Source organism: Lachnellula hyalina, assembly GCF_007821495.1.
Source record: "Lachnellula hyalina strain CBS 185.66 chromosome Unknown contig00038, whole genome shotgun sequence".
Lineage (NCBI taxonomy): Eukaryota > Fungi > Ascomycota > Leotiomycetes > Helotiales > Lachnaceae > Lachnellula > Lachnellula hyalina.
Genome location: NW_022157152.1, coordinates 6,898 through 146,294, shown reverse-complemented (window position 1 = coordinate 146,294; position 139,397 = coordinate 6,898). Strand labels below are relative to the sequence as shown.

The 139,397-nt window shown below is 47.4% G+C and overlaps 30 protein-coding genes across 30 annotated transcripts in view; 20 read left to right on the top strand and 10 right to left on the bottom strand.

Moving 5' to 3' along the window:
• TRK1 (High-affinity potassium transport protein) overlaps positions 1-2,332 on the top strand; it is a gene marked incomplete at both ends in the record, with an annotated part of 2,453 nt that extends 121 nt beyond the window's left edge. Inside the window, 4 exons of the mRNA XM_031150149.1 lie at positions 1-1,048; positions 1,136-1,205; positions 1,270-1,337; positions 1,390-2,332. The exon at positions 1-1,048 is cut by the window's left edge and continues 121 nt beyond it. Of these exons, the coding sequence (XP_031006811.1) occupies positions 1-1,048; positions 1,136-1,205; positions 1,270-1,337; positions 1,390-2,332 (2,129 nt within the window). The remainder of the gene's footprint in view (positions 1,049-1,135; positions 1,206-1,269; positions 1,338-1,389) is intronic.
• Positions 2,333-3,196: 864 nt separating this feature from the next.
• On the top strand, positions 3,197-4,854 carry sol5_2 (Bifunctional solanapyrone synthase; the record flags this gene model as incomplete). The annotated part of the gene is given in 2 exon segments (XM_031150148.1): positions 3,197-3,660; positions 3,678-4,854. 2 exon segments carry the CDS (start codon positions 3,197-3,199, stop codon positions 4,852-4,854), a joined length of 1,641 nt encoding a protein of 546 aa, XP_031006812.1.
• Positions 4,855-5,278: 424 nt separating this feature from the next.
• yfjR_1 (putative oxidoreductase) lies at positions 5,279-6,567 on the top strand (the record flags this gene model as incomplete). Its single annotated transcript, XM_031150147.1, has 5 exons — positions 5,279-5,315; positions 5,393-5,577; positions 5,657-5,819; positions 5,910-6,081; positions 6,150-6,567. 5 exons carry the CDS (start codon positions 5,279-5,281, stop codon positions 6,565-6,567), a joined length of 975 nt encoding a protein of 324 aa, XP_031006819.1.
• Positions 6,568-8,771: 2,204 nt separating this feature from the next.
• On the top strand, positions 8,772-10,850 carry aurL2_0 (Multicopper oxidase; the record flags this gene model as incomplete). Its single annotated transcript, XM_031150146.1, has 3 exons — positions 8,772-9,155; positions 9,196-10,552; positions 10,699-10,850. The coding sequence occupies 3 exons, from the start codon at positions 8,772-8,774 to the stop codon at positions 10,848-10,850; spliced, it is 1,893 nt and encodes a 630-aa protein (XP_031006820.1).
• A 12,552-nt stretch (positions 10,851-23,402) lies between these two features.
• On the top strand, positions 23,403-25,164 carry moc3_4 (Transcriptional regulatory protein; the record flags this gene model as incomplete). Its single annotated transcript, XM_031150145.1, has 2 exons — positions 23,403-23,548; positions 23,634-25,164. 2 exons carry the CDS (start codon positions 23,403-23,405, stop codon positions 25,162-25,164), a joined length of 1,677 nt encoding a protein of 558 aa, XP_031006817.1.
• An 872-nt stretch (positions 25,165-26,036) lies between these two features.
• Positions 26,037-26,976, top strand: RPS2 (40S ribosomal protein; the record flags this gene model as incomplete). The annotated part of the gene is made up of 3 exons (XM_031150144.1): positions 26,037-26,327; positions 26,410-26,667; positions 26,719-26,976. 3 exons carry the CDS (start codon positions 26,037-26,039, stop codon positions 26,974-26,976), a joined length of 807 nt encoding a protein of 268 aa, XP_031006818.1.
• A 9,770-nt stretch (positions 26,977-36,746) lies between these two features.
• Positions 36,747-38,663, bottom strand: LHYA1_G005193 (putative NADH dehydrogenase; the record flags this gene model as incomplete). Its single annotated transcript, XM_031150143.1, has 6 exons — positions 36,747-36,789; positions 36,839-36,864; positions 36,927-37,771; positions 37,824-37,904; positions 37,953-38,416; positions 38,542-38,663. The coding sequence occupies 6 exons, from the start codon at positions 38,661-38,663 to the stop codon at positions 36,747-36,749; spliced, it is 1,581 nt and encodes a 526-aa protein (XP_031006815.1).
• A 593-nt stretch (positions 38,664-39,256) lies between these two features.
• LHYA1_G005192 (uncharacterized protein) lies at positions 39,257-40,109 on the top strand (the record flags this gene model as incomplete). The annotated part of the gene is made up of 2 exons (XM_031150142.1): positions 39,257-39,491; positions 39,517-40,109. The coding sequence occupies 2 exons, from the start codon at positions 39,257-39,259 to the stop codon at positions 40,107-40,109; spliced, it is 828 nt and encodes a 275-aa protein (XP_031006816.1).
• An 11,167-nt stretch (positions 40,110-51,276) lies between these two features.
• On the top strand, positions 51,277-52,772 carry LHYA1_G005191 (Metaxin-like protein; the record flags this gene model as incomplete). The annotated part of the gene is made up of 3 exons (XM_031150141.1): positions 51,277-51,427; positions 51,490-51,628; positions 51,701-52,772. 3 exons carry the CDS (start codon positions 51,277-51,279, stop codon positions 52,770-52,772), a joined length of 1,362 nt encoding a protein of 453 aa, XP_031006813.1.
• A 1,884-nt stretch (positions 52,773-54,656) lies between these two features.
• On the bottom strand, positions 54,657-55,958 carry LHYA1_G005190 (Zinc-type alcohol dehydrogenase-like protein; the record flags this gene model as incomplete). The annotated part of the gene is made up of 3 exons (XM_031150140.1): positions 54,657-55,145; positions 55,261-55,656; positions 55,797-55,958. The coding sequence occupies 3 exons, from the start codon at positions 55,956-55,958 to the stop codon at positions 54,657-54,659; spliced, it is 1,047 nt and encodes a 348-aa protein (XP_031006814.1).
• A 1,840-nt stretch (positions 55,959-57,798) lies between these two features.
• LHYA1_G005189 (uncharacterized protein) lies at positions 57,799-58,729 on the top strand (the record flags this gene model as incomplete). Its single annotated transcript, XM_031150139.1, has 2 exons — positions 57,799-58,245; positions 58,313-58,729. 2 exons carry the CDS (start codon positions 57,799-57,801, stop codon positions 58,727-58,729), a joined length of 864 nt encoding a protein of 287 aa, XP_031006783.1.
• Positions 58,730-60,111: 1,382 nt separating this feature from the next.
• On the top strand, positions 60,112-62,339 carry fsdR (Fusaridione A cluster transcription factor; the record flags this gene model as incomplete). The annotated part of the gene is made up of 5 exons (XM_031150138.1): positions 60,112-60,415; positions 60,474-60,601; positions 60,651-60,995; positions 61,041-61,744; positions 61,793-62,339. The coding sequence occupies 5 exons, from the start codon at positions 60,112-60,114 to the stop codon at positions 62,337-62,339; spliced, it is 2,028 nt and encodes a 675-aa protein (XP_031006782.1).
• A 408-nt stretch (positions 62,340-62,747) lies between these two features.
• On the top strand, positions 62,748-63,050 carry LHYA1_G005187 (uncharacterized protein; the record flags this gene model as incomplete). The annotated part of the gene is made up of 2 exons (XM_031150137.1): positions 62,748-62,923; positions 62,999-63,050. The coding sequence occupies 2 exons, from the start codon at positions 62,748-62,750 to the stop codon at positions 63,048-63,050; spliced, it is 228 nt and encodes a 75-aa protein (XP_031006789.1).
• A 1,015-nt stretch (positions 63,051-64,065) lies between these two features.
• Positions 64,066-67,925, bottom strand: dhkK_1 (Hybrid signal transduction histidine kinase K; the record flags this gene model as incomplete). Its single annotated transcript, XM_031150136.1, has 8 exons — positions 64,066-64,984; positions 65,129-65,202; positions 65,261-65,336; positions 65,388-65,719; positions 65,771-65,807; positions 65,861-66,078; positions 66,135-66,720; positions 66,805-67,925. 8 exons carry the CDS (start codon positions 67,923-67,925, stop codon positions 64,066-64,068), a joined length of 3,363 nt encoding a protein of 1,120 aa, XP_031006788.1.
• A 422-nt stretch (positions 67,926-68,347) lies between these two features.
• nic-3 (Kynurenine 3-monooxygenase) lies at positions 68,348-70,196 on the bottom strand (the record flags this gene model as incomplete). The annotated part of the gene is made up of 4 exons (XM_031150135.1): positions 68,348-69,010; positions 69,057-69,473; positions 69,518-69,735; positions 70,079-70,196. 4 exons carry the CDS (start codon positions 70,194-70,196, stop codon positions 68,348-68,350), a joined length of 1,416 nt encoding a protein of 471 aa, XP_031006791.1.
• Positions 70,197-70,543: 347 nt separating this feature from the next.
• On the top strand, positions 70,544-71,986 carry fma1 (Methionine aminopeptidase; the record flags this gene model as incomplete). The annotated part of the gene is made up of 4 exons (XM_031150134.1): positions 70,544-70,687; positions 70,801-71,202; positions 71,248-71,794; positions 71,844-71,986. The coding sequence occupies 4 exons, from the start codon at positions 70,544-70,546 to the stop codon at positions 71,984-71,986; spliced, it is 1,236 nt and encodes a 411-aa protein (XP_031006790.1).
• Positions 71,987-72,506: 520 nt separating this feature from the next.
• On the top strand, positions 72,507-73,166 carry ERV14 (ER-derived vesicles protein; the record flags this gene model as incomplete). Its single annotated transcript, XM_031150133.1, has 3 exons — positions 72,507-72,610; positions 72,705-72,860; positions 72,953-73,166. The coding sequence occupies 3 exons, from the start codon at positions 72,507-72,509 to the stop codon at positions 73,164-73,166; spliced, it is 474 nt and encodes a 157-aa protein (XP_031006785.1).
• Positions 73,167-73,758: 592 nt separating this feature from the next.
• CDC40 (Pre-mRNA-processing factor) lies at positions 73,759-75,330 on the top strand (the record flags this gene model as incomplete). The annotated part of the gene is made up of 1 exon (XM_031150132.1): positions 73,759-75,330. The coding sequence occupies one exon, from the start codon at positions 73,759-73,761 to the stop codon at positions 75,328-75,330; it is 1,572 nt and encodes a 523-aa protein (XP_031006784.1).
• Positions 75,331-77,682: 2,352 nt separating this feature from the next.
• Positions 77,683-79,258, top strand: MCH5_2 (Riboflavin transporter; the record flags this gene model as incomplete). Its single annotated transcript, XM_031150131.1, has 5 exons — positions 77,683-78,191; positions 78,291-78,559; positions 78,618-78,723; positions 78,772-79,047; positions 79,096-79,258. 5 exons carry the CDS (start codon positions 77,683-77,685, stop codon positions 79,256-79,258), a joined length of 1,323 nt encoding a protein of 440 aa, XP_031006787.1.
• Positions 79,259-82,544: 3,286 nt separating this feature from the next.
• ism1 (Isoleucine--tRNA ligase, mitochondrial) lies at positions 82,545-85,737 on the bottom strand (the record flags this gene model as incomplete). Its single annotated transcript, XM_031150130.1, has 3 exons — positions 82,545-83,690; positions 83,737-85,558; positions 85,616-85,737. 3 exons carry the CDS (start codon positions 85,735-85,737, stop codon positions 82,545-82,547), a joined length of 3,090 nt encoding a protein of 1,029 aa, XP_031006786.1.
• A 276-nt stretch (positions 85,738-86,013) lies between these two features.
• LHYA1_G005179 (UPF0183 protein) lies at positions 86,014-87,627 on the bottom strand (the record flags this gene model as incomplete). The annotated part of the gene is made up of 2 exons (XM_031150129.1): positions 86,014-87,524; positions 87,576-87,627. The coding sequence occupies 2 exons, from the start codon at positions 87,625-87,627 to the stop codon at positions 86,014-86,016; spliced, it is 1,563 nt and encodes a 520-aa protein (XP_031006792.1).
• Positions 87,628-88,213: 586 nt separating this feature from the next.
• bimC (Kinesin-like protein) lies at positions 88,214-91,821 on the top strand (the record flags this gene model as incomplete). Its single annotated transcript, XM_031150128.1, has 3 exons — positions 88,214-88,663; positions 88,715-90,871; positions 90,922-91,821. 3 exons carry the CDS (start codon positions 88,214-88,216, stop codon positions 91,819-91,821), a joined length of 3,507 nt encoding a protein of 1,168 aa, XP_031006793.1.
• Positions 91,822-102,952: 11,131 nt separating this feature from the next.
• LHYA1_G005177 (uncharacterized protein) lies at positions 102,953-103,765 on the top strand (the record flags this gene model as incomplete). The annotated part of the gene is made up of 1 exon (XM_031150127.1): positions 102,953-103,765. One exon carries the CDS (start codon positions 102,953-102,955, stop codon positions 103,763-103,765), a length of 813 nt encoding a protein of 270 aa, XP_031006798.1.
• Positions 103,766-104,228: 463 nt separating this feature from the next.
• Positions 104,229-105,969, top strand: catD_0 (3-oxoadipate enol-lactonase; the record flags this gene model as incomplete). The annotated part of the gene is made up of 7 exons (XM_031150126.1): positions 104,229-104,269; positions 104,292-104,374; positions 104,510-104,757; positions 104,806-104,832; positions 104,896-104,974; positions 105,065-105,216; positions 105,337-105,969. 7 exons carry the CDS (start codon positions 104,229-104,231, stop codon positions 105,967-105,969), a joined length of 1,263 nt encoding a protein of 420 aa, XP_031006799.1.
• Positions 105,970-106,204: 235 nt separating this feature from the next.
• Positions 106,205-109,764, bottom strand: NMT1 (Glycylpeptide N-tetradecanoyltransferase; the record flags this gene model as incomplete). The annotated part of the gene is made up of 8 exons (XM_031150125.1): positions 106,205-106,606; positions 106,694-107,273; positions 107,321-108,105; positions 108,280-108,377; positions 108,433-109,152; positions 109,251-109,448; positions 109,500-109,522; positions 109,622-109,764. Coding segments are annotated over 8 exons (2,949 nt in total), but the record flags the coding sequence as incomplete, so codon positions are not given.
• A 463-nt stretch (positions 109,765-110,227) lies between these two features.
• Positions 110,228-111,992, top strand: LHYA1_G005174 (uncharacterized protein; the record flags this gene model as incomplete). Its single annotated transcript, XM_031150124.1, has 3 exons — positions 110,228-110,463; positions 110,529-110,723; positions 110,747-111,992. The coding sequence occupies 3 exons, from the start codon at positions 110,228-110,230 to the stop codon at positions 111,990-111,992; spliced, it is 1,677 nt and encodes a 558-aa protein (XP_031006801.1).
• A 3,934-nt stretch (positions 111,993-115,926) lies between these two features.
• LHYA1_G005173 (uncharacterized protein) lies at positions 115,927-117,144 on the top strand (the record flags this gene model as incomplete). Its single annotated transcript, XM_031150123.1, has 2 exons — positions 115,927-116,170; positions 116,222-117,144. 2 exons carry the CDS (start codon positions 115,927-115,929, stop codon positions 117,142-117,144), a joined length of 1,167 nt encoding a protein of 388 aa, XP_031006794.1.
• A 6,364-nt stretch (positions 117,145-123,508) lies between these two features.
• Positions 123,509-124,886, bottom strand: LHYA1_G005172 (uncharacterized protein; the record flags this gene model as incomplete). Its single annotated transcript, XM_031150122.1, has 2 exons — positions 123,509-124,603; positions 124,785-124,886. The coding sequence occupies 2 exons, from the start codon at positions 124,884-124,886 to the stop codon at positions 123,509-123,511; spliced, it is 1,197 nt and encodes a 398-aa protein (XP_031006795.1).
• A 3,574-nt stretch (positions 124,887-128,460) lies between these two features.
• nlhH_1 (Carboxylesterase) lies at positions 128,461-129,435 on the bottom strand (the record flags this gene model as incomplete). The annotated part of the gene is made up of 1 exon (XM_031150121.1): positions 128,461-129,435. One exon carries the CDS (start codon positions 129,433-129,435, stop codon positions 128,461-128,463), a length of 975 nt encoding a protein of 324 aa, XP_031006796.1.
• Positions 129,436-131,291: 1,856 nt separating this feature from the next.
• LHYA1_G005170 (uncharacterized protein) lies at positions 131,292-132,017 on the bottom strand (the record flags this gene model as incomplete). Its single annotated transcript, XM_031150120.1, has 2 exons — positions 131,292-131,767; positions 131,819-132,017. 2 exons carry the CDS (start codon positions 132,015-132,017, stop codon positions 131,292-131,294), a joined length of 675 nt encoding a protein of 224 aa, XP_031006797.1.
• Between the last annotated feature and the right edge of the window lie 7,380 nt (positions 132,018-139,397).

Below are 139,397 nucleotides of genomic sequence, written 5' to 3'. Positions count from 1 at the left end.
TTGCCTCCATCATATTCTACTTGTGCTCGGACGATCCAGCCTACAGTATCTCGTACACGGATTCGCTCTTCCTGGTCGTATCCGCTATGACAGAAGCGGGGCTCAACACGGTGAATCTGAGCACGATGAGTACAGCACAGCAGGTGCTGCTGTGGGTGTTGATCTTGATGGGGAGTGCGGTTTTTGTTAGTGTGGGCACGGTGTTTACGCGCAAGAGGGTGTTTGAGCAACGCTTCAGGCATATTGTGAAGACGCAGAAAGAGGAGCGCAGGGAGAGGAGGAGAAGTTTGAGTTTGGGCAGGGATGGAGAGGGGGAGGGGGAGGTTGGCAAGAGGTTGAGGGGCTTGAGAGGGGAGGATGAGCATGTTGATAGGAAGGAGTTTGAAAGTAGGCATTCGGGGCCACGTGATCCCACGCCCGGGCTTCCCAGTACTGGTCCAGCTGCTGGAGGTATCAAACTTCAGCAGATGGACCGTGGGGAGAGGGATGAGGAGGCGGTTCTTGATGAGGATGCGCGTGCGGATCTAGAGGGGTCGCACAGTCCGGTATCGTTAACATCCACGCCCCACGTCCACATCCAAGACGAGCATCACCATCACCGCGTCCTATCTTTCGTGGGCGTAGGCGCGCATCCAAATCCACGTCCCAGTTCCTCGGCCTACACACACTCCTTTCACATACATGCTGCGCCATCCAACGCGGATGGTGCACGTGAAGGGCTTTCGCATCGCCAACCCTACCTCTCGGCGAAAGAAAAAGAGCTCGATGCCGGCACGGAATCTGGAGAAGGAGCACAAGCCGGGTTAGATACCTCACAGTATCCGGATTATCTGACAAGACATACGACGGGTCGCAACGCGCAGTTTTATGGGCTGAGCAGGGCGGAGAGGGAGCATTTAGGGGGTGTGGAGTATAGAGCTATTACGCTGTTGGCGTATGTGGTGCCGATTTATTTCGTGATGTGGCAGGTTCTGGGGTGTGTCGGGTTGGGGGCTTATATGGCGTACAATAAAGCGGAGGTGGCGAGGGGGAATGGGATTAATCCTTGGTATGTATAATGTTTCTCTCTTTCCGTTTTGTTGATAAAGGAGGGGAAAATTATGGGGAAAAGATGGGTGCTAATTGACGAGGATAGGTGGCTAGGTATCTTCAACGGGGCTTCTGCGTTTAACAATTCAGGCATGAGTTTGTTGGATGCTAATATGGTATGTCTTCCTCCTAGTTTGAGCAAGGGTTGCAACTAGTGCTAATGGTGAGGATTGGGGATAGATACCGTTTCAATCCGCGACGTACCCGCTGATCACTATGGGGCTGTTGATTTTGGCGGGTAATACTGCGTAAGTTCTGAGAAAGTAGGTGTAGTATGGTATGAGATGCTAACCAGAACAGATACCCCCTTTTCCTCCGCCTAATCCTCTGGTGTATGCTCAAACTCCTCTGTCTCATCTACCCGTCCCCAGAAATGCACTCCGAACACAAAGCCACGCTACGCTTCGTCCTCAAATACCCTCGACGCGTCTACACGAACCTCTTCCCCTCGGCCCAAACCTGGTGGTTACTCTTCATGGTTGTTGTTTTAAACGGCATCGACTGGGCTGCTTTCGAACTCCTGAATATCGGAAACAGCGCCGTGGATGTTATCCCACCCCACTTCAGAGTCCTGGATGGCCTGTTCCAAGCTCTGGCTGTGAGGAGCGGCGGCTTTTATATCATTAGTATCCCGAGTCTCCGGATCGGGCTGCAGGTTTTATATGTCATCATGATGTACATCTCTGTCTACCCCGTCGTCATCACCATGCGGCATTCCAACGTCTACGAAGAACGCTCCCTCGGAATCTACGCCGAAGATTCCCATTCCCATTCTCCCTCCGACCTTGAGCTCGGTCCCTCGCACCCCAAGTCCGGCACGTTATTCAGAAGATTCAAACGCACACTATCCAACATCCAGACCCCCCTCCCCCCCACAACGACAACAGCCGGCACGCAATTCATCCGCCTCCAACTGCGCTCGCAGCTCTCGCACGACCTCTGGTGGCTCGTCCTGGCCCTGCTCTTCATAACCTGCATCGAAGTATCGAACTTCGAGCGCGATCCCGTCACGTATTCCGTGTTCAATATCGCGTTCGAGGTCGTGAGCGCGTATGGATGTGTGGGTATTAGTCCGGGACTGCCGACTCAGGCGTATAGCTTTAGTGGAGGCTGGCATAAGGCTAGTAAGCTGATTCTTTGCGCGGTTATGATTCGGGGGAGACATAGGGGATTGCCGGTTGCGCTTGATAGGGCGGTGAGACTGCCGGGTGGGGAGGGGGGCGAGGAGGAGAGGGGGGTTTAAGGAAGAGGGTGGGGTGTAGATGGGGGGTTACTGGTGGGGTTGTTGCGAGGTTTGGGGAAGGAGGGGAGGGTGGAGGTGCTTGCGATGTTGAGAGGAGGTGGTAGATGAATGTCTGAAAGGTTTAGTATAATGGACAATCATGGTCTTTTTGCCAGAAGGGAATAGTTGCGCAACTAAAATCTTATAGATAAACGTCAAGGTTGGATAGGTCAACTAGATATATTATGGAGGGAACAACACAACCGCGAGCTCTAGGCTAGGATCTGACAAAGTTTTCATCGTATTAAAATCATATATATAAAACTATGGTATACTCATTTGATGTGGTTTTAAGATACAGAAGAAGCCCCTTGTGTTGCAGCTTCGCTTCAGCCCCGATCCACGTGACTCACGCACGTCTATAGCCCCCCACAATATGCCGTCTAATTGCTAACTCTATATCTTTCTTCCAACTCCCTTCCACTGGGAGATTCCAACTGAACCAGATACTTTTGGGCTAAAATAAATAAAAAGTTCTATACGCCTTGACGCTAAGGTAGAGTACCTAGGTACTTTGAAGTTAGTCGAGTAACATGTGAAGCTAAGGCATGCCCTAGCCGCCGATGTTTAAGCGGATACTATAAAAGCTCCAGAGATTGCCCAGGGTATATACATATCATTCTCCTGTATAGTCTATCTATATACTCTTCTTTATTAAAATATCGGCCAAGTACGTGATATGAGCAGGGGCTAGGGCGCTAGTGGGCATATAGCGTACAACTTCATAGACAGATTAGGGGTAGAGACTTTCTTACTTCTATCCCTAGAACAAGGCTGTTCACCTTCACGTCTATTTGCGGCAATATTACTACCTTAAACATCAGTATGGCCGTATCCTCCCAGTTACTTCCCGCACTTGCTATAACCACGCTTCTGGTCACCATTTCCATCTTCATCATGCGACGTCTCGGCACCGTTCTAGTTCCACAGCCTGCGAATGAGCCAAATCCCCTGAGCGTGGCAAGCTACCCCCAAGACCTGCTGAGCAAAGCCCTAGCATCCGCCTTGTCAGACGCTGTCATCTTCCCGTGCGACGAAGTTGCTTTTAGGAAATCGATGGATTCTTATTGGGCGCAGCAGGAGTGTGAAGTGATCCCATCATGCGTCGTCCAGCCCCGCGATGCGCAGCAGCTCTCGACTGCTGTCAAAATCCTCAAACGCGAGTTTGATGGACGAGAAGAGGGAAAGAAAGACGCAACTGGATATGGTGAAGAAAAGCCGGCTGGTTTATTTGCGATTCGGGGGGGTGGCCACTCTCCAATTCCCGGTGCCGCCACTGTCGAGGGGGGGTCCTTATCGATCTCAGTCTACTGAAAGAGGTGACACCATCTGAGGACGGCTCAAGTGTAGTCATTGGAGCTGGCGCCAAATGGATGGATGTCTCTAGAGTCTTGGATGAGCGAGGACTTGCTGTTGTTGGCGGTCGGAACTCCGCTGTCGGTGTTGGGGGTTTGACTCTAGGCGGTGGTCTCTCCTTTTTCTCGCCCCGTTTCGGCCTAGTCTGCTCGAACGTCACTAGTTACGAACTCGTTCTTGCATCTGGCGCTACCACTACTGCTTCCGCATCGAGTAATCCTGATCTTTGGCGCGCTCTCAAAGGGGGGTCCAGTAACTTCGGTATTGTGACGAGTTTCACAGCTCGCAGTTTTCCCTGTAATATGGTTTGGGGCGGGTTTCTCTATATGCCATCTTTCCAGGCTACTAAGACTCTTGCAGCTTTTCACGAATGCATCAACAGAGCCGGAGTAAGCATCGACAACAATGCTGCTGGGCCTATTGCATGCTTTTCCTACGTTCAACAGCTTGGTATTCAAGCTGTCTCCGTGAATCTAGTCTATACCGCACCTCAACCGCACGAGAAAAAATGGCCTCTCTACTGGCGGAACTCTCCCTTCAGACCCCTCTGGCGCTTCTGGAGCACCTGTAAGATCCGCACTCTAACCAGCGCAACCGACGAAATGAACTCCCTCAACCCACCCGGTAGGCGCCAGCTATTTGCTACCACTACCATCAAAAACGATCTCGCGACTATCACCCAAGCCCACACAGCCTACCAAGACGCCATTGCTTCCTTGCGCCACGTCAATATCAAAGGCCTGGTATGGACGCTCGTGCTCCAACCGCTCGTGCCAGACTGGATACAAAAAGGCGATGCCAACCCCCTCGGCCTGCACGACTGCACCGACAATCTCGTCATGGTAAGCTTCACTGTCAACTGGAACGAAGCTCACAACGACGACTTTGTTAAAACAACAACGCGGCGTACCGTTGAGCACATTGAGACGATAGCCGCAGCTAACAAGACTGGCCATCGTTGGCGGTACTTGAATTACTGCGCGGAGTGGCAGAAGCCGTTTGAGGGCTATGGTGAGGAGAATTGGCGCTTTTTGAGGGAGGTGAGTGGGAAATATGATCCCGATGGGTTGTTTCAGAAAGGTTGTCTAGGCGGATTCAAGTTGAGTATAGAGAATGGCGAGGCTTGAAGTATAGTTGCAAATGAAACAGTATATTGTTTTCTTATAAAGATCAGGCCTTTGGTTGTAGAACATTTCGAGAGGAGCTTTTTTCTACGCGTTACGTATTCTTTTTTTCTAACTACTCAAAGTAAAGTAAGAAGCAGACATTTATAATGCGGTACCGTATATAACAATTTCTTTCTCTATGTTATCTTTTATTTCTTTACATCAATTATATCCCTTAATCCTACCTACCTTAGGTAGTAGTCAAGCGCAGCCGAGATGGCTTTCTTAGCGCCGGAGTTGCCTTTACAGTGCAGAGAATCGTGACGCATCGTATTCTTTTTACATAATAAATCCTACCGTATATAAACACTACAAACTCTCTCAATCTTCTATCAATACTCACACCACCCTAGCTTTATATCGTTTATCCCCTTATATCTCAATCATGGCATCTCAAACCCACCCCAGGCTCGGATGGATAGGTACTGTACCAATAGTCTAATCCCATGAGTCATGACTACTCTTTGAGACGCATATGAAAACTAATCAGAGACATTAGGACTCGGCTCCATGGGTCTAGCCATGGCTACAAACCTGCAGAAACATCTCAAAGCAAATTCCGCAGCACCTCTGCATTTCACAAATCGAACACTGTCACGTGGTGCACCTTTAGAAAAGTTGGGAGGCGTGCCTATTGCTAGTGTTAGCGAGGTGCTTAAAGGGTCAGATATTATATTTTTATCAGTAAGTATAGGCAGACACCTAGTATTTTATCGTTTAAACCTCTACAGCCCACTGACTCTTTGTGGTGGACGTACTGTAGCTCAGTGACGACGCAGCTCTCCAAAGCATTGTATCGCAAATCCTCACACCCCCTTCTGGATCCTTAGCAGGGAAAATTATCGTGGATACAACGACTGTGCATCCTGATACCACTTCGTCTATCGCAAGTACACTTACAGAGGCTGGAGCTCTATTCGTAGCTGGTAAATCCCCCACTCTACTCCACTCCACCCCACTCCTCTACTCAGCTCAATCGTTTTCGTTCGCCCGCTGATGATTATGGTAAACCAAAGCACCCGTCTTCGGCGCCTCCCCCGTAGCAGCTACGGGCCAACTGCTATTCATCGTCGCCGGTCCTCAAAAGGCACTTGATGCAATCAAACCGTTTCTGAAAGGTGTGATGGGCAGGGGTGTTATTGAGCTAGGAGAAGATGCGTCCAAAGCAAGCTTGATGAAGACATCGGGGTAAGCATCTGAATACATTTACAGCTCCACATGTACGCAACAGAGGCTAAAATTCTTTTCTCGAATAGGAACTTTATCACCGCGGCTATGATGGAGATGATCTCAGAAGCCCACGTATTTGCAGAGAAAACGGGGCTAGGGAGCGAGAATATGGAGATGTTGATTAAGGAGAATTACGGGGAGTTGGCGTATACTATGAGCAAGAGACTTACGACTGGAGCTTATTGTCCACCGAAGGGAGAGAGTCCGTGGAGTGATCTCGGGTTGGGGATCAAGGATGTGGGAATTGGGATTAGTTGCGCGGAAAAGGCAGGGACGCGGTTGAAGGTTGGGGAGGTGGCGCTGGGGCATTTGAAAGAGGCAAGTGTGTGGGCGGAGGAAGAGGGGGTGGGGAGGAAGTTGGATTCTAGTAGTATGTTTGGGGTTATTAGACGGGATGCTGGGTTGGAGTTTCAGACGGAGGGGGTTAAGGAGAGGGATTCTTGAGTGGGAGTTGAGGGTGGTTGGATTGGTACGTTGAGTGTTCTATGGAAAGGTTCCTGCTGATTCTCTCGCAGTTGGAAGATCGAAGTATTCTAAAACATAGATAAAGTGATATTATGAAAGAACGTAAAAGGAATAAGAACATCTTTTTTTTTCCTATTCCCCACAAACGGCTGGTAAGCCCCTGAATGGTGAATATGTTGCGCAAAGAATCCAGCGATTCACTAGAAGCAATGAGAAGTCGTATAACAGTCTCAGATTCAATAACCCAGATTCTCAACCTATTTAAGAAAGAAAATACTGCTTCTTCTTCAAGTTACATCCCACAATCAACACACATTTATGTCAAGATGGCCGGACGCAGTTTGCGGCCCCGAAACAGTGACAAAGATGAGGACAAGAGCGAAACCGGTCCTGCTAGCAGTCTACAGCCAAAATCTACTCAGCCTCTCACCTTGCAAAAGAAGAACGAAAAAGAAAAAGCTCTTTCGCGACGACCACCAAACCCATTCATCCCCGCCTCCAGTGCGGGAACCAGGAGCCGACCAGCGAAGAAGCCTTCAATCTCCGATGCGAAAGTAGCTCACGACGACGGCGACGACGATGCCTCAAGCTCCGAGCTCTCCGAACCACCACCATCTCCAACACCACTCTTCCCCAACCTCACAACGAAGAAAAGCGGTAATGCGCCAGATGCAGCAAAGTCTGTACCAGCAAAGGGCGAGGCAGTGAAGCCAAAGGCGAAAGCCCCGGTGAAAGAAGGTCCAGCTAAGACTCAAGCACATGGAGCAGCCAAGCCGAAAGTAAAAGCACCAGCGAAGCCCAAAGCCCCAGCACAACCACAAGCAGCCAAATCAAAGGTGGCGGCCCCTAAAAAACAGCCCGCAGCGCCGAAGCGTCAACCCCAAGCCGCAAAACCGACCGTGAAGGGCAAGGCACCGGCTAAGGAACTTGCAGCAAAGACACAACCACGTGCAGCTACTTCAGCAGACAAAAAGGGCAAAGGGAAAGGGAAAGCAGCACAAGAATCAGAGAACGGGCAAGCTGAAGATGATGTCAACGGTTCAGATGAGCAAGACGAGCTGCCTCATGAGCCGGAGCAAGGCGAACCTCCTCAGCAGGAACGACGACCAAGAACACTGCTGTCCAACTCGCCAATGCTCACGCGCAATCCGGGCTCGCAAGAACCACCCGCAAGCCATTGCTCTACCCCGCCGCTCTGTCTTGCTCCGCTTCCCTCCGCTTCAACATTCCCCTCTATCTCGCCCCCCGGTTCACCATCACGCGAGCACGCACACGAGCATGGAAAATTGGCAGCGGGTGTCTTGATGCATTTGAGTAGCGACGATTACAAGCATGGTCTGCTTCCCACTCCAAACCTTTGGTCGCCGAGTGAGAATAATCCGAGATGTCCGCGCTGTGTGCAGTTGATTGATGGAGGTATCAGGCGTGAGGATATCATGTGTTTCGGGGGACCGCCGTGCATGGAGTGTGAGGGTTGGGGCATGGGTGGGGAGGAGTGTCGGGTTGGGGCGCATGGGGTGGGTGATGAGGGGGTAGGGGAGAGGGCTAAGAAGAGGGTTAAGGTTGTGTGAATGGGGTTGGAGGTAGAGGTGGGGGCGGAGGTGAAGGTGAAGGAAATGCTGATGTTCGTATATGGAGGGGCCCTTTGGGGTAGAGATGAATTGTGGTTGGGATATGTCCAGACTGGATATGTCTCTAATTTGAGCATGGGTTGAGATCTTGGGGTTTCGAGAAGGACCTATCTGCGTTAGCGTGCATGAGATTGAGACACGCAGAAAAGTAATAATGAATTTAAAGAGATCATGGTACACATATCATGGGCTTATAAATGATTGGTGCTAATTGTTTTATAGTTTGCGCGATGCTTTTCCTATAGGGAGTTGTCTTCTGGTAAAAATACATGGAGGCGTGGTCAGATGGCTTGCCCCTATTTTTAGCCGACTCTCAAGATCTCACAACCCGATTTTAAACTAATTACATTGCAGCTGTCTACACAGGCGCAGATTACTACGAATATCTGCTTCTCAAATATCCATATCCAAGCCTCTCCATTCTGGATCTACTTGTCAAATAACACGTGACATTGTATCTAGTTTCATATTCCTGCACAGGCTTCGCGCTAAAATGCGGGCATGTTTATGTTCCAAGAGATCGTATCGGCGGCCTCAAAAAGCAAAGCAATAATGGCCAAGCCATTAATTTCCTCCACGTTCCTCTCTTTCCCAAAACTACTACTATGGAGTCTTCCTTTGCTGTTTATTCTGATCTACACTTACCTCGGCGGTGGACCAGGCCTCAAATTCAGCACACTCGTTTCTTTCATCTCGCCGGTTGAGCAAGCTGTCACCTCCACGGTTCCCACGAAGCATGGTTCATCTTTCTCTCCAGACTATAGCCTACGGGTTACTGAACAGCCATTTACGCTATCATGCATCACAAAAGATAAAGTTATTTTGGTTAATGGTACCTCACCGGGGCCTGGACTTCGACTGACTGAGGGGAATATCTACTGGATAAGGGTCTTTAATGATATGAACGATAAGAATTTGACAATGGCACTTGATTCTGTTTGGGCTGAAAACAACTCAATGACTAATATCTGCGTAGCATTGGCATGGACTGAGCATGGCAGCTTCGCCATTCAGTGATGGGACCCCAGGCGCATCACAATGGCCCATCCCACCAAATCACTACTTTGATTACGAGTTGGATATTGTTTCTGGAACTGCAGGAACTTACTTCTATCATTCTCATGTTGGCTTTCAGGCTGTCACAGCCGCAGGGCCCCTGATTGTCGAAGAAGCTGGGAAGCCGCCGTTTAAGTATGATGAGGACAGAATCATCGCCTTATCAGATGTTTTCGATAAATCAGACTCGGATATCGAAGAAGGTCTGATTGGGAACCCTTTTCAATGGAGTGGAGAGACAGCCAACATCCTCGTCAATGGCCAAGGGCAACTTCATGGCAGTACCACATCAGCGAACTGTGAACTCGCTACGATCAACGTTGAGCCGGAGAAGACTTACCGCTTTAGGTTCATTGGGGGCACTGCTCTTTCCTTTGTATCCCTTGCGTTTGAAGATCATGAGATGACCCTAATTGAGGCGGATGGGAATTACGTGAAGCCGATTGATATTTCCTATCTCCAGATTGGAAGTGGCCAAAGATTCAGTGTGCTCGTCAAAACGAAACGACGAAGTGACCTGTCAAAGTCCCAATTCTTCCTGCAGGTGGAGACTCGAGACCGGCCATCTCTCACACGCTCCTACGCAGTTTTAGAATACCAACTCGCCAATTCAAAACGAACACCACGCCCAAAGCCATCATCTCTTACGCTACCAACCGGAGTACCACCCCTCACGCTTCCTGCAAACACTTTCGGATGGCTTGACTACAAGCTCCTAGCCCTCACTCCGAATCCAGACTTTCCTAAGACCTCCGAAGTGACTCGCCGAATCACCGTCCGCACGCATCAGATCATAGGCAACGGCTCAATAATGTGGGCTCAAGACGACAGCCCGTGGATAGAATCCTTCCCCCGCGAACCCTACCTCGTCTCCCTATACAAGAACGACAACATGGAATTCCCCTCTCTCGACCGCGCAACCGCCCATGAGGGCATCGATCCCATCACTCGAGTCTTCCCTGCCGCGATCGGCGAAGTTATTGAGATTATTATCCAAAACACTGGCTCAGATGTTGGGAGCGTCGATGTGCACCCTTTCCACGCCCACGGTGCACATTACTATGACCTTGGCTCTGGAAACGGCACGTATGATCCGGTGGCTAATGAAGAGCTTATTGGGGGGTTGAGTTTGGCGCAACGGGATACGACGATGTTGTATAAATACGCCGAGAAAACAACGCCGGGAATTGATATGGGATGGCGCGCGTGGCGGTTGCGCGTTACGGAGCCGGGGGTGTGGATGATTCATTGTCATATTTTGCAGCATATGGTTATGGGTAAGCCTTTTCAATCCTGTTCCTTTCGTTTCCTTGAAGCAATTCATCTCTTGCAGTCCCTGCATCTGCAGCTAGAGCTTGGAGTTTAATGCCTTGTTCTTTTCTTTTTCTTTATTCTTGTTGATAGAATCTAACATTTGTTACAGGGATGCAAACCGTATGGGTAATGGGCAATGAAACAGAGGTATTAAATGTTCCCCTGGAGCATATTCAGGGGTATCTGGACTACGGCGGCAGCGTTAACGGCAACGATACGCATAATCCGCACGTCGTACATTTTGCCGGTGGCGATGCTTGAGAAGTCCTTATTTTTTGTAGATATAGAGCCTCGAATATTTATGATCCATTTAGAAAAGTGATAATAATGGAAGAATAATAAAAGAGAGCTAGCTGGCTAGATACCGGAGAATTCGTGTTTTTAGCAAGAAATAATCAAGCAAATTCCCTCTCCATACTTACAAAAACATAGACCTGTCCATATATGCTGCAAATGCAACTCCTGAGCCTTTCCTGTGAAAGACCTTGACACAGTTCCGGATTCAGATAAAAGTTCTATCTATATATAAAGTTGGTATTTCAGTCTAGCGCTCGTCTCTTAGCAACTCTATAATGTCCTTAAAAGTACTGTACATAATCGATTGACGAAGTTTCAAGGAAATGGAACTAAGCCCCAATTTTTACGTAGCAATCTAGAAGTTGGAATCAAAACAAACAGGATGAAAAAGATCGAAAGGGGGATGAATCACGTGTTTATCTAAATAAGTTTCAGTGCAAAGAATAGTATAAGAGGTCGCGATACGTACTACGATATGGATCTATTATACTATTTCGGCCCTATATAAGTGAGGATATATTATATTAGTGTAATACAGGATTTTCTGTAATTTACTAATATAGTAAATAATATGGTATATATTGCCAAACTATTCTCTGCACTGATAGATTTTCAGTTTGAGCAATACCCCCGCACAGTGACTAGAAATTAATAACTCTATGTCTATGTCTAAATAACAGATATTGACTTGTCCATATAATGCTTAAATTCTTTGAGCTAAAGGTTATCAGCTTGAAAAGGTTTGCAGATTACTCCGTAGCGTCGCTTATAGTCACTTTAGGCACCAGTCTTTTTTATAATCATTTCATTTGTTGATCTAGAAAACGTAACTATCTGCATTTGAAACCCCATCTTCAAAGAATTCGTGGTCACATACCCGTGTCAAACAATTGAAGTGAGACTGAATCCATGCCTTTCAAGTTCCATGTACCACCAGAATACCAAAGTCGGCAGGAGGGTTCTGGATTCGGAGGTTGTAATACTGGTGCGGTGCTTTTGCCGGTTCGAGAGGGTTTAGTAACGGTACTGACGAATCCAGCCTTGTCCTTGAAAGTACTGGTACTGATATCCGTCACTTGATGTCATATACTGTCCTTGAAACGGTGCACCACTTGCCCCTCCACCACTATTACCTAGTGCCATGTTTTGTCCTTGAGACGGATCACAACGACCAATTCCACCACCACCTCCATGCAACAATCTTCCACCCCATCCATCACTTACAGCCAAACTTTGTCCCCGACTTGCATTGCCTGAAATCATACTCTGTCCCCAATAAATGTCACCTGGACCCATGGCCATATTCTGTCCTTGAGACGGAGGTCCTCTTCCAATTCCACTGCCACCTTCATATCCGAGCGACACTCTTCCACCCCGCCCATCACTTGTCGTCATATTCTGACCCTGAGACGGAACACGACCTCCACTACCTCCACTACCTCCACGTGAAACTCTCCCACCCCATCCATTACCTGAAGTTATACTCTGTCCCCCATTTCCATAACCTGCAGTCATATTATCTTGAGACGGAGCACGACCTTCACCTCCACGACCACTATCATCTCCACGCGACCGTCTCCCACCCCATCCATCACTCTCACGCTTAGACCCCAGCCCATCGTCAACGACCCCCTCTTCTTCTTCGTCCTCCTCGTCTTCCTCCTCTTCCTCCTCTTCCTCTTCCTCTTCCTCTTCCTCTTCCTCTTCCTCTTCCACTTCTTCCTCTTCTTCTTCTTCCTTTTTCTCCTCATCAACTCCACAACGACACCACTCCCAACCCCCACACTCCTCACAAACATCCTCCATCTCCTCCTCGGTATACCCCATCGCAACCCCCGGATGTTCCTTCATTCCCATCTCCTTCTCCTCCTCCCGCGTCACCTTCTTATACACCACGCCTCTAAAAACGTATTCCTCCTTGCGGTGGTATGGTTTATGGGGTTTCTGCTTGTGCGGCGGCGTTCCTCCTGTGCCCGTGCGGCATTGATGAGCGTTGAGTCCGCCAGTGCCGTCTCGGAAGCGCGTGCGTTTGCGGCATGGCCCGCATGGCACGCCTTTGCAGGGATGGTAACGAGTGGTAAAGGAGGGGCCTTTGCGCGCGCAGCGGGGACAAGGTGGGATGTTGTTGCCTTTGGCGTCGGGGTTTGGTTTCCATTGGGGTTGGCGGTGGGAAGATGATGCCATTGTTGTGTTGGTACGGGCGAGGTGAAAGGAGGTGTGTGTCTGGTTGCAATTTGAATGCGTTCTTTATGTGTTGTGGTGTGCGGACGTAATGAAAGGAGGTGTGTGTTTGTAGTTGCAATTTTGAAGCGGTGCTTCGAGTGTTGTGGTGTGCGAAATGCTGATGATATTTATTTGTGTCCTAAATACGAGCATAAATCAAACAGCTAAGCTACTGCCAATAACCCTAGGTCTCCCCAGGGGTATGAAGACGTGCTAAGCTAAAGGTTTATATCTATAAAGTCCTATCTATAGAGTGAGCTAAAACTACAAGAGGAAAAAGGCCTTCCCTCTCTAGACAGTCCCGGGTCCCTGATCCCGCAGTGTCGCAATTCCCTTACATAAATAGCCTTAGAAAGTATTCTACACTCAGGTGCGGAGGTATCTAAAGAGATTTATGACTGTGAGCTGCCCCTCAGTGCGGGATGGACCACTAGATGTTATACGTAGAGTGCTGCCACAGGTAATCCTAGACAGGCAGCATATCTGCGCACATTCCCTACTTCCAACTATGCCATCCTTCCTTCCTTCCCACTCCTTATACCTCTCTGCTATATATCGCGCTGTCTCAAGGGAGGCCTGGATGTTATCGGGGGTATCGCCCAGCCTAAAAGCTCCTCTCACGAGGGGTACCTCACTCCTGCTCCTTGTTCCTCTATCCTCTCCCCGCCCATTATCCACCGCCTCATGCCGTTATTGTGATACTCGTAGTTCGAAAGACGAAGGGAGGATATCGTGGTTGTAAGTAGTCGCTTTCCTCAGGTGTAGAAGCCACGGTGTCGGTAACCTCTATCGTGCATAATAGGGAAGCGTCCCTAAATGACTCAAACTCGGCTTTGGGGGTGTGGTGTAAAGCGACGGCAATAGCGGTCGCAAAGCTCACTCCTTAGGATATCATCCATAGGTTAGTAGAAGGCACCACGTACAGGTCTTGAGTCGTCGCCCGGAAGGAATAGGTGCGCCAGAGTAGATTGACAGGGCTGCTAGGTGACGGTCGTGTGAAGTTCACTTGCGGGGAGACGTAAAGCGTTAAGTGTTATCGAAGTAGAAATGAAGGTAGTGAGGATAAAGAATGAACTACGGGGGCTTGTTTACAATGAAAGGTGCGCCTTTATACAAACCTTTACATATATGTCAACTTTTAGTTTCTTTACTTAACACATTTAAGAGGTTATTTCCAAGTTCAAAAAGGGTAGTGAAGGATGTAGGAGCATCGTTGAACTATCTCACTGTTAAGTGAACACTTTAATAGGATCTAGCATAGCCTAATTTCACTTAGATGTTTATTGTTAGACGCTAGTGCATCGTTGAAAGACGTGATATCAAGAGCCATATGAGGCTAGTGAGGAGTAAGGGGACAATCTTTACTTAGTTTCCTTGTAAAAGGACACAAAAGAGCAATATCTCACATAGGTGTTTGACCTAAAGTTTAAATAAGGATAATAAGGTATGAAGGACTTTGTTTGCTAACAATAAGACAGTTCTAAGCAAACCCTTTATATTGATTGTCTTTTAGAAGTTCTCTGGAAAGGTGCAAGAGCTGTAAGTGCGGACCTTAATGAAAGTAAGATAGAGGTACATCCGCGGATCTAGCAAAGGGGGTCTAAGATAGATCCTTTTGTGTTATGTGTAGTGATGCCGTTGAGTTGAAGATCTATTTTCCATAGACTTAAGCTTAGGCTACCAATGAGGGTAGAAACTGCATTTCATATTAAAGGTCTTGAAAGAGCGAGAAGCTGGATATAACAAGATATAGAAAAATGCTATTTTAATAGTAAAACCCATGGACATACCAACTTGCTAGCCATACAAAATAAGATCTGGTTTACTAGTGCTTAAATTCCTGTAAAAAGCTCCAGATATTAAGCGAGAAAAGGGGGCAACGACATCCACCTTCTGGAAAGTTCATCCAAAGAACTAGAAAATTCACTCCGATCCTCAATCGTGTCGAGCCCAATTTTCTGACAAAACTCAGAATCAAACTTATCAAATGTGGGTCAATGAAACACATCGGTTTGCCTCGTGAATCTTCTTGACTCACCGCCGCATTGCAAACACAAAGAATATCCCACACATGTATGAATGAAAAGCTTTTCTCCCAGCCCAAAAGATGAAGCTTTGCAATCGTCCCTGAGCAACTATGAAATCAACAAAACTCCCAAAATCGGAACAGGGGACAGCACAAGAGAAGGAAGATGCCACTCCACCACAATCCCCGAAATCTGGATCATTGACTCCCAAAGCTGAGTCCGATACTCAGGCAAGGCCTGCACAAGACCAGCCTACGACGCCGCCAACCTTACCTCTATCACCAGACCTCAACCCCCGTACGTCCCTGCAACGGCGCCGCGAAAAAACCCAACCCAACCCAGAAAAGACCATCAAAGCCTCCATAAACGAGCCCCAGCGCCCACCAGCACGGCGTCGCCTGCCAGACGCGCCCATTCCCGGGTATCCAACCGTAGCCTCACGCCCGTCACTCCAAAGAAGCGTCGCCAGCCTAGGCAAACGCCGTCTAAAGCTAAAAGGCAATCCGAACAACGAGCCCTTGGGCAAGAAGCGTAATCTCGGGCTTGCTGATATCCGGGAGGATGGCGAGGCGACGCAGACAGCTGATGATGGGGAGATGTTGCTTTCGCGGCTAGGAAGCCCGGATTTGTCTCGTCCTTCTCCTGTACCGCAAAGACGACTCAGATGCACGGAGTGCGAAGACTGGGATATCTTCTGTTCGCTGGAAGATAATCCGAACGCGACATCGCCTTGTGGGTCTTGTGATAGGAGGAAGCGGTTTTGTGTGGAGCAGATATATGCACCTCGGCCGCCGGGGTGGAGAGCAGGGGAGGGATTGGGATAGGTGACGAGGAGAGAGATCAAGGTGGGCGGGACGAGGAAGCTGGTTCCAGGAGTGGGACTGGGACTGGGACTGGGACTGGGATCAGAATGAGAGGAGGAGGAAGTGTGGACAGTTGTCTGGGAACGGTGCTGGGGATTCTACTTGGGAAGTTATGGGCAGGCATCAAGATGTCGTGGATGGTAGCTAAGAGTTTGATGGGGATGAGAATGGCCAATACGTGAAGGTCAATAGAATGGATGGGTGACAGAACAAGCTCTCTGTGTGAAGGCTTGGGCAATGGCTGCTGAATCCTGGACATTTAATATCCGGGCACAAAGCAGGAGGCATAGTGTTTGTATCGCTAGGACACTGATACTACTTTTGAGACCTGTCACTTACATACGATTATCAAATGTATTTTATGAGGAAAAGATGACCACTTCCATTGAGCTACTTTTCTGCTTATTCGTGACGATTTCCATCATAAGAATAATACCACTGTGAAAGCTAAGTAAGAAGGGATGGTGCTATGAGCTCCGTCCTTTGCGAAATCTACAGCTTTTGTCCAAGGAACTCTTCGACATGGTTCGAAACCACCAATACTCTTCGTCTAAAAACGACTTCCGTTGCCGCAGAACGCCGCTCAATCATTTCTCTTCCTCCAACCTATGACTGGGTAACAACAATCGGATTTTGGATACCAACCATTCTTTACATATGACAAGTGGTGCTGTGAGTTCCTTCCAGCACCCTCTTACCTGAACTGACAATCTCAAACCCATTAGTAAACCCACAAAAGTCATTTATCACGGCTACGAGAATCAATCGCAAAAACAGACCATGCCTTCCCGACACGAGAACCTTTTACCGACCGCCAGAAGACAAGCTAACCTCACAAACTACAGCAGAGACTCGGAATATTATGCCTGTCGATATGAGTCAGTCACCAATCACTTTTTCTGCACAAGAAGAGCAAGCAGTTTCGGCCAGTAAACTAGTTGGAGAACATCAAATTCTGCTTCGACTTTGCATATGTATAGGAAAGAGCTGATGACTGGGACTGGAGCATTGATTAATGGGGGTCTGGTCTGAGTAAAGAGAAGACAAAGGTAGGTGGATGGCGGATGACTGATAGAAGGAGAAACACCATTTCACAAGCAGTGAGATATAGTGTTTTGCAGATTCTCACAAACGGTGACTAGTGTCCTCGTTCCATTTTCCTTCATTTCCGAACAGAAGCGGGTTTGAAGTTTGAACGCTTACTCACCTGCGACATGTTGATCTAAACAGAACAAACGGCACGAGTCTTTGATGCTTTCTATTAAACCATATGCGATAATCATCATAGAGAAGGCAAAAAGAAGCAAAAGAAACAAGCTAAATATCTTATTTTTCCTAAGAAATCTAGAAGCCTATTCATACATTAATTTAAACCTGTTAAGGAGAACAAAGATAGAAAAGACTTCATGTATTATAAGCTTAACGTTTACCATATAAAGATTGGAGGCTATTATAATATATTTAAAAAAGAGTTAAATAGAAAAATATAAGATTAGACAAAGGAGGCACATAGTACTATATACTTGGACGAACTTTCGCACGTTCTCATCTTCTTATATTTACGACCCTGGTCATTTCCACGCATTTCCTCAAAATCGAGACCCTGGTCACTTCCACACATTTCCTCAAAATCGAGACCCTGGCCATTTCCACGCATTTCCTCAAAATCGAGACCCTAGCCCTATATACCTGGTCAATCCCACGCATTTCCTCAAAATCACGACCCTGGCCACTACATCATTAGTCAAATCCACGCATTTCCTCAAAATCACGACCCTGGCCACTGCATCATTAGTCAAATCCACGCAATTCCTCAAAATCAAGACCCTAGGCAGAGAATTTAATGCTTGCTTGTGTGTTTGATGGTGTGGTGAAATATGGAGACTTCTATCAAAGCAGTGGAGGTCAGCGAGTATATTAAGCAGAGCAGATGCGCTCATGGAGGACAGATGCTTTTGAGCTCACATCAAGGATGGATTCCACAGGTCGATCACCGCAGTCTTCACAGAAGAGCGAGGTGTTGTCGTCGATCGAAAGGTCAGATGCTCCGTCGCAATCTGCGAATCCTCCACAATCTTTTGGGGACGAGGGAGGGTCAAGGGTTGAGAGACCGCTATGTTCATCTCCGCGTACAGAGCGTTCCCAGTCATTCGAAAGGTCAGATGCTCCATCGCCATCTACGAACCCTTCACAGTCTTTCGACGGCGCACGAATGTCAAGAGGTGGAAGGCTGATGGCTTCATCACCAAGTACTCCACCAGGATCAAGCCCGGTCAATCAAGTGCCGACAGTGTCTAGAGGTGAAGGAAGAGTCAACAGGTCATCAACTCCTTCTCCAGACACCCAACCACAACTTCCCCAGAGCGAATCAGAGCCACGTTCAGATACTTCAGATGATGACGACGAGCTCTCGAAAGCGGGCAGTGGCCAGAGCTCCAGTGCTTTGGCAACGAGGAAGGCTTTGTCGGGAAGAGGTGATACTCTGGGTTATCAAAAGGGTAAATTAGTAGCACACCATCTGACAGTAGTGGGTGCTGGTGCTTTACAAGAGGAGCCAGATCAGGGGCGAGAGGAGGAAGAGAAGCTTCAGGAGCAACAGAAGCAGTGGGAGCTGGAGGAAAAAAGGGGCCGGAAAAGACAGCGGAGCAGCAGCTAGTTTCCGGAGAGTTGCGTGAGGTGATACAATAGGAGTTGCCCTACCGCTGGGCGAATTAGAGTTTGCGGAATTACTCAGTTGGTAGAGACTCAATAGATCTTGACTGTTTGCTGGAAATATATTAGATGTCACAACTTGCTTGTTTGGTAGTGAGGATTGAAAGTATGCAAAACAAGCGCTTGGAGCTTACAGTACGTTGATGAAGCTCTCTTCCTGCCAACATAGTCTACATCTAAGCGTGCACGGCACTATATAAAAGACACACTGTGGCCTTCTCAGAAGGACGAAGGATTGACGAAAGGAATGGGAAAAGAAAAGACGGAGGGAAGACTCCTGATTCGTCCTCCTCGTCTGCATTCGAATCGCTCATTCTCGAAATGCTCACGAGCGGGGAGAGCCCAGATGAAAACAAGAGCAATGGGAGTGACGTAAATAAGAATGAGGATGAGGACGAGGAGTATGATACGACATTAATCCCCCAGTTGAGAGAGAAGAACAAGAAGTGTCTACGGTGTAGACGCGGAAGGGTTTTCTGCGTCAGTCCTGGCCGTGTAAACGGTGCAAAGGTCTGAATGTGATGCACAGCGATGTCAGACAAATTACCCTTAATCAGAAGATGAGAGTGAAGACCTATATATAGGGGCCTAAAGCTGACAAGCAGCGCGCTAGCACAGAGGAGAAGGGAGGAAATCATAAGTCGCTCAGACGAGTTGTAGAAGCAAGTTGTGCGAAGAGTACAATACACGACCAGCACAAGAGATGGTAAAGACAGAAAGATAGCTTGGAAAGAACGCATGAGGATATGTTTAATTATAAGAAATCAGTTTGTGTTGTTTCCCACGTTAGCCTAGTATCCGTCATCTGGCAATTTGTGGCTTGTGATCAATCTATAGATTTATGCTGATGATGAAGCAGGCAGCGATTGAAAATACAGATATGACTCGCATGATGCGAAGTGTGGTAAAATGCCGAATAAACAATACTGCATACATAACCTTACTTGCATATATTACCTAAACCGCTCAACGGGAAAGCAGAAAAGGTGCGTAAATTAAGGACTGAAAAGACCAACTGAAATAGATGTCTTCGAAACGAAAATTTCCAACGATCAGAAAAAGACATGAGGCATTTCTAAACATGATACTGATGCTGGCTGTCGTGAAGCATGTATGTATATACTACAGGAAAATGAGGCCAGGGACGAGGCTGGCGTTCTTTCTGCCTAGCCTGCAATTGGTACTCGTAAATACTAGAAGTCATGAACCAATTTCGCACGCATGGTTAATAACAAGTGGAGAAATGGTAATGGTAATGGCAATTAATTGAAGGTCCACTTGGGAGTATTTGGCCGCTGGATGCGATTCCTGCACACGTGTAGTACTCGCCATGCTATGTGGTAAGTATTGTCGGGAAAGGAAAGTCGTCCTTAGCGAAACATTGTACTGTAGGACCATCCGTACTTCCCAGGATCAGAGGCGGGACGTGCACGTGATTGCGGATATTCTAGGATACATATAGCGAGCATGATATGCCTTCGTATATACAGTACGCGAATCCTAGAAGGAAATATCCTTGAATGGCGAGGCGAGCTGAATACTGTATACGTTTGGGAAACCTTACGTACTTACAAATGGCATTGCTTTTCACAAATCAATAGAATCTCTGATAATATCAAACATGTTGGAGTTTCATGTACTGTATTCTAATGCTGCGTGAAGGACCATGCCCTTATGAGCTTTTAAAATCGCATCTGGGAGACTTGTTGCGGGGAAAGTGATATAATAGGCCCAGAGTATACTCCTTACCCCGTAATTTATATCTAGCGGGAATAAGGACGCATCGCATCTTTGACATGCATGCAAAGTTTAATGAATTTGAACAACACCCTGTACCTAACTCTAAATCTGAAACCACGTAAGGACGTACCAGTGTCGTATCTCCGCCAGCAATAATATTGCAGTTCCGAAGACGGCGAAGAGGTACAGTATACGTACCGGTATCTCTCCTGGTGTGTGAATACAGATAGCTCTCGCTGAATAAATATTTATACTAGGAATTACAGTACCTCCAAACGGTGATATCGATTAATGGATGAAATATCTGGACTCTACGCAGACTACTGTAGCCTGACATGATGAACTCCCTCCCGTCCTCTTGCGAAATTCCAATTTGACATATCGGGCGGGGCGATGCGGTTTAAAGATATAGTAGGTGGACGGAACAGACCCATTAACGACAGAGACCGAATGTTCGGATAAGGCTGACGCAGGTCCATGAAAGAAGCAAGAAGTATAGTAGAAGCAGAAGCATCCGGGGACGCAGGAACAAATACTGTAAAAGGAGAGAGGTCCTTTGCCGGCATTACGACGCGCATTGTACTGTATATATATTATATATGGCCCCCAGATTCTGGCAGATTGCAGATGGACGGCAGCTGTTTGTAGTCTTGGAAGAGATGAAGTATCAGAGAACGGGAGGCCCCACCAGGACATGTTCCCCGAACCCTAGCAACTTTACTTGAACAACACGCCTCGAGACCCAGTTACTAGTACATAGATACTTTATGTAGATACATCTTTATGCCAGCCAGTTTAGGTTTAGGTGTGGTGTTCCGTACGGCAGGGACTGCGGGGAAGGGTTTCCCAACGGGACGATCCTCCAACTCAAATGATTGTGGCATAAGGTACTGTGGAGGTGGGTTTTAGACTATATAATTAATAGACTAACTAATTAGCTTATTTATCACTTGATATTATTACATTGTAGTAACTATAGATCTTAGAAAATCCAAGTCTTTACCTCCTAACGAAAACGCCCCTGTCAATACCTAACTAGTACTTCGTAATACTTCATAGTACCTCTGGACTTACTACTCACTCGCACCGCAACATCCCTTTCTTTCCTCTGCCCCACCGCATGCCCTGTCCATGCTGCCACCCACACTTCCCCAAAGTTCCAAACCTGATACTTACGCCAAGCAACCACATTAATTTACCAGCAGGCTATATATCCACGGTTTCGAAAACTAGGGTTCGCATTACCCCTCTGTTGGTGCAGTACAGTGCATGACATTCATTACTCCTGACAGGAGCGACAAGTCATGGGATCAGATGTGTTGTGTCTGTCCTTTTGCTTGCTCACTTGAGCCAGCCAGTGAGCCAGACTTGGGAATGTCGACAGGACAGGACAGGACAGGGTTGATGCGGAACGGCCGCACTAAGATGCGATGCGATTCGAGGAGCTTGATGCTCCGGGACTTCGGTAGAGTACTCCGAAGAAAAGGGGGGCTGCTGAGCGCTAGTCATGCAGAAGGGAGGCGGCTAGCCAATCATAGGAGGTTTAAGGTAGCTCCCTGCCCCGCACAGGTCGTTGAAAGGAGGAGGTGGAGGAGTTCGTGGGATGGGATGGGATGTTCAGACCACCGGGTGGTCAAGCCACAATGATGGCAGCAGAGGGAGAGGGGCACGGTGGCTGGGAATTGTAGAGTACCTACCTACGGAGGTATAGGTACGGAATAATATTAAAGCTTACCTACCTACCTACCTACCTAGGCTAGGTAAGTACCTAGGTAACTAACGTAGGTATACTTTCAAGTAGTCGCTTACCTAGGTACCCTCGTACCTTATGTTACGAAGTTCGCGTGCTTGAATACCACCTCGCATGTGCTGGTGCGCTGCGCTGCGCTGCGCTGCGATTATTAACTACATTACCAAGTCCTCCGTATACGAAGAAAAGCAAAGAAACCAGTCTGTGCACTCACTCACTTTCATAAAGTGGCTGCCCTGCCTGACCTGGGCTGGTTAGCTGATGTACTGGTTAATGTACACCGTACCTACCGTACCGAGCCGGCGAATGCAGTCCTCCGTAATGTACTCCGGACACTAGATCTGGTGGACGGAGGAATAAAAGCCATCTGAGAAGGGGACGAAGATCCCTCGTTAACCTGTGGCAGCGGCTAGGAAGCATTTGCTCAGGTGAACAGTAGTGAACTTGCTTTCGAGCCGCTCCCCAGGTGCACGTGAGTCAACCCCTGGTGGACTTTAATCCCTTTGACTCTTTTTTAATTAGGGGCCGTGCGCTCAGTGGCCCGCGACCAAAATACATCCCTGGATTGTTTTTCAACTTTGGTAACGACTATCATGATGGGGGAGGGGAGGCGAGGGGAAGCTGCTGGGATCGAGGGAAATCTGAGGGGAACCACTCCACTGAACCCGTCTAGATGCCCTCCCCATGGCCAGTCAAGACCTTTCAAGCCCTGCCAAATGCCTTCGACTAGCCAGGTATGTTGTGGGTGCGTTACATCATGTATTGAGTCTGATTACTGGTAACCTTTTAGATTAACATACTACTGCGCATCAGCTATCAGCCAGATTATTGGCCCTGCACACTAGCCATCACACTCACATAGGTGAGCCATAAAGCAAATGGTGCGCAAATTCAGTGTGCCAGGTCTGTTCTCTTCCGTGCTTCTACAGTCCATTATCATGGGCACCAGGGAAAATAGACGCTATTCTGCGGCGCACGGCAGAGCATTCGCATCTTGAAGAGACAGTTGCGGGCAGTTTGGATATACACTACACGCCTTTTGAGTAGCAGGATCCCTCGATTGAACAAGACGCAAAAGGTCCGACCTACACAAAGTCGGAGCGACTGCTTTATTGTGGTGGTACACGCTCCGTACCAGGCTGGATGACCTTCATGTGGCAACCGTATACTCGCTCGACTTTGCTCGACGACAAGAGGAACAATGTCGTTGAGGCACCCGTTTCCCAATGTCTACAAGTTCTTCAACCAATTTGCGGACCCCACTCAGTCCTCGCCTGAGCAGTCATCCCGAAGTCAAGGGCTCCGGAAGAGTGGTCCACGCTCCAAGACCGGTTGCTCGACATGCAAGTATGTGCCTTTTTTTGCAACACCACAGGATCCTAGCTTCATATGATTCATGTTCTGGAGACTCTACATAGCTGATCACATGTAGACAACGGCGTGTAAAATGCGACGAAACTAAGCCGGGATGTATAAGGTGTCAGAATCTCGGGAGGGAGTGCGGAGGCTACCAAGTTGAAGCAAATACTGAATCAGAAAAAGCCGTCGCCCCAGTGGCGATCCATCCACGTCCTGTATCTGTAATGCCGTATGCACCGTCTTCTGCAATTCCTGGGAACCAAGAAGAACGTCGCTACTTTCAACGTTTCTGTGATAAGACGTCGGGGGAGATTGCTGGAGAGTTTGACCCTACGTTCTGGACTGAAAAGGTTCTTCAGCTTTGCCATACGGATGCTCCGATACGGTATGCTACGATAGCTTTGGGGGCGCTGGCGAAGTCTTTGGAGGTAACGTCGTTTCCAACACGGTTGTCGCTGTCAGGGTTTCCCCAGATTGACGTGCGACATATGGATGAGCATCACAGCTATGCTTTGCGGCAGTATAGTAGGGCGATTGGGGCACTTAGAACGGTTCTTTCCGACGGTCGGCGGCATTTGAGGACGTCACTCACATCATGCGTATTGTTTATGACGTTCGAAGCTCTGCAAGGAAGCTATGACGGGTCGTTAACGCACCTGCGAGGAGGGTCGAGATTACTCGCCGATTGGAGAACAGCACGGAAAGGGCAAAGCTCACGGCTTTCGCAGGATTCGTTGTCGGAGATCCAAGATGGACTTGTTGATGACTTGGGCAGACTGTTTGCACGACTGGACGTCCAAGGACTTTTTGTGCCGCCACCATATCCGATGCCTGAATGCGACTGGGAGGATATTATGATTGCTGATTATTTTAGCACTTTCCACGAGGCGAAGGAATCGTTTGATTTCTTGATGCAAGGCATAGCGCAATTCTACCTAAAGTCTATTGGCCATGCACAACAACACCCGGACATACTGGCCTCGACGTTTTGGATAAGCCAGCATACTCACTACTCTAACAAACTCAACCAATGGAGGTCAGCGTTCCAGGTGGTCCACGCAAGAGAAGTGAAGACCGGAGCGGTTTTGACCGAGGCAACGAACGTGCTCAGTATATACTACAATCTCGCCACGGTTCTGCTAGCATCCAGTGTGCAGCATTCAGAGATGTTGTACGATGAATTTGAGGCCTTGTTCGCCGAAATCATCACGAAATCCCATCAACTTCTCACGAACCCCGATGAGCCCACGAACACTGCTCGGTACACGCTCGACATGGGGACGATACTTCCGCTTGCAATCACAGCGATAAAATGCCGCAATAAACGGATACGGCGGCAATCGATTGCACTGTTGTGGTCGAAAGCTCGTCGGGAAGGGCTGTGTTTCGATACCATTACAGTAGCTCGACTCTGTGCTTGGCTGTCGAGTATAGAAGCAGAAGGGATTCTCGAGGAATCGGAAATGATACCTGAGTCGGCTCGATATGTGGTGACATATCTGCACATCAACTCAGAAGAGCGTTGGTTGGCAGTGCAACTTACGTCGGCGATAGCAAAAGAGGACGGGACACTTTCGTACAAAGAGACGACATTTTCTTGGTAGTGACATGGTATGGTCTTCTTGATATTGAGAATTTTGGGAGTATGATATGGTGAAACGGGACACAGAACAAACCGCGGCTTGATGCCCGCCGTGCATCTCGGGAAAGGGATTCATGAGAGTTGCTGCCGCACTTGCACTTGCACTCGCATTTGCAGATGCGTATCCGCAAAATTGTCACGAGGCTGGCGGGATAGAAAAGAAAGTGTGATAATGAGGGCTAAGATGCGATGCAATCACGTCGATATGCAGCGACGCCGCGATCAGCATCAGTCTTACATTTGCGAGCCAAATTGCGGGCCAATTAATGGTACCAGGCGTTCCGGACGGAGGTCTTCTTTCTCGCATCAGGAAGATCGGGGGGACGGAGTAGGGCTTTCATGGTTTGGTCACCTTGTATGACTAGGGCTGGGGAGTTCAAGTGAGGCTGCATCCGGACCGGGCACTGGGGGTAAATAGCAGTGCAGTGCATCATGAGAATGGGAGGCTTGGCGTTTGGAGGAGGCGATGGAATGTAAAAAATAGGGACTTATCTGCAGCTCATGAATGTATATTTATTTGCCTTTGCTTTCGAAGATGTGGGGGCATCTTTCAAAAGATCACATAATTTTGCGTACCAAGACATTATGAGGCGTATCTCTTGTATATGTGAGTGACGCAGGAGAAGAAAAGAATATCCCAAATGATAATAATGCACGTGACTACCCCTCCATCCTTTCCCTCCATGCCCCAATAGGATTAGTCGCCCATCGTAGCGAAGCGACGCAGCTCTTCCCACAAATCTTTTTTCGCATTTCCGGAACGTCGAAAGTTCGAAAAGCCAACGCCAAACTCTCCGAATTGACAACCATCCCCCTCAATCAATTCGACTCAACATGGCTGACGCACCCAGAGGCGGAGCTGCTGCTCGCGGTGGTGGATTTGGATCGCGCGGTGATCGTGGAGGAGACAGAGGAGACAGAGGCCGTGGACGTGGACGTCGTGGACCCCGTCGTGGTGCCAACAAGAACGAGGAGAAGGAGTGGCAACCAGTTACCAAGCTTGGCCGTCTCGTCAAGGATGGAAAGGTCAAGTCGATGGAGGAGATCTACCTGCACTCTCTGCCCATCAAGGAGTACCAGATTGTGGACTTGTTCTTGCCAAAGCTCAAGGATGAGGTTATGAAGGTATGCGATCCTTGGGAATATGCGTGAAGTGCGAAGATTGGGGAGTGGAATCGCAGTTCACTGACGAGTATATCACACACAGATCAAGCCCGTCCAGAAGCAAACTCGTGCCGGTCAACGTACCCGATTCAAGGCCATCGTTGTCATTGGTGATTCCGAGGGACATGTTGGTCTTGGTATCAAGACCTCCAAGGAAGTCGCAACTGCCATCCGTGCCGCCATCATCATCGCCAAGTTGAGCGTTCTGCCAATCCGAAGAGGTTACTGGGGTACAAACTTGGGTCTTCCTCACTCTCTGCCAACCAAGGAGAGCGGAAAGTGCGGTTCCGTTTCCGTCAGAGTAAGTTTTGTAGTTTTCTAATTCTTTGCACCTTGACTGACTTTTCCCCAGCTTATCCCAGCTCCCCGTGGTACCGGTCTCGTTGCCTCCCCAGCCGTCAAGCGTCTTCTCCAACTTGCCGGTGTCGACGACATTTACACCTCCTCCTCCGGTTCTACCAAGACTCTCGAGAACACCCTGAAGGCTACTTTCGTTGCTGTCGGCAACACGTACGGATACTTGACCCCCAACCTGTGGAAGGAGACTAAGCTCATCCGGAGTCCTCTGGATGAGTTCGGAGATACTCTGCGTGCTGGTAAGCGATACTAGATGGTGGGATCTAGTATAGGTTGATGATTTTTATTTGCGTATTGCATGAAAATGGAGCTGGATTCAGTAGCTATGTCTAGTTGAATTGGAGCTTTTTTCCCAAAATTAGTCGCATTTTGTGGCTTCGAGTTTTGATTTGTGAAGTGAACCTGAGATTAGAAGGCGCGATACCACAGCGCGGCTGCTAATTTGGGGGAAATTTACATTCGTTATGGTAAGTGATAATCGTGGAAGGCGCAACTGATCCAGATGCCAACTAGAGTAAGCTACTTCCCTTCGACGCTCTCTTCAAATCTACATGCTCAATTTTGATCTCCCTTTTGGAACCACTCTACTCAATTTTGGCCTCTTGACTTGCTCTACACTTGCCTTTCCTTCAACACCCTCTTTTTGGTGAACAATGCGCCTTCTACGGTCTTACCTTTTCCCTCTCCTCGCGATTGCCTTCTTGATCGTATTCTCGGTGATCACGGTAGTTTCCGTTGGGGAGAGTTTCAAAGTCCTTGGAATCCGAAAAGATGGGATCAAACTCTCCAAGAGAGATGGCTCGACAATCTCTTTGGATCTGCCATGGAAGTAAGTGCCAATAGTCTGAAACCAGCCAGTTACGATTCTGATGATTGGTTAGTAGGTCTGCACACGATCACGATGCAGCGGATGCGAAAGCCATATCGCCAATTGCCGATGGTCTACTAGGGGCAATTTCGAACATCGCAGGAGCTCTGTTGAACGATGAGACCAACATCGTAGCCCAAGTTCCTTCTCCTTCGGACGCGAGTCCTCTTGTCTCTACAGTCCTGGCAGCGGCCTCTGGTTTGACAGCCGTAGTGCCTACTGCGACCAACTTGCAGGATCTCAATATCGCCGTGAGCCAAGGCGATGGCATCGTTAATTTTCTGGTCAGTGATGCTGCGGCTATTGTGGGAAGTATCTTGGCTGGTATGTCGGGCGCGTCGAATATAGGAGTCCTTTCGGTCCTTCCTACACCAAGCACCGCGAGCGTAAGTGGTGTTACCGGTGTTGGGGGAAGCATCCTGGCAAGCGTAGCAGGCGCCTCAGTCCTCTCGATCCTTCCTACACCAACCACCCCGAGCGTGAGCGATGCTACGGGTATTGTGGGAAGCATCCTGGCAAGCATATTAGGTGCCTCGAATACAGGAGTCCTCTCGAACCTTCTTACACCAACCACCACGAGCGAACCTCAAGAGTTCCTTCCTCAAAGCACCCTTCACAGTAGCTCAACCACCATCTCGTCCCAACAACAAAATATCACATCTGCCCCCTCGCTTAACAACACCATTGCGAGCCCTGCGAGTACAGCTGGATCTCTATGCCCCCTACCGACCACTTGTACATTGTGCCCACTAGCCCAAACCGAAACATGCACAGTCACGGAACGATGGCATTTGACCAAGTATGAGGAAACGGCAACGTTTTTCAGCTTTGCTGATGTTTATACTGTGACTTGTACGGAAACTATTAAGTGCGTATGCAAATCCACGCCACTGAACTTCTGCTAATAGAACTTTCAGTATATGTCCATCATTAGGTGCAATAATGCCCACCCCCTCGTCTTCTGTTATAGCTTGCGCAAATGGAGATATCGTGAAAAGAGAGGAGGATTGTTCTCTTCCTACCTCAGATACCATACCATCACGCACTCATCCTTGTCCCAATGAGGGATACTCATGCTCCGAATGTCCCGATAATTATTTCTGCCCACCACAACAGACTCCCGCACAGAGTTGTCCTTGCGGGTACGGATGGGCTTGTGCTCATTGCAGTCAGGATTGGTTCTGTATTCCAAGTCCTTCATCTGTCAATCTGAGCCCAATCACCTCGGTTGCCAGTCTGCTTGGAAATGTTACTCTGTAAGTTCTTGCTTTTCTTCAGACCACCAGGACCAGCTCCCTTAAGAAATTCAGCCCCACCATTGGGTATAACTTGGTCGAATTTTAAGCTGACAGTCACTCCTTCAGAGTTCCAAACTCCACTGCATCAGTTACAGCCACGGCTCCTCTCAAAACGAGTGCTCCAAATCTTTCCGCAATTGCGACAGCCCTGGGACTGAGCCTGCCTTCTGCTAAATCTTCGGCATTACCGACCTCCTCCATCCTCGACCTCAGCGCTGCCGCCTCGGCCATTAGCCAAGTCAACAGTGCCGTCGGCGGTGTTGCTAGCGGTCTCACTGGAAACAATGTTATAAATGCTGTCGTTGGAGAGGTCGTGTCTGCACTAGGTAATGTCAGCGGGCTCTCAGGAGATATGCTGGCTCAAGTCAGAACCATTTTGGCCTCTGTCAATGCTGCGCCTGGCAACATCATTCCAACCAACCTCGCATCCGAACTTGCCAATATTCTTCCAACCAACCCCGCATCTGATCTTGCCAATTTTCCTCCTCGTCTGATCCCTCTCCCAACCCTTGCTCGAGAAATGCACACTCAAACCCGCGATATTGTCAGGCATATCACTACTTTGCAGCCAGTCGTAACAACCATAACTGTTATGCGGACCGTTCAACCTGTGCCAGCGGATGCTCTCGCTGCGCCGGTATAGTAAATGAAGCAAATGGCGGAGGGTTGAAAGTGAAGAGACGAGAAGCTAGAAAGGAGGGATGAAATGAATAGATTTCTGCTTCTCATGTGATATTTGATATGAAGGAGGGTAATGAAGGGAAGAGAATGAATGAATGAATGAATGAATGAATGAATGAACGTCTGTAATTTTGGTAGTTATAGATAATTGACGGATAATGTATTAATTTATGACTTATAACTTATAGGCTTCTTGTGTCATGGCTTAATGCTGGTGATGGTTGCCTTGAGACTGAGCGGTGGGTTTGAAGGAGTAAGTAGACAGGACGGAGGGTATTTTATTTTGTTAGTATAGTAGAACCAATACCGAGCAAAATAACTCGGGAAATATTCCCGAATATACATACGCCAGTACTGTATGTCATGCTATGCTGTTGCTGATGCTGATGCTGTTGCATATTGTGTTGTACATACATATAATCTGCTATCCCTTCTTTGAATCCTTCAATGAAGAAACACGCCCGGCCCCATTCCATTCCATTCCAATCGAATATCGTGGGTTTCGGTATTCGGTATTCGTATTCATGAGTAAGTATCGTGTAATTAGGGAGAGAGATGATGGATTTACTATCTAACCCGTTTGTGAGCGCGAAAGTCACGCTGTCACTTGCGACAAGCGGAGTAAACTTTACAGCTACAGCCTCCGGGGAAATAACTCGAGGGGATAGCAAGCAGGAGGCGTGCTTCCTTCGGGTTCAAGTCCAGATCATCATCATCCTCATCTTCAGCCTTTGCTTCCTTCTGCGTATCGCACCCAGATCATTAACGCCCCATGCATAGATCTTATTATCATGCGTCGGAGCCGCGCAATGAATGCATGCCTCCTACCGCGATCTGCACAACGCCTGCCGTGTTCGCATCGAGGAGATCGTTGAGGCGAGGCGAGGCCGTTGAACGCCTTTTGGTCTCTTGCCGTTGCGTATTACGTGACCGAGACCGAGTTCGCCATTATGACCGGTTCCGAATACGTAGGTATCGAGTATTTAGGTCGGAGGTGTATTTATCGTCTTCTCGTTCTCGGCTCGTCTTGCAGGTTTCGCAGCAGTCCTACTGTACGGTAGGTTCATCGGCTCTGGCGCGCTTCCTGCTCGTCGTCGTTGTGGCTTTCTTTGGAGGGAGTAGGTGCCTCTGGTTTCGTAGCTGCGCGTTGATATTAGTAGTGTTGATAGAATATATGGTCTCATATGCTAATATAACTTACTCCCATTAACAATGGACCTTTTCACAGACGTGGTTGCTTCAGCCTTTGGTTACGTTTTGGGGGCATTTTTGGTCGCCGTATCTTTCGAGGCGGCTTTTTAGCCCAGGTTTCGCCTTTTGCGTGACTGCCTTGGGTGGCATATTTGCGACACAGAGAAAGTGGAATCAATAAAGTTGGACGAAGTGAAAGATCTTCTCGAGATCGCCGTCAGGAGCTTATGAAGTAACATGTTGTTTACTCAGGTCAGGGTCAAGGATCGGCGTCTAGTTGTTCCGCCCGATCTAACATTTCTATCTATAGGTACAGGTACATAAGCCTAAACTAGCGCGCTAGTATTATTATCAATACAGTATAAAATATACAGACTATGCTCAAATGAAAGTATAAAAGAATTTACAATACTTGAAAGTAGTATGCAGGGTATCAAAACATCTCCGCCCCAAAAACAAAACTCAAAACAGATCAATCCAACTGTGCCTGAAGCTGAATTCTATAATACAGGAAAAAGATGCGCTGCCCAAACGATTAGCAAAAACTCCACCAATGTTCCTCAGCTAGGGTGGTTTTAAAAATCTTGAAAGTGACACCTGAACCATCCCCATGCCTCTTTGTCCTTCCCCCATCGTTGCCGATTCCAAATCTTCAAGCTTCTTCGCTGTTTCCTTACACCAATTCAACTCGATCTGCAGGTCCATATCATGATTCCGACTCAACTCTAAAAACGTATCCCAAGCGGCGGCGAAGGCGTATAAAACATGTCCATTTCCTACAACCCTCCGTTCACGGGCGAAAAAGTACTCGACGGATTGACAAACAGTCCTAGCCCAGCTGAAAGATTCGCTGGCCTTTTCCATCAACGTTGTACTAGGACTCAGATTGTGCTCTGCTGCCTCTCGTATAAGCTGCATCCACAAAACTTCAACGGTGAGCTTCACTCCTGCGAAGAACATGAAGCAAACTGCCTCCACGGGATTGCAGAACTCAATGGATTCAGAGTGCAATCCTTCCCATGCCGGGGGAATGGTCGGAAAGAGAGATTGAGAATATGTCTTTGGTAATATGGATTTCCATTGGTCCAACTGCGACTCAATTCTGAGAAGACCATGCATCTGAGAAACCAACCACGGTAATTCCCGATCCTGAAAGTTGTCGAAGGCTACCATATGTGCTGGCACTTGGTAGGCAATGTCAACGAGTTTTTGAAAAGGGTGGTTCGCAAGCGTGTGTTGTTCACGGCCTGGAAAGTAACACCATTCCGGCTGGGCTAAGAAGGAAGTCTTGCGAGTCATAAGACTCCAAAGGACTTGTACAGAACGGTAGCCAAAGTAGTTATCTTTCGCTGCAACGCTGCCGAGGGAGTCTAGTCCAGAGTGCTCGATCAAAGCGCCGACACCAGATAGATGTTGTGAGAAGTTGAGCCAAGACTTGGTGACCAAAAGCTCTGAAGCAGCGAAAATCAGGGCTGTCGCCGAGAGCTGATAAAAGCTGCCACATTCCTTACTCTGCAAATACGCATCAAAGCCATCTCTCAGTTTTCTCATGGATTTAGTTTGGAGATCCAAGGCTCGAACAGACATATCCTGGTCATCTTTGTCGAGGCTGACTTGTTGGAGAGCCATACTGACGATGGCGTCGTTCAGAATCTCTCCTTCGGGCGAATCTATATCATAAGCAAATCTGGTTGTCCAGAATGAAAAATAGATTCCAACTTTGATTTGTCGCGGGCCATCCGTCGAAGATTGGCCGGTTATCGATGCGGTGTTGCCAGGGAACACAGCAATAAAAGTATTGGTATCATTTGGTCCCAGGGTAATCTTGAACGGTAGATTGATGGGGAATCTGGCCTCCTTGTTGAGAGAAGGTCCAGGAATAGGGAATATATCCCTCGTTGGCTCAGTTTCCCAGCCACCATTGTAAGTCTCAGACAACAGTGATATTGCTTCTTCCGAGGCGCTGCTGTCGCTTCCATTTGGTGAGTGGGGCTGATTTGCTTCCTGCTCCTTCTTGCGTTGCCTGTAGGCTTGGACATAGGCTCTGACTTTCTGGCGCCTGATAGCTTTCCGCTCTTCTAAAGTGAGGATGAATCTTCGACGCCCTGGGGGCATCGCCACCGATGTTCGAGACCAGAATCAGGACCGGGGTCCAGATTAGGACTACTTGATGTGAGGGCTAGTCCAAAAGGGTAGGCGGGCCAGATGATGAGAAGGCAGGCAGGCTTGGGTCCACTTGGTTCAGCATTCATGGGATTGCCAAGCACGATTGGCTGATCAGGGAAGGAAGTAATAGTCTTGTGGCTACAGATACACCGTGCCAGACTTTGATAACATGTTTCATACTCAAGTATAGGTAAGTATACCGAGAAGAGACACATAACGAATATATACCAGGTAGAGGTGAGGCTATGTAGACCATATTAACCGTGATCGGGAAGTATAAAAAAACCATCACGGAACAAACGAAGGAAACACGGATCTGGGTAGCATCAAATGGAGACGACAAGAAGGGCCTGGAAAGTTCAGGCGGGATCAGGTTTAGACGAGATAGCGATGCGGGCCGAGATGGGCAAGAGGGCCACATGGTGGTGTGGAAAAGAGTAGGTAGGTACCAGGTACTAGGTACTAGGTACTAGGGAGTAGGTAAGTACGAAGTACCCAGTACCTAGGTAGAGTAGAGTGGAGAGTCTACCTGGGCCTGGGTAGGTGCCTAGTACTCGTAGACAGGACTCAATAGGTACGGAGAGTGTATGACCTAATACCAACAAGGCGAAGCCGCGCAGGACGGCACGGGCTTACCTTAGCATAAGGCACCGTATCGGTAAAAACGGCGACATTACGCCCACTAGTGCCGTAGAAGAGAAGAACTTTAAATGCTTCTACGCATAAGTAGAGAAGTTCTAGCTCTCATACGGGTAGACCGAAGACGTACCTAGGTAGATACCGTATATATTTCGGCATCTAGGTAGCCGCTTGGCCGCTGCCGCAACATCCGAATGTGGAAAGAAGTACGGAGAAGCTTCTCGGTAGAGGCACCTCGGCTTATGCAATCATATAATTGGCTGCAAACCGCTGACAAATATCCAGGAGCGAGTCGGCGTCGGTCTCTCGAAATGAATACCATCCGATGGTATGTCGTACGTCGACTTGCGCTAGCCAAATCGGAGAGGCATAAAAGTTATGCATAGCACAGACATCCTAACTGGCTAGGTACTTCGGTCTTTATACAAATGTGGAGGCATTTAAGGTACCTGACGCGGTCGGCCTAAACGTATCTACATATACGGAGTAGAGATAATAACATCTTTTGTACTACTTCTAGTATGAAGAATTAATTAATTCCAAATACTTTTGATTTATTTATTTATGATACTAAAAGCTTAATAACTAATACTTATATTAATATCTGCTTTAACAAGGAAGATTGCTATATGAAGTGATGCATGTTAAAAGTTGGGGATAGTTACAAAAACGCGACGCGAGATGTTTACTTTTCGCGTGCACTTACTTATGCATTTTATACGTACCGAACAGGTTAGCGTAAGGAGACGCGACTTACGGCAACCCCGTCCGATCTATCAATAATGTAATGCCTCACTCATCCTCATCCTCCTCTTCTGCTGATCATCTGATGAGAGCGCACTACCTAGGTACGAAGCTCCCACCTCCGCTCTCCGTCCTTTCGCTTCGCTTTCTCAGACCATCCGAGAGCTTTTTTCTTTTTTTTCACACCTGGAGACAGCCGCACCACCAATCATGTGATTCTAGAATATCGTACGACTTTTCGGGCCCAGATTATGACGTAGTGACGTTCTAGCCTCAAGATGCACGTGATGAAGCTCCATCACATGAAAGGTCCCCATCCCGTCCCCTAGGTGTGTATTTCAGCGCATTGGTATCTCCCTATAAATAAAGCAGGGTCGATACAAACTCAAGTATGATATGGTATGATTTCAGTTAATTGTAACTCTTCCACTCTTTCCATCTACTGTATCTCCGCATCATTCTGCAAAGCCCCTAAAAGTTTACATTCGTGGATACTTTCACGACGCTCTAACTCGTGCGTCCTCACGAATGCTATGCATGTTTGAAGAGTCAGCTCTGCTATATATTTTTTTTTCCTGCAAAGACCGCAGGTGTGTTTAGTAGGTGTCTCTTCATTCTTTCTCCGTGCTCCGCCCGATGTACATCCTTGTGCAGTGCATCTCGGTGCAGCAAAATGGCTTGTCATGTCAATCAAGATGCTACGAATGCGCTCTCCTGTTTGGAAGGAAAACTTTCGTGGGGGTAAAGGAGGTGGACACGTTAGAAGGAACCCTTACAAGTGTAAAAGGTGGGTTTTTCCTTTATAGATTTCCGGTCTGTGAATAGGTACTCCAAACAGTATATTTTACATGGTAAAACGTACCTAGCAACCACTCAGCAACGAGTGATTTGCGTGTAGGGGTTCGGTTCAAGGTGTCCACCCCTTTACTTTTAGTAACATGCATGGTGAGAGCGTCTATCCCACTTTTCTCTATAGCATAAAACTATTCCAGGTCCGTCTTTAGGGACGGGCACAAGGTTATACTGGAGCCTAACTCTTCAAGTGGTGTGCGTAATTGCGAGACGATGGTTCCCAATCTACCAAGAGCATCTAACTTCTCTTCCTGAATGCGACGCGCTTTTTGCGTAGGTATTTAGGTCTACAGGGACCGGGGCTGTTAGCTAATTACGTACCTGGGCCTTCTTTTCAAACGGACCCTGACCGACACTTTGCCCACTAGACAATACGTTGCGAACTATATATACATCCTAGGCCTGCCTCAATGGAACCTAATGCTTAATTGAAAGGCAAGCTATTGCGCGAGTGGATAGGCCCGCCGGGCAGAAACGAAATATAAGGGTGGTTCGCTACATCATGAAAGGAATAGTAGAAGAGGTATAGAGTAGCAGTACTACTGCGTTTAAACATGTTAGCCAATCTTTAAAGATTGAATTGCAAGCATAATAACTACAGAGAAACTCAAATACGCAAAAGTCAAATAGGGAAGATAACGTTTATGCTTTAGCAAAAAGTAGAAGCGTCGGCGTACAATTTTCGTAGACATAGGACTGTGATGTTATCTTGCATTGAAATTTAGACACTACATGCGGATCTTATATTAAAGAAAAACTTCTACTGTGGTGGCGTTGAACAGGTCGACTTCGGGGGTACTTGACAGAAAGAAATAGGGGGGCGGTAGACAATAACCTTGTCTTGCCCCTCACTCTATGGAAATCATTCGACACCACCGAAAGACTAGGTATACGAACCAAAATACCCTCTTAGATACTGCCACACAAATGCAAGTCAGACTCGAATGTCCCTAGCAGCACCATACATACATGCACACATACATACACGAAATAGCACTCCCACACATTGTAATATATACTCCTTCCCACCTACCTACCCAGCTTATACCTTCTCTTTACCTAAAGCCGAGACAGATGCCAGATATCCCATAATACGAACTACAGAGGTGAAGAGGTTACAGTGACAGTAAAACCAATCGTTGTGAAACTAAAAGCAAACCGAAAAGAAAGTGAGGTTTCCAGGTACAGGCAGGTAGCAGAAAGCAAAGATAATGAATGCCACTTGCTAGAAGAACGAACACGAGCACCAGCATGAGCACAGCGCAGATAATGTAAGGTGATATACCTTAGCTATTTATTGCCCAGAAGATTAGGTAGAATCCAGATCATGGCGAATTTAAGGACTACATATGATATGGCGATTCAAAACGAGAGTACAAGCCAGTTCAGTTTCTCAGTACCTCTACAACGCAAACCCTCTATTTGAATTCTATAAATGAGAAAGCAGGAACATAGGAAAATTTGTGGGGGGCCCTAGGGGGAAAGTGAGGATTATTCGTACAGCGTGCAGCGTAAGTCAGAAACCCGTTTCGAAATGCTCGTAACGCCATCTTACATCTAATGCTTTTTGCGGAACGAATAGCTCTAGAATCTCGAAATATCTCGACCGAAAGTCCAGTTGACAGCCCTAAACGTCATATTAGCATCGTCTCTCAATGAGGGAAGAGAGAAATTACCACTGCACAGAATTAGTACTTGATGCCTGTAGAGATAGAACAAGACCCGGGAAGATGAAGGAGGAGGAACAAAGAAGGGGCTGCTTACATATATCGGAACCAATAACTTATTCCTCCAGCTAAGAGTCTTCGTCAGATACGCACCGCGCCAAATAACCCAAGCAATCCATCCCCTAATCTCCTGGCCCTGCCCGCCCTGCATAATAGCCTTCATGTTGCCCACATATGTCATGACACCCATGTTCTTGAACGAGAAGCTCTTCTGCTCAATGTCGCCATTGTTCAGCCTCGTGCCGAGCCATTTCGCTTCTTGATTCGCGACTTGGGCAGTAGCTGGCAGTGGACTCTTCTCCATAACGGAGACGTCGCCGAGAGCAAAAACGTCATTGACTGTTGCTTCGGGCGCCGTGGACTGGCCGATGCTGCCGTCACGGGGAGTGAGGTGGACGCGGAATTTGTCGTCGACTACCAAACCGCCGGTTTTAGGGCTGCGTTTAAGATGCCATTTGATGGAGGATGGATCGGTGGGAAGCTCGGTGGAGAGGGTTGCTGAAGAAGTGGGGTAGGTGTGTACGTCGTCCATTGCTTTTTGAATGAACGGATTCATCATTAGACCTGTAGACCAGACGCACATCCCAATGCCAACCTCGCCATTTTCCTTGGTCTTCAGGGTAAAGCAGCCGCCGGTCTCTTCTGAGGAGCCAGGTAGGCCTGAACGCAATTCTTCGATGTGGTGCTCGGTTTTGATGGCAATGCCGTCACGCTTGAACTTCTGCGTTGCATAGTTGGCGAGTTTGGCATCGAACATTGGGAGAATCTTTTGTGCAACATCGTAGATTGAAATTTTGATGCGTGGAATTAGATTGGCGTAGAATTTCTTCAAGTCTTCATGACACAGATCATAAAGCTCAGCTGCGAACTCAACGCCGGTTGCTGGTAATCTTAGCATGTTGACTTGGAAGTCGGATTATGAACTATAACTTACGACCGCCGCCTACAACGGCAAAATTCAGCAACTGGTCTTTTAATTTATCCGAGGTGGTTGGCAGTGAAGCAATTTCAAAGCCTAGTGCGAGGGGTCAGCAACACCATGAAGTTTTATCAAATAACTTACATTCAAGAATCCGCTTTCGGATCCTTTGAGCATCCACCACATCCCTTAAGAAGAAAGCGTTCTCCCTTACACCTGGAGTGTTGAACGTCTGACTGTAGCATCCGACTGCAACAACTAGCTTATCATAGCTCAGGTCAAACGTTTTGCCCTTTCCTGATGATTTCGAAGATGCATCCTTATCTGTCACACTATTCATCTCGCCACTCTTTGGCGGAACGACATTCCTGACTGCTTCTTCGACGCATATCCTCTTTTCGTGGAAGTTTACATCGTCAGCCCAACCCTGAAAAAACTCGACTTTGGATCGCCGCTGTCTCACAGACTCCACAGTTGTTCGGAACTCGAGCGTACCAACAGCTGTGGATGCCAGCAGAGGTGTGAAGGCGAAATATGTCCTTGGGGATACAACAACAGTCTGGAATTTCTTCTTGTCTAACTCTCGTGACAGGACAAAACCAGACCATCTAGTGAAATGTGAGCATATTGTCACGAGTTTGAAGATTCGAGGAGCGCTTACCCCGATCCTAATATGACAACTCTTTCGCGATCTTCAAACCGTCAGTGAGGAAGGAGGACCGAGTTGATTAACTTGCCTCCTTTCGTAGCGTCAAGTTCTTGTGTTGACACACCCCTGCAAAGAAGCCGTTTCGATGTAAAATTTGCCCGGAACGCACGGGAACAGTTTCTGGACGGATTTAACATAGAACTCATGTTTAGTGATGAGGAGACGGGGCAAAAAGAGCTTTTCCTCCTTTACTGAAGGGCAAGATCGATGATTAGAATATTAAAAATTCAGGGTGAGATTTGCGGAAATATGGAAAACACAGTCCGACTCCGACTTCCTCCGGGACGCCTTGACCCACGAGATTACTGTAGCGAAGATATGAGACTTTTCCCTAGCATCGATTAAGGATGAATAATTGAGAAAGAGAAAGAAAAGAAGTCCGGGTACTGAAGGCTAGCATAGAAATAAAGACCCGCCAAGCCAGCACAGTCAGCGGTTTAGTCAATGACGTTGCAAAAGTGTATATTTGCAGCAAAGATCTGTGGACGATTGACTTTATATCGAGTTTGGAATTGTTGTAGAAGAATAGAAGACATGTATATAACGAACACAATAGACATTCCCTTATATTGACTCTACATCGACAAGTTGATAAATAACAAGGCAAGGGGTGAGGTCAGACAACTTTTGATAAGACGAATGAACCCCTGAAGCGCAAGGCTGCGATCTTAGCGGCAAAACACGCCTCCGGGTTTGCTTTGCCTCTTCACGTCAACAACCAACCTCAAATGAATCTACCATGGCGCCCATCCGCAGATACCTGCGCATTACCCAGTACTCAGTCCTAGAATGCCGCATCTATGTCGATAACCCGGTACTGGCCGAGAGCTGGCTCCTGAATTCTAGAGACCCGGTTTTGCCTCGCGTCATCGAGAGTGTCCGTCCGCTGGTTCTGCCAAAGCTGCGCGAGGAAAAGGAGCGCAGTAAAGGCAAAGGGGGGAAGAAGAAGGGCGTGAAGGATGTTGTTGTAGAAGGTATGGGCAAATATATTTGCAGCAGGGTGTGTACTAATGTTGATAGAGGACTTTGAAGTCTCCATCTTCTTGACCGAGACAAGCACACGACATTCCCTCCTTACGAAGCAGAAGCATTTCCGAGATACAGGAAAGAAGAAGGGACTACAATCGAATTCGCAGAAGCTTACCGGAGCCACAAATGATACTGCCATCGATATCGAAGATGCGCCGGTCGTCCGGAGGGAAGAGAGTGAAGAGGACGAGCTGAACCTAGAGGATCTCCCCGCCGCAGAGGATGTAGAATCACTTTTCGTCGCCGACGATGAAGGGTCCCGTCGTTCGAAACGTCACCGGGCTTCTGTCAACATAGATTCATCATCAGAAAGCTCGGCTCTTTCGCCTCGGCCCAAACGCAGGAAGGAGGACGAAGACCATCCTACCGAGGAAGAGAATGATGACAAGAAGAAAATGGCCATGGAGACAACCTATGATGGCTTCTCAATCTATGGGCGAGTTCTGTGTCTGGTGGTTAAGCGCAAGGACAAGAGGGGCAAGCAACCGGCCATGAGCGGCGGGCAAGCAATGATGGAGGAATGGATCACTTCCACACAAATGCCACTTGCAGAGGACGATTGATCATTCAACCCAGAGCACCGCACCTTCCAGTATGGCAATTCCCGGCATTTCCGGGTTCATACATGCCATGCCACGCACGATCATGGGCTGAGTGATAGGCTGGGCTGGGGAATACAGATCCCACACCGTCTCCAAAGTGGAAATTTGGCCCTTGAAAGCGCTTATCATACGATATGTTTGATCACCGCAGATCGCCCATGCCACTGTATTGCGCCAATAACACATGTGACGTTACCCCGGGATGACGTGTGAATCAAAATATCTGGAGAAGAGCATGTTTGACCACCTGGTTGAGGGCCGATTATTATCTGAAACATGGACCCCACAGTTGCGGTCAAGCATGTCACATCACGATCTCGCAAAGTGCCTCTCCACCACGACGCGACGCCATGCACTTGAATGGAGGTTCAGGAAGGCCAACATACTTTGTCACAGGCCAAACTGTTACGCCAAGAAGACCACGGAAAGGGACCTTGCTTTGGTGCGTTTACCACCCTTCTTAACCCCGCTGCTATAGATTTCTTGGCGTAACGGTTTGGCCTGTGACGAAGTACAAAGTAAAAATATGGTTACGGCCCGTAGTGCCAGCAGGATGGGGTTGCATACGGACGTATTGCGTATTCGGGCTCCGAGGCAGGACGCCTGATCGACGGAGACAAAAAGGTTATGATCGCGAGCCAAGCAGGCGGCTCGGCGGTTAGTGAAACTCCCACGCTGATAATCATAAGCATGCACGGCTGAGATGATGCGCGTTTACTGGCCAAGGCTAGGATTGTTTACATGTTGATTACATCTCATCACTTTAAAGCATCCATGCTATTCTGAACAGCTGAACAAACAATAAACACGAGGTCTCTTCCAAGTCTCCCAACTCCATCCTTCAGACCTACCGTACATCCTACCGGTTCATCTATATCCGTGGATGTGAGTTCCCTATATGGCAACACATTCTCTTTTTCCTTTCCAATATTCCTGGGGCTGCATATCATACGCTCGATTACGTAGGAATAGCCGCCCGCCCAATCAATCAATAAATCCTTCCTTCCCCCAAAATACCTTACCTACCTGAACAATATGCAGCCTCGTCCGGCCGCCCACCAACCTGCATGCACGCTCCCGAGTATCATGGCAGCTCCTTCCCGCACGCCATCCGCTCTGCTCACCTCCGCTCTCCACCTGTGAATCAATTAGAATATCGAATATTTACCATGCTGTTCATTTATCCATCCGATCCATGTTTCCGGAGAAGCCAATCCAAAGGTGTGCCGCAAACCACCCAGTTAGGAATTCGTAGCCTCACGTCAGCCACCCGTCCTTTTAGAAATAAGTATCTGTCTTTATAGTACAGCACAGCTTTATCCAACCCCTGTCTGTATCTATTGATCGTGAACCCCTCATCTCCCTCCCCTCACCCTGTCCTGTCTATCTGATCTGTCATGGATAGTCCCTCACTCACCCACTGACCGCCTTTACTCGCATACCCCGCGCCCAGCATCTCAAGTGCCACGGTCCCTGATCTCACTCAGCAGCCTCGGTACATGCTACTCTTCGGGACTATTTCTTCCAGGGCTGAGCAGAGCCAGAGGTGCATCTGACTCACCTGTACACTTTATTCTCACAGGCACAGGCAGGCACGCCAAGGAAGCAAGCAAGCACGAAAACCCTATTCCACGTATACTCGGTAGAAATAGCACTTCGGTACTTGTACTTTGTCGAGAAAGAGAGAGAGAAAAATCTTAAGTCGTGCTGCTTATACTTTCTCTGATTGCTATAATTATATACCATTTAACCTCAAGGTTTGAGGTACTGTACCTGTGCCGTCCACCTTCACTGCCGTACCGTATCCGCATGCATGCACACGAACCTTCGTAGGAGTTAAGATATTCGATGAAAAGTAAATGGAAAATACCGAGTGATCTCATAACGGGTCCTTTGATTTCATTTCTTCACCGCCTTGACCAGGGGTGGCCAGGGGTAGGGGTAGGTGACATTTAGGGGAAGGGAGATCCTGGGAGGTGCCACGTGGGTAATTTTCTTTTGCGTTTGGAAACACGCTAATTGGAACTCGCCTGTGGATTTGGAAAGGGGAGATGAGAGAGATAGAGAAGCGAACTTTTTTTCTTTGAAAGTGAAAGAGACGAGAAGGGGGTTTCCGGTTTTCTACCATGTTGTATTATGGAGTAGGGCTGGGCTGCAGATGGAAGATTTGTAATAGAGTATTGGGTTTTATTGAAGTATTTAAGGGTGAAAAGGAGAGGTACGGAGTAAGTAAATATCGGGTATTGTTTACTCCGTAATGCAGATTTGGGTTGGTGCTACAGGTATGGTTATTAGCTTGAGGCGAATGTAGAAGTAAGGGGAGAGATGCGAGCTTGTATTATCAATTATTGTTATCCTAAAGCACTTTTAACTACCTACTCCGTAAGCACCACTACCACTAGAAATCGAACTAAATTTCAAGTTGAATTACCCGTGTTTGTCTGTCCCGCATGCCATGTCCACGTAGATGGGATGGGGATTTGAAGAGATGGACATGGCGATGCAATCTCGCCAGATGCCATTTAAGCAAATTACTTATAAAGTCCTACCTTAGCTCAGGGTCCAGGTCTCCGTATTTCGTATTTCGTACTTGTCCAGGAGGTACGTACGTAGGTATTTACTGTACGTACTCTTGTATGAAAACCCCGTGATGAAACCCGTCCGTCTGTCTCAGGAATAAATAAAAAGATTTGCCTGCCATCTGTTCTAATTGTATGTATAGGTACAGTATCTGCTTGTTTGACAATATGTGCGCGCGTGCGTGCGTGCGTTTGATGTTCGTGGTTTGATGGACTGGGAAAGGAGACAGAACAGACGCGTCTACTGTATGCCACGTCTCGGTACTCGTACTCGTAATTACATACCTGTACCGTACGGAGTATAGGGAGGTACCTAGTAAAGACTACTAGGTGCTTGAGGCTCCCTGCCTGCTCTGACGTATCTCGTAAGTACCGACACAACATTGCAGCCTAATCCGTACCGTACTGTACGGAGTACAATACGATGCTGCGTCCCTGCCCATCAAACCTTTCCTCTTCCCTGTCCAAAACGTGGCCATGGAACAAAGTGGATCTAATTTCCCAGCCTTCTAGAAGAAAAAAAAAAAAAAAGGAAAAAAAAAAAAGAGGAGGATTTGTTTATTTTTAGCAATCTTAAAACGAAATTGGAATTTAAAGAGATTTCCTACAAAATTACGCTAAGTGTGGCTGGGGTAGGGGAAGCGAGAGAAGGCTTCTGGAAGGGTGAGATGAGAGCAATGCAGGGAGGGGTCAGACATGGTGGAGAGATCTTCCTGTCCGGGGCAGGCGATAGGGCATTGTTGTCTGCGAGGTCCCAGGGGATGGGAGGCGAATATGCAAGCGCGACTGTCACTGATGGGGAGTTGGAAAGCTGGTATTACAGTACGCTGCAGGGGTTGGAGATGTACTGTACCTGTACTACCTTACCTACCTACTTGATAAAGATGGTTGCAAATAAAGTCAAACTGTAATCTATTGCGAGGAGGAATTTCGTGAGTGGCAAACTCGTCATCTTGAGCGAGCAGAGTAAGAGGTCCCGATCGCCGAGACGGTCTTGCTGCAACGCCGGCCGAGTAAGAGAGATTTTCGCCATGAAATTTCTGATCTTCAGGGCGTATTTACATATTATAAACCTGCTAACCAAAGGTCTTGTCGGTATCTCCGAAGAACTGAGAGTCTTGAATAGGAAAGTGTAGCCTTACACTCAGCAGGCTTAAGCCTTACCTTAGCTAAAGAATATTGCGGACCGCAATAAACGTCGGGTGAACGGTAGGTCGGTATGATCAAGAGGTATACTAAGCTTTTAAGATATAGCATAATCTGACCAAAAAGAATCCAAGTACGAGGTATATCTTAGGTAGTGATAATAAAGTCAGCTGCAAGATAGTTCCAAGAATTCGTCATGCTACGTAGTGTATCATTTAAACCGTAAATGGGAACAGGATTACTCTTACGCCGCACAGAATACCCCGTACGTACAAAGCTGAAACATAAACTCTATATCAAGCCAATATCAATTGTGGAGAGAGCAGACTCGACTAGGCCTGCAGCTGATCAAAACAGAGTAAACCTGGCGCAAAAGAGATGGAGAAGTAGAAACGGTTGATTGATAAAGTTTGGAGCTTTACGAGTCACGACAGTAATGGTTCAGCAGAGGACTTCACCGCCTTCGCTCCACACGGCCCGGACGGGATATTTTGATGCTACGTAGCACCAGCACCCGATCAGCATATGCTATACCTTCGTACCGGTAGATTTCGATGCAAGGAGAATTAGAGCCAAAGAATCCATGGAGCGTTAGACATTAATAAAGATGCCTATATTAAGGAATAAGACATGGACGTTCCAAGTACTTACTTCGTATAGACTAGAAAGCCTTGGAAGATCAAGCTTTTACCCTTACAGGAGGATCGTCCGATATATCTCGGCCCCTTTTATACGAGTAGCTTATCTACCATCGACAATAATCCTCGAGATCTGGGTAAATCTCGGGCAACACTCCACCGATTCAGGGCGAACAAGAGGGTAGTGCGAACAAAAGCAACTTCTGATTGTCGATTGTTGAGCTTTACCAGCCTGGTTCAGAGCGGTGTGGCATTTCGGGGTCACAATAGCAGGTAATGAGGAGCAAAAAGGGACCCAGTTTCAGACTTTTACTTAAAAAAGCGAGTAAATGAATGAAGCTTCTGAAGATCTGAGATGTCAGACATTGAAGTGACGCAGAGAATGATGCGAGGCAGGGGCATGAATAGTGAAGAGATGCAGGGTCCTACGCAGAATGCAAGATTATTAATTGAGCCTCAGCCTTGGCTTGGCCCTCCTTTCCGTGTGCAGTAAATACATACGAGGGAGATTGGGCGGCCGCATTATTGGAACTGGAAGGGGAGAAGGCCGTGATTATTCTGGAAACAAGGGAAATTGCGACTTGACAGAAGGCTCGGGAGTACCGGGAATACAACAATGTCATGCACGGCTGAGAAACGTCGATTAGATGGCTTTTTTTTTTTTTGCTTCTTACTGTCTTTATTGCGCCAATAATTGGATATGGAATAATGCAATAATTGATGATGCTTGAAATAGATTCTGCTTTTAGCAAACATCTCATGATTACTGTTAATATAATGGGGTCTTAAATGTCTATACTATAGGCGATTAACGATAAAGCGTTTGCACTCTGATGCTGTGTGAGTGGAGAAGTATCCAGTCCGATAGGGACATGTTCAGTACCGACGGTATTACCAAGGAATATACTTTTCAGTGTGGCTCAGATAAGGCTATGTCGTATTTCGTACTTCCACTTGTAGCAAAAGGTAAATATAGAAGTATCTCAGGTTTCTCTTGCGCTTTACTCCGTATACGGCAGACTCGGCATCTCATATCATGGTGCCGTCAAGTTCCACCCCACAGTCGGTAATGATGCAGCCCTACTTGGAACATTGGCGCGTGTTTAGAGTAGTACTAATTAAGAGGTGGAGCGTATTATCACTACTGTATGATTCATATGATGTTGTACAAGTATACTCCGTAAACCCACCTGCAACTTCATCATCCATGTTTTATATGCGACGGGACAACAACGGAACCATACAGAAAGGCGAGCCAATATGCCGGGTCGGACTAGGCTGGGCTGGCATGGCATGAGAATGACATGGCATAATAGCCTAATAGAACATGATGGCCAGCAATCAGTCAGTCTCCAATGGCTGGCAGACAATTACATATATATATTATTCGGGCCAATTTCCAGGGCATTTAAAGACGTGCGTCGTGCGGGTATTGAAGGAAATATGCCAATAATACTACTATAGCTGTGTGATTTAACGTTAAATTATGAACATGTCATTTAATTTGCTCAGCCTGACGGTTTACTGCCACGGACCAGAAGCAGGCAGTAAATAACAGGCTACCCCCTGACTGCCAGCTGACCCGAAGGGCTGGGATGAAGGAGACATCTTAGAGTACGTGCAGTCTCTATCTTAGTACGAGTAGTATACTCCGTAGGTACAGTAGTAAAATGATACGCAAAACTGCACCGGTCACCGACTTTTTCCCTGAGGGTGATATGTTTCTACGACCTTACCCCAAGTTGCCAAGTGCCTCACATACCTTGCCTTACAGAGTATCCTTCCTGTTACTCAAACAGCTCCAACGTGTGCGCTGCCTGTTCTGGTGGGTACAGTGCAAACCCCGTATCCACAAAGAAGGGACAAGTCCCTACCTGATCGTCCGTGTTGACGGCGCCAAACGAACGCCAGACCGCACCTTGCACTGCACAGGCGATGCTGCAGGCTGCAGGCTGACCTAAGTACTGAGTTCGTACAGTACTGTACTTACAGGCCTCCCACGCTATCGTGTTTCATTTTTGGCGTCGTGCCAAGGCAGGGTCCTGCTGGCCTTTATTCTGCCACGCCACGCTATTTCGGGCCAAGGGTCAAGGCCTGGCATGGCATCAGGAGACGCTGGAAAGTCCACCTTTTGGAATAATCTCTTGTTCCATTTCGGCTCATGGCCCACCAGTGGGTAAGCGCAGTTTCCAATCCCTGCTACTGGGAGTATTTGTGCTGAATACACCGGTGCCGATCTAATCCCCGTCCAGGGTCTGAGTAATTGAACAAATTTCCCCAGATGCCCGACAAGTACGATACCACTCGTACTCGACTCGTCCCGACTCCTACATAAAGGGGCCGCCCCCCCAAGGCCCACGGAATCTATATCCAGCAATACAACAAGGTCAAGCAACACAGACTATTTCCAGCCTGCAGCATCAAGTTTCGAAACAAACTCTATCCTCGACCAAGAAACATCTACCATTGCGTAGCCAGCAAACCCCGATATAACTCTCCAACCTCATCAACCTATATAACCTTGCTGCTACCCCCGAGACAAACCACACTTATCACCAACTCCCGAATTACCAAACTACCTTCGACATCCCCTCGAATCCTCATCAAACACAATCACAATGCCTGCTGCCCACCGTCCCTCGCAATTGCCTCCTTGCCCAGGCCCGCCACCAAGCAGACCCCTCCCCCCTCTGCCAAAGTAGAGTAGAGGCTCTTTGACAACCCCAACAACACCTCAAATCGGATACCAAATCTATTTCAACTCGCGGTACCAATACACTTTTGCAGATCGGAAATTCAGTCTCAATTCTGTTCTCTCCTTGACATTCTTGTGTCATCTCAATCAAGGCAACATGCAAACAAAGACGAAGCGCCGATTTCCTCCCCGTCTTCGAAATACAACATCGGTTTCATACCCACACCCATAGCCCTATCCATGCTACATTTTCATGGCCGCAGATACGAATGCACCTCGGATCTCCAATATACCTTATGCATCCCTCCCTTGCTTGGCTGGCCCCCAAGTACCACAACAGCAGCCCAACATCTGACATGCATATCACCAAACGCCATGCGGACTTTCCTGGGACATGACTAGACCAGCATTATCGGCCCACACCTTTTCAGCGTGCACCGCACTGCACGCCTTGCGCGCCCAGCCATGATTTTGGGTCGTCCGTCGTCTCTCGGCGATCCGCCATTGAGCGTGAGAGCGGCGCAGCTCGGGCTTACCCTCCACATTCAACAACACATCCGTTATCGTCATTCAGTTCTTTTATCCGCCCTTGGGATTTTCCAACGCGCTGCACCGTTATCGATTTCTGGGAGTGCAATGCATGCGATGTCTCGAGCCGGCCTCGAATCCGTGCGTTCTACATGCAAGCATATGCTAGTCTATTTTTTGATATCCAGCTTTTTCTTCTAATTCGCTCGTCTGTACCAACAACACATTTATGGGGGCTTGGGGCGCTTATCTGGAACTTTTTCATAACATATCCTGCCGCCGTCGAAGTGGCACTTACTCCTTTCTTTTACGAACATGGCATACGCCTGGGGCTTTCAACTGTAACATATCAACCGGCGTTTATATTTATTGGGATTGGCAATGGCAATGGCACACTGAGATCCATATGGGGAATACAGTCAGGAGACACATGGGATTAGGGTTCTGGGCTAATTATGCAATCAGTGCGTATTTTATTAATTGGATGCCCCATGGGGAACGGAATGGAATACAGATAAAGCCATATAATATTTGAATGGCAAGCCAAGCACATGCAATATCAACATCAATACCAAGATTCAAACACAATCAATCTTCCCACTTGATCCCATTCCGTGACATCCCGAAAAGGGTTACATGATGCTTCATCCAGCTCATGATTGGGTCGCAGTGCTCCGCAAGTAAACACTTATTGATTGTTATAGGTATATCACATATACATAATCCTGCTATACATACCTATAGATGCATGCATGTATCTATATGCTCCGCAATATGTGCACACAGACGTGTGACATGAGTGCCAACGTGCCCGGGCCATCTACGTACATACGGGGCTAATGTGGCCACGAGGACAGTACACTCACTCACTCACTCACTCGCGGCTACCAGACTGACTGACTCGTTATACTACTGTACTCGACATGCATGATATGATATGATATGATATATCTAGGTACCTGGGGTATAGAATAGGATGGGATAGGGCAGGGTGAGGTGAGGAACCCCCACTCTACTACTTCATTCACCTGTGCACTGCACTTACTCACTTATCTCCGACCGAGAGGAAGAAAGAGTACTGTACCTAGGTATGTGTTGTACGAATTCACAACCTCTGTGGTTTTATCTCCTTAAGCGCCCTATCCGTAGCTAATGTAGCTAAGGTACGTACGTAGGCAGGCACCTTTAACCGCTTACTCTCTTCCTTCCTCCCCTCAGTTTATGCATGTGCTGGTCTTTCCCCCCTTTCTGTTCCTCGCTTTATTCTTGACCCGTTTCTGAAACTCAAATGTTTGATGATTTGAAACGTGAGGGGGGATGGGGGATTTGATGCATAGGTACGTACTGTGCTGTACTGTACCTAGGTATGCGTCGGAGGGATATCTACATATGATGAAATGAGATCATTGATTTATGTGATTGTGCTTGTGATTGTCAGTGTGATTGTGATTCAGATCCGTACTGTACGTACGGATCGAGTAAGCACGTCACTCGCTCACGATAGCATGTATGCGGAGTAAGTGGGTACAGTAGAGTGGGGATGGGATGGAGGGGAGGGTAGGGCGGCTGGCTCGGGCCTTGGCTTGGTTATGGATGGTAATAATGCGGAGTTTAGAAAGTACGTTAATTAATTATCGTGTAGATCATCAGATCAGAACGCAATACTGTAGAGTACACCAAGCCCTATGGTGATTGCTAAGACTGTGTCTACTTATTTTAGGGGAAAAGACGACGACCCTCGTGATTCTCCATTCAGGAACATAGGACGGGACAGGACGGGACAGGCGCAAGAGAGGAGAGAGACAGCGGGGAGGGCCGCTGGGCCGAGGGGCCCAGAAAAAGAAAGAAAACGCTTCCCGTCCCGTTCCCGAATGCGAGGTTTGGATTGATTGACTTGACTTGCTCTTGGTTTGTAGGGGTAGGGTAGTAGTGAGGTAGGATGGGATGGGATGGGCTGGGATGGGATGGGATTCATGAGAGAAATATTGATTGATCATGCTTGTTTGATTGATTGATTAATTTAATCTAATAATTCATGGGAAGACGAGTAGCTGAAAGATAAAAGATGGGGCACTGCACTGCTGTAGTCGTGATAAGTAGAAAGAGGCTCGTGACAGAGATACAACGCAGCTGATAAGTGGGTACTGTATCGATGTCTGACGTTTTAAATGGGACGAAGTGAAGGTACTACTGTAGGTGGGCGGCATGTATTGACGATCCTGATAGATCTGCAGAGATGATGGGGGCGGGATTTTGATCGTCAGGGGAGGGGGCGGGAGGGGACTGGCTTGGTAGTCGTAGTCTCTTTCTCCCCCTCTTTGGGGTTTTGATACTGTGCTGTCCTATTACTGTACTGTCCTATATCTCTGTACGGAACGGGGAGGCAGCAGCAATGTAAGCCGTCGGAGGACGTTACCGAATCCGAATCCCCCAGTTCGCTTTGCTCCCATTTCCCAGGACCATAGCATCCGTGACTCCAGGAGGTTTGTTGGTTGGGTACCGCGCCTATGGTACATGGCATGGTACATGTAACCTTGGGTTTAGGCACTTGCTTCTCCATGTGGGATGTACAAGGTTATTACCCTGAACGACTTTTGTTTTGCTACCTATTCAAGGAACGCAGGCTGGCGTGTTATTATTGGAATACCTGATTCTATTACTCCAGGGTAGGAATAGGAAGGCACTATGGTGAGATTCTTGTTTCTTGTTTTCTCATTTTCTCATCTTCTTATCCTCTCAGCTGGTGTGTGAAAGTAAGACGTGACGTGACCAATGAACAGACAAACTTGCCGAGGAAAAGGGGGGTGCGTAGTATAGTGGGGGGCAACCACTACGAGGTTATACGAAAAAGGCACCGGCATTGTGCCTGATTTGAATCGGTGGAGTCGAGCAGCCTAGAGTCGTGCAACCCGCGTGGTGATAAGGCAGGTGAGATGGAGGTGTAGCGACGAAGGTGGGGTGGGAGTCGGAGAGGGGGAGGGAGAGGGAGGGAGAATTGTCGGGTTAAAGGAGGGGAGGGGGAGAAACCGGTGGTGTGGTACTGGGTGGCTGCACGTGGAACGCGGTGATGTGGTGAAGATTTGGGAAAAGCAATCGAGCATCACCACATGGGAATGACGCGTTCCTGTCAGACAGATGCCTCCCTGCGTGGATAGTGTTGGGGCATTCAAGATATTCAAAACATAAAGAAAAAAAGTACTAGGTAGGCAGTTTGATGCGAGAAACGCGAGAAGTGAGAAAGACGAGGGAGGATGAATTAAGGGGGAATTCATCACGTGGCTTCGCGTAAGAGTAGGAAAAGTCTTGGCAAAACAGAGTTCAATCTTGAGATTCATGTTTGAAGTTGTAATAACAAACAACACGACACCTAATAACCAACTCGGCGCAAAACATTTCACCTGTACCTCCTATATCAAACCATTTCATCTGCGTCTTTTCGGAAAACAATCCACCTTCCAACCTCAACTCTCTTCCTCGCATTGGGGTTGAAGTGGCTTGCAGAACGCGGAAATTGAAACACATTCATTCTGCACGATAACACCATGGTTCTCGAGCTTCATATATGGGGGCCCGCCTTCGGCCTCCCCTCGATTGATCCCCACTGCTTAGCAGCAATCGCATATCTCCAGCAGGCTGTGCCTAGGGGGAAGTGGCAGTTGATTGCTACCAGTGATCCAGCTCTCAGCCCAACGAGTACGCCTTGAGCTCTTAAATAGCCCCCCTTGGCTTACTTAACTGACAAATCATTTTTGCAGATGAGCTTCCCGCACTGCGAAATGGCGATATTTGGATTGGAGGCTTCAGGAATATCTTCCATTACGTCGCGCAGTTCTCATCCGGAGAATGGGTTCTGGATGCCGGACATCCAGACCAGCAGGGCGCGGATTGTATTGCGTGAGTCCTGAGTCCTGAGTTTATACATATGGCACGTTGCAGAACTATTCCTGATCGCTGTCTGAATTACAGGTTCTCATCCTTCGTAGAAGCACACGGACAACCTCTTATCGATCTCTCCCTATATGTATCGTCCCAAAACTACACATCAACAACACGCCCCTTGTATAATACAATTCAACCTTTTCCTCTACCATACCTTACACCACCCTCTGTTCGTGCAACAGCCAAGCAAAGAACAGCTCATCTGGGGCTGTCATCATTGGATGTTGATACCGAGGACGCAGACGCAGCTCAGGAGAAGTCTATCATCCCAGAGAGTCTGCGGAAGTCGAAAAACACAGTATCAAGTCTACTTGCTGCGAATCCGGAAAGCAATGCACAAATCAGGCTAGACGCTTTAGCTACAAATTACTTCGAACCCCTGCAGAAGATAAAGGGCAAAAAGCCGTATCTTGTGTCTGATTCGCAGTTCTCGAGTTTAGATTGTCTGGCATTGGGATACCTGTCTTTGATGCTCATCCCATCATTACCACAGCCATGGCTCTCAAAAACAATGCGGAAGAAATTCCCGGATTTATGTGCCTGGACGGAGGATATGATAGATGATGTTTTTGGTGGCCCTGTAAAAGCCGAGGACGCCTTGCTACCAAATGGTGGGGACTCTACGAGTGCTGAACAGAAAGCCTACTTACCTTGGACGGCTCCGAACAATGGCGGCGCGGTTGGAGTAGGAAGCGTATTCCTATCTAGCATAGCCGACTCAATACCCATCGTTGGACAGCTGCGGAGAAATACGCGAATGAGGTTACACGGAGGCAAGACTCTCGATGATGAGCTACATAGTTCATCGTGGCATGGTATTGCAGCTATTGGCAGCATTGTTGCTGGCTTGGGGCTAGCTGTGGGATACATGTTTCAGCAGGGACTGATACCTTTGCCATTAGGCGAGGAACCTGTGAAGGAGAGAAATGCTAGCTTGGATACGTTTGGTGATGCGGGAGCCGCGCTGTCGGTATTTGCGATCCAGCTGGATGCCGAAGCACAACGACAGAGGATGGGGGAGAGCCACGGTGCTCCAGTAGCGGAGGTGGCCGTCGAGGCTGGACCCGGAGGAGTTACTGTTACTGATAATGTAGCTTGACCGAGGTGAGAGTCGAAATGAACACCACCTCATTTATCAAGGTTACCCGCATTTGTTGATTTGTCCAGGACTTCTTATGTCTCGGTCCCTAGCGGTACTGTCAGGTTATTTCCTCAAATCCCTTCAACAAAGAATGAGAAGTTTCCTTCAGGAGTAGCGAGATCTACGGAGATAACGGCATCATCCATCTTTCAAGCGAAAGCATAAACACAATTCCAGGTTGACGTGGTCTTCATTTCGCACAGCTTTCTGCAGCAATGACCCCGATGTCGGATATTGGTGTCCACGACCATTGATCGCCTTTCAGTATCCCCACTTCTCTGGTACCATTCTTCTGCTAAGTGGCTACCCTTTTTCATTTTGTTATCCCAGTTTTGTAAATTAATAGTATTTATTTGTTTGCTATCATGTGATATTCACTGTCAAATTGACTTCTGCTTTCCAGTATTCCTCTAATGATCGGCACACCTCCATGCTGTCTGGAATATCGCTCTGCTTTCCTAAAATTCAGGAATTTCGTACGAAGATTCTGTACGGGTGTTGAATTAGGATTACAGCTCATTTAATTATAGCCAGGTTTTGGGTTACACTTCTGTCGAATTAGGAAACAGTGCTTCCGGAGGGAATCATTTTTTCAATCTTGGGGAAGGAGTTATCTATGACCTTTTTCACTAGATAATATGGGTCGGTGAAGTCTAGACTCTCGTATCCTTTTCCCAAACTCCTCACCTTTATCTCTTGAACATACGGCACCACGTTGTTTTTCTAGCACTATTGATTCCTCCGTGGGACATACGGTAGTAAGGGTTCTGAACTAGCGCATAAGACCGAGAATGGGACGATGCATAATAGGATCTAAGATGATGCCTGGCCATCCCAAGGGGTTGACGCGATATGAAATTCCACATCGCCCACCAGCTGATGACTCTTCTACTCCTCAGAATCGCGAATCTATCATAGCCTTGGTATTCGAATACCGATTATTCGGAATCCTGCACAAGGGCGTACCTTAATTTCTCTATACCCTCTACGTCTCATCGAACTATGCATATGTTATACACGGTCAAGCAGTCGAAGGAATACAATGCTAATGGGATTTCTTTGCATCTGAGTCATAGCTTCCCGGGAAAGAGATCTAGCTCCATAGTGTAGTCAGCGGCCATTCAAACATTCCATCCGTCCTGATGAGTACCCCTACATCCGATTCTACGTCCATCTACGGAATATTACGGAGTATACAAGTGGCGAGTGGCGATCTCTACAAAACCATATTGGTAGAGGCCGTCATCGGGGATGAAGAAGCTATCCAAATGGCTTTCCTCCGAATCGTCGACGTTGTTGCTCATTCATTGCCATGGATGAAGATCTACCATAGAGAGATCGAGCCGGGAAATATCTTGGCTGGTAGTGCAGAGCTCTCGCTTGCTGATTTTGGCGCCGCGCATAAGGATTTCTATCCAGCAGGCCTGGCGATGGATTTATGCTGACCATTTTTCTTACTAGAATATTTGAGTTGGTCTCCCGCAGCACATCGGTTCAAGCCCGCAACAAACGACATCCGGTTCTTTGGTATCATTCTCATCAATCTAGAATCTTGCTGGCTACCATAGCCGAAATCCTCCTCGGAGACAGCTTTTATAGATGACTGGGGACGTTTGAAAGCCATGATATCAGATGAGCTGGTTGAGATCCTTGCTATGATATTGGAGCCTGATCTAGGGGAACGCATTGCCCTTTCTGAGCTTAGAGCGGTCATTGTCTAGTATTTCAACTAGTCATTCTAGGAAACTCCCTGGCTCTAGATCGATGAAGATAAAAACAGTATCCATCACAGATCCCATACCTCCATAGCTACTAATCAGATATCACTGACAGTACGTATGACTATGCAATTTTGATCACAACCTTCGAAAAATGCCTCTGCTCATCAATCCACCGATACGCATCCTGAACCTCCTCGATCTTAAAAATCCTCTCATCAACCACTGGCCTAAGATCCTTCTCCTCAATAAATTTCACCATATCCTCAATCTGCCGTTTCGAGCCCAGGACTATACCTCTGACCGAGCAAACTCTCCATACCGTATCCAGCAAGCTGGAAGGCTCTTTCGCTTTGCTTCCCAGCACGCCGGTCGCTGTCACTATCCCTTCTACGCGCACGGCTTTCAGGGATTCGGACAATGTGGAGAGGCCGCCGACATCGATCACGTTGGTCACACCGATGCTACTGGGCGTTAGAGATTTGGCGACCTCGCCCCAGTTGGGAGTTGTGTTGTAATTGATTGTGTGAGCTGCGCCGAGGGCCGAGAGACGGGCGGCTTTCGCTGCGCTGGATGTGGTGGAGATGATGGTTGCGCCGGCTGCGTGAGCAAACTGTTGAAATGCAAGTAAGCTACAATTAACCGACATAACATGCCCAAGAATTACAACCAAGAGAGTAAAGAACACGATACTATACTTTGCGTATCCTATACGGTACGGTACGTACCTGCAAAGCTGCAATCGAAACCCCGCCCGTCCCCTGCGTCAGCACAACATCTCCCTCCGCCACGGTCCTCCCGCCCCCAAACAACGCATTCCAAGCCGTCAAGCCCGAACAGCCCAGTGTAGCCGCCTCCTCGAACGTCAGATTCGCCGGCATGCGCACCAGTGCGCTCTCGTCAAAGACGCCGTACTCCCGCATCGTGCCATCGACCTGCTGTCCCAGGCCCCCGCACACCTCTGCCATGGTGGGGAAGGCAGAGGCGGGGAAGTGCGGCAACATGTGCATGAGTACCGTGTCGCCGGGAGTGAAGCATGTGACGGAGGGGCCGGTGGAGAGGATTGTGCCGGCGCCGTCGGAGCCGGGAACGACGTGCGGTGTTATCACTAGATTTCGTGTTCCCTGGGGCGTGTTATTTTATGATGGATGGGATGAGATGAGGTGGAGCGGGGTGGAGTGGGGTTATTAATGGATGGTAGCTAGGAGGGTAGGTATGCAGGTATTGGATTGCTGGATTTGATGGGGAGTAAATAAATACGTACTTTTGCAATAGCTACATCTCGATAATTCAGCGATGCGGCATGGATCTTTACCAGTACTTCATGTCCTGTCAGGTTTGTAGGAATTTTGGTTTCGAGGGCGACGAGGCTTGAGATGCCGGTTTGGGATGTGAGGTGCCATTGTTTGTAGTGTTTCGCGGTCATTCTGGGTATAGGTATTTTGGGTTTAGAATGTGTGGTTTTTGAGGGGAGGATTTTGGGGGGAGGGGGGGATATTGATTCTAGATGTATAGACGAATGTATTGATCTTGGTGTTTGAGTTTGAGTTGTAGTTATAGTCTTTCTTGCTGATAAATAGCGATCCAATTCTGTCGAGAATGGCCCCACTCCAATTCCCACCTTTCGGCCGGGGATGTGGGAGGGAGTGACGGGGCTTGATACCTGAACGTGGGGAAACCCTATCAGCTCGTTACTCCGTGCTGGCGAGGTTGAAATACGCGCTAGGATTGGTTTTAACAGGAAAGTCATGTCCTTTTATCTTCCGCTTGCTACTTAACTACCAAAGGCGGTGCCGAAACGGAAATGTAACATATGTACATGTATCTGACACCCACTAAACATCAAACATCCAAGATTTCCTAATAATTCACACAGATATTCAAGAAGTCTTTGATGCAGAAAAACCAATCGAATTGTACTAGTAGTCATTAGATACCACTCGAAATCTAATCTCTTTTGCGTAGTATTGCAATCTTAATAATGTCCTACAACTTTGCTCCCAACTCTTGGAAACAAGCGACTAGATCATCCGCTCGACGCTTTCCAGAACCTTCAGTTCAACCGCGTCGGGCAGTGCCGTTGACGTGGGTAGTGGTGGAGAGGAATACATTATCTTCGGAGACTTTTGTTATGTGATAGCTAGTCACGCCTGCACTCAAAGACAGCTCGTTTCCTAGAGTCTTGCTAAGCGTAAGGATGTCGGTCGGGTACAACGCCTTGGTGCTCAAAAGCGAACACCTCACCGCAGCGTCCATTGACACTTTGAGCATCGTCAACGATCCCGAGAATGCCTCGGCGGTCACAGTAGGCTTTCATTTCACTGCCACGAGATCGATCGATATGTATTTAGGGTGGCTACGAGGTGATTCCTAGGGATTTGTGAAATCATGAGAGATATATGCCTGGAGAAGGTCCTCTCTAAATGGGCCGTGGCCTTTGCAACCAGAGTGATATTGAGCAGACCTGGTGGACAGCGCCCCGTTTGTCATTCAATGCCAACTTGTAGCAAGACCATCCTTTCCAGTAAATACCTTAGCTAGCTTAATCGCGGCTCGTTCTTTTGTTCAACTCGTAGCTTTATACAATTCATCCGGAAGAATACTCGTCCACATTTTGGCTAGGTTGAAGACTAGAGATATCATGGCGCCGAGCAGATGATGCAGGTTCTTAGCGTGACCCGTGATGATCTGGACTTCTGGATGGCCATGACCCAATCAGACATGTTTCGAACTCTAGTCGAGGACTTTTCGTCCGGACGATGTGTAGATCAAGATGTCTTTGGTGTAGGTCTCTTTGCTGGATGTAGGACCAAAGTGTAGGAGGGAGCTACCGGTATCTGCAGCTGGCCTAGAAAGCACATAGCTGACAAAGATGAGGTACAATGCTCCGTCTATTATTGGTAACCTGGAGGAATCTCGGCCGTCTGTATGGAGGTGGAAGAAGTTGAGATTCTTCGGCTACGCCGACCGCCGTCGAGCGGCGTTGCATTGCATTGCATGGAGTGTCATACTGTGCAACCTCGCCATCGAAAGGTCGTGGTTTGATTCAGCCGATGGAAAATGCTGTGATAGAAGTTGAATAGTAGTTGAGGAGGACTTGATATAAAACAAGATGGGAAAGTTTCTCTACAAAGTTCAAGTTCTGGCACGTGATCTCACGGAGCTATGATTTAATGATCTCATCCTCCACCAGCTCCTCGAATCTGTTTGCGCCATCCTCCATTTAGAGACAAATATAGCTCTATCGAATTTTACAAGACGCAACAATGATACCTAATACCTCAAAGCGCACATTCAACGACTTCTCCGAAGCTAATAGCACTGGATCACCTCTATCGAATGTCCTTCCTTCCTCCAAGAGATCCCGCGCCGTGGAGCCAAACAAAGTTCTTTGGGATCAAATCTGCAAACTTCCTCCCCAGACAACACAGAAGGTCCTCTACGAAATATGCATGCAGAACCCTACTGCTTCTGCCTTTGTACAATCTGCAGACACTGCGCGCCTTTCCGAAGAATCAAATGAGCCTCCCGTGATCTTCGATTCCTATTCAAAGAGCTGTTGGCACACGCTCAATACCGATTATAAACGGCTATCGGGCAGCAAGCAATACGAAGCGATGGGCGAGATATATTCGAGGCTATCAAATAGCAGAGAGGCTATTATGAAGAAGGCTGGCCCAGATACACAGTGGGGGACGAGACGAAATGCGCTGGTAAATGTTCACTGAGCTACCAAGGCTGGTACGGAGTTATCAGGCCTTTGTACTGACTGGTTTGTAGGAGGTATTAAGAAAAATCTGCAAGAGCATCGTGCTTTGCAATGAGCAGCAGATTAGACACGAAATCCTGAAAGATGGGTATGTCCTAATGGGGTTCACAGATAGCATGCTCGAGCTGGCGACGTCTATGAGCCAGGAGGAGCGAGATGAATACAAACAGGAAGGACTTTACGAGAAGTTGGTTGAATTGCAAAGTGACTGCGATGACTGGGAGACAGATATGGGGGGTCTGGGGGAAATATACGAGCTGTTTGATGGTGTTGATGATGGGGAGGGGGATGAGGATGAGGAAGAGGAAGAGGATGAGGATGAGGCGAGTGATTCCTCTCAATCTGTTGTCGAGATTGCCTCTACCCTCGCTCCTGAGCCAGCGCCGCCACAGCGGAAAAGGGTGTTCAGCGTTATTGAATTATCATGAACATGCTGAAGCTTAAGGAAGTGTTGCATTTTCTACAGAGTACGGAGAACTTGTACTGCATTGAGTCACATCAGCATACAAGCTTGTTGCTTGAAGGCTGTTTTTAGTCAGGGTTACTGGGTTCAAGGAGGTCCTTGGAAAGTGAAGCCTACTGAGGTCGCACGTGTATGGCTTGCACATTGGATGAGATGAGATCTTCACGTAATGGGCGCTTATTCCGCTCTACCACGTCCAGCAGTCAGGTGGCCCCTTCTCTCCCCACCCTCCACAGTATGTGGTTGTACACTGGCCAACGCAAAATACTTGGGCTTAACAAGAGGAGGACCGATATTTTGGAGTGCTGGAGCTATGGCCTATGGCCCCTGGCTGTCTTGCTATTCAGCCGCCGGCGCCGGCCCACCTGTGTCTTCCCCCCTCCCCCGGCAGTTCTTTTTTTGTGGTTTTTTTCGAAAACCTTAATTCAACATACATGCTGTCTTACACACCCGGTATCCGAGACTGAATTAATCTTTCGGTTGTAAGAAAGTACCGAGTATAATTCGAGGGCGAATTTTGCGTTCTTATTAATATAGGGCTCGAAGGCACGATTTTACTCGCAGGATGCTCGAGCAATGGTTCATAAGCCATACCCGTACAATGTATCTACACATGATTCGTAAGCTATATATAATATAGTTGCACAGGCTGCAGCCCAGAGCTATTATTAAAGGCAGAAGAAATAAATGTGTGAGTCCCAAACTGGGCGTTGCACTGTCGTAAACCCCACCAAAGTCCGCCACGTTCCGGCACGGCCCAATCATCGATCCGAAGAATGTTGACTTTCCCTACTACAGTAGAGTCTGACAACCTAAAACTAAGCCTTACCTTATCGTAGCTCAGCCTTTGATGACACTCTCTTTCACCCGCAAAGCCGGTTGCATCCATCCCATACCTACGGCACTCGTACCTAATCCGCCTAGGCGTTTTGACTGCGAAAACTGTCTCCTACCACTCATCACCTATAAAGAAAAAGTTTCGATCGTGCAGACAGTCATCACAGTCTGTCTGACAGTCACCACGAGCACGCCGATGGAGACCACGTCTCCGGCCCACCCGGAAGGTCGGCACCGCCTCTCGTCTGACAAAAAAACCCGATTGTCGTGTGTGAACTGCAGGAAGAGGAAGGTATGCCCGTATATCCCCCCGCCCATATCGGCTAGAGCTGAGATCTCCAGATCAAATGCGATCGCAAAGAGCCCTATTGTACGCATTGCGAGAAGCATCAGGAGCTATGTCTCTATCCTGTAGAGAGAAAACGCGTTGTCCGGAGGTCGTAAGTCGAGCTAACCCTGTCATGTGAGCCGCCCAACTGAATAACGTGTTCTCTAAGTGCCTACAAAGACATGGCTCAGCGATTAGAGAAGATGGAACGTCTAATATCAGACTTTGCTCTGGAGCCGAAGAGCATTACTGATAGTACTTCGCCTCGTTCGGTCTCTGAAGGCAGCCCATCCGGCGGCTCGCCCAAAGACAAGCTCTCGAAAATGAGCCCAACAGACATTCTAGAGTCGATAGAAAGACCCGAGTGTGGATGGAAAACCACCGCTGGGGAAAGTGAATCTCCAGAGGAAACGACTCCAAGAGAGCCTTATAGAGGGGACCGATTGATGCCTCATCTACTGGATGCAGAAGATGGGGGTTATAATGGTATTTTTATATCAATTCGCCAGATGAAATCTCTTAAGCTTATCGCTGACCGGTACAGGGATGTCTATATTCTCGCGTTCGGGCGCTCAACACGTGAATCATATAATAGGCGATGAAAGCTTCAGTCAGATGCTCTCCACTTGGAAGCCTATGAAGAAAATCCGACAAGCGGATTTTGATACCTCTGTTCGACACCCTCTTCCCCCCCAGGACATCTTGATTGTGTGCCTCAAAGGTTTGTTTGCCCCGCCGTGTACCCGGCTATCACATCAATCTTCAGCTGATCTTATCTTTCTGTGCAGAATTTTTCGGCACTATAAACGTTGATATAACGGTATTCCAAGAGGATACTATCCTAAACGGAGTACAAGCGTACTCGAATAGAGCTTCCCACCCTGGAACCGCCCATTACGCTGCAGTCAACATGATCTTGGCTCACACTTCTCGCGCGAGGCCTGAAATCGCGAGGCTAATAGGAGCCGGGAACTCTGATAACTATCTCTATAATGCAATGAGTGTCATGCCCAGTCTTTTGCTGCAACAGCCAAATGAGTTGAGTATAGGCGCGCTGTTATCCATGGTAAGTCACGTAACCCCAAATGAAAAACTTTTGCTGAACATTTAGGCCATGTATTTCCTGTTTTACTTTGAAAATGAAATTGCTGTGAGCATCCTGGGCTCCGTCATGCAGCAAATGTTGCTTTCCGGCTACCATATCAGCAGGCGACTTCCAGCGGTTTCCGAAACTCAGTGGCTGCATCGACGTAGGCTTTTCTGGCACGCCTACTGTTTCGACAATGACCTCGCATTGCGACTTGGCAAGCCCCCAATTATTAATGATAGTCAAATTGTTGACTTGCCTGACGAAATTTCGATTGACGGCCGAGACATGAGAAGTTTTAACGGTCAATCTTTCAACTTTCTCAGGGCATCCGTCTCCATGGCCAAACTTCAGAATAAAACATACACCCTCCTTTATTCTGACAAACGTGCAAGTCAGCCAGCCGAAGAACTCTACGCCAGTATTGACGAACTTGACGAGAAACTTCAAGGGTGGAAGGAAAATATCCCTGAAATCTACAAACCTCAAAACCTGTTGAGCCATTCTGATTACAGTCCCCTGATTTGCATTACTGTTCTTCATTATACCTACTACCAGTTGACAATCGCCATTCATGCCGTGGTATTTGGTGGCATTGGATCAAATCGGTGCGTGAGTGATGCTGCACCACCGGAGAGAATCATGTCAAGCGTGGCTTTGTGCGTTGGAGCTGCTCGGGCGTCAATCTCGCTGCTCAATTATCATGACAATACCCATCCTTTCACAGTGTAAGTCTCGATTCCGCATCGCATAGAGTATCCTTACTGACTTTAAAGTTTTCTCATAAACCACGTCTCTTGGAGTGTCGATATCCTATTCATGAACATCCTTCACAATAAAGCAAGTCCTCGAGTCTATGAGGATCTCGAATTATTAGAGATGATTCTCAAATTCTACGAGAAGTATGATTCGAATCGCGCAAATACCACGTCCTATCAAATTACCAGAGCGCTGTATCACATTGCGTCCAGAGCTGTCAGGATTGCCCAGGGTCAAGCCCAGGTCCCGGCTGACCAGAATACATTGCCACCGTCTGCTGGCTTCCAAGATGTGGCTGCCCCACCATTACCCAAACCGCCAGCGGCTTATTCAACGAGCGTAGCCGCTCCCATACAAGAGCAGATACGTGTGCCACCAAATGTAGACCAATTGCCTTGGCCTACTAACAATGGGTTGGAAAATATGACATACCTAAATCGCGAATGGATAATGCCAATGGGCTTTCAGCCAGAGTACTGGCAAGATCCGTGGGCAAATGTCTTTCAGGATCCCGATATGTCAGATCTGAGCTTGCAATCAGGAGAAATCCAACAAGGACTGTGACATGTCTTCAATCCTGCTCTTGAGTTGCGGCTTTATATTGCTAACACGTGACTCCAAATCATCATGTGCTGGATTCTCAACAAATCAAATCAGAAAGAAGTAAGATATGCATCGAAAGTGCCGCTTGGAATGCCGGTTGCGCATTAGCTGGCGAACTGCCGGAAGCTCCCGACCCCGACCTGCCGCGACTTAACGTGGCCTCATTTCTCACGCATCGTATGATTCTGACCCCTCAACCCCAAACACACTCCACAACGTCAACATCACCTGACTTAAAAGCTGTACAATATATCTACGACATTTCCTTCCTTCGCAATACCAGACACGAACAATAAATCTTCACTCAACCGAACAAAGTATTTCATTCCAAAAAAAATAAGCGCAGTCAAATCAATCACACACACAATAATGCCAGCTCTCAGACAAAAAGTGGCCCTCACAGCCCTCGCAGGCGTCGGCGCTCTCGTCGCAATCAACACGCTCACGAAACCATCGAAAACACAATCGATCGCCAATGGCATGAGGAGGCAGTTGGATGATTACAATTCTGATATTCATCCGGACTCCAACGAAGAGAGTCTCAAGTATGCCTCCCCCCGCTCCCATGCCCCTGATTATATCTTTTTTATCGAGGAGAACTGATGGGTGGGGTCGGGTAGAGATTCGAGATTTGATGGTGCGGCATTGGGGGATGCAGAGAGGAAGCCTTGATTCCGGCTGGACTGGGCTGGTTGCTGGGCATTGCAGGCGCGGGGCATAAGGGATGGCGTTTTGGGTTTTTTTTTTTAGGGAATGTGCACGAGAAATCGCTGGCTTGGTCTTCCAATGAAAGCCGTGACCGTGTTCTGTTGCTGTATGTGCATTTACGGCGGCATCAAAAATACCACTTTGAATATCTGACTACGAGAATCGCATCGTTTCTTCCATCTTCGACTGCTCCGGTATGGTATTTCTCTTTTTACCTGTTCAGTCTGGACTCTCAAGTGAGGAGATATCATCGTCCAACCATTACGTGCCTATTCTCATGTTATCATCGCTTTCAGGCTCCCAGGTTTACATCTTCGTATGTTACCTCAGGGGGCAACAATTCGTAAAGTCCTATGTATACCTATGGGCTTTAAAAAACATATTTCGCGCAATGCACGTGTTTGCAAGCACGTTCTTGGAGACTCAACTTCGCATCTCTGACAAGGTTCCTCCTATAAAATTTTCATTCACACAGTTACTGCATTTCCTATAACGAACAACACCCTATTATTACCAAATCACAGCACAAAGATGTTTGATTCCTCGGGAGCACACGCATATTCCAGGCCCAATTGAAACTCCCTATTTCTCATGAATGGGAGTTAGAAATATATACCCCGAATTAACATCGAACAACGAGAGCACTAGACCTTGGGGGGCAATCTTGAATACCATTCTTACAAGCAACATACCAGGATGCTAATCTATTGCCAGCCCTTACCTGGCTATTTGTTTAGTAACCATAATGTTAACTCTATTAAAAAGGCGGCGCACTCGCACTTCTCGAGCTAGAGCGTTCCCTCAGCATTTCCTGTACCTCCTTCAATACCCTCTCCATCTCTGGCATTAGCTCTGGAAGCCGAAAGGGCTTCACGACTGCACTATCCATACCCGCCTCCTTCGCTATCCTGATCTGCTCGCTGCGTGCATTCGCCGTAACAGTGATCACAGGAATATGCCCCTTTACATGACCCGTTCTCTATAGCTCTCGAATCGTCTTCACACAGGTGAGTCCGTCCATGACGGGCATCTCTACGTCCATGAGGACAATGTGGAGAGGAACGGTGTTGGGGGGAAAGAAATGAGTTGTTTCAAGGAACGTTAGAGCTTGACGGCCATGATTCGCAACGCTCACAACGCATCCCGCATTACGCAGTTGTTTAGAAAGGACTTTCTCATTCACGAGATTATCTTCAACAATCAGGACGTGCATCGAGCCGCCGGCTATTTTCGTTTTCTCATCGGGATTTGATTCAAGGGACAGGCCCGTTCCAATTCGGTCCATTGTCGCGGGCGTTTGGATAGAATCATGGGAGCGCGAGTCCTGTGGCAATTCTGGACTCTTATTCCGAGCAGGGCAACGATGAGTTCGTACGTAGAAAGCAAAAGTGCTTCTAACACCTGCTTTAGATGCTACTCCTATTTGCCCGCCTTGGATTTCTGTCAGTTGGCGAGAAACAAAGAGGCCAAGGCCACTACCACCGTATTCCACGTGTGTTCGTGGTGTAGCCTGTGAGAAGCGCTTGAAAAGAAGGTCGCGTTCCGTTTCGTCTAAACCTCTGCCAGAATCGTTGACTGCGATGGAGAGGTAGATGACTTCGCCTGAGTCATAATCGGTAGTCTGACCTTTATATGCCGCGTTTCGCGGGAGATACTGGATACCATCATTCTCTTTCGGTGGTCGTTCGAGGGAAGCTCCCAAGTATACAGCAATCTTCCTTCTGCTTTCGGTCTGCGTAAATTTGATGGCATTGGTCATCAAATTTATTAAGATTTGAAGTAATCTGCTTGGATCGACGTTCACCCAATCGACTGATATCTCACGATAGGAAGGCTCAATAAGGAATTGAAGCTCTATCCGACTTTTCTGTAACTGGCCGTCAAACATCTTGAGTGCACTTTTGATTACAGCAATCGGTTGAACTTAGACGGGGGAGATAGAAAGAAGATCGGAATCCAGTTTCGAGGCCGTCAAAACATCTTCCACTATTCGCTTTTGATGTTGGGCGCACAATTGAATTGTTTGTGCTGCATCGGCATACTCATCTAACATCTCTCTAGGTAGTAAGACATCCTTGGAATTCCCTTTGAAGGCTAAGACAGAAGTCTGAATCCACTGCAAAGAATTAGTGTTATGCTTTTAGTAAAGTGTAAGGGCCAAGAATTAGCAAAACGAAGAAAGGTAGGCGAAGAAAAGGGTTGGCAACATCAGCACATTGTACAATTGCGGAAAGAGGATTCCTCATCTCACTAGTGAAAGGTCTCATTAGTAGCTGAGACTCGTTATGAATAGGGACATACTGGGACGTCATGTCAATAAAGTTTTCTTGCTGCCGCTTCCATTCAATAGCCTCGAGCATCTTTCGCTTCTGAACTCCTTCTGCCCATTTCTGTCGGCTGATGTCAGTTATACAACCAAGAATTCCAACCATATTGCCGTCTGGGTCCTTCTCGGCATAAGCAGCCACAATAATCCATGTTGAACCTTCTACGTTCTCGCCACAAATAATTTCGTCAGCGACGAATGGCCGTTTTAGTCGTAGCTCAAAGGAAATCTTTTCTCCGTCCCAGAGTTTAGGCCATTCACGGTTCATCTCAGCGTGGTCTTCTTCCATGATGATCTTATACCAGCACTGCCATGCAGTTCAGTAATGACTTACATGAGGTGCTTTACAGTGACTTACCATTATAGAAGTTACATCCCGAGGATGTTCAGTGAGCCTGCAAAAGTGAGAAGGTTAGCAAATATAAGAACAAACCCAGCAAGGAAATACCTGTAGTAATATTCATTGGCGTATAACACGACGCCGGAAGGGTCGAAATGAAACATTCCCACCGGTGCATGATCGGCCATCCTTCGGAAGCGACTTTCGACCTCTGAAGTTTCGTGTGCTTGAATTGCCAACTTCTTTGACAGAATATTCCAATCTTGAGTTGCATATTCCGCGGCCATTTTGCTTCTGCTGATTTCTACCTCGAGCAAAATGGCGGCCTAAATCTCATCAGTGGTTTTCGCCTCAAGATTGATTCTGTTCGCTCAAAGCTTACAGCCATTGAAGTTGCTAATTGCCTTCTTAGAAGCTCGATGAAAACACGGTAGTCATCATCAAATCGTTGCCTTAGATTAGTACCGAGAATCAAGAATCCACGGATGTAATCTCCAGTCAACCGGATCGGCAAGAACGCCGCAGCCTTATAGCTATCAACGTTATTCGCTGATTTCAAATTCTGTACTAGAGACTGGGGCATAAACCCATCACTTGCTAAAAGAAGCGTGTGCGTATCTGAATTAATCATCTCCTGAAAAGCCGGCAAGAAAACCTCAATAGGTTCATCGTTGCTGTAATGTCTAGGAAATTGGACATGTGGCTCGGGAACCCCTACTATGCCTCTAAGGACCCAATCATCCAAGGTCTGCTTTGGGCGATCAAGAGGGCTCTCGTTGCTTTCCCAGCCCGAGGAATATAATAGCGCGAAGGGAATGTCGGCGTTCTCGGTTTGTAGGACTCGGAGTAGTTGTCGCCAGAAATCATCCACCGCCCGCGCGGAAGCAATATATTGAGACAAGAGATGAAGAAATGCCATTCTTCGATCCATGATCACCTTTTTCGTTGTATCAAATACTGCATTATAGCTGGATCTCGTTTAGACACATGGAACGTAAAGCCGCCTCCAACACAATCAACACGAAAAGAAGGCCGAGCAAAGGAAGACTTACAAAGCTATCCGCCCATCATTGGTAGAGAAGGGTATAACCGATAAAGAGCAGTGACACTCTTCGAGATACCCGTCTCTCGCAACGTAGAAGCAAGCGTCATCTCTAACCAATGATGTTCCGGTTTCAGCAGCCTTGACGAATGTTGAAACGAAGTCTTCATGCATTTCTGACCAAGCTTCGGGAAAGAACTTTCCCATCAAGCCAGGGTGTTTCTCACCAGCCACGAGTATAAACGGCTCGTTATACATCATAGTTCTTGATTCGACCCAGTACATCGCGGCCGGACGAGGATCATTCAGCAAAATATTCATCATGCGACATAAATCCGTGGACCAAGAGCTGATGGCACCCAGCTCGGTGGAAGCCCAGTCGAAACCCATGAAAGAATCGAGGTGGGGACAGAATGATTCCTTGGACTTGTGTTTCGTGACATCGAACGAACCACAATGCTCGGTGGTATGCTGCTGTGAAACATGGTCCTCGGATGAAGTCTGTCTCTGAGAACGCAACAGAAATGTAGGAATACTTTCATCGGAATGCGATTTCAAAGCTATCAATCGTTGGGGAGTTTCCTGGGATGCAGGGTATGCTTTTATCTTTAGTGGAGGTCGTTCTGGTGGTTTCTGTGGAGGAGCCTGAGCTTGGCTTTGATTGGGTTCAGGTCCTTTCTGTGGAGGAATTGGAGTCTGATTTTGGTAGGACCACTCAGCCTGACATGTATCGTCTCGCGGCAGACTGTCCATCTCTCCCACAATGATTCTCCACCTATTCCTCACATTTCTGCCCGTCCATTGAATCCCCCAGTATTCCGAAGGGGGTAAAGTCGAAGCTTGCGGTGAAGAGACTGCCCACTGCAGAAATGAAGCAACCGTTGGATTGGTCCTTGCTTCTCTCCACCCAATCTTCAACTGATCCCCGCCAATAGCATGCAGTTTCTGAAGCCTGGCGGTTTCGAAAACAGGCGTGCAAGTCGAGGACAAAGATTGGTAGGTCGATTGCGGCGAGGAATTCGAATGGCCCGAGTGAATCCAGGTCATCGTTGACCATATTTTCGGAATAGTGATGAGTTGTAGGAAATGGTCAGAGATGAGAAATGAGAAAAGGTTTCGCTCGCGTACCATGGGTGCAAATGCATGTACAGTCGGGGCTCTCCTTCCCCTTCTGTCACCACCAGTGGCCACCTTGAATAAAGTCTATTTCCACGTCGCATTATTTTCAAAGTAGGACCGTGAAGGTTCTTTTGGCTTCGTATGTCAGAAGAACGAACCGCACTTGCGCTGCAATATTCCATGCCGCAGGACCTAAGAAAACGTGATACGAGGGGAACATTGGCTCAGCGTGAACTTGAGCGTTTCTATAGTTTGAAATGCATACATGTGCTAGCAAAACCTGACTTATATTCATGTACTGATCTCTCCGACCTAAAGGAGAGCCACCGCGGATATCTATTAAAACTAAAATTTAGCTACCCGCCGCAACTAAGGAGAATTGAGTATCTTCATAGTACATACCTACACAATATACACACACTTCTCCCTTTTCTTCACCTTTTAATCCTCCTCCAAGCTATCAGACCCCCCACTAAAATCGGGCACCCAAACACGCCTACCAACCAAAAGCTTAACAACCGCCCCTGCCTCTCACTCTTCCTAATCACCTCGCTATACCTCTCATTCCCAAAGCTGACCCTCGAGTACTTTGTCTGCCACCCCAGGCCCGGCACCCACACACTCAGCTTCTCTTCGAGCCACTTCCTGGCCGCATATAGCGGGCTCACAACACTAGCGCGCATCTCGACATAGTTCTGCAATGCGAGGTCATTGATAACGTGCGTGTCTGCTTTTCGGTACTGGGAATATTGTTCTAGAGCAACAGAACGGGAAGTGGGGTTTGCGTCGAGGAAGGAGAAGAGCACGGTGATGTCTTCCAGGCCTGCGTTCATGCCTTGCCCGTAGAAGGGCACCATGGCGTGGGCGGCGTCGCCGACGATTACGACGGAGGAGGAGAAGTGGTGGGGTGCGCATTTTATGCTTATTAGGGGGAGGTGAGGGTTTTCGTGGAAAGATGCGATGAGGTCCGAGGGCTGAATGAGGGTCGTTACGCCGGGGAAGTGGGTGTCGAAGAAGGCAGGGACTGAATTTAGATCTGTTTCGAGTTGATTGAAGTGTGCGGATGGCAAAAAGAGAGTACATGTGAATGATCCGTTCTGAAAGTTATTAGACTGTGTTGGTGATGTGGGATAAGGAACTCACGGAGCTGGGTATGGCGATGAACATGAAGTCCTTCCCTGGCCAGATATGGAGATGGTTTGGGGATATGCGGAACTTCGACTCATCCTTTATACCTAGCTCTAACTCCCGAGCTGGAATCTGGAACTCACACCAAAGTGTATCGATGTACTCTTGCTGATAATTCATTCGCTGGTACTTCATTAGGTGATACCGGGCAGCTGAATGAGCTCCATCTGCTCCGATCATGAAGTCAAAATCGATTTCAATTTCTCGGTTGCGATCAGTTTTGTTACTCCCAGAGACTTCAAACCATGCTTTGTTTTTCTTAAAGTCAGCTCCAGTCAACTTGTGGTTAAAAATGAGTTTCACGTTAGGCATAGCGTCTAATTCGTCGAGGAGAGTTTTGTTGAGTCCCCCTCGGTCTACCGCATATATTGCCTACGAAACGTAAGCCCCGACATACGAATAGATGATAGACATACTCTTCCGTGGATATCGTAGACTTGAGACTGTTCATACAGCTCTCCTGAAGAATGCTTGCCATGAATCATACGACCTTTCATGGGAATCGTATCTTTGAATATTTGCTCTAGAAGGGCAGGCCGACCAGAATTCCTCATAGCATTGATTCCTCGTTCAGATAGTGCCAAATTGATGGATTTAGTAAAGTTTAGAGGTATCGTTGAGGGGTCTCGAAGATCTAGATGGCTCAGGTCAGCTGATGGACGAACAGATATCATAGGGCAAAAGACATGAATCGAAGACATGTTAAGCAAAGGGAGCACAATCTTCTGCATACCTCAGAATAGAGGCCATCTAGCACTACAGATTGTAGATAAACATACGAAAATCGAGGTCCTGACTCAATTGCCACTACTATGTTGGTATTTCGAAGATGCAGGTAGACCACCCCATTTACCTTCATTCAAAACCTGACGTGATCTACGATAAGGAATGGTTTCAAAGACACTTGACTTGTTGCCTCCCCAGGGAAGGATTTGCTGCAAGAAACAGACGCTGTAGTGAAAACTTATGGAACGTACCACTGCGTAAATCATAAATCTCTACATCGTGACCCCGCTGTGCTGCGTACAAAGCCGCTAGGGTACCAACCGGACCAGCTCCAATAACAATCGTCTTCTGTTTCTTGCTTTCCGCCATCAAAAATAATCTCAATCGATTTATTCGGGAAGAGGGAAAGGTGCAAAGAAGAAAAGAAGAGAAACATAAACATGGATGACTATTACAAACAGCTACAGCTCTAAGCTGCTGAGCCGAGCCGACCGATAGATTCACACCCAGCTTGATTCTAGAAACCGCCTCGCCCCACGCCTTGAGAACGATGCGTGGGCGGCTAACTTTCTTTCAACAATCTTTTTACCAGTTGCCCCGCCATACCGTATCAAGAAGAAAGATACACCAAGAAGCACTTGCATGGTTTAACAACACTCTTTTAACATCACACCTACAGAATACCACCACCAGCTCCGCAAAGCCGTCTGCCAACAATGGTCTCCGAGTCTCCTGCAAAGCGGAAATGCCTGGGGGGTGACTGCGACAACGATGCTGGAACGCTCCAGTGTCCGACCTGCCTGAAGCTAGGCATGAAGGAGAGCTATTTTTGTTCCCAAGACTGTTTCAAGAGGAATTGGGTAAGTTCACTCCAAGACCGCTTTCCTTTCCAAGCCGTATTTGTGCCCTATGAGGAAACCCAACTTGCGCGTTATGCTCTACCTTCTCTTGGTCCAAAACTAACTCTTCATAGAGCACACATAAAGCAGTCCATAAAACTCAGAGTAATTTCCTCAGTAACCTCATTCCCCCAAAAGTAGTTTCTGAACCCGATCCAGTCACTGGAAACTACAACCCCTTCCCAACTTTCCCATTCACCGGTTCTCTCCGCCCCGTGTATCCTCTGTCCCCTCGGCGGGAAGTACCGAAATCAATACCATACCCCGATTACTGGAAGACTGGCATACCAGATAGTGAGCAGACGTTCAAGGGCCGTACGAAGATTGAGATTCTGGATAAGAAACAGCAAGAGGGTATGAGGAAGGTTGGCAGGCTAGCGAGAGAGGTGTTGGATATTGCGGCTGCGGCGGCGGTCCCTGGGGTTACGACGGACTATCTTGATGAGATTGTGCATAAGGCTTGTCTGGAGAGAAAGGTTGGTTCTTTGAACGGAGTAATGTCCAGGAACTGACATGCCCAGTCCTATCCATCACCATTGAACTACGGTCAATTCCCAAAGTCCGTCTGTACATCCCCGAACGAAGTCATCTGCCACGGAATCCCAGATCAAAGGGTTCTTGTCGATGGTGATATTCTCAATATCGACGTTACACTATACCATGAAGGCTTCCACGGAGATCTCAACGAGACATACTACATTGGGGACAAAGCCAAAGCAGACCCCGACTCGGTCCGTGTCGTAGAAGCCGCGCGAGAAAGTCTAAATGAGGCCATCAAGCTCGTCAAACCCGGAGCATTATTCCGAGACTATGGAGACGTGATAGAGAAGTATGCTAAGGCGAAGCAGTGTAGCGTCATCAAAGCATACTGTGGTCACGGTATCAACAGTTTGTTTCATGGCAAGCCTAACATTCCGCATTATGGTAAAAACAAGGCCGTGGGTGCTGCCAAAGAGGGCATGTGTTTTACTATTGAGCCTATGATTGCGTTGGGTACGCATAGGGATAAGACTTGGCCTGATGACTGGACGAGTGTGACGCAGGATGGGAAGAGGACAGCTCAGTTTGGTAAGTTTGTGATGCATCTCTCTAGATAAATTTACTAATCCTGCGACAGAGCATACTCTCCTGGTAACGGAAGACGGCGTTGAGATTTTGACTGCGAGATTTCCTGATTCTCCAGGTGGACCTATTCCTATGCCAGTAGCAGCGGTGGAGACGAATGGTGGGAATGGTGTGCAGTGCGACGGAAAATCATGACCTTGAATTACAAAACGTATCTGGCGAACTGTAGAAATACCCCCTCACTTAAAAAATCAAAACAAAATCTACATGAAGTCAAATCTGAACAGTAACATAAACAATAAATGTGTTGATTTCCCCCTTAAGTCCGTGCATATGGTATGACTAAGCGGACATCGCAAGCGCAACTGAGCGGTGCAAGCAAGATCTTCGTCTAAACAATCGCAGAGCTCTTGTTTCTTCCCCACGCGAGCCCCAGCCTCACATTTCATCATTCCGCTTGCGACCTCCGACCTTCCAAAACCCTCAGAAAACTGATACCGCGTACCCTCTTCCTCTTTGTCTCTCGCCCAGGATAGAGCTTTGCACAGCAGCCAAGCCCGAGATTTCTCCTCGTCATAGCCCCCTAAGCTCACTACCGTACACCACCCACCGAGTCTGCGATACGATACCAGGGCAAGCTTCAACAGGCTCGACATACGTCTGAGCAAGGCTAGTACAACGTCGAAAATAGGCAGATAGACGCGAGACTACAACCATGATGTCCGGCGAGGCGTGGCTGTACCTCCTAGCGGTATTGATCAATGCCGTGAATCTGTTCCTGCAGGTTTTCTTTACGATTATGTATTCTGATCTTGAATGGTATATTATCCTCCCCTTTCCAGCCTCTCTCCCCATCTCTACTCCTTTTATCCATAAAATTAAAAGTACAGGAAGCTGATCAATGTGCGAATAGTGATTACATCAACCCTATCGACCTTTGCAACCGCCTCAACACCTATATCATCCCCGAAGCCGCCGTACATGGCTTCCTAACGTTCCTCTTCCTTATTAATGGATATTGGATTGCGTTGTTGTTGAATCTGCCGTTGCTTGCATTCAATGTTAAGAAGTGCGTCCTTATCTCTATCCCTCTTCTACCAGCCCCCCTCTTTCATCATTCCCCGCTTAGTTGGAGCTTTTACTGATCGGATACATGAATAGGATTGTGGATAATGCGCATCTCCTAGATGCTACCGAGATCTTTAGAAAGCTGAATGTGCATAAGAAGGCATGTGTCATGGAGGGTGGGATGAAAGATAAGACTAACAGAGAAATAGGAATCGTTCATCAAGCTTGGTTTTCATCTGGTTATGTTCTTCTTCTACCTCTACTCGATGATTGTGGCCTTAATCCGCGACGAATCGAATTGACTTAAATCCTCAATACACCGTCAATACAAGCTAGGGGAAATATAGGAGGAGATTCGAGGTTTGAATGAGATGGGAAAGCTGGAATTGCGCAGCGTGGAGTTGTGAATAAGATGAGATACGTTGGGCAGGATAATTACTACTTGTGCAAGATCTGGGACGATTAAACATGATGGCGGCTGGTCTGGGGGGAGTCGTGCAACGGGGCGTGGGGCATATTCCATATTTTGGGCTTCTGATCGAGGTCTTGCGTGGATAGATACAGATACCTGATGCCTAGGTAGGCGTGCTTGCCGTAGATGGGCATGCTTTCAATGCAGATGCTTTTATTGTTCATCCCTTGTGCTCTTTTGCTCGGATGCCGCGCCTCCAAACTCATTCACTCACCCAACCTTGAGCTCCAAAAGCTCAATCTAGTAACTCCGAGAGGATAGTAGCACGTGACTAAAATGCAGGGATATATTTTAAGGTTGACGCTAAACTTTTCATCGTGAACCGCATCGGGTCTCGAAACTTGCGACAAACTGACCTTCATTAAGTGCTCATTTTCAGGCGCACATCAAACCACAACCTCTCTCCATCGCCCTGAAATTCCTCATCATGGCAGACTTCGGCGCCTACCCGCCCAACATGGCGCCCCAAAACGCCCTAATAGTCCGACAAGCAGCAGGCCCAGATCACGCCGTCGTCCCCTACACAGCGGGAGATCTCTCGCGGCCCTCTCAAGGTCCCGCCAACCCTTTCAAAGACGAAAAAGCTACTCTGAAACGCAAGAATGTGCTTACAGGCTATGCGGAGGAAACATATATAAGCGAACATGCCTTCAGGAGTCAACATCAAGCTGTGGAGGGGAGAAAGTATATAGGAGGACAGGCGGAGAAAGACGAGGCGGCAAGGATAAGAAGTAAGAGGCAGAAGAAGGGAGATGCGAGTGTGGCGGAGGGCGATAATGCTTATGTAGGCCCGTGGGCTAAATACAAAGCTGTGGAGTATGAGGAAGTTGGCGAAGGGGAGGAGTTGGCTAGTGATGAGGAGTACGAGGAGGTTGAGGAAGAAGAGGAGGTTATTGAGAGCGGTGCTGTGGTGCCCGCATTACCGCAAGCTGTGGCGCGGAGGAAAGAAGCTGAAGAGATAGGCGCAGAAACTAGTGTGTTCGAGGGGAGCGAGCAGTATGATTATCAGGGAAGGACATACATGCATGTCCCGCAAGACCTGGATATCGATCTACGGAAAGAGGCGGGGAGCGCGAAGAATTATGTGCCCAAAAAATTGGTGCATACTTGGAAGAGTCATACAAAGCCCATTGCCGGCCTACGGTTCTTTCCTGGCTCAGGCCATTTACTGTTATCTGGAAGCGCGGATTCGACGGTTAAGATCTGGGATGTGTATCACCAAAGAGAGTTACTACGGACATATTCAGGTCACACGAAAGCCCTTTCAGATTTAACATTCAACACCTCCGGCACACAATTCCTCTCCGCATCCTACGACCGCATGATGAAGCTCTGGGACACTGAAACAGGCCAATGCATAAACCGCTTCACAACCGGCAAGAACCCGCACGTCGTGCGCTTCAACCCAAGCCCCGAGCATTCCAACGAGTTCCTCGCTGGTATGTCCGACAAGAAAATCGTGCAGTTCGATATACGGACTCGCGAAATAGTCCAGGAATACGATCATCATTTGGCCGCTATCAACACGATTACGTTCGTGGATGAGAACCGCAGGTTTATGACAACGTCCGACGATAAGTCTCTCCGCGCATGGGATTACAACATCCCCGTGCCCATAAAATACATCGCAGAACCACACATGTACCCCATGACACGGGCCTCGCTACACCCTTCGGGCAAATACGTCGCCTACCAAAGTTCCGACAACAACATCTTCGTATACGGCGCGACGGACAAGTTCCGGCAGAATCGCAAGAAGGTGTTCAAGGGACATAATAATGCCGGATATGGGATTGATGTGTCGTGTTCGCCGGATGGGCAGTTTGTAGCGAGCGGGGATACGGGGGGTTATGTGTGCTTTTGGGACTGGAAGACGTGTAAGATGTGGCATAAGATGCAGGCTGCTGATGGGGCCGTTACGTGCGTGGAGTGGCACCCGCAGGAGAGTAGTAAAGTTGTTACGGCGGGGTTGGATGGCGCGATTAAGTATTGGGATTAGAGGTTACCTTCCCACAACATACCCTGTTGTATTTATTATATTGTGTGGGAATTCCAAAAGCGAATATTCTCTCATATCTTTCCTCGTATCAGGTTTGTTTCATCTGCGGTTTTTCTTTCCCTATGACAAGCAAGTGCCGTACTTCTTCACTGCTCCCTTTATCCAAAGTCATCTTCTTCCTTCATACCAAACAGCCATATATTCCCCGTCGATTCATCGATTAACCCACTCTTGCTCTTACGTCAACCCCATCATAATATATTCAACATTCCAATTTTGACGCTATGAGAATAAAACCCATCCATCATCTATCTATCCTTGGCTGTCCAAACCCCCATTTCTTACAGCAAAATCCTGCTTATCATGAGAATGATTTAACATGGCATGCTGACTTAAGGTCACTGGAGGAGTAATTGGGAGCAGCGATAGGGTTTAAGAGCGTTTGGGTCAAAATGTGGGGCAGAATTATTGAGGGTGAGGAGGTTTGCTTTGGAAGATTCATCAGTGCCACGTAAAAAGCCCGTTTGTTTGCCTGTTAGTCATTCACTCATTCAATCAGTCATAAATAAGATGGGATGGGATTATGATTCTTCAACATGCAAATTCAGATTCATTCATTTGGTGCAAATAAAAACGGGCTTATTCTCTTCTAATGAACATTAATTATATTACATCCAAACCTTCAAACCTTTAATCCATATTTCGGTCCACGGTTTCCTTTTCATTCCGAATTATAGGTATCTTCCATCCATCTATTCACTGTCCCATTCCAGATCAAAGGAACGAGCATGCCACAGAACCAGAACACAGCCATCGAAATGCATTCCATAATACTACAAATACAACTCCTTATCCTCGCTTGTCTCAGGTCTCAGAAATGCTCGTACAGCGAAGGACACAGAAGCATGATCAAGGAGCATCCCGATCCCGATGGTGACGGACGGCCAAAACCGCAAGGACCACGCCCTATGCCTGGGAAACCGGCACCGACACCTGATGGGCCGCGGCCGAAACCACAGGGGCCGAGACCGATGCCTAGGTAGAAAGAATAGGAGGAAGTAGAAGACGGGAAACGGGGCGGAGATTGATGTACATATTGTTTTTGGAGGAGGAGTGTTTGTGTTATGGTTTGGTCAGAGGAATTTTAGGGGAATGGGTAGGTTATTTACGAGTTTGGTTCAGCACTGGAGAAATGGGAAATGGTAAATTGGGTTACAGGAATTCTATTTCCGCACTCTCTTTTCTTGTCTTGTTATATTCTTTTGCAATTGTATTATAAACTGTACGATATGTCTTTCCCTCATCTTGCTTACATTTATAGTTTTTCCTTGCTGCCGGCGTAGAGATAGAGATGGGTGGTAGAGTGTCGTTTTGTTTATGGCTTTGGTCGGATCTGATCTCATAGTCGAGATCTTTTTCAACTTTTTCATTCATCATTCTCAGCAAGCCAAGAAGTTAAGCAAAAAAGTGACCGCAACTTTTTGCTGATAGTATTACCAGCGCTAGCCATGTTATTTTTTGACTTTGGTTAGTCACAGTAAGTGAAGAAGGTGCGCAAGCCACAAAGTACCCAGTTGGACGACACCACGCATATATATTTGCTTTGAAGCTTTCAGTTGGTCCCAATATGAAATCTATTGTACTATACATTTCAAATCAGCTATTCATTGGTTCAGACCTCGGAATCACTTGGAATTCGAAGCTATTCTCCGAAAGAATGGAATCTTCTCTTTTGATACAAGATAATGCCCTTAACGATTAATACTATTTCCCACGTTGATTTTGGGGCATCCTATACCAACATCCCTAGATGTCACTTTTTGACGGTGGTTATCGCTAATGACGATGTTATGACTAATCGGCTTCTCTTTCACCTTCCTGGCTACGACAATACTGACAACTGTTGTTTTGCATTAATTTTCAGGCATAATGGAAGATCTGATGCAAATGCTAAGATTGAATAAGTTACGAAGAATATCGTGTCTTGATCGAGCTGGTTATTTAGCGAGATCAGGAACAGATCACATGTCGTTCAGCATACAACAGTATAAAGAAGTATTGTAAAGCTTTTACTAGGCCTCGTTGAATTCATTGCTATATGCGCGTGCCGGAAAGACTTGCCTATTTGGATGCTTTCCAGGCCGTAAATAATATGCATGGGGTACTGTACTGTAGACCTTGTCATGCCAAGCTAGTGCCGACACACGCCTTTCGACCCCACCATTGCAAAGGTGAGTAAGTCGGTCAGAAATTTCAGAAACTCCTTCAATTGCCCTCCACAATGTTTCTACATCTATTTGTATCGTTTCCTTCTACTTTTAGAACATACCAAAATACATAAAAGTTCAAGCAATGGCCCGCGACGCCATCTTTTCGCAAGAGCTTTCGACTCATCCCACTTCTGCCCCTCAAAACCCCAATCTCTTCCGCGATCTAGAACCGACCACGACTTCTCGCTCCAGAGCCGATTACACATTTCCCGAAGGCGGTTGGAGAGCCTGGCTCGTAGTCTTCGGCTCCTTCTCCATCATCGCCGGCACATTCGGCCTCATCTCCTCGGCCGGGATCTTCCAGGCATACTGGAAGGCGCACCAACTCTCTTCCTACGCTTCGCGAGACATAGGCTGGATCCTTGCTGTCAATGTATTCCTGAACTTGTTTCTGGGTGTGCAGATTGGGCCATTATTTGATCGATATGGTCCGAGATGGCTCTTGTTGCTCGGTAGTGTGTTGTACGTCCTTAGTTTGGTGCTTCTGGCGGAATGCAACAAGTATTGGCACTTTATGCTAGTTTATGGGATCTTGAGTGGTGCTAGTAGTGCGTTCCTAACTACTACTGCGCTGGCTGTTGTTGCCCATTGGTAGGCCTATTCTCATTCTAAAAGGCTGTTTTCCTCTATGGGAGCTGGGGAGCTCTCTCCAAACACTTGACTCTTTACTATGCTAATTCATCGGGCCAGGTTCGAAGTCAAGAGAGGCATGGCTTCTGGCATTGCGTTTGTGGGATCAAGTGTTGGGGGTATAGCCTTCCCATTGATTCTAAAGCCGGCCTTTGAGCATTTGAGTTGGGCTTGGGCGGTGAGGCTCATTGCTTTAATCGTATTGGTAATGATGACCGCGGGAAATTTGTGTATTAGAGGAAGACTGCCGCCGAGAAAGAATGGCGGGACTGTAGACTTGAGATGTTTTCAGGATGCAAGATTCTCTTGGGCTACGATCGGAGTTGCGTGTGAGTTTAAATGTCTCCAAAACAAGGCTGCTTATGTACTAATGTTAGCATTGCCTAGGTTTCGAATTTGTACTATTTGGAGCACTTGGAATTCTTCCTACCTATGCTTTAGGTCAGGGGTTCAGTACTCAGACCAGCTTCAACATCGTCGCCGTTCTAAATGCGTAAGTGAACACATTTTACTACTTTCTTTTAAGCTAATGGTCAAACAGAGGCTCGGCATTCGGCCGTTCCTTCTCTGGCTACTTTTCTGATCGCTATGGCCGTTTCAACACCATGATCTTGACGCTGACTTTATCTCTTGTCGTAACATTCGCTCTTTGGCTTCCCGTCGGCAATCACGTGGTATTATTTTACATCTTCGCTCCTTTGTTCGGCTTCGGATCGGGAAGTATCATTAGTATGGCTCCTGTTTGCATCGGGCAACTTTGCAAGGCAGATGAGTATGGTCAATTTTATGGCACCTCATACTCAGTTGTGGCATTTGCGTAAGTATGAGAATTCTTAGAATATTGAAATCTGCTGATAATAGTTAGGACCCTGATTTGTATTCCTATTGCCGCAGAGCTGCTACCAACTATTGGAGCAACCGGGTTTGTCGCCTTTTTTGGTGGAATCCTTTTCTTGTCATTGGGGAGCTTTGTGATGGCACGTTGGGCATGTCTGGATTACCAGTGGAAATGGCTAACCAAAATTTGAAATGAAAGCTACGCCCTGGAAATATATTCAGAAGTAAAACCAAGTTCCTCGTATATAATTTATCTTGGTATAGCATAGTAGAACTTCCAATGAACACTAATTTCCCCAATCATTCTTCTACAGTTCTTCCAATACTCATTACAAAAAGAAAGTTAAAGACCACGAACTTGGGGATGGGAAATCTTTTAGTGAGTATTTCAGGAAATCTACTATAGCTGTAATGGTCTAGTAAGAATTCATGCAAGAGCGATGGGATAACTACCTAGGTATCATGCACGCTTATAAATACAAGGATGCCCGCAGCTATTCCAGCAGAAGCAAGCTTTAGAAAGCATATGCAAGCTGCTTGATTTATGGAGTATGCGCAGCAATAGAAAAATAGAGCTAAGCATGCCATTAAGCTCTTCGAAAAGGCTTTATATTAGATGAAAAGGGTTATGTATACCTGCACATCCTCAAATTGGCTTTCCGTATATTTATTTCTACCCCGCCAGCCCCTTTTATTAACCGAGTAGTGCATAAGCGAGGTCCGCTGGGGACACAACACATGCAAAGAATAGGTACATCTGTCACAAATGTTCCTCGGCGTGATATGTTCTTTCTTAGCACATTCTTTGCGGTTTGGAGAATTCAATGCCTTTGATGGGTATCCTTTTCATTGTTAGTGAGGACCCTGAACCTTATGGTGACACGGGAAGGATAAACTGAGTCACAACTCATAATTACCATTTGGACTAACCAAGAAGATATAAACCAACCGTCTGAATATTGATAAAAATTAGATGAAGACCATCTCTCCTCTCCATCAGTCTCTGTTTATTAATAATTATTTACTCTTTCTATGGACCCCGCAACCTCAACAGCTAAAATGCCACCAACTACCTTTAACGATCTTACAGTCGATATCTTGCTCTCGATCCGCGATTTTCTGCGGCCGAACGCTGCAGTGTGTCTCGCTCTTTGCAGCCGCGGCTTATTAAATGCTCTCCATGTAGACTTTAAAATCATCACCAAACAACCTTCGGTGGATTCTGCCATGTTCAAAAGACTCCTAGCCAAAGATTTGAAGAGGTCTTTCTACTGCAATCGCTGCGATAAGTTCCACTTTCGTAAGTAGTCTTGAGCTTGGGAAAAAATAACTCATGGTCTAAGGCTAATTATATTCTTCTTCACAGGGGATGCCATTTTATGGCCGGACCATTTCTCCCCGGAATTTAATCGCCTGTTACGGTCGACTGAATTCTACGATGCTGGAAATCCAGAGACAGCTTCGAAGGCAATATTCTGGCCTAATAAAAAGGAATGGATACCGCGACCATCAGATTGGGATCGCCGTGATTACCATTCGAAAGGAGTGGTACAAAGAAATAGGAAATCATATGAGGTGCATTTTGTCCAGGTGAAAATGGCGTTGGAAGGCCGTATGCCGCTGGAAGCTTTTGAGCATACAGAAGTTGAAAAGAGGTAAGTTGAAAAAATGTTTTGAATTTAGGAATGTTGTATAAACAGTATCCGCTCCTGCGCGCTGTTGAGCTTTTACGATTCCGGGCTAATCATCGATTTTCTTCCAGGTCTACGCGCATTTGGGGCTTGAGGGCAAGCGAAGGAGGCCGGGACCATCTTTATGCTACATGCGAGTACACAGAGATGTTATCCGTCGAAGCGCGGATAGTCTCCAAGAAGCTCCTACTCCGCTCTCAGCTTTGGGTTTCAATTCCAGGGTCGGATCTTTGGAAGCTCAGGAAGCCGGGCGGCCTTGAGATGCACGTGTGCAAAGATTTAGATTTTGTCAACCCATTCGGGCCATATAAGAATGAGAACGACCATTGGAATCGTCTCGTGAGCTCCATACGGAAAGAACCTGGAGGACTATCAGCTGGAATAGCACGTACGGGTGTTATTTCATGTCGGGTTTGCTGTATGGATTATGAAATCAGCATGAGGAATATTGAGAGGGGAGGAGAGGAAGACCTTTTGGTTATATGGGCTACGAGGTGGCTTAATCTGGGCACTGGTAAGTCGCTAGAAGATCTGACGTGGCAGAGCCATAACGAGAAGTGCAAGAAGTATTGGTAGAGCCTCGACATAGGCAGGGCATTCATGAACAGTTTGAGGGTGCTAATGGGATCTCGCTGGAAGTATTCACACAAGAGAACGAGAAAAGACTTTTATCGTCTAGTTGTCTTGAAGAAAAGTCGAACAAGCTTCTGACACGTACACCTGGAGGATACACTTGGCAACATGGACACAGCTGTGGTCCGACTTGGGTACTCACAAAAAGCGATGTCGCAGACATTATCATCGGACCTAAACAGCATGCTAGGGGGGCCCGGGCCACAGCAACTGCACATGCATTTGGAAGCCTTTTCGATGGGACTATAAATTATTGTTTGCTTGATCGAGGAGTTTTTGGGTTCTAGGTAACATGGGAACTTGACTTTGCCCTAGCTATACTTTGGCTGTCGGACTAAAATGCAGCCAGAAGTGAGCACATATTAGAATGAAAAGTGTAATTGTCCGTTCTCAAATTATTCGGCATCAGGCTCATCGACGCAATTCCCATGAATCCCATCATTATTACCTTTCGGAAAAGACGACGATGCCAACGCCTAGATCATCGGCTTCCCATGACAACAGAAACCCATGGACTTAAGTGTATCTTCTCCCATGCCCCTACGGCCAGGCGCGTTGCGTTTACTACCACGCCAAGATCTATTCCAACCCGTTCCACGTTTACCATGCGGTCTTCTACATGTGAAGGAAATTTCGTCGTGCAAAGCAAGATAGACAAAGCCATCTCCAGAGATGTCGCCCTTGAAAGCGTTAGGCGCATGATTTGAAGAAATACAGGTAGGATTGATTTCCGACACCTCGCCTTGTTTCCTAAACTGTGTGCCATTCATTCATCCAAGGGAAATTTATTTTGGAAGGGAGTATGCCACCATGCTACATGCATAAAGCAAAACGGGAAAAGAAATTAAACAAAAGTCTTGCGGTTCTTATGACCAGGATGCATCTATCGGTGAATATGTTGGGCAGCCTGTGGAATTTTCTTCCTAACTAAGGAATAATGCGTGCATACGGACATCCTAGCTACCACTACTCGTATACACTTAATTTACATCGTACCCGCTTAACACACCACCAAAACTGCATATTGGCGTCTAAACTCAAATATCAGTCAGCTGCTCTATAAGGGATAATAATACAAATTGAGATTTACATTCTATCTTACTCCCAACACCTATATAATACATTCCACCTGTCAAAACAAAAACAAAAACATCTACACCACAAGCCCCACCAACTCATCATCCTTCACATCTTTCACCACCTCCTTGCACCTGCCACACAAATTATCTTCCTCCGCCACGAATTGCCAACACCGAGGGCATTTCTCCGCTTTGGGCGGGAAGATCGTAACGCTGGCTTTTTCGCCAAGGATAGAGAAGGTGGAGGAGAACGTCCAGGCGGATTGGGTTCGTAACGATGTTGAGGTTTCTTGTTGTGGTTGTTCGGAACTCGAGGGATTTGCTGCTGGTAGGACGAGTTCTGCTTGATTTGAGAACGCTTCGTGCGCTGTTTCCGCGGACAGCCCTTCTGCCTTGTTTTCTCGAGCTTGTTCCACTGTTGCCTCATCTGTAGCTTTTTCTTGAACTAGCTGAACAGACGACACTACAAAAATACTAGCCAGCTCCTCCGTATATCTCTCAAAAACCTCCAGTAATTTCGGTGGCAAAGTAAGCACAACACTCGATTCCAGACTCGAGCCAATCAACTTCCTCCCTCTCGCCTCCTCCTGCGCTGTCTTGATCGCCGTATTTGCCGCTAATAAAATCGGAACTTCATCTCTAATCTCCAGCTCTGCCACATCACAGCGTTCTGCATCAAAGACCGGTTCCGTGAGCGGTCGAAGAGAGGGATGGGTTTGTGAGCTGGCTTTCATCCACTGCGGTCTATAATCCCACGCTTCTTCAACGAGATTCGGCGTAATAGGGGCCAGCATTTTCAGAAGGCCGTGGAAGATCTCCTCCAAAACACCCCCGCCGTCACCACAATACAGTCTATCTTTCATAGCTTCTAGATAAAACGCCGACAAATCGGTATTGATCCACCTATTAATCGCATTAACCGCTTTATAGAACTCGTAGTTTAGATACGCGGTTTGCACTTCGTGCATTACGGCTTGCAGTTGGACGAGGGCAATTTGGTCGAGTTTGGTGACTGGGGAGTCGCGGATGAGGGGTGTTTGCATGGAGCCGAGGAGCATTTTGATGATCATGCGGTATTTGAGGAGGGCAGATTGGTTGAATTTAAGGACGGGCGTGCCAATTACTACGTCGCGCGTGTAGTCGCTACTGGCTACCCAGAGGCGGAGGGCGTCGGCTCCCATCGCTTGGTGAACTGCAATTTTGGAGTTGCGTGCTTTGTACTGTGATTAGTCAGCTTTTGATTTTTGAACATGGGAGATTTCATACTGGAGGAAGTAATGTCCCATCCATGATCTGGCTAGGCGCGATGGTGTTGCCAATAGACTTGGACATTTTCTTGCCCTTTTTATCGAGTGTAAACCCATGTGTAATCAGCGTCTTGAAGGGAGCACCAGCTCGACCAGAAGCACTGGTATGTGTCAACAGACTCGATTGAAACCAGCCTCTATGCTGGTCCGAACCTTCAAGATAGACGTCTGCTTGCTCCTCAGTTTGGGTCCAACTCGTCCCGCTGTCAAACCATACATCCATTGTGTCCTTTCCTCTTCTGTAGGTGCCATTCAATCCGGGAACGACCCAAGCAGGATCGTCCGCAGCATCAGTCCACCATGCGTCAACTCCCTTCTTATCGATCACAGCGATGATGTGAGCCACGCTTTCGTCGGTGAGGACAGCGACTCCATCTTCATCATACAGGGCAGGAATCGGAACGCCCCAAGCACGCTGTCTCGAGATACACCATTCACTTCTTCCCTTCACAAAGCTTTCTAGCCTTGCCCTTCCCTTCTCCGGTAAAAAGTTGACATCCTGCAAAGCTTCCAGAGCTTGATTTTTGACGCTACCAACATCCGAAAACCACTGTTCTGTAGCTCTGGTGATGACCGGAAGTTTCGTCCGCCAATCATAGGGATACTTATGCTTGTATTTATGTGTAGCAAGGACATTATTCCCCAGGAGCTCTAAAACCGCCTTGCCGCCAGCCCCTAACACTGGTTTTCCCTCCAAGGCCTGAGGATCATCAGGGAGCGCGGCTGAAGTGAAGTGCCCCACGTCATTCACAGGGGCCGCAGCTTCAATTCCCAATCGCATACAAACTTCATAGTCATCCATACCGTGGCCAGGAGCGAGATGGACCACACCAGTACCAGAGTCGGCAGAGACGAAGTCTGCGTGAATCACAGGCTGTTCCACTGCTTCCTTGCCTCGGAGACTGTTAACATATGTGGCTCCTTCGAGCTCCTTGCCGAGAAAGGGCCAAACAGCCAATGGCAGCTCCTTGTCCAGAATCTTCATGAGCTCAGGCACTCTTGAGTGAGCTACAATCAAACCCTTCCCGCCACTCTTCACAACCACATATTCCAGGTCTGAATGCACAGCAATAGCTCTATTCGCGGGTAGTGTCCACGGCGTAGTCGTCCAAATAACAGCATAAAGATTATTCATCTGCATCTCCCCCATCTTCTCCCTCAATCCCGCCGGAACACTCGTAACCTTGAACTGCACAAAAGCAGCAGTAGAAACATGATCAACCTTGTACTCGAGCTCCGCCTCTGCCAATGCTGTTCTCGAGGACGGAGACCAGTATACGGGCTTATATCTCCTGAAAATGAGTCCCTTCTTTGCCATCGCTCTAAAAACGTTCAGCTGCTGGATTTCAAACCCCTTATCCATAGTCCTCCACGCCTTATCCCAATCTCCCATTATCGCCCACTCCTTAAACCCCTTCTTCTGCTCATCCACTGTGGTCTCAGCCAAGTCCCTCGCAAATCTCCGTACGGCTACTGCGTCCATGGTGTGTTCGCCATGCTCGCGCTGTTTCTCGAGAGCTTTGATCTCAATGGGCAGCCCGTGGCAGTCCCAGCCCGGAACGTACGTAACGCGCGACCCGCCTTGGATCTTGGTGCGCAGGATTAGGTCCTTGAGGATTTTATTGAGGGCGTGCCCGATGTGTAGACTGCCGTTTGCGTAGGGGGGCCCATCGTGGAGGACGAAGGGGGTTTGAGCCGCGCGCTCACGACGCTGCCAGGTGTAGAGGTCATCGGTGCATGCTTTTAGGTATCTGTCTCTGTTTGCGGGCAGAGGTCGAGGACTATAGTAACACAAGATTAGATGGCAATTGAGAGGGAATTAGGAGAGTAAATGTTACGGAAATGCAGATTTGGGTAGTCTTAGAGTCGATGACCATGAGCCTGGTGGACGTACGGGCATGGTCGTGGGCCCTGCAACTGGCGCATTTTCTGAAGTTCCTGTATTCGCAGGTTCCAACATATTTTTTTCTAGGGTGACACGCGATCACGCGGCAAGCACGGACAAAATCTGTCTTTGTAAATGGAAACTATACAGCCCAAACTCAAGGAAATAGACACTTTATATGTGAGGAGCACAAAGCTCTCTGAGTCAATGGGTTGTACTATCTTTATTCTGGTATCTTGTGAGTCACTCCTTCCTTGTAAATGCAACGCCAAATCCAAACTCGCATCTCGAAACCCCAAGAACCACTCAGCGATGCAAAGATCTACCCAATAACACATTCTGGTAGTAAAATCAAAATACGGTGATTCCACTAACTGTACCATTCTTCAGTACTTCAAAGACCAAACCAGGGAACCCAAAAAGTGTAGTGTTGCCTAAGCCCCTGACATCTTCAGCCCCAGGACCAGCAATATCGCTTCTCCTCCCCCCAACACTCTCTTCCCATCCACCCAATAATTCAACACTGCTACCAGGACTATCTCCCCAGTCTCGATTCAACACCATGCCGCGCTGACGAGCCTTAGCTTCCTCGGCGTTCTTGTATATGCTTTTCCATTCCTCGTGTAATCTGCTTTCGATATCCTTGAACGGAGTCTCTGAATTTGCAATGTTTTTCTCTTTGCCAGGTTCCAAATACTGAATTTCCCAACGACATCGTCTATGCCGGTTGAAGGGGTATGAACCAGGAACATTACCATGGAGAACTAATTTCGAAGCAACGAGACGAGAAGAGGCATCGGTAGGGACTATATTATCAGATTCGTGCTCATGAGAAGCTCCCTGTTTCGAAGGCGGACGCTGGGATGGTGAAGTGGGAGTCGAGAGTAGAACATCAAAGCCATGGTAAAAGTAGTTGTAAAAGCACTCTCCAGATACATTTCCTGCGACCTCTCCTTCTTCGTTCTCGTCGTCTGAGTCATCAGTCGCCGTATGCGCTGATGACTGATCTGTATCCGTCGAATCATCTTGAAGCCTCAAATCATTCGGATCTGGGCGATTGTAGGTTCCTGTGTTTTGCCGGGGTTTGTGGATGGACATCCGTTGGTCATTCTTCCGATAGATGGCATCGGGGGGCCCTAGTTCTGTCACGAGCTCCTGTGGTGAGGTATGACCCAGCCGGATCCAGAGTGGAACATGCCCTCTGGATCGCAGGAGCTCTAGACGTCCTTCTCCATGTATCTTCACAAGCCGTACTTCAGCTGGAACTGATTCCTTTCCCTTTATAATTGTAGCAAATGTGTCCAGCGGGTCCATCGTCATTGTGAACAAACGCTCTCGCGCATCTGGCCATGAATCCCCAGCGAAGATTGCCATGGATGTCGCAGGATGGCTGGCAGATGAGGAAAGAAGTGATACCACATCTTTACCAGGCGACCAAGACGAGGAGTGCATCGGAAAGGAGAATGCCAGGCCCGGATATGACAGCACATAGAGTCCCATCTCGGTCTCATCGCCAGCTTCCGGTTCCACGTATTCGCCCGGGAACGTTGGTCCCAATAAGTTCTGATAGATATGCCGATACGTAGGACCACTCTGCAATAGCGCCGCCGGGGTACTCGCTGCAGGCCGTAAGACATCTCTGTCGTTGTATGTAAGGTGGCTCTTGGTGAAGTCCAACACTTCGATAAGTCGCAAACGCTGTTCGGGCCCATCGAATCGCAAACGGATACCGTTGGCAGCAAGATCAAGAACGACGGGATCTTCCACAGGCGCGGTGTGTTCATATGTGAGATCTAGCTTGGGGAAACGCTGAGGTTCGGCTTTCAGTCGTGTGAGGATGTCGTGGAGGGTAGCTCCCAGTACTAGATTAAGTGTTAGATGAGCATATGGGTTTCAGAGAGAGGGTTTCGTACCTAAGAAGCCCAAAGCCTGTCCCGGACGGACTTGGGCAGTGAAAAGAGACATTCTGGGAACATTTGTTGTAGGAAAAGAGGCGATGGTCCTTGAAGTCGTGAAGGGAAGTGAAGCTATGCTCCGTCATGTGGAGGGGTAGCAGCTCGACTTAAAAGCGGCATTCAATAAGTCAACTCTACAATCACTTATCTCCCTATTTTAAGGGTGATAAAGTACGAAAAGCATTGATATTTCTCACTTGAGGCGTTACAACTCTATTGAATACTCAAGTATTATAAGATTCTTTGATATTATGATATATCTTGAGCCGCGGTATTAAGTCGAAACAATTCTGCCGCTTTTACAGAACGTCCGTTGCCATGGTAGCAACCGCGGCCGCCTTTTCGTCGGTTCCTCGTTTGCATGGGACGTCAACACTTGACTTTCACTTTCCAGCTCACGAAAATCACAGCTTTCTTATCAAACTCGCATTGTATCGCCTTCTTCGCCAAAAGCTGGATAATACAAATCATTGAGCATACTTACAAGTTTGTGTAACAACAGATTGGAACAAACACTGTACCAAATCGCGCTTCAATCAGCAACGCGCCCACCCTCACGGGGTTGATTCTATTTATTAACAAGCAGTTATCATTGTATGGCAGGACTCCCACGGCCGGCAACTGTCGCGCCTTCTCGCAAGCACAGTATGCGTCCACCAGTAGTAAGGCCATCGGCTGCCAGATCACAATCCGCAGCCCCCCCCGGATCTCGAATAGACAGGTCTGGCGCAGCATCACCCGCAGAGTCGATCGCCTCGATAGCCACTAGCCGCGGCGGCACCAAGCGCAAGGAGCGAGACTTTGACCACGATGAAGAAGAGACAAATATAAATGTTGTGGTGCGGTGTAGAGGGCGCAACGAGCGCGAAGTCCGCGAGAATAGCGGAGTGGTAGTGTCTACAGACGGAGCAAAGGGAAAGAGTCTGAAGCTCTCGATGGGACCAAGCGCACTCAGCAATAAGACATATCACTTCGACAAGGTCTTTTCTTCTGCCGCGGACCAAGCTATGATCTACGATGATGTTGTAACTCCCATTTTGGATGAAGTACGTTTAACACTGGATTCACATTTGTTTACTTGCGCTGACACTTTGTAGATGCTTGCAGGGTACAACTGCACCATATTCGCATACGGACAAACCGGCACCGGCAAAACATACACTATGTCTGGAGATATGAACGAGACATTTGGAATGCTTTCCGATGCAGCAGGAATAATACCCCGTGCCCTTCATTCTCTCTTCCGCAAATTAGAGATTGACGATGCGGAATGCTCTGTCAAATGCTCATTCATCGAGCTATACAACGAAGAACTTCGCGATCTGATTTCCCCAGACGATATTGCCAAGCTCAAGATATACGACGACAACAGCAAAAAGGGCCATTCGAGCACGATCGTCCAGGGCATGGAAGAATCGCATATCAAGAGCGCAACCGAAGGAATCAAGCTTCTTCAAGCAGGAAGTCACAAGCGCCAAGTTGCAGCAACTAAATGCAATGATCTGAGTAGTCGAAGTCACACAGTGTTTACAGTGACAGCGTACGTCAAGAGGACTGCTGAGAATGGCGAGGACTATGTCAGCGCGGGAAAGCTCAATCTTGTCGATTTGGCAGGTAGCGAGAACATTCAACGAAGTGGTGCGGAGAACAAAAGGGCAGCTGAGGCGGGCCTGATCAATAAGAGTTTGTTGACTCTTGGCCGCGTGATCAATGCCCTGGTCGATCGAAGTATGCATATTCCATACCGCGAGTCGAAACTTACCAGACTGTTGCAAGACTCGCTTGGTGGACGGACAAAAACTTGCATTATTGCTACGGTGTCTCCCGCCAAAAGTAATCTGGAGGAAACGATCTCTACATTAGACTATGCGTTCCGAGCGAAGAACATCCGCAATAAACCTCAGGTCAACCAAATGATCAACAAGAAAACACTATTGAAAGAGTTTACCTTGGAGATTGAAAGATTAAAGGGTGAGCTGATTGCAACCCGACAGCGTAATGGCGTGTACCTGTCGAATGAAAGTTATGAGGAGATGACTGTTGAGAGCGAATCGCGGCGCATTCTCTCTGAGGAACAAGGGGCCAAAATCGAAACAATGGAAATCAACCTACGTAATAAAGTCCAGGAACTTTACGCTCTAACTTGGAATTTTATGACTTTGAAGAAGGAAAACGATGGGACGAAACTGGTCCTTGATGAGACACAAGGTGTACTAGCGCAGACTGAGTTTGTCCTGGAAAACACCCGTCAAAGTCTGGCTGAGGAGACCGTGCTCCGCAAAGCACATGAAGAAACAGAAGATCAACTTAATACCATTGGCACGAAGCTCTTATCTACTCTAGGCAAGACAGTCCATGATGTGGACGAACTTCACTACAAGAACAGACGGAAATCGGATCTCCAGTCGCTAAACAGAAACACATGGAACTTGTCGCAAGCACAAGTGTCGGAAGTCACCAGCATGGTCGAATCGAGAGTTGACGAGTTTCGATCTCAACAGCAAGAGTTGATGGCATCTGTATCCACTAGAATGCAATCCTTCGTCCAGGGCGAGCTGGAAAAGCTATCTAATACACAGTCCTTTCTAGAAGAGAACATATCTGCTTTCGAAGCATCCGAGAAGGAAGTCTCCCAACAAACGGAGTCATCCAAGGATGAGATGGACACAGTGCTTGAGGAGATAAAGACAGTCCGAGAAGATGTCAAAACGCGAGTTGGGCGAGGCCTTCAAGGCATGTCTGATGCCGCGGAACGTATTTCTGCAGAAGTTGTCAGTGAGCTTGGCATTTTCCACACCGAGCTTCATACATCCTACAGCTCGCTCGGTCGCGACTTCAAGGGCTTGTTTGAGGACCTACTGAAACACGTCAATGCCCAAAAAGCTGAAGCAAATGAACTACGAACGCAGTTGACTACAGCAAGCGAACTTGCTATGCAGTCCAACGCTGCAGTTGCTTCACGACTAGATGAAGTTCTCAAGGAGGAGCGAGACCAAGCTGCTCTTGACCGCCAAAACTTGCTATCACAAATCACGAGTCTTGTTGTGGCTCAGGGAGAGACGCAAGACGCACGCTTGGGTGCGAAGATTGAAGTGGTCCGTAAAGATGTTACGTCTTCGAAGGATATCTTTGAGGCGTCACAGACGCAATACAGCAAGGGAATGGACGCCTGGAACGAAAAAGAAGGCAAGCTCGTGGATGATATTCTCATATCACGAGAAACACTGAAGAGTAAATTGAAGGAAGACTGGCAGGTAAGAAGCACACATTCATTTTAATGCGAATTGAACTAACATGCTTCTAGGCTGCCAACAAGCATAATTCATCTCTTCAACTCGCTACGAATTCAGTTCATGATGAGACAGTTCGTATTGTCGACGAACAAAGGAAAGATATCGATACCCAGATGCAAGCCCTCGATGACTTTGTTACTCGCGCGCGATCTCAAAATACCAAGCATCACGACGATCATGTCCGATCACTGGGCGGACTCTCTGCTACTGTTAAGTCCTCGTATGGCAACATCGGCACTCACTTTACCTCAACTTACGAACGAGTCCAAGACCTGGGTGACGAGATGTCAATAAAGACAAACGCACTGGAGGATTCTCTAGCACCTTTGGACTCAATCCTGCAACAACCTCTCATCGATCTCCGGTCAAAGATCGCAGAAACAACCTTGCAAGAATACCAATCAACAGGCGAGACGCCCCAAAAAGTCCAATACCAATATCCAACAGAGCTACCTAGGACACAACCTCACGAGAGCTTACTTGCTGCCCTTCGTCGCCCTGCAAACGCAAGTCCCAGCAAACCGCAAATGGTCCCCGTTATCTTCAACGATGCCATGGATGATAATACCACAATCACAACCGCCATACCGCTCTTCTCTCGGTCTCTGTCAGAATCAACCGATACCAGACCCGTCACTGCAGGCGGTCTGCGCGAATTAGACGTCAACACCCACACTTTAAACCTCGACCTCCAAACCGTCTCCAGTTCCGGTAATTCCGGCGACAGCACGAAAGAAACGCTTCCAATCTTCAAAAGAAGTGTCAGTGGTAAGTTACCTGTTCTAAGGAGCGGTCAGAAGAGCGCGAATGCGAGTGTCCATGTCGTGCCGGCTGAGGGGAGGGAGAACAGTGCGGTTCCGATGCTAGCGCAGCAGAGTACCGGTCGAAGAAGAAGTCCAAGGACGGGATGAGATACTCTAGTGGCTGTGGCTTTTCGTTCCGGGGTTTTTCCGTCGGATTAAGGTTTTGAGTCTGGCGCCCACTCTTCTGATTGACGGGGACGGGTTGCGTGTTTTGTTCTACCGCCAGGTAACTGGTGTTATTGGTTTGGGGTTTTGACGCGAGTCACGTAGAAGAATAAAATCGTATTTCGATAAACTCGGCTTCTTTCGTATAAGCATGCATTATGGACGGAGATCTACAGATCTACACGACGGTACGGAAATTTTATCCGTGTCAATCAGGGAAGCTACCGGTAATGGGAATTCGAAAGTATGGGTAGGAGTTTCTCTAGATGCCGGTACAAGGAGATCGGCATCGAGCTATTGGTTGTGCATCTGCTTCTACGCTTGCCATTGGTGCGTGCGTGGGAGAGTAGCTGTGTGATGGGGAATAACGGGATAAGGGATATGGATTCGGGCTATTCAATGTTTGGTGTTTTGTTTGCGTGGTGTGGGTGTGGCAAAGAGGAGAGAAGATTGTTAGTTGGTTACTATTATGTGAGGCGTGGTATGTTGCTGTGGCGTTGGTCTCCTAGGCTCGCGAGAGCTAGCCTGAGTAGGCTTGTAGGGAAGGTCCTGACGAAAAGGCGATTGGTTTTTACTGAATCTTCCGTGGAGAAACTTTATCTATTCATTATCAAACTTCTACTTGTATGTTCCGGGAGAAAGAAAGACTAGATGTTGAATGCTAGGTGCTGTGCTTTCGAGTATTGGTGGCGGGACGGGGATATTGGATTCAGGGGGAACGTCTGAGACTACTTAGTTGCGTAGCATGTGATGTAGGGAAATGTTATCGTAATGTTATTTGATCATTGTTTACCGGAGATTGCACGGCTTATTCACTCCTCTTGCGCGTGGATGAAAAGGGCTCTGAAGATCTTAGTTACAAGTAGAGCGGTTGATCATAAAATTTCAATTCCCAGTTTTCACTCCTGTTTTTAGCGTCGGCTTTTGCTTTTTGACTTGTATTGTGCTTGTTAGAAGTTGCGTACGAAGGGGTGTTCGAAAGGTAATTCCGGTTAACTGTTTTCTTTGCTATCAAGGTAGTCTTTGCCTTTGACTGTTCTTCTAAGTTTCACTTCAAATCATGCCATCAGCAACTTTTCAGGGCAAGTAAGCTACAATACTTCTCGTAGGAATAGAAACACTAGCCCGTGGTCAAAGAGTTGGGCAACAACCGGCCGAGTGATAGGACGCGTGGCGGCTTCAAAATGTACGCGTAGATACAACTTCGCGTTGACTTCGTTTTCGGTGTATCTTGCTCGGTGTATCTCAATCGATGTGGTAGAAAGCAAGTAGAAAGTTTAAATGGAAACCTCGATCGGGACATATTTTCTGATTTGGAAAGTCTAAGACGTTGGTTTTTTTCAACGTGGGGGTTTCGGTTGGCATCTCCGAATAATAGCCAAGCCAACACCAACCTAGAAGGAGTAGATACTTCGATGTTCTTGTGAATGACCTGGACTCAAGTTTAAGGAATTGTATAGGCTGATAGATATAGGGGTATCGGTATCGGATATGGTTTCGATACGCACTTGCGATGAGGCTAGTGGATAGATATCACCTAGTTCTCTATTGCCATGCCAGTGTTTCGCAGCTGTACTTTTTCATGGCGAGACTGTACCTCACATATAGACCAATAAGAATTCTCAACCTCTAGTAAGCGCGTCTTTAGCGTCATGTGAGGCTAGTTCTAGTAGCCTGTATCGTGGGCTCTCCCGAAACTTAGCCAGAGTAGCCTACTGCCACCCGTACTTTTGGAATCGAATTCTGTTATTTAGAACACCAAGTAGGAGGGCTTTCTAGAAGCTTGAATTATATAGTTTAGGTTTCCATGGCTTCCGCCCCGCTAAACCCAAACTGGGCAGAAACTAGACCAAAATTGGCCTTGAAAGGTCTAGTACAGAACTTCAAACTGAGTAATAAGCAACTAGCTTGTAACAGATGGAAGTATAATCCTTGATTGATAATCAGTGCGATCCAGTCATGAGTGACGAGAGAAACCTTGTAGAACACGAATTGACTTTTAATCGAAACATGTTATCAAAAATATGATTATCATCACTCTTAGTCTCTGCAGTCAGGAGTCACTTTTCCGCTCGTTTTGTAGATATATTCGATATCATGTTTAAGCTCGTGCGAGGTAGACGTATTTTTGAGTTAATGGAGCGCGTATGCGAAGTCTTAAGTTTTGATATCGTTGCTTGACCTGGAGACACATTAGCAACATAACGGAACTTTAATAAGCTTAAAAGGAAAAGCTAGAGCTGGGTTTTATTTGGAGGCAACCACTTGGAAATATGAATAGTAGCACTGCTTATTGAGTTATAGACTGTACTGATTATAATCATAGCTATTCGCAATTTCCCTGACCGATAGTCATATGACAGGCATTCTAAGTAACCACTTGCTGTTGAAAACAATACTGCATTCAAGTATATCTTTAGGAGAATATTAACACAGAGATCTCTCCGCTAGTAAAATGTCAAAATACTAACTACTTGGGTATACACCGTTCAAAAACATATGAGTTTACCAGAAGAATTGACATTTACAAGGAATAAGGCTATAAATTTGGGGGCGCTTTTGCTGGGAAGAGCATCGGTGTCTGCGGCTTCTGTAAGTAATAAGTGTGCAAATTAAGAAGAGCAAGAAATATCCCCACAATACTGGTGAATAAACTTTCGGGCCGTCTTCCAGATCCAGGGAAGGTCGATACAGGAGACCTGTCAGCTCGGCACGATTTCCACCAGCCCCCAATACGAAGTATCGAGAATGATAATGTTGAACTATTGACGGTTGACCACATGGGGAGATCCCGGAGCCACCAATCAGCGGTTTGATTAGTCCTTTACTTCCCCCTGGTAGAGGAAAACTAAGCCAGCCACTGCAGCCAGCTAGAAACACTAGAGCGGAAAGCAGCTGAAAAGGGTTAGGAAAGGAGAAAAAGGTGGAGCTGCAAAGATGGACGATACGATTCCTTTAGCCTGAAACCTAAACATCTGTCAATCTCGGATAACTCCGAAAGCACCTGCCTATTAGAAGACTGGGACTTACCCGGTAAACGTCTCTCCCTCGTGAGACCTCAACAATCTTCGGAGACTCCTTACGGCTTTTGATCAGAATCGAGCCTGGATGGACTGGACGATAGGTACTCTTTATTGGCGTTGCCAGATAGCTATCACATGATAGGCAAAACAACTCTTTGGAGGCATATAACGACAATCACCGGTAGAGCTAGAGCAGGCTAGTCAAGTTCATCGTCAATATTTCGAAACAAAGTATTATTAAGGTAAGGGGAGGAAAGCTAGACGATGGTGCGGGCTAGCTTCGGGGTTTCGGTAGTAACTATTAACAGGAGCTCGTATGATTCAAACTTCAAAGTGTACAGTATTACCTTATTCACGTTCCACCTATTGTGACCGAAGCTGTTTTGGGGCATATTGTGGCCTGTTTAGGGAACTTTGTTCGAAGTACGAGATATACTATCAAGGTCTGACAGCTGATGGTGGGATGTCATCGGCGGGAAGTACTTCGTCACAGGCCAAAGTGTTACGCTAAGAAATCTATATCAGGGGAGTCAAGAAGGGTGGTAAACGCACCAAAGCAAGGCAAGGCCCCCTTGCCCTGGTCTTCTTGGCGTAACAGTTTGGCCTGTGACGAAGTAGGTTTACTAAAGATTCCTGACGCTTGAGCCGCGACCGATAAAGACCCTGAGACTAGGGACCATGCAAGGCAAACTTGGGGGAAGTTGAGCTACTGCGAAGTGACGGATCCGGGGTAGGAGGAAGCGATTCATGGCAAATTCATAACCCATCCTACGGGAAGATTAGCTGGTGTACGGAGTAAAGATGAAAAGACAGACGACTCGGCATGAACACTCCTTCCTGCTTGGCTTAAAAGGAGACCGAGTAATATAAGGGGACGTATCTGCCTTCAAGTATATCCTCATGGGGACCAGTGGTTCACCTGACAAGCCAAGGCCCGTTTTCGATCCTGAGAGGGCTAGTGCCACGGAGTGGGATAGAAAACTTGGAAGCCACGTGGCAACGGGTTCGAAAAAGCGGTAGGGCTAAACTTAATGAATGGATGGTGAAAGTTAAGTTGTTATTCCGAGGTTTAGGCTTATAGGTAACGAAAGGATACCTGTATGCTTTACAGTAGGGCAATGCCGAATATTAGCTGCCTCCACTCTTGATGCATCTAGGAAGTATAATTTACGGCTAGAACCCGGGGTTGGTTTCTTGTAGTATGTACCTGTTTCTCGCGTTTTGAATTCTTGTTATCTATATGGGAATACAGGAAAGATACCTTGTTAATCGGACCACAACCACTTGTCAGAATTTGAGAGGCTATCGTTTCCACATCTAGTGATCAGGATGAAAACTTATTATCATTCCGCTAAGGGACTTTCGATCCAGTGCGTTGCTCTGTCCATGGCTGCAAGGCGTGGCTACGCTAATTATTGCCATGTGGTTTAAGAGCAAGGCAAGGTACCTCCGTAGGTTCCGGGACAACCTTATATCAGAAGTGTGCATAATATGAAGGCTTGGACGCTAATGAGGGTAAGACTGTAGCTGTATAATCATCATTCGAATAGAGGCTGATGGGTTGTTTCCGACGTTCCCCGTTGTCAAAGTCTGCCTCCGAGAAATTTGATTTGACTGAAGTAGAAGTAGAAAGTTTACCTCAATACTAGGAATAAAGCAATACTTGTTATTTTTTCTATCTCCGCGGATCTCCAGTATACTCAGCCTTGAACCTTTTCATGTCTGATTTTGAATATCAGGTCCGCTTAATGTTTCCCATTTCTTCTCTCCTCGCCGATGTGCATTGATGCGTTGGCCGGTCCCAACAGGCGGTGAATGTCTAGTCGTGCCTTGAAGTTTCAAATCATGTACTTTGTAGCTATCATTACCCCGAGGCGGGTAGAGCATATGTAAGGTGGGGTAGGGGGGGAAGGGAATGGATGGATTGCCCTACAGTATTACACCAAACATGATCCGCAATGAGGAACGGGGACGAGGAATGGGAACGAACCAAGCAAATGAGTTATCGAGGTTGAGGTATCGGCAGATTCGGATTTCCAATCCTTTCATTTCAAGCGTACAGTGTTCAGCGATTTGATCGTGCAACTAACTCACTGGTCGTTAAGGACGGGGACTGCCGGGTGGAGAAGGACCGGCCAGGACTTTCTATACACATCTGAAAGCCGTAGACAGATCGACGTAATAGTATAGCATAGCGGTATATAGTACTGTTCCTTTTAGGGTGTCGGGCCACGGAGTAGAGTAGACTCGTATCCTTTTGGTGCTTCAGGGGATCGTGATGAGGCATTGATTGATTGATGACAGGCGCGATCTTTCGGTAGGTCGTCTCGACAGAAGTTCTAGGATCTTCGACGCCGTCGAAACTCTATTTCGCAACCACGAAAACGGATCTCCGCCTTGGGCAGAACATCGGCTTCGATAGCTTCCCGTGGTGCGCATTTACCTCCGTATGAGACGAGAAGCAGCGTGCCTTTGCTCCACTACTACTGTAACGGACAGACTACTCCGTACCCCCGTGTGCGGTGCGCGCGTTATTACGAAGTATCTGGACTGGATCAAAGGATCATGCTCAGCTAAGCGACGCACAGGTTGCACAGGTACATGTAGGTAGGTACCTATGGTACTGTAGTAAGTACAGTAGGTAGGTACCCAGGTAGGGGTGGGGGTAGGAGTAGGAGTAGGAGTAGGGGTAGGGGGTAGTAGGTGCTTCTTCTACCTTTGTGATTCTTGTTATGCCGCAACTATACGACATGATCTTGTCTTGTGAAAGAGAATATAATAAAACAAAATAGAACACCTCTAAGCATTGTCATGCCATGTTATAACCATACGGAGTACTCCCTACCTTGTGAGTGTTGCCCGTTGTGGAAAATGTGAAAGAAGTCGGTGGTTAATTAGCTGTTAGCTGGTGGTGGCAGTGGTGATTACTGTACTATAATGACTGAAATCCCGAGGCACGCCCGCACGTACTTACCCTACACCTACCTCCAACTAACACTAGTTCGGCCTCTATGAGTCTACCATACAGAATGCTTCATTCGCGTCTGTTCTCTTGACTATATATTTCCACTTTTTGATTCGTTCGCTCTGATTCCGGACTAGGGGCATAGTAACTTTACTAGGTGGCAAGGGTAAGATAGATATAACCTTAGCATTCCAAACACTTGCAGAGTCCGATCGTTTCTTCTGCCAAACAATCTCCACACTCAACTGCCCAGTGTCGCCATAATATTTCTTCAGCCCCGCAGCTTCTTCTAAAGTCCACCTCGTTTCAGCTCCGCTTTCCCACATATCCGGACAATATCCATTATCAGCAGCACCAGCCGTCCAGGAAAGCTTTGGCATTCCACTATACAAGTACGCCTTTTCCACAGCGCATAGTGGGTAAAGGATTTACGATCTTATGAGGACACCACCGGTATCAGCAACTGCCATCGACACAATGTCTAGCGCACGAAGCTCAACAACTCCCCCTTCAGTAGAGGAGGAGCCGAGGAAAAAAGGTGTGTTTTTGTGTGTTGAGTGTTGAAATGAAATCGTCATTGCCTCCCTGGAGTTGCAAGTGAAGGCGATGTTGCATTTTCCATGTATATGATATCCACCAGCAGCTGACACTACATGCAGGTTCCCGAGGAGGGAAACGATCAGTCACACACCTTAGCAAGGCGCAACTTGCTCGCAAACGCGCCAATGACCGCGAGGCTCAGAGGAACATCCGACAAAGAACAAAGGAACACATTGAAACGTTGGAGAAGAAGGTGAAGGAGTTGGAGGAATACAACAGGTCCAGTAGCATGGATAGGGTTATCAAGCGAAATAAAGAATTGGAGGATGAGGTCGAGAATTTACGATCGCAGATAGTCTTACAATCAGCTGCAATAGTCCAAGTCAACCCGGAGAGCGCAACAACACCCGGTGAGATGCCAGAGGAGATGCTGATTCCGCGGAAAGGATCGTTGGATTGGTCTCCCGAATCAGAACCATGTCCGTGGCCAGGCGCCGTGTCCCATGATATTGCGGGCTCGAATGGCCCTTACGCACCCAGCACCTCACAGATATATCCTTCAGAATCAGCAGCCATTGGCTACGGAAACCAGGAAATGGAAGCTACACAGCAGATTCACACGTCCGCAGCTGCAGCAGTTTGGGTACGTGTTCCCAAGCGTCTATTCTTTTCAAGATGGCTATCGGATTCGGGTCTTTGAGTTGATCAAAGTGCCTTGGGTTATTGCTCAATCGCTCTACAATTACAAAAATTATTGAGTCTAACAGTATAAAGGAAGACCCCATGGTATTCGGCAATACCACTCAGTCTCTCGCACAGCCTATCTCACAGTCTATATCACAATCAGCACCAGCATGGGCACCTTTCCCAGCAGCCTTCAATCAGCCCTCACGGTTTACAGACCTTCAACCCTCTGGATATACCGAAATATTAGACCAGCCGCCCATTGGAAACGCCACATGCTGGCAATCACAACCCTCAATATATGCGTTAGTTAACTTCTCCGATGATCTCTTCCCACTAAGGGTGTCTTGGGAGTGGTTTGCTCTCTTTTGAAAGTTCAACACTCGCGAGGCATTTCTAAGTCCCATTCTTACCATACAAGACAATACTGACGTTGATATCTTGATTATAGGTGGCAAATTTCTACGAAACTCAAGGCTCCCGTGACTGTTACTGACCGGCTCATGATCAGTGTCATACAATCGCAACGTCATCACGCTTTTCACGGTGGCGATATTGAATCTGGGGTAGAATACCCCTCCGTCAATATATTATTCAATCAGCCAGGGTCGACCAAACCACCTTCATCAGTCACTGAGATCATGGCATGCTACTCTGCCATTCTCTCCCACCGTGGCTTCCCACTCATACCTGAGAAACTGGCCTCTTTCATGTGCATGTACCGCTTTGTGCAATGGCAAATCTCGCCAACTTACGAGACTTATAAAAGGCTACATGACTGGCAAGCTCCAAAACCTTGTCAACTCCTTATTCCTCACCCGGCTTGGATGGACTTACCGCCATGGGGAAAATTCCGCGAGAAGGTCATTGAAAATCAAGCTCGTTACGATAATCCGGAATTTCAGAACGACTACGCCTCGAACTTTAGTGTCAACTTTCAACATGATCCAATGAAAGCATTGATCTTTGAAAATGGGCAGATTATGGTTAGTCCTCTGATGGACCGGCACTTAAGTGACATCAATAATATGAGCATGAAGAAACCTTTTGCGGACAAGTATCCTGAGTTTAGAGACGTTTGCCGATTTGAGGAGGTTTGAGCTTCTAATCCTTTATCGATTTCCTTTTTCCTTTTTCCTTTTGTTGTTATTATGGGTCGGGTCACATACGGGGTCAACTATGGGAGTTAATTCTCCCGGGGTGTTTTGGAACAATGTTTTTATACGGATATCATATAAAGGATGGGGTGTTTTGTCTTACGGGTTTGAGCAGGATTTAGGCGTCTATGGGAGCCGGAGCAGTCAAGCTGGAGCCTTAAAGCGCTCGCTTCCGGGGGTCAGGGATTGATCTATGGTGGGAGGCAAGTCTTTGGAATGAATGGATGGATGGGATCCTTCATGGTCTGGAGTTTTGTTTTTATCCCAAACTACTACGTGCGTGTCACAGGAAAAGTTAGTTATATTTGATTGAAATATATTAGATGGTTGAATGAAATAAATCGGAATGGCTTAACACCTCAAAAAGGTGATGCTGGTGAGATGGCTTGAGGGATTTGGGGGCATTAAATTTCAAAGTGTCTGTCTATTGATTGCTAGTCTTTTAAATGGATGTCCATTTACACTCTTTCGCAGATCTGATGCTCTCTTAACTAGACAGGGTTCAAGGTACTTTGGGTATTTCATATTAGAATCGCTGAAGACCACTGATTCAAAGCTCATTTAATTTATATTAAACGTATCCACCCACTTCCGTTTCCGCTTCCATTTTGGTAAACAATAAATAATATCAAAAGCCAAGCCATCGTATCTTGGCGTCTACTGTCCGGGATGTATATAAAAATGCTCGCTTGCTCTATAATCACAGCCAGGCGAGAATGAACATAAGCTTGAGAGAAAGACAGATGATGATAATTATGTCTATGTCATGATGCTGGGTGATAGATATATGGATATAAAAGTCGGTAGGTCATGACTTTATGGGTTCGTCAAGTGACGTGGAGTGGAGTATGGAGTAGGAGTGGGAGTGAGAGTGGGAGTAAGAGTGAGTATACGGTAGCTCGAGTTGTGTACAAAGGAATGGAATCAACACTTGAGCGGCTTTTGAGCGGAATACGAGTCTACGACGCATGGATATTTTCGGCTTTTGCGGTGTTTGATAGATACCTAGAGAGAATAGATGCATTAGCCCAAGATACGTAGAAGTACATCGACGTCAGCCCAGCCCAGCCCAGCCTTCCCGTTCCTATTCACGTCACATCGCATCTAGCGTGCACTGACGCCCGCGCCGTTTCTGTGAGGAATGACATGTGGGTTCTTTCTCTTCCGTTCCCAGAAGTACCGAGTTGAGCGAGTTTTGTTTTGTTAAATTAAAAAATGTTTTCTCTGGACTCGGTGGGGAATTTTAGGTTTTTTGCGAAGTACCTCCGTATGCAGGGCAGGCTGGGGTGGGGTAGAGTGGGTGGGGGTGTTTGGGTAAGGGTATGGGTGTTGGAGGGGTGATCACTTCCTACTAGCTAGTGTGCATTCGGTGAGACTTTGGTAAGATCATGCAGGGTCTTTGACTAAAGCGAAGAGGTAACTGTTTGGTACTGGTGGCAATGCCTCTGTCGCTTACCTAAGCTACGCTAAGTCACGTGACTAGAGCTTTGACCAAACCATGATCCCCATATGCTGACAATGCGAGAACCTTTGATTTAGTTGTCCGATTGTATGGTTCCTTAAATACTCCGGGCCGCGAAAAAGTAATGCTATTTTCCTCTTAGGGTTTGAATGATACGCATCATATGCTTTGAACACTCCATAGTGCACACCCTATTTAGCCAATCAAGTGTCTGGGAATAAGGTGTAGATCTGCGGAATGCGGAGGTACGAAGTAGCAGATCACTGGATTATCACCGTAAATCCTCACTATATAAAGAACGACTTCTCAGCGGCGTGCTCAGGTAAGGTAGGCACGAGTTCTGCTTGATTCCTAAGGTACACAATGAGGCAAGAAGAAGCAAGGTAAGGTGGCATTGTAAAGTTTCTTGTTTTGTAACTTCTGTTATATTCGTTTTTTATTTTCACGCGAGGGGAATGGGGAGGTTTGGAAGTAGCTTGCATTTATTTATTTCATTTATCTATCTATTCGCTTTTTACATACGTTAGGATAGAGGGCGTATGATACGTACTACTCCAATCATTGCAAAGTAATGCAATATTGCCTGTCCAAAGTCATCATATGCAGCCCTTTCATGACATTACATTACACAACTCTTGACGCGACCCAACTCCTCCCCTTTATTCAAACGCCAAAGCTATTCGTCTATTCTTTGACGCAATAAGAAAATTCAAATTCTTTTGTTGCACATCACGCTTTAGCGCTCTTTCTTCCCCCACCTCTCTCTCTTGGTCATTTTCGTTAACTGCTCGCTGGTGGCATTGCAGAATCATGTAATGAATAGGGAAATGTTATAGCAGTTATTCATCGCTATTGTTGTTTCGCGACTGTAGTAGAATAGCTGGCTGGCTTTGTTGCATTTCGCTGATGCTGCCTCGATACGAGTTGGCTGCGGATGGGGTATAGTAGCGAAGAGAGGACCGAACCATGCGAGTGAGTGAATGTTGCAGCTCTCTGAGGGAACAAGCGTTCCTATTGTTCTTGTCGGGTTATTGTCAAGTGACAGACAAGATTTATTATTCTGAATGGCTATTGTTCGAAGACAAAACATGATGATTGAGTATTTCAGAATGATGTTATTGTCAACCTTTTATCTCTCTTATAAACCTCGACATCAACAAAACTCACCTCCTCACATCGCTTTTCCACACCAGAACTACATATCCATCAGCGGTTCCACCAAGAGATCCAACCAACAACTAACATGAAGTTCTTCACAGCACTTTCCGCACTCGCCAAACTCGGCCTGGTGCATGGACAGGGCAACATGGTTCCTAGTTCCGCATCTAACAACAAGGTCGATGGCAAGCCATCCGTGCAACGCGATATCGCAAATCTGACCTTCTACACCGTCGAGTTCCTCCCCAAGGCCCCTATCCTTCGATTCGAGAGTACTCTGGTGATCCCCGCTTCCTCACCAGATGCCTCACCAGACGGGGATGTCCAAGCTTTGTGGCCCGGACTACAAACAGACACGCTGCTGCAAAATGTCGTCACAAACGTAGGCGGCGGCCCCCACGAGTGGTATCTCCTACCCTTCTACTGCTGCCACCCAGCCGGAAAGCTCACCGCCCAGAGGCGTATCTACCCCGGGGACTTACTCACAAACAGCTATATTTGGGACATGGCGCACAACAAATGGCTCGACACCTGGGCCCTGACGCCCGGACCCGAGGGTAGCAAAGCAGGCCTCGCGGCTTTCCAAGGCGGTCTGACATTCGACCAAACAACCGCGTCGAAAGAACAGAGCGGATTGGTCCCAAAGCCTTACGACCAACCCGTCCTCGCGATTGAGCTTCAGGGGCATGGGACTTGGGATTTCGGTGCGGTGACGTGGCGCAACATCATCATGGAGGCGAATACCACGGAGACGGATTGGTGTACCATGGTCACTACCGACAATCCGATGAAGTTGACCACTTCGCCTCCCGTGGTGCGCACTGAAGGGAACGTGACCACGTGCTACATTTCTCAAATGACTTTCGAATCGCCTACTGATAAGAAGGGGTCTCGATGATCAGGAGGGATCTGAGTAGTTAGGTGAAGAGTGCGTTCGGAAGGAAGGCTGGAGCCCCGTCCTTGCTGGCATGGATCATGCACTTGAGGAGGACGAGAGGGCGTGAGAGAAGAGTTGTTTGATACGACACTTGAATATATTTTTCTGTCCATGATTCCACCACCAATACACTTGTAAATTATGATTTTTATGATTCCGTGATGTTTATGCAGACTTGTGACTGGAATGGAATATACGTAACCGTACCAATTTGAACTTTAGAAGTGAGGCTTTGATGGATTACTAAGGATCTCTTAATCATTCTATCAAACTTTTGCTGAGCTTCCGGGAGGGAGAAGTCCGGCACTGATTTGGTCAAGCCTGGCAGTTGCGGATAACATGCGAAAGCGTGAAACTTCTCAAGATATGTAGGAAATTATGAAGGGGCCCCAATATACTCCGTGATTTGGTAGACTTTAGAATTATGGCGAGACATTTGACTGCGACCTTGTACGATACGAAGAGGTATTCTGTATAGGAAGTGAAGTCGCCGTCGTCGTCGTCATCTTCAGGGCAGGGCAGGGGCAGGGATAGCTCTTAAGCGAACCGAGGCATCGGATCCCTGCAGAAGTCTCAAAGTTCCGTTGCCTCCCCTTTCCAAACATCCGTCCATCCCATCTCACACGATTTACATACATCCCACATAATTCCCCACTAACATGTAAGGCACAACTGCAGCTTTATACGATTTATACAATTTTACAGGTGCCGAGTACATACGGAATGCTAACAACAAGTCCAGGGCAAACCGACCAAAAGTCGCCGAGATATTAGCCCATACCGCATATCCAGACACGATATGGAAACTTACCCCTACGCAAAGCGGACAGCTGCCTGTAGCTTCTACGCGGGGAGGGCCTATCAAGATTGATTGGGAGGTGCATGGGCATGGGGATATCAAACTTGTGGTGAGTGAGCATCTCGTCTTGGAGCAGAGCAGAGCAGACGGGCTGGTACGGAGGAGATACACGTGATGTTAGCTGACTTCTTTCATACTGTAGTGGATCATGGGCCTTGGGTCTCACAAGGTATGTTAACCTGATGAGGTGTACGAGAAAACCGGTTGATGAGTGGTTGTTAATGTGGTATAGTCTTCTTGGCAGCGGCAAACGTTGTGTTTTGGGCATGAGGAGGGAGACAAGTACTCTTCTCTTATTTTTGATAATCGAGGTAGGTCACCTGACTGATATACTTGCTCTAACTTCCTCACCTGTGTTCTTCCCATTTATGCGCGGCTGATATGATATACGTATGTAACAGGAATGGGCAAATCTGACAAACCCCTAATGCGCTACTCGACCTCTGAGATGGCCAAAGACGTCCTCGAGCTCGTCGACCATTTAGGCTGGACCAAAGAGCGCCAGCTACACATCACAGGTGTGTCGATGGGCGGCATGATAGCCCAAGAACTAGTATATCCCCCCTTTTCTTCCCTTCCTTCCCCCTTTAAGTCATAAACAAAACCACACCTTCCCTAACTTAACTCGAAACTTTTCATCCCATCTCACCTTATCTTACTTACCTGTTACCAGGGCCTCCTAATCCCCAACCGCATCTGTACCCTAAACCTAATATCCACCGCCGCCTTCATCAAAAACACCACCACCTACCTCGAAAACCTGCGCACCCGCATCATGATGTTCGTCCCCAAGAGCCTCGACCGCGCCGTAACCGACTCCGCGCAGCTCCTCTTCTCCCCTCGCTGGCTCGACGCCCCCGACACCTCGCCCCTCCCCACCTCCTCCACCCCCCTCGCCATCCTCCCTCCCAGCGGCTCCTACCCGCGCTTCACAACAAACTACGAGCGCTTCGCCGCGCAAGAATTAACGAAACGTCTAGACGCAGACGGGTTTCCGAGACGCGGGTTTATGATGCAGGCGATTGCTGCCGGGTGGCATTATAAGAGTCCAGAGCAACTGGGGGAGCTGGGAGATCGGGTGGGGAGGGAAAGGATTGCGGTGGTGCATGGGACGGAGGATCGGATGATCAGTGTGCCGCATGGTAGGAAGCTGATTGAATGGCTGGGGGTGGAGGGGGTGAGGGGGGTGGTGAAGGAGGGTGTAGGACATATATTTATGCTGGAGGAGTGGGAGTGGCATAATGTGTTTTTGGCGGGGAGGTTTGAGAGTGGAGAAGCGTTGAATGAGGGGGTGGGGAATGAATGAATGAGCAAGGGGGCTGATCTGACAGGGGAGATTTAGATCAGATGGCTGGGAAGCTTTTTATATTTTTATTTTTTTTCTCGGTGCCCTGGGTTTTCATTTCATTGTCCTCGTATAGTCATAGATTATCCATGAGCAACTGCCCCTAGAGAAACAAGCATCTCGATTTCTCTGACTTTCACTGGTGCACCCCCCCTCTATCCACCCCCCCTCTTTCGGACCCAAAAGCCAGCACTCGCTAAAGCATCACAACACCAACCCCACTTCCCCCTTCATCAATTGTATTCTTCTGATCCACACCCCCAGCAATGGGATTTGCATTATAATTAAACAGATAATAATGCAGCTGTCCATCCCCGGCACCGAACTTCTGCTGTTCCAAGAACAAACTATTATCCATAAGCGTCAGGGCGTTGAAGACATCGAACCTGTATTTCTTGGCTAGGATGAGCGCGTCGTTGACTAGGGCGTTGAGGCGCGTCTTCAGGTCTGAGCGCGAGGCAGAGGGGTCGAGAGCTACTTCGGACGCGTAGTAGTAGAGGTAGGCGGCGCGGATGTTCGAGTGCTTGTCATTGGCTATTACGGAGGATTCGAGGCAGTAGAAGGAGAAGTAGTCGGTCACGGCCTTGGTGGTTGGGTCCTGGGAGGAAGTGAGGGGTAGATGTTAGAATGGATATGATTATGAGTGCGTTTATGGTGTGGTGGGGGGAGGTGAACGTGAACTTACTTCGACGACATAGGACCAGATTACTTGTTGCTCGTACGCAGGGTCGGGAAGCAGCCAGTGCTCAACTTCTTCGCGCGTGAACTGGGGCGCCATGTCGAAAGTTGCCAGATACCGCTTTAGCAGGTCTAACACCGCATCGATATCCTTCGTTTCCATCGGCCGGAGCCCCTTGGTAGCCGTACGGTCGGGCAGGGCATATTTCCGGACTTGGTATTCGGGTTTGCTGTTTTTAGGCAAGGGGCTGAAACCGACTTCGTTGAGCTTCTTCCAGTCAATTGACCTGTGGAAGTATCGGCATGTAGATACAGGCTTTGGCAGTACCACACCACCGGTATAAATTGCTTGGTAGACGCCTTTCAGGTGGCATAGCCGGGTAATTTCTTTGATGAGCAATGGAGCCAATCGCCTGGAGCGAAGCTTCTTGTGTATGACCATGAAGTTGACCTCGGATGCCTTGAGATCCTTATCTCGGACGCGCAACGTGACGGGTATTGCTGATATGAAAGCAACGAGTTTACGAGACACTGTAGCTCGGATACCTCTATGCCAATCTGGAAACCACCCCGGAGATGTGAGGGCCCTAGAATTATTAGGATTGCGCCAAAGTGTCAAGGCTCAGGTACGTACCATTTTAGAAATGACTTCGAGTAGTTGAATCGAAACATGGCCTCGTCGTCCTCTACATAATGCCCATACAGCAAATCATAAACCTCCTTCAATTCTTCATCGCTCGTCAAGTCCACGGTCACCCATTCAAAACCATCCATACTAAGCGGATACGCCTCCTTGCGCACCAGCGCCGGGTCTACCTCCTTAATCGGCCCCTCGACCTCAATCTTAGTCTTGTCATCCAGCCTCGGAACCGGCTGCGTGGACCAAAACTTATACGCGCCCATATCCTTGACATTCTTCCCACTCGACGCCAGCCCCGTCATGATATCCTGCAAATTCATCTTCTTCAACGCCTCGATGGGGCCCGCCGCACCCCCGTCTCCGATTTGTGCTGCCAGGCCCGGATTCATCCTGAGGAGTTGTTCAGCCTGGTCGTTGTCGAGCTTGCCGACTAGTTTGGAGCTGTCTTGTGCACTGGAAGAAGCTTCGCTGGAACCAGAACCACCGACTCCAAGCGCAGCTTTAATCTTCTTCCGTTTGGATTTCTTCTTCTTGCCTGCAGGTGTCGCGTCCTTTGCGTCGGGGTGGACGGTGTCCTCTTCGTCTTCATTCTCGGATTCAACTTGTGCAGTGGTAGTTTTGGATTGTTCGATGACTTCTTTTGCTGCTTCTTGCGAAGTCGCAGGATCTTCGAGTTTGGATTCGTCGGCCATTGTGTAATTTGTAGGTTTTGCGGGGACCTTTGTTGACACCTTCAAAGCTCGAAGTGGGATGGAGATGGAGGGGTTGTTTGCTTGAAACTTGATTGGTGAAACACGTTGGAGACAAAGTGGAGACAGTCACGTGGAATACATGTGCCTGGAGGCGCCAGAAAAGCTATGTGCGAGGTGTGAATTGGGACAGTTCTGTTGCCTGAAAGTATCTACAGATATATTTTAAGCCAATTTAATCATGTACTCGTTATCATCATCCACCTCCAGACTTGAAACCGGCAATGCCCCTCCATCGTCAAGACCGAACGCTTTGAGAGCAGCAAGAGAAACGGTTGCATATGTCAGAACTCTGCTGTGATCTAGAAATAGGTGTTATCGACATCTCTTAAAGATATCAAGGGTAGAACGACTCACGACCGTAGGCAACGACTTCTTGTCTAATAATCTTATTCTCACCTGATTTCCATGTGCTTATGAACGTCCCATCCCCAGTGTCGACTGTTGTCCTTGCTTTCATCTTCCGAAGCAGTTCAAGATTCATTCCCTCGTCCGTCGTGGCATTTGCAGCTGCAGCAAACAGTCCCTCAGAATGGGTCCATGGGATCTCATAGTCGTCTTTTGCATGTAAAATGAACAGCCTCACTCTTTTACTCACACGAACAAAGTTCGCAATTCGAGTTGCAGAAGGCCATTTATCCACCAGTTTGCTGGAGAAGAGCTCAAGAATAGCGGGAGTGGATTTTAGAGGCGATAGCAATGGCAAGTATCCTGCAATGGAGTACCCGGGAAGGAGCTCTGCCAAAGACGTGAAACCGGCTACTAGAACGACGCCTGCGAAATTAACACCTTTCATGGCATAATGTTCCGCAACAGCTGAAGTCACTGCTGTGCCTAGACTTTGACCGAGAAGGACAATTCTGTCAGATGGAACTTTGGCGACCTGAAGAGCCCAATCCACAGCAGCGACACCATCTGTGATCAGGCCTTCTTCGGTTGGAAAGCCAGTGGAAAGACCGAAACCCCGGTAATCAATGGCTAGAATATGGATATTTGAGGTACTCCCGTCGGATAAGGAGCGGTACGAATCAGTTCGCCATCCTTGAGCTACTGTCCCGGCATTCTGGGGAAGGTCAGCTTATCTCATTGTCGGCCGCTCATTATGACATACCCCGTGAACTTGATCCTATTAGCGCGATTCGAGGATAGGTCTAGGATATACTGGATATACTCACAATTGATGATCAACCGCGAATCGGGGTCATCCCTAAGAAGTCGGAATGCGGTGGTTTGGGTGATATCATCTGCCAAACCAGAGGGCTGTTGCAAGATCTCAGACTCATGCTTTGCGTAGAGCCCCAACGGCATCACATGCCAAGCATAGATAGTCTCATGGTCAGGAGTTGTGAAGTTGAAAGGCGTTATCTGATTCTCTGAGGACTGCTTAGAGATGTATCGAAACCGATATGATTACAACGACCTACTCGCAAATCCGAACTGTTCCGGACTATTGACATCTTGTATCCAAGTCATCTGAACTTTGTGTGCATAGAGTACACAGCGGTATGTTTAGCAATGTCACTAGAAACTGGGAGCTGCGACCTACTGTCTCTGAAGCCATGGATTTGTTAGAGCAGTCAAAGCCGCGATGTAAAAGGAGACACTGAGGATCACAGCCCAGTATGCCTTCTTGAAGACCGGGGCCAGAGCGGCCATTCCCACGCAGAGTAGACACAAGATCGAATTGGAAACTATACATGTATGCAATAGTCAGTGCATGTATTGAAAGTCCAGATCAATTGCGAGAGGGTGAAACTCGAGCAGAGCTCTACTCCAGGCAGGAGTATGAGACTTCTTATGTGTGATGACCTGGGTTTGTTGATAGAGGATACAGTATATGATTTGATCACATATATTCGGCGATTAAGGGACTTACAAAACTCGAAGATTATCAGAAGAACTCGTCGACGAATAAATATGATTTTAGTAATTCCTTACTTCCACGTCAGCCTAAAAGTCCGGGACGTACTAGGTGTCTGAGGCCGCTGTGTTGCAAACACCAACAGGTCTCGGCTGCTTGGAGGGTTTTGACGTTCCTCAATCCGCGCCCCTTGCACGCCTCGTGCATGCACGAACTTCCATCCTCAACTACTTTGCGCGACGCGTCAACTAAATCAACGCCAGAGCTGTCGAACAGCAAGCAACAACCACCATGGAGAGGAAGAGAAAACTTCCGGCACGCGGTGCACGAGCTGAGCCCGCCAGCAAAAAAAGGGCGCCCTCAGATACACCAGACGAGCCCAGGCAAACCTCTACCCCAATACCCACACCACCAGTGCAAGAGGAGAGCTTGCCAAAGAGTATTGCACCAGGGAAACCATTACCGACGCTGGAGGTGCCGCAGCCCGAGAACTTGTCCTCGAAGGAGTTCCAAACTGTCTCGGAAAGGTAAGTTAAGTTGTGGAAGCTCTGCTATAACTTATATTGCCGCTGACTCTATTGCCCTGTTGCAGCGGCGTTTTGACAGATTCATTACATCGATCACGACAAAAATGGCTCAGCGAGGGAATATTCGAGAAGTTCTGGACAAAGCCTGTAAAGAAGAAGGGTGTACCAGAGCAGCCGCCCAACAATCCGCCCAAGGACTCCATGACGAAGCTTGGATCCTGCACCATAACCGTTGAGCCGCATATCTTCGAAGCAACAATGTATGCAATCAAAGAGCCTGCAGCTCGTCCTGCTCTGCCACCAGTCACCCAACAGCCTATGTATCGCCCTATAATACAATATGGCCCTCCGAATGGAATGATGCCTCCCCCCACCGCCAGTACCCCCCCCCTACACCCGCCAAACAATTCCCTATGCAGCAAACAGCACAAGCACCACCCAGGGCCCACGATACACCTATGAAAATCGAAAGCCCAACTCCCAATAAAGCAAATCCGCAAGCGCCTTTGGAACCGAATGGCTCATTGCAAACCTTACAAAATGGCCAAGCTACGGCTCACCCACCTCCTAGCGGCCCCCCAAACAACCCACAACCCCCAAATACACCAGCGCCGGCTGAACCTGCTGATAAGAGTAAAGATCCGGTCATACAAATGTTGGCCGAGAGGGCATCAACAGACCCAGATTTAAAGGCACTTATGCGAATAGTAGCAAATGGCCAAGCGTCTGCAGATGAGCTGAAAAGGTTTCAGAGTCACATCGATGATTTGACACGTTTACAAAAGTCACGGCAAGCCCCAACCCAACCAAATCCACCTCTAAACCAACCTCCGCCTTCACCAGCTGTCCCGAAAGTAAACGGCCAGCCCCAAGGGCGACCTCCCGCGCAAAGTCCTACTCCAGCCCCACCACCCGCAGTACGAACTCCCGCCCCTGCCCATTCGCCGGCGCCTTCATATCAAAGCCAGCCACAGGCTCTAAGATCCAAGGGCCCGCTTCCATCTAAGCCCGATATTTCAGGGGTCGTGTTTGAATTTACCGGTGGCACCGGTGACAGATATCTATTTCCAAAATTCAGCATCCTGGAATATCTACCCCAAGGCCAGGTTATTGCATCCTTCCTCATAGTCCGTAAAGGCAGCACAAGCGATTCACCAGCTTACGATCCTGCGCTGGACTACTACCAGCCCATCACCATCCGGTTATATGCCCATCAAGGCCGACAGCTTGAAGCATTGCAAAAGATTGTCGCGCCCGCTGATGAAGTGCGAAGATATATGGATGATATTATGGACAACATGACCAGAGCCGAATATGTGCTTCTGGCCATGCGTCTCCCTAAGGAAACGGAGCAGCCATCTCCTGAGAAGGAGAGTTCGACTGAGAATATAGAGCAGGTGGATAATCAGGTTCTATGGGCTACGACAAATCCTACGCCAGCTGCCGTTGTCAAACCAGCGAAGCGGCTCCTGACCGAGGAGGAAAAGTATCAGGGTTTCATTACTTCGGTTGCTGCGGCTCCTACATGAAAGGGTAATAGAACGCAAAACAAAACTTCATTTCATCCATTGTCACATCGTGACGGAGTTTGGTTATGTATTTCGAAGGAGGCAAGGCAAAGCCGGGGAAGGGTGGCTAATAAGGCGTCATATGATAAGGTCTGGGAATGGGAACAAAAGCTCTCGTGCTGTATTTCTATAAACATTTATATATTGAGAAGAATAGTCTTATGTAATGCGAGGCACTTGGAAGGAAGGCTCGGATTAGACCGTATTGTAGTCACGTGTGCTGACCTTTTCATGCGGGTAGGTAGGTTTCGTCTCGACGGAAATGCTCACCAGTGCATATGCAGCCTTGCTTTTTCACCTTTTCATCTTGATCTGTTACCGGGAGCGATCACATTCGCCTGGTCTTATCTTTTCTATTTCACAAACTACTTCAGTCCCATGTTGTACTACTGCGCGCAAGTGTCATATACTGCTTTGAATGGACCGCATTTCCAACGCTCAAACGAGAGGAATTATTAGACACAGACAGGAAACCACTAGGTGAAGTTCTTGGCATGATTATACATCTTTTGGCCCTTCTTGCTGCTTTTGCTGGCTCTCGTCTGTCTGTGTTCTCAATACACGAGCTGAACTACAGCTTTCATTTGAGTTCGGAATCATCTAAGCATGGATCCTAAAGCTCAAGATTTAGGCGAAGAAATTAGGATTGGAAGCATGGTGAGAGCTTGAACAGAATTTCCCAAAGAGCAGAATCTCCCATAGAATATGGGATATTGACACTAATATTGTATCAGGAGGATGTCTCTGGGCACGGTATATTTTTCCAACTTGGCCCCCGGCTGTCGACCCATGACAAATCACACAGAAGAACATGCCACTATCAAACAGCTGGGCGAAGATCTCGAATCTGCTGTGAAAGCTGGATAGCCTAGGGTTCCTGGGACCCGGTATAAGTGTGTGTACGCATTACTCCTTAGTTGGGAAGAGGATGATCTAGGGGTTATAAGGGAGAACGAGCGCTTGCGGTGCGTAGTGAAGAACACATACCAGTATAGTGTTGAGAGCTATGAAATACCGAGCAGGAAACCGGATGCTGCTTTGAAACGTCGAGTGCTCGAATTCATGGATGACGACGTGGAAGACTTTCTCATGATTGTCTATTATGGCGGTCATGCGAGGAGAGGGAATCAAACGAGCGAAGGGCCGTTGTGGGTCGCGTAAGTAGATCAACATTAGTGGAAAAGCAGTGCTAATGCTGTTGGCAGTAACAGGAAAAGCAAATCAAGCGCGATCCTCCCATCCGGGGTGCAGAGCCTCTTTGAACAGGCCAATGCGGATGTGCTATTACTTTACGACTGTTGTCACTCGGCTGCTATGACTACAGGATGCCATCAAAGCAGCACAAGTGTAACGGAGATCATAGCAGCATGCGGTTTCGAGACCTCTGCACCAGAGGTCGATGAACACTCATTTACCAATGCACTGATTCATACTCTCGTTATCGCCTCCAAAGGTCCTAGCTTTTCGGTTGCTAAATTGACCAGTCGTATTCTAAGTCTGTTGCGATGCTGGACAGCTTCACTTTTGTATAATGACGGTGGAAGCCTCAGACAATATGCTAACGGAGACTGTATTTTCGAGCGACAGTCTTGAAGGACTCCCTTTTATAATATCTTGTATGAGTATAAGAATCGTCGGAGTATTATCCTTTCTCCACCAAAGAATACGCAATCGATATCCAGTGGTTTATCCCAAGTGCACTTGAACGCTTCATCATCCAGCCCCTTGCCACTAGTAGATGTTAGCATCGCAATCGAAAGTTCCAAGGAGCAAAAGTTGCGCAACAAAGATCAGGCCAAATGGCCGCAGGTAATCCTCACCATACGCCACGATTCGGCCCAGCTTGAGGTCGACACATGGAAAGAATACATACATTCTTTTCCAGCAGAGGCCAAAGATATCAAGATTGAAGGTGTCTATGGGAGTTTCTCAACACTGTTGATCGTTCGTATGCCGGTTACTATATGGAATTTGCTGCCTGAAAATGGGGCGTATAGCTTCGTTGACTTTGTCACTTCGGAGAATTTGGCTTTTCAGGATCCTCGATCTGCATACAATGAAGACTACCGGCTGGAGCCGGACTCATCTGGCCCTGCTTTGGATACTCCACAGCATTCAGTAGGACTCTTGGTAGTAATTGACGGCGAAAAGGTTCAGATAGATCCATCTGCTGAAGGTGTTATATCCGACGGACACGAGCAGCCTAATATGCACAACGAATCGTCAGTGGCTGAAATTGTCCTCCGCTCTCGTTCTCACCGTTACGGTTTTTCACGTCACGATTCTTCGAATGTCACTAATCAATCATCCTCTGCTGTGAATTATTCTACGCATATGCATGATCTTTCGAATGTAGATGACCCTTGTTAATTTCACTGGGAAAGGTTTTCGTCATGTGTAAGATTTCCTTTTAATATTATCTGTTTTATGTGCCTAGTCATTGCAGTGTAAAACGTGGACGCGGCAGACAATCTGTTCTTGCTGAACCTTGTCCTGACCACGATTGTGGCCATTATCGCTGTGATATATGTGTGACGGTGCGTATTCAAGTATGAAACGGGGCTTGAGTAGCTTAGTCGACTTATTATTAGTGCTCTTTGTATCATTCTTATATTTCAGATCTTGGAAGGATTTTGGTTAATGTTTCACTTGTGAGAGATGAAATTCTATTCTTCATGCGATCAAGCATGACATAATTGCTCCTCTAAATCATTCAGAATCTTATCAAACGATTATATAAAATATAGAAGAATCCAAAGAAGTAGAAAGAGTTAGTATGACATACTATAAAGCGTTTGAAGTAGTAAATATTTTTATATACTGACTGTTGGGGGTATCCTTGAACACGTGGCTGTCTGGGCCCTACTGGGCTGGGTACCTTAGCGCCACGCTAATGGGGCCTGCACCTGCATATTATGCATCTCCTTTTGCGCCTCATTTTCAGACTTCTTGACACTAACCTAACATGAGATGGAAATTGTCCGGGTCAGCATGAGAAGTGAGAGACTGATCTGATGTTTTGATACGCTCACAACTTGAAAGGAAAGGAAAGCGAGACTGTTTGGAAAGGCTATCCCTGGAGTTCGTCTTCAACTGTTTCCCTACGCACGGCGAAGGGTCGACGGCCTAGGCTTAGAATCTTGACTTGGATTGCGTGGCTTCCGCACAAAAACAAAAAACAGTTCGACCGCAGCAGGAAGCGGATCCCGCACTCGAATCGAATCAGCAAGTGTTCTCTTTTGTTGGAGGTCATGTTCATCGCAAGTGTGATGATGATGCTACGTCCCCATCCACTGTGGCGCACTGCTTGTACACCGGTACTCCTGGGTGGGGCCGAGACCTTTTTAGAAAGCTCCATTCCGATCGACTACTTGTCCAATTACAGCTATCCCTTTAACAATCGTTTTTTAACCTTTGCCCAAGCCGTGAATAATGGCTTACGCAGCTTTGTCGTGGAACCCCCAAACGCGTATTCTGCCAAGCAAAGCCAAGAGAAAATGGAGAAGGGTAGGGGCCGTAGGGCTCTCCATAGTTCGGTTGTTTCATTCCGAAAAACAAACTTGACAGGTTTGGTTGTTTCATTTCATGAAGGGTCATTGAAGGCTTCGCCGTTGTGCGGCTATTCGTCACTCTAGTTCAGGCAAGGTCCTTCTCGTCAGGGAGGTACGAAAGAGAAGCGTATCTGCTGCGTACGCATGCATATATCGAATTATATCCAGATTTGATGTTACTTGCACATTTCTCAATGCGTACTTTCTACTTCGCAATATTATAAAGAGGCTCGGTTTTCACCATTATAATCTTTTCTTCTTCACCCACATTCACTAACACATCTTCTGTACTATTTCATATACTTCCCATCCGCCCGTTGTCCAATCTTCAACCTTCAGCAATCATGGTCTACCTATCTTCTGCAGTCAAGGTGCTCTTCACCGCGGCTCTCTTGGGCGAGGCCATTGCCCACCCGGGCCACGATGTAACAGCAGAAATCGCCCAGCGTAATGCTGCTCTCAAGAACACCAAGCGTGACCTCACTCACTGCAGCGATGCTGTGACCAAGCGCGACAATCAAATCAAGCAGGCAAAGCGTCGACAAGCCGCTATCGAGGCTGCCAGAGCTAAGCGCGGCTTGCCCCAGAGTAAGTCCATCCACCCCGCACCCAAGGAGCAACAAAACTAACACTTATCAGAGCGCCATTTGAACTCACTCAGGGCCCGCAACTTGACAAGCGTTACTGATGCCTCTCATCTCTCGAACCTTACAGTATCGCCCTATACTCCGGGCGTCGAGGAGATAATCTTCAGCAACACCTCCTGCATCCTCTCCGAGGAAGGCGAAGTTGGGCCCTTCTGGGTCGAAGGCGAATACATCAGATCCAACATCACCGAGGACGAGCCCGGCATCCCCGTCATCGTCGACGCGCAGTTCATCAACGTCAACACCTGCGAGCCAATTCCAGAACTCATGTGGGATCTGTGGCACTGCAACGCAACAGGTGTTTATGGCGGTGTTATCGGGTCTGGGAATGGAGACAGTGAAGATTTGAGCAATTTGAACAATACCTTTTTAAGAGGACTCCAGCCTACAGATGAGGATGGTGTGGCCCAGTTTGAGAGTATCTTCCCGGGGCATTATGCTGGCCGTGCTACACATATGCATGTTCTTGCGCATATCAACGGGACGACCTACGCAAATGGGACGTATCAGGGTGGTCAAATTCCATACATCGGCCAGTTGTTCTTCGATCAGGACTTGATTAGCGAAGTCAACACCCTCAGTCCATATGTCGAGAACACCATCGAGATTGTTGACAACGTGGACGATAGGGTTGTTGCGTCCGAGACGGAGACAGGCGCTGATCCGATTTTCAACTACGTATTATTGGGAGACACCGTGGACCAAGGATTGTTCCTCTGGATTGAGATGGGCGTTGATGCCACGGCCGATTATGTGGATGGAGCAACTGCCGCTGCTGAATTGACGTCTGATGGGGGTGTGGAGGTTACGACTACGACTACGACGACGGGCAACAGTACTAACGGAACTGCTCCTTCTGGTGTCCCTTCTAGTACTGCTGCTGCGGATAAGAGATCTGTCTTCAAATTATGGTGATGGACTTCGAATGGGGTTGGAGTTATGTAGACTTTGATCCTGAAGAGTGTAGAGTATGAAGATATCCAAGGATAGTACGGGAACCACAGTCATTACAATTTGATTCGATTAGAAAATTATACAAATACAAAATCTACAGTTCTACTTTTCGTCACTTTACAGCCATGTTAACCGTTTTTCCCCATCTAACGTAGAACTGATAATTAGAGTTTTGAACTTGAATTTCAATTATCTATGTACATTTACGAATAAGTATATAGTATGTCCATAAATAAACAACCTCGCGACCGCATCAACTAGGGGGGTCGCAAGGGCCACCAAGTACGCAAGTGTACAACCATGACTTGCCACATACAGTATCGATAATTCCGCCATTATAAGGACAATCTTTCATGATCGCTTGCAGTGGAAGAGCGCATAGATCTAGCTGAAGAGTAGTCAAATCTCCTTTATAGAAATGTTGACAGTCAGCCGGGGCATCAGCATCTGTAGTATAGCCTGATGTGACATAGTTATTCCCAGCTGGCGTTTGCGGGTCACCGCCTTCTCCCAACCACTTTGAAACCGTGCCATTACAGAAGGAACGAACATTGGGCTGTAGAATCCCAACGAGTTCGTATTCGGATGTGATAGGAGTGGGGCCTTGTTCCGCGTAGCACGAGACTGTTTGGGTGGGTGTGGGGTTGAGGGTTGGGGTAATTGTTGAGAATGTAGTCGTGGTTCCGCATGCAATAAATGTTGTTCCGGCTGTATTGCTTGTTGCTTGTATTGCTACCATTTCATTACCACATGTGCAATATGTAGCTAATGTGGGAGTTGGCCCAAGTGTATTGGTTAACCTTGAACGAGATTAGTATTTCACTTTAGTGAGGAGAGGTATAATTCTCTTACGAGGTGACAGCACAAGCAGTATTGACGGAAGTGGAGTGCGAGGTCAACGAAATAGTCTGGGTGGGTAGAGTCGCAAAGGCACAATGATTCTGTGTTGCCTTGGTAATGGTGGAGAATGGCCCTCTTCCTGCGCAGAAACACGATGATGCTGGTTCGTTGTTCATGCCCATCGCAGTGTTGTTCCCTGCACTACAAATGGGAGCCTGGGTTATCATTGCAGAGGCGCTGCTAGTCCTTGAGGAAATAGTTGGGGCGGAAGATGAGCTTGTGGTGGAGTTTGTTTGAGACTGTGTAGTTGAACTGGTGGATGATCTTGTGGAATTTGCTTCACTGGACGGCCGAATAGATGATCCTGTAGTAGATGCTCTATTGGAGGACCGAGTGGATGAGCTTATGGTAGACGTTACATTTAGCGACTGGGTGGATGAGCCTGTAGCTGACGCTTCATTTGAGGACCAAGTAACCCGCGCATCAGTGGTATCAGCTATAATTGCCGCGAGAATAGATTGCTGCGTGTCGTACCAGGACATGTCATCGAAATCATCGCCGATAATCGTTGCTGTAGGTGCCTGGGTGTCTATCGTCGAAGACCCGGTAAGTGAAGCCGAGCAGGCGGTTACGGTTGAGCACGAGAGCGTGATAGTTAATGTAGACGCTGTGCTTGCGCCAGATGGCGTGAAGATAGTAGATGTTATGTCGCAGGCACTTGTTGTTTTCGCCGAACAAGTGCTGCTGGATATACTAGAACTAGGAGAGCTGCTAGTGCTAGATTTTGTATTTGTAGAAGAGGCAGCATTGCTGGACTGTTTGGTAGGCTCTGTTGATTCGTAAGTAGGATTGCCAGCCAAATCCAACGTGATTGCCGGCATGTCTGTTGAGAAACCAGGAGGAGGGTTCACTCCATTGGGCGAGGGGATAATGCCAGGCCCTAGAGAATTTATCAGCCCGATCTTAGAATATACTACATAAATATTCAAATATACCTTCAATACCAATATTAGGAATGACAAAGCCAATACCTCCACCACAAGGAGGACAGAACCAACAATTTAGAAATGGAATGATTGGCCATCCGTGAGAGTCATGAGTTGCGGACGAGACTCCAGAAGTCGTGGTTGGTGTCACCGTAGCCCACTAGATGACGAGGGAGTTAGCTATTTCCTATTCATGAGTATTTGAAGAGAGGAGGAAGAATAAGATACTGTATTAGAAAGTGTGTAAGGAGTTGGGGTACAAGAGATGAAAAACTGCATTGCCTTACATTAAGGAAAAGAACTGCCAGTGCGGCAGTCGAAGTCGAGGGAGGTGATGTTATAGTAGAAGGTGGGAGAGTCTCTACATGGATGCTTCCTCCTGATGTCACCGTGGTCGTGATACCTGGTTTTGTCGAAATAGAAACTTGAGAAGAAGACAAGCTTGACAATGAGCCAGGTAACGAGGATTGCGATGATTTCGACGATAATGAGCCAGTACCTATAGCTATGCCCGTCCCATTTGACAGACTCGTGGGGGGCTTTGAATTGGTAACAGAAGAGCTACCAATAGATGTCGTACTTGAGGAACCGGGACCTGAATTTCTAATATTGCTTGCTGATGCCGAGCTCGACAAGGAAGTGCTTGGTGATAATCCAGCACTGGAATTTGATGTTAAGTTACTGCCGGGACTTGAAGACGACCCGCTCTTTGATTCTGATGATGATTGAGTACCGATCCCGGTCGTAGGTGCTGACAAGTTACTAGAATAGTTCTGACGACGAATCGAAGTTAAGGTGCTGAAGGTGGAATGTGCACCGATAGATGTATTGCTACTAACAGATGCATGGCCTGATACACTGTGACCAGAACTGGAGCTGCTAGCATTCCTCATAGGCGCCGATGCTGAGACGGTAGGGAAGAGTAAAGTAGAATGATCATAGACAATGGCAGAACTCCCTAATGAGATCACATCGGTGCCAATTGTGTATGCTCGGCCTTTCGAGATAGTTACGGGCTCAGACGACGGCGACGGCGCGGAGACCACGAACCCTGCCGCATCGGAACCCTTTAAAATAACAGTTGTATTGTCGATTAACAAGGTGATATTTGAATCGCGGGGCCTAATGGGGTCACGGTATTCGATTGCATCTCGTTTTGTGACTGTGGCAGAGAGATCTAGAATCTGTATAGTTCCATCGTCCATGGGTCGCTGAGCTGTCACACCTTCCTTTGGGGCTATCATTCTTGCCCCCATGCCAAAGAAAGCATAGTTATCTGCATTGTTTATTATCTTTTCATCGCTTATTTGTACACACCGCTCCCATCCTGTGATAAATAGATTTAGCTATGCTTTTCTAAGAGTATATCCGGAGTTTAAAATGATAAGTGGGATATTCAAGATATACTCTAGTATTTTCGGGACATCGTTTTGAGATATATCTTTGAGATGCCAAAATATACTGGAATAAGGGGTGGGGGAGGGAAAGTGGAAGGAAGGAGTCTCAATTGTGTTACCATATGCTCCAGAAATTCCTCCAACATCAAGAGTTCCGGGAGGAGTCGTGATTGCATGTGTCATTTCGTGAAGCAGAGTACCATCAAGTAATCTAATAATGTCCATTGGAGTTTTGGATGTTTTCACGGGGCCTAGCTTGCCCGCGAGCGCTTCCTGTGACACGGCTAGCATACCTCCGGATCCTAGGTCTCCCAAGTTTTGATATTTGGACTTCTTCATGCTCTCCAAATACCGAGGACATAATTGAATAACGGGAGGCCGGGTCGCGGTTGGTGGCATTGTCCAAGCCTAATTCGAAGTCAATACTTAGGTCGGTATTATGGCTGGTAATCAAACTACTCACTAAGTATGTTTTGGTATCAGTGGGATTGAGGCAGGAAAGAAAACCTTCACTTTGGGGGTGGAGATTAGCCTTCATGAGATTGTCGCAAGTCCAGCCAGGCCGTAGGGTCCCCGCGCAGTCTTTGTCCTCGTCTTCATTATCATGGAGGTCGAATCGCGTATAATCGCAGAAAAATATGAGTTTATCAACGCTCAAAAATTGATAGGCCCGTGTAGATGGAGTTGCTTCGGGATTCCCATTGTTGACGTTGAATTTCAGGACCGAATTATATCTTGCCTTCACAGTGTCCCACTTATCTTGACTGCCTAGCACTGCATCAAGAAATAAGTACTCCATAAGGTCTTGCTGGGCAATCGCGTCAGGTTCATCTCCTTCGTTGGGATCGTCAAGAATATCGAATGCCGCTTGGCTGAGATCAAAAGCACTTTTCATCCCTGCTGTAATCATATCTGTATATGCCGCACAAGAACCGTCCACGATATAGCCATGGCTAAGAGCAAAAAGGCCCAATGGTAGGGCAAGACTAAGTCTCATACTTGAACAAAAAGAGCGTGTTATACTGAAAATTTAACGACTGCATCAAAGACAAAAGTGACAGGATATCCTAAGAAATTGACAAAGTGAAGAAAAATTAGAGAGTATTTACGCCTCACCTTATATCAAGCTTATATAGATGGCATGCATCACAAAAAGTCAACGCTCTACATAACAAGGTTCGTATACTGCTCATTTTATTTCGATGATTGTGGTTAAAAATACCTGAAGCTTCTCCGTTGCAGCGGTAATTATGTCAAAAGGTTTTGGTGGACCTTGGTGGAGCATTTCAAAGATGCCAAGCACTCTGGTTGGCGGAATTTTGATAAGTACCCGGTCACGACAGAAATTTTGTGCTTGATGCAAGAACACTCATCCTCATGGGCTGAAAAATTCTATTCCTATCACAAGGGTCAAGGCGAAAGTACGCAAAACAAGGCCGTTTGGGAAATCAGTTGCTTGGACAGCCTCGCACTGAGCTATGTTTAGAAAAGCCGTTTCGTAGAGCTTGGAACAGCCGCCACTCAGGTCGTCGTAAAGAGGGAGGGGCTCTACGGCACAGAAATATAGCGTTCGAGACTGAGCCTCATCATTCCCAAATAGTAACTGTTAGAATATGGGCTGTATTCCGACCTTTACAGTCATGTGATATTATATGATTTAGCTTAGTCAGCAGAAGAGGCATAACCTCTTCGCGTTTATAACACCATTATAAATGCTAAGTATTAATAACTAAATATAGAACTAAGTCTATACTATATAGTAGAGAAGTGATTATATATTAAACATATAATACTAATACTAATTAGTAGTTTATCTTATAAAAGATACTATAGAGCAGCTAGGTTTTAAAGAAGAGGTAAACCTAGATATAGTAGCTAATTTCAGTTAATAAGTATCATATGTTTATACTAGAGAAAAGTAATAATAGCTTATTATCAAACCTGTGATACCAACAGTACCTATTCTTTTGTTTTACCGAAGCAGATAAGGTTAGTGGATAAGCGATGGATGTTTTATTTACTACCTAGGTATCGAATCCTGACAGAAAAGGGGCTTCGCCTACTCGTATATAAATACCGAAGGATCGGATCGGATCAACTTTAAACCTAGGCCTAGCCTAGATTCTTTTCCTATCTCCAATCTCAACATTACATCCCCCGGAACTGCTCCCACGAATATAATTCATATATATTGATAATATTCTATTTTCGATACCAATTATCTTAAGACACTCAAATATATCTAGCCAGTTGTCTTGCCCCAACGCCGAAAACCCGGCAACCCAGATCCGCGTCCTGAATTTGACCTGGGTCTTCAAATGGCCTACCAATACCACACTAATAATTCCAAATGATTTCTCTATCTCAAGCGAAGCCTGCGACCCTGCGAGCTTCACTGGCTTACCCAAGCTCATGGTATAATGTATACCTAAATAGGGAGATCGATTTCAATCCAGGCGCTTGAGGTAAACATTGATGAGGACCATTGCTAGAGGCACTAATGACGACCAAGACAGCAGAGAAGGCCAATGGCTTTCTCCCTTGGGATAAGAGCGAGTGTGCAGAAGTGGCGAATAAAAGAGAGGCGGATAGCCATTCAGGTTATCATAGAAGTTGAATCCCAAGGTATTTATTCTCTATTCCATGTTCTTACGGAAAGATTAGCAATGATACATCGTTGATTGAATAGTGGGTCAATCTTGCACATGGTGCAACTAGGGTATAGACTGGGGGTAAGGTTCTAGGAGCAATTTTATATGTTTACTAGCATACTGCAATCGTTGTTAACACGGCAATAACTCCTCCTTCGCGCTCCGCTCCCGCCTTTGCAAATTGCAGGTATATATATCTGCTCTGAGTTACTAGTTTGCTTCTGCTTTGATACATCTTAAGATTTTGGTGTGGATATGTCTGAAGTTTAATTTTATCGCTAGAGGCTAGTAGAAAGTGTCAGGAGGTTCAGCCTATCATAGAAATGGCTGCATAAGTATATAGGCGGGAAAAAGCGAGCTTGTAGATATTTTATAACAGTCTCCTAATGGATATATCTATTAAATAAAAGAAACTCTAACCTGTCTCTTTGATTGTTTCTTCTCCTTTGGTTTATCTTTCTCCAATCTCGTTGAAATACCTTTCTAGAACCCTTTCCACTTCCTCGAGCAGCTTCTTCCGATCTGCTACAATCGTTGCTTTTCTCTCATCTACTAATCCCTCAAGTCCCTCTCGCGATAGATTATCGGATACAACATGCAAGTATCCAAACAACACGCCCCTCTCCATACTTACGCGCGCCATGTGCCCAATCTCGGGGTCAACCCAGTCCGCTTTAGTTTTCCAGTCTCGTGCCCACTCCTTTGTCTCACACAGCGACGTGGCAACAGTACAATGAACACCGCTCACCACTATGCGTGATCCCTGCACCGCCCTATCAAGCACACTCTCCCATTCCACCATTCCGCCATCGTGAAACTTGCTGCAAGAACCTGTTGCCAAGACGGAATTCGGTACATGTCTCGCATCCAGCGTTCCTAGCTTCCCTATATAGATGGCCTCGCGTACGCCGCTTAGCTCACTAAGTGACCGAATCAACTGTCCGCCAATATCTCCCCAATAGCACGCCGTGCATCCAATAAACGCTACTATCCGCCCATTCTGTAGCTTGCGTTTCTTCCATGCAAAGAGAGGAGGCTCTCCCGCTCCGCTATGTGTTGCAGTTTCCCATGCCCCAGGGCCTGTAGAGTTGGGTAGCGAGTCCACGTAACCTACGATGGCAACATCAATGGGGCCTAGGTGACGAAGATTCGAGTTGGCAAAAAGAGTGACGGAGGCATCTGATGGAGGAAGTCGATAATGTACAGTTGGGATCCGGGTTCCGGTAAAGGCCTTTGACGCCACGTAGGTGGCAATCAGTGCAGCGTAATGTTCAACGTATGCATGGCCTGGAATAACACTGAGTTGCAGAATATCCCCCTCTGGCGCATAGAAAGTTTTCGCGGTTGGGCGTTGCCAGTTGAATGGTTTGTCGGCCTTTTCATTTCCGGTAATGATATCGGTTGAAGAGCGTGTATGGGCTCCGATGATGAGGATGGAGGCAAAGGTATTTGTTTGAATGGAAGTGTGGATTTTCGGGTTCACATAACGCATAAGCTTGGGTCCCATGGTGTGTGTGAGCGGGTCGGCGGCGATACGTTGGCAGACCTGAATAGAAATCAATACGACTCTTGCTCCATGATATCAACCACATATTTCCAATAAGCCCGAGAACTTGATTGAGTCTCGGCAGAATGCTAAAAGTTCCAAAGCTGGTAACTGTTCAAAGTCGTCCCCAAATGAAAGCTAGATGTCCAAAAAGTATGTACGGGGTTGAAGGATAATTTACCGTTGAGGCAAGAATTGCTGGATCATCTGGAGCCCTGTCCAAGGTGAGGGGCATGAGCTGGCTTGGCAAGGGCGAGTAAGGTGTCGCAAAAGTCGTGGCCATCTTGACGGCCTTTTCTTCGCGGGTTTCTCGTGGTGATATATGTGACACAGTTCTGAGCTACCCAAACAAAAAAAGCTGCTGTAAAGATGGTAAAATCCAATCTTAGATACAATCTAGTGCAAAGAAAACTCAAGTGGGTGGGTGCAGAAAAGTCATGTATTATCTAGGTCATACAGGATATAAACATCAATCTTGGAGTAGCTCTGAGCATATATAGATAGATAGGCTTGGAGGGTAAGCAGCAAGGGCCTACTATGACATAAATTCGTTAAGCATGGGTAGGAAGGAAGGATCTGCATTGATACTTACCATGTTTGGCTGAGAGCGCTTTAATCTGTCAGCTTTTACTATGCAACCTGTAGGCTGATATGCATATGGAAAGGCTGGACATGCCAATGTAACCCCAGCATAGGAATGGGCATAGGAACAGTATGTCAAGACCAAGCTAGCGACCTGGCCAAGGAAGGAATAAAGTCCCTCAAACTCTCCTTCCTCTGATTTGTCCGCCATAGCAAGTCCAGAGCGAGTGAGCAAATGATATTGCTGGCTATAGGAAGTGATGGAAACTTATGGGAACTAACAAATATCCTCGACATACACAGTGGGACTGTTCTCGGATTCAAGAGTTTCTGGCCATTTCATCAAGTGGGAGCCTACGTTTTATGGGGCCTGAAGGATCAATAACGTTCAAGGGGGAAAGAGAGGGGAAGGTTGGCGGGGTAAGTGGGGCAAGTGGGGACCGTACAAATAAGCATACGCCGTACATCGATAAGGCATACAAAGAATGTATGATTTCAAAAGCACCCAAGACAAGATTGCATGAAAAAGGAGTACCGGGCAGGATCAGGCAAGATTAGAGAGAATTAGGAAGGAAGGTTTGAAAAGGAGTAGAAGCGGCAGAGCGTTAGTGGCAGCTGTTCATGATCAGGAGATACTAAGATTACGAACTGACCACTTGAAGGTGACAATCACATTCTTCCTAGGGCTTGCGCATAGAGCCTTGTGGCCTTACACCTTACATGGTTGAATTAACAACGCCTCAGTGAAAACGCTTTCTATTTTTTTAGAGTCGTAGAATATTCCCTTTTGAAAGATTTTTCTGCAGGTTCGAAGGGCTAATATTTCCAAGCCTTATTAGATTCCTTATCTGTTCCACGAAACCCCCTTTACATCCACCCCACGCGACCAAGCAACTGTAAGCTCCAAATGCGCCAGTCTCCAACCCTCATGCGTTCTTGTAGACTGGAACCCGTAAGGACCTCGAAACGAATAGATCTCCCCCGGCTTATTCAGAACCGGCGTAGCGGTAAGGAATAAGTATGCAGTCCTAGTGGCTTTGTCAGGATTCTTCGAGTCGACCTCAAATTCCATATTCGTCATAGAATGCTGCGTTGCTTCGTTGCGCTCCAAAGGGACCCGGACCTTTTCTTCAATGGCAACTCGCCCGGTGGTGGTGTGGAGTCGCTCGAATGCCAAGGTGCCATCTTTGGCGTAACAGTCGGCGTAGCCTTGGAAATCCTTGACGTCGGCAACTTTGCAGTACCGGTTCATCAAAGTTGTGAGCTCATGGATTTAACCTTTGAACATTTTATTGAAAGATTTCCCAACCGCATGTAGGTATCGAACTCGTCTATCCAAACTCGACACTACATATGCTCAGTTTTCTATAGTTGTACAGGTTGACAACTTGCCGGACTGGTCCCTTTGCGGGATGAGGGTCTCGCATATGCAGAAGCTCTCGAGGAGGCAGGGTGAGTGTCTACTGCAATTTTTATCACGTGAGTGGTGTCAGCTAATAGAGAGGGTAACTTGATAGTGTAGCTGTGAGCTTGTGACATTAAAGACCTACAGCGGCTTGCCTCATGAATTTTATTTATTTCCGCAATTAAACCAGACTACTGAATATTATCAGAGTGTCGTGGATTGGGTGAGCAAATTTGCAGAACCTCCCGGGAACGTGTCGAAGAAGTAGCGATCATACTTATGTACACGGATGGTATTTTATACAGTATATAACACTGGTATGAATCTTGACTTAGAGAGAGGTTTCTAGCTTGAAAGCCGAACTATCTGAAATACCGTGACTATTGAAGTAGGACATAATCAACACATATCCAACTTGTTCAGACCCTATTCTCATTTCCCGTTGAGCCCATTCAGAATGTCTGTCTGACAAAGCCTGTAAATATTAATGGTTAACTTTTACACCACCTAAATCTTTTCGTCTACTTACAAGAGCGTTAGCTTGTTTAAAGTGTCGATGTTGGTTAACTAAGAAAGCACATTCTTTAATATTAATTCTTTAACATTTGTAACATTATATGATTCAAGCAATAATAACTAAGAACTATAGATGATTGGCCTTTAAAATCCGTTGTATGGGTAGTCGTCAGGTAGCCTCATCCAAACACTTAAGATGAGTGAGGTCGCCATGTTTCGCGCAATGATAAAGGCGATGGAGCATTACTGTAAGGAAGGACAGAATATAGGATTGGTTTTGCTAAAGTGATTCAGAATAAATGGGTTATTAGGAATGCCATCAGTCGTTGCGTGACCGCTCTTGGTCTTCAATGAAGCAGGTCACAGCCCTCTGTAGTCCAGCTACCCATAATGGGCACATATAAACATGTAGATTGTTCAAGTCCGTACGGAAGTAAATAGTGCAGGATACCAAGTGAGAGAACGTCGATTTTCGAGGCGCCTTGCGCTATGGCCAAACAAGTTAGCGGTACCTTCCCCACGGGGACCCCGGCAATGGATGTCCATCCAGCAATATAGCTCCCGGCGGAAAGACTTCAGCTCTAAAGCAGCGCGGAAATCATTGTCAATTCCTGGCATCAGTATATAAAGTGTAACACAAAGGTCATCGAAGCCTGGTGGGACGAGAGCGCTGGTACCTGGAATATAAAACTCGAGGATGTCAAGACCGGTGCCAAGTGGGACGAGTGGTCGCATGTTCTCATCAATGAGACTGGCGTTCTTTGTCGAACTCCTGGAAATGGCCAGAAATCGAAGGACTGAATGACTTCAAAGGCCCTGTTGTTCATTCTGCTAGTTGGAATCATGATGTCTCCTTTGAAGAAAAGACTGTCGGCATCATTGGGACTGGAACAAGCAGTGTCCAGATTGTTCCCCGGTTACAAAAGATTTGTGAAAAAGTATCTGTGTATATGCGCTCTCCAACATGGGTCTCCCCCCCATTTAAAGGCGGTACCTGGTCGAATGGAACCCTCTTACCCGTGATCGAAACTACCGCGGAATACGCCATCAGAATGAAGCCCATTTACAACTCATCTTTCAAACCTTTCATAGACTTAGCTGGGATTATCCAAGTCTAATTTCAAGGTCAGGTTAGAACTTTACTAGAGCAGTGAAAGGTAGTTGATCTTCTATTGAGAAAACTGCTATCTGAGCAGTCTTTGTTGCTCTTAAAACTATATATAATGCAAATGTCTATCTAATCGGGCGTCAAGCAGGATCCATCTCATCTAAATACATCAAGTCTTTTTGCTCTATTGACCACTGGTATTGGGGTACGCAAACAAGTCAGTTACATTACAATCATTACATTGCTCTATAAGGCTGTTTTCAAAAGACGTCGCAGCCACTCTATGCGTGTTGCCATAGCATGTTTCGAAAGAGGATGGGTCGGCCCCATCGCATCCGACCAGTGAAAGGCGCCTGGCCAGACGTGCAGTTCCACTTGCACGCCGTACTCCAACAACCTCGATGAATACGCTATATCCTCATCCCGAAATAATTCCGCCGAGCCCACATCAATATATACCGGCGACAGCCCCGACAAGTCTTCCGCCCGTCCAGGCGCGGCGTAGCAGCTGACGTTGTTACCTTCGGCTCGTTCGCCCAGCAAGCTCGTCCATGCGTATTTGTTATTTGAAAGGTTCCACACCACCGCATCGGCCAGCTGGTGGCGTGAGACGTAATGAAGGTCCCGATCGTCCAGCATAGGAGCTATTAGTAACTGCCCGAGGAGCTTGGGACCGTGGCGGTCACGAGCGAGAAGCGACAGTCCCGCCGCGAGGCCGCCGCCTGCAGATGTGCCAGCGAGAATGATCTTGGAGGGGTCGATGCCAAGGTCAGCGGCATGCTCGTGGGTGTATAACAGGCCTGCATAAGAGTCCTCGATCGGGGCGGGGTCTGGGTGCTCGGGAGCGAGGCGGTACTCGATGGAGACGCAGATGGCGTCGAATTCTTTGAGCCAGACCACGATTTCGTCGATATTGGTGAAACGGGTGCCGACAATCATGCCCCCGCCGTGGGTCGAGTAGAAGCAAGGACGGGGGCTGTGAGACGGAGATTTCGAGTTGGTTGGGCGGAAGATGGAAATGGTAAGGTCACTTTCTGGGCCTTTGAAAGTCCGCTGTGTGTGTCCAATGGTGCCATCCGCAGTGAGATGGTTCGCATTGGTGGGGAAAAAGCCTCGCGCTGCTTGAAGGTTCTCTGCCGTGAATGCTGGGATAGGGATGGCAGAAAGCCCAGCCAGCAGTTCTGCGTCGTAGGGTGGTCTACGTGGGGGTACAGAAGACATTTCGGATTGGAATCTGCGGGACAGGGCAGTGGATCTGAGATTACAGCTCGTGGGATATATAGGTACCTAGGTACATTCCATAGGTTCCTACCTATTCTACTTGTACTTATAACTCTTATCTATAGAACTGGAGTCCGAAGATCCCGCGGGGTACTTTCCCCGCATTATCAGCTTTACACTTCCCATAGACCGAGGGATGTGGGTTCTCCTCTTCTACGAGAAGTGTCTGTTCTGTCCTAAGAGACGGAACATCCCATTATCGGTGATAGGGCCCCGCTATTTCATACTTGCACGGTTCCAAACACCAGATATAGTCGGCATTTTAGTTCTCCCTATATTATGATATTGTCAGAATTGCAGAATTGCATTCATGAGGAAGCTATCCAGAAGCTGTACAAGCAGAGATTTTATATCTACTAGCGCCCACGTGACACAGATTCCACGTGCTTGAAAGACATTTCAACAGATATTATATCGAATCCATAGTTGCACTACATATTCGGAGACTTGTTATTATTACCTCCACGAGTATCAAATTGCATCCTGCCACACTTCTTAACTACTGCCACATCCTCAACCTATACCTGTTCCGGTTCATTCGTGAATATAAGCATTTCATGAATATCCTATTTTATTTATAGATATTAGCGCATTCACAAGTGACGTAGTTTATTTATGAATCTTAGTATAAATTCACGTATACCCTAGGTTACTAATAAACTAGTTCACCAGTGAATCTTAGCGTAGATTCACGACTGAGCTGGTCAGATTCACGAATGAACTGGAACATATAACAGATCCATATTGAAGTACGTATGGCGACCTCTCATATTGGCTAATACATATTGTTTTATACTATTCCCTACACTGAATATAAGGCATGTGCTCTGATTAGCAGATCAAGATTCAGGAGGTAAATTGTTGAAAGTTATAGGTGATGACATAACAGACAACGTCTCTTCTCTGGTGAGATATGAGGGGAACGGGGGTCGTCGGTAGATTCTGCTCTGTGTTTTTATATGACCGTCGATTGTTGTCGTCTCTTATATGCTTGAGAGAAAAATATGTTTACGAAGTAGACAAGTTAACTTAATTATTTTTAGGAACATTATTTCTAGGTTCTAGTTGTAATTCTAAGTCATGCTTAAGTTCTTTCCTGAACACCAGCACCGCTCACGTGTTGTAGTAATTCTAAGTATGAACAACTTGTAAAAGCCTCGAATTCAGTCACCGCTCCTGGTGGCGCAAAGCTATAGGATGGGTCTTTTCGGTAGAGAAAGACGTCCGATAACTCCATGCTGTAAATGATGGAAAACTATCTGCTCCGTTACACTTTGTGTAAAGACTTTGCGTATATTCGTATTGTCCATGTAGAAAAGTGAGGTCGTGAGGTTACTTCAGCCGCAATTTGCAAGGATTCCAATGTCCTACATGCGATTGGTGGAGTGGATACAACTAAGTAAAATGTGTCGTTCAGTACATCAAGACACACTTTTCTTGTACTAGATAGATGTGAAACAGTTTCAGATTGTCTGCTTGGGATGTTTTGGAGGTCGGGGAAATTGCAACTGGCAATTAGAGAGTTCGAAGAACAAATTAACCGTTTTCTTCACCCAGTCTCAGATTTAGAATGATATATAGAATTGCCACCTATTGGAACTATTGAGTTCGTATCTTTGACATTTGCAGAAAGTTTGCAAGTCTGCCGTGTTTAATTGTTAAGCTTTCGTTATTTATCCGTATAAAAGTGTAAATACCGTATCCAGACAGGCTCTTCCAACGCCGGGTATAATATAGACCGTATAGAAAATCTTCCATCGAACAAACAGGGCTGTCCTAATACAAAAACCAGGTTATCAATCCATCCTCATCCAGCCCAGACCCCCAATCCATTTTTTCTTCCCAGCACACATCAAGCACTTCCTATCCGCCCCCAAATTACTGACGGCACATCCATGGCAAACTTGCTTTCCACAGCCTGTGCATGCGTGATTCAACCCTCCCGCTATATTGACGTCCATCATGACATCCACATCCATCGCTTCTCCGTTCTTTTCTGGGTTGAGTGATGCATCGCAGTCCTCACAACTGGTCGACCGAAAGAACGAATCGGCATCCGGTATCGTCATTGGAGAAATTAATGTATCTGATGAATCAGTCGAAGAAAAGGATTGTCGACTGGAAGGAAGCGTCCAGAACGAATGCAAGCTCGACTGTCGAGCAGGTAGACACGCCACAGGTGTTTGTTGCGGGAATGAAGGAGGAGAGGTGTATAGTTGAGGTGGTGACAGCTGCTGCTGTTGCGCGGAGAAAAGAATGGATAGTGTGTGATCTATAGAAGGGATTAATAAGAATGATGTGAACAGCAAGAAGGGACGCATACGATGGACATCGGCCTCCGAGGGACGATTATCGCGGTGGCGTTTGCGGGTGCGTGAGGAGAAGAGGGAAGGTGTTGATATTTGAGGTTGATGGGATTGGACACTGTCTATTGACATGAAGGTGCTGGTGGAGAGGGGCGAGGCGAGCATGGAGCTGCTGGAGGAGATCTCGGAGTCGGAACGCTTTCGTTTGAGAACCATTGTCGCGGTGGAGGTTGATATTTTCGAACTGTGAGGAGTGAGGAATGGTGGGGATGAAGGGTGTGAATGATTTAGAGGTGATAACGAAGGGGGGAAGATTCGAGGTAAAGTTTACAAATGAAGGGGTTGGAGAGACGCGGACGTGGACGCGAAAGCGTGAACCACTTTAACTGGCGCGTCGCCAAGAGAACCTGGCCTAGGCTTGGGGGAGAGAAAAATTAACGTCGCCTATTTCTCTACAACAACTAACAACCAAATTGGAGCATTGATTAACGTGATTATTAGGCTGTACTTACTTTGCGTTTGATGTGTGTTTTTTTTGTTACCTGCTTTGAAGATCTTTGAAGACCTAAACGCAATGCTTCACGTTAATTTCCGCTTACTATTTTTGCGTCGTGGAGCTTTCTATACACGGAGAGATGGAATTGCCACCTAAAGAGTACTGCAGCAGCACCTTACTGAGGTTTAATACTTCCTATAAATATGCGTTGATATTTGAAGAAACTTGGTAATGTCTTTTGTCCGATCCAAACAAGGCAAAACTGTCCTTTGGATTGACGGAAAGTAGGTATATATCTACAGTGTCACGTTATTCGTCAACATCACTTGTCAAAGGGGTGCAAATATCTATTTACTATCACAGGATTCTTCTCCTTTTGTTGAAGTGCTTATATTGGAGCTGGAGATCTATCGCCGATATGTATTGCACCCTTCCACCGGCCAGGTGAGGAAGAAAAAGAATACGACGGCGAAAATACATTTGAAGGGCTAATATGTGATATTCTCTGCTTGCATCCGCGAATGTCCAGGAATTGGGTCGTGGTAAGTATCTTTTCCTGATTCCATTGTCCCCGTTTGCACAGCGGCGTCAAGCTTTCCTCCTTTGATCCTGCCATATATCAAGAGGCTTTGGACTATTCTGGTGAAAAACTACGCAATCATTGCGCAATCATTGACGGTCACCTATCCTGGTAAACAAAGCGCTACTGACTCCCCAATATGATGCATTAGCTGACGAGTTGCAGGACTGAGAACTATCATAAGCTGTGAAGATAATACCCATCATGTCGAAGCGACGACGTACACTCCCCACCATACCGCTCCTCTTCCTTCAACGACCAAGCACCCTTTCGCAACGGCAACTGCCAAAAGCCCTTCTCGAAATTACGTTACACTCCGAACACAGGATGGGCATGGCATGTTATTTAGAGGTAGATGCTGGACGTTGAACTGGGCAGCTTATGTGGGGACAAACTTGACTCTACCTTCGGATTAGGAGAAAATCGTCGACCACCGTTCTCAGCTCTTGTGACTCGACCACACTGCGAACGCCCACACACTTTACCTATCTTCGACATCGCAACCCCTCAAGTGCATATACACACTTCGAAGGTCCTAAGCCTCCCAGAAATATGCGCAGAATATGGACACTTCTACGAGCTTCCGGTCAACACTCATATGGCAAACTGCAAGAACAGCACAAGAGAGTACTTCGGACATCTGCGCACGGCGTCCTAGAGCGGCGCACAATACACCATCCTTGATACCTCGAATGAATGACCCACACGCCAAGAAGTCCCTGGTCGAGCATCCGCCATCGGCTCTACCTCAGACTTTCACCTCCTCAACATCATCGAACACCATGACAAGGACATACCCTGATGCTGGGGCGTAATGGAGAAACGATGGCCTTCCCCAGAGCCCTTACTTCATCGATACATTCGCCAGTCAATGATAGCCTCACGATTTCCCAACAGGCCGGGCAGAGTCTCCTTAACACACCGAACGGATAACCTTCGAACACTACGTGCCAATGACCCCTTCGAGTATGACCATCATCTCCTAACCATGAGTCGGATGGTCTTCGAAACCATGCCAAACACCACCACAAGGGCATGAGGGGTTGATTGGGAAGTGTGAGGATGATGATTATTTTGATGAAAGAGCCTGTTCTTGCTAATGGCTGGAGCTACCCGGCCGTCTGACTGTACGCAGTGGACAACTTTCCTACTAGGGTGTGCGCGACCTTATCGACGGTCTGGACATATTATATCCGAATCCTATTCCATGCAAAAGAGACAGATACCTTGCGTAGCGAATAGCCATCACACACGTTTCCATCGAGGATGCGCAAGGCAAAGCTATCTTAGGACCATAGCAGACGGAGATTCTTCGACTCTGTAGCTTGAGTTGATTGAACGCCGGTCGATTGAACGTCTGGCTCCTCACGAGAGACAAGCTAGGCTAGGGTATTCAAAAGGAATGTTCATGGCAAACCTATTTCGAAGCTTGATGGAACCTCTTCAAGACCGTAGACTCTGTCCATCGAGTCTTTCTCTCCACAAGAAACATACGAATCCAACTAGAAATACGATGCGTTGCTGTAGGAGCTCCGGAACGTCACTGACGAAAAGCATGACAATTCTGTCTCGGGCCCTCAAGCTGGGCTGGACCGCTCTGAACAGCTATTGAACTTTCAACCCATAGTAGGGGGAACTGGCTCAATATTTTTCTGGTATTGATCTTCTTTGTCAGTGCCCCTTTTCGGATATTCGCACAGTCGCCAAGCTCTCATCTTTCACCAAAACATTGCAGAGCAGTGCTGTTGTCCAATTGCCTGCTAGAGAGGCTGTTATCATTATCTGAAAATGAACATGCTACCCGTCTGCGTCGTCCTTTTCGTCTCTTCCTCTGGATCCGTTTTTCCTTCCGCACAGCCGCATTGCGATCGACTCGAAAAATGCACATGCAAGCAAGAAGCTGTCGAATGCTAAGAAGGCCATGAAGACGCGTTCTTGGAGGTAGTCTGGCGCTGGCGCTGTTCATCTTCGTTGCGAACAACTCGGATCGGCGAGCCCTTCATTTGCGTTCTTCCAAACTCTTCTTTGACTCTCAAGGTCATCGGGAGAATTTCTTTTGTGAATAAATCGCGCATGACGTTCAAGGGCATTCGGCGACGATTGTATCAGCAACAACTTCAAGGCAATCAGATCGTGCAAACATTACTATTACCTAGTCACCGCATCGACCAGATGCGCTTGCGGAGATCATTCGAACACAGCTTTAGTAGGGCTCAGGCTCCAGCAGTTCAAAGGCTGTCGTTCCTCCGTTCATTTTATGATTGGCTTCCTAACGGCATTAAACCTGGTTTAAAAGAAGTTGAGCCTTAAACTGCGCCTCTTATGTCTTTGTGCTGTTGTCATCGAAGATCTTCGCCCAAAGACACTTGGTGGACAAAGCAGGGTAAGAGAGTCTAGTGGCCTATTCAGCCATCAGACGCTACCTGCGCTACTTCCGACCTCATCTCAAAGAGTAGAACTCTGGGTGGGGCTGAGGATCCGGACTGACGGTGAAACTGCGTATTACACCGGCAAATAACACCTTGTCTTGTCGCAAATATACCCTCGGTTTTGATTTGCACCAGAAGGCGCTACAGGTTTGCTTAAGATTTCGATACCGGAAGAAACAAGTACTTTGCTCTTTCTGCCTCCGCCTCAGCAGAAGTCGTCAACGCCTCAAAAATTAGTTTCTGATGGTGATGAGGAATCTTTTTCCTCCAACCAAATCAACGACTTCGATGAACTTTGAATAGCGGACTCATCACTTAGTGCCCTGCCAATGAGTACCTATCTGTACGCTGCTATGTCAGCAACTCTGCCCTGTATATATTGCAACAGGAGACGGAAAGGGGCACGATCCAAGGAAATTTGGCAGCGGGCGCGACTCACCTTGCACCTGATACAGCTCGTACAGATGAGAGTCTCTGACGAGATCACAACAAAAAGCGGGCCTCGTATCAAACTTGGATTTATAACTACCTACCAATCGTCTGATTCATATCCAATTGCATCAGGAATCTCAATTATTGGTCCCACACAAGCCAGCAAGGAATATCCAGAATCTCCACTTCTTTGGTTGCTTTTCTTCCACTTCCACTAGTTCTTCTCTTGCCGGTTCTCTCGCGTATGCATCTTTTGCTGTCTCCGACGCCAGTTGATATTATCCTTCATGACCTTCACCTCCTAATCCAACTCTTCCTGCGATACAACAACTGGAACATAGCCCCCAGGCATGAGCTCGATATCCGCCTGGCAAGACAAATCCATCATAGAGTGTGGCGCAATGTTGGACCCCCTAGGTTTATTCGCCGACATGCTCTCCACGAGTCGAAAATCCATCTCCATTCGCACCAGATCCCTTTCTTCTTGGGTCAAATCGGTTCGCTCGACACACAATTTGTTCCACAGGTAATCCCACAAATCCATCATATACAACACATCGGCTGCGGCGTAGCTCAGGGCGACGAGCGGGATCGGGCGGGTCTCAAGCTGCTCGTAATATTCTCCTCTGATATAGGCTTTTGCTCCAGAATTGGCATCGGCCCAATCTTGGGTTTCAAAATCAGGTGCTCAGGAATCTTCGAATTGCCATATGACATCAGCCAAGCTATTCAGTCTGTAACGGGGTGGACAAGACACATACTCCACGAGCTGTGGGTCCGTGAACCAGCCAAGCTTGATCTTGAAGTGTGTCCACAGAGCATCTTGGTCCTGGCGCAGATCCCAGCCTGTCTGATGGCAGTCCTTACACCCGAGCAGCTTTCTCAAACTTTGGCCCACATTACCTTGGGTATTGAACAAGATATCTCCTCTGAGGACCTTGACATCAAAGACGTATGTGTGGTGAGTGGGCCTGATGAATAAATGAGACAAAGTCAGGCTGCCATGTCGGCCAAGGTTCTTGCCCTCAGAATCCAATGCAAACTCCGGACGCTCCTCCGAGCTCACGTTGAATCCGAGCATCTCGTCGAGAAAGGCTTCGAGAGCGGGCTGGGTCTCCACCAGTGTACGCTTTGGAGTATTGAACAGCCGTGCAGTCTCACCCAAAGTGTTGCTTTCTTCATCATCTATAGATTCTTCTGCACAAGGAATTATTAGATTTTCATAGCTAGCGGATGAATTTGTCGCAACTCACCGGATGTGTCGCTATCATTCTTGGTGTTGCTGGCAATAGTGGTTTCACTGTCATCGAAGTTCCGACGAAGCTTTTGCATGGAAGTAACAGCATCAATGCTCGCGCTAAACATAGAGACATCATCTCAATATCCCCTGTGAAGCGCTGTGCTATCTAGCTGTCTGTCAATTCCGGACAGAAGCAGGGTATCAGAGCAGCTGTGGAATATCCAAGAAGGTGTGGGTGGGTTGTTCTGCTGGTTCCCCGGGGACCGCGCCACATTTCTAGCCCTTGCAGACGCCACATTCCTGTGGTCGTTGCCGAACGTGATTATAGCGCTGATGTCGCTGACGCTGTATGCGTATTGGAGGTCCTTGTTGAATGATCGTATATAAGCTTCGTGGTAGCTCTGGGGTAAGCCTGTGGTTGTCATCGGCTCGAGGTCCCAAGAGGGTGATTCTTTGATCATGGAAATGGGTCTGGGCCTAACCATGCCTTGAATGGTATCTGTGAATGCTACGCTTTCGTCATGCCGCTCAGAAGTGTAGCTCTCGCAATCCGAACATCTACCATCGATGGCACACATGTCGTTGGGGATTTCCGGGATCGTTTGAAGGGCGATACCTTGGAAGCCGCCAACCCGCGGAGGGCCTTTCTCAGGCATCACTGCTAATAATAAGCGCAAGACGCCGAAGACAATATGCGCAAGGAAACAAAATGTGCCAAAACGTTGTGGTGGATTTTCGATTTTTGGTGTTGATGCGCAACTGTTTTATGGAAAGACGGCTTTTGACAAAATGAGGCTTGGTGATCGTCTGTGGGTTGACGTACACTATCTTATGAAGTGAATGTGTTCGAATTTTGGTTATTAAACTAACATTATATTTGCGCAAGGAGAGAAGGTTTGATATATACAAGAGGTTCGTCACTTAAAACTTCATATAATGAACTCGAGAAACTGATTTTATGGTGTCTATTGGTTCCCGGGGAGTGCTTACTAACTCAGCATGATAGTATCTAAGAGATTTGTATTTTATCCCAGGCCTGTGCGAGATAGGTCTCCAAAATGTCTTTTCAAAGCCACTGTGTTTGGTCTTGAACTTGGATAGTGGCTCGTCTTGTTCCTCCTAGGACTTGATGTTGGGATGATTGAGCTGTCTATTATTAATCTTACAGTCTGTCGGTACTCTGCTTGCGGATACATCGTCTCGTAGGGTAGCATTTTACCAATACAAGAGCCCGCGTAGAGTTCTCGAAACAATTTCACGTCTTGAAGCGCCGACGCGGAGAACAGAAAAGTCTGTCGGGGCGAGATTACCCTCTTGCATTGGCAATAGCTCTGCGCAAGCCTCAAGCCTCAAATCTGTGTGGATCCGAACTAGCTTCTTCATCTTTGGAGTCATTTTCGGATGCAGCAACTTCCAAATCTCGCCGAGAAATGCAACATCTGCAGCTGCGTACTCCCACATAGCAGTTGGGATTTCGTCGCGTAGCAAAACATTGAAGCCGTCATCATACTTTCTGATCTGATTGGCTTTTACGTTATTGTCTCTCCAGAGATAAAACTCCTGCCCTGTCATCATCTTGTCCCAGTGACTGTGGATGCATGACTTCAGGCCAATCAAATACTTTCTATCCCACCATCGGAGACAAAGCTCGACAAGTTGGAGATCTGTGACCCAACCCAGGCGGATTGCGAAGTTATTCCACAGGATGTCTTGATCCTGTCGAACATCCCACCAGAGCTGGTGATGCTGGTTCGAAGAGAGGACGCTTCGGAGAGATTGCCCTGTTGTGTCGGTCAAGTCGAACATATGTGCGCCGCCACCCAGCTTCTTCACATGGAGCAAATAAGTGTGGTTCAAGGCGAAGATGCGGATCTGTAAGATTGTCAAGTCACCATTTCTGCCATATTTATTGCTTCCTTCTCCATCAAGACCTAGGCTTGGTGAATCCGCAGTGCTATGACCGATGTGATGGAGCGCTGGTAGGAAATGATTCCTGAACTTTGCCTCGGTATCGATGATTGTTCGATGGTCGTTGTCGAATTCTTCCGTACCATAGAACATTAGGCGTAGTGGCAACCACGGCGTGTTCATGGTGGCCGTCGGAGGGCCTGTGCAATGTCAGACGAAGAGTTCATTCGGAGTTGAAATTTGGTCGTTCATACCTTGGTTGTCAACTACGACTGCACTTTCAGTAGTAATAGAGGCATCGGCTACTGCGTCCTGTCCACCATACTGAACTACCGGATTTGTCGTGTCAGGTGTCTCGTCGTGGATGCTTTGACCCTCGTCGTTCTCGACAGAAGCAGTAATATCTTTTGGCAAGACAAAGGGACGGTTGTTGAGGTTGACGACTCCATCCCGGAGGTGATATATAGTCCTCAAGGCTCGGTACCTGAGGCGTTGGATGGCCGAACGTCTG